General features: G+C 51.0%; 4 protein-coding genes and 1 pseudogene across 12 annotated transcripts; all 5 read left to right on the forward strand.

Moving 5' to 3' along the window:
- The first annotated feature begins 6,366 nt into the window (after positions 1-6,366).
- On the forward strand, positions 6,367-23,712 carry URM1 (ubiquitin related modifier 1). The gene is made up of 5 exons (XM_046641978.1): positions 6,367-6,446; positions 10,612-10,682; positions 20,365-20,446; positions 22,228-22,276; positions 22,636-23,712. The coding sequence occupies exons 1-5, from the start codon at positions 6,412-6,414 to the stop codon at positions 22,702-22,704; spliced, it is 306 nt and encodes a 101-aa protein (XP_046497934.1). The 5' UTR covers positions 6,367-6,411; the 3' UTR covers positions 22,705-23,712.
- A 20,728-nt stretch (positions 23,713-44,440) lies between these two features.
- On the forward strand, positions 44,441-54,425 carry CERCAM (cerebral endothelial cell adhesion molecule). Of its 4 annotated transcripts, none has more exons than XM_046646722.1 (13): positions 44,441-44,532; positions 46,746-46,856; positions 47,028-47,145; positions 47,703-47,837; positions 47,973-48,177; positions 49,661-49,780; positions 50,093-50,169; positions 50,270-50,376; positions 51,191-51,323; positions 52,471-52,598; positions 52,778-52,981; positions 53,363-53,615; positions 53,902-54,425. In XM_046646722.1, exons 2-12 carry the CDS (start codon positions 46,783-46,785, stop codon positions 53,613-53,615), a joined length of 1,554 nt encoding a protein of 517 aa, XP_046502678.1. In that variant the 5' UTR covers positions 44,441-44,532; positions 46,746-46,782; the 3' UTR covers positions 53,902-54,425. The 4 variants fall into 4 exon arrangements, with proteins under 4 accessions (XP_046502678.1, XP_046502672.1, XP_046502664.1 ...); XM_046646716.1 differs by lacking the exon at positions 44,441-44,532 and adding an exon at positions 44,659-45,346 and having other exon boundaries at positions 53,692-54,425; XM_046646708.1 differs by lacking the exon at positions 44,441-44,532 and adding an exon at positions 44,660-45,346.
- Positions 54,426-54,477: 52 nt separating this feature from the next.
- On the forward strand, positions 54,478-56,721 carry LOC124249090 (peptidyl-prolyl cis-trans isomerase A-like; annotated as a pseudogene).
- Positions 56,722-63,935: 7,214 nt separating this feature from the next.
- ODF2 (outer dense fiber of sperm tails 2) lies at positions 63,936-94,669 on the forward strand. Of its 6 annotated transcripts, XM_046672694.1 has the most exons (22): positions 64,040-64,154; positions 65,022-65,252; positions 66,623-66,713; positions 67,578-67,694; positions 67,969-68,094; positions 73,267-73,437; positions 74,372-74,532; positions 75,336-75,465; positions 76,039-76,170; positions 80,080-80,151; positions 81,549-81,620; positions 81,742-81,858; positions 82,556-82,741; positions 83,456-83,565; positions 85,201-85,336; positions 87,708-87,818; positions 87,976-88,080; positions 89,130-89,288; positions 90,594-90,694; positions 92,653-92,815; positions 93,258-93,383; positions 93,761-94,669. In XM_046672694.1, the coding sequence occupies exons 2-22, from the start codon at positions 65,221-65,223 to the stop codon at positions 93,947-93,949; spliced, it is 2,607 nt and encodes an 868-aa protein (XP_046528650.1). In that variant the 5' UTR covers positions 64,040-64,154; positions 65,022-65,220; the 3' UTR covers positions 93,950-94,669. The 6 variants fall into 6 exon arrangements, with proteins under 6 accessions (XP_046528642.1, XP_046528624.1, XP_046528633.1 ...); XM_046672686.1 differs by lacking the exon at positions 65,022-65,252 and having other exon boundaries at positions 63,936-64,154; positions 67,969-68,037; XM_046672668.1 differs by lacking the exon at positions 65,022-65,252 and having other exon boundaries at positions 63,937-64,154.
- A 2,155-nt stretch (positions 94,670-96,824) lies between these two features.
- On the forward strand, positions 96,825-120,987 carry GLE1 (GLE1 RNA export mediator). The gene is made up of 16 exons (XM_046641403.1): positions 96,825-96,990; positions 101,062-101,283; positions 104,607-104,717; positions 106,753-106,901; positions 107,167-107,227; positions 107,476-107,730; positions 109,424-109,655; positions 110,248-110,360; positions 110,521-110,590; positions 114,576-114,718; positions 114,824-115,014; positions 115,788-115,917; positions 116,811-116,915; positions 118,215-118,297; positions 118,976-119,039; positions 119,783-120,987. The coding sequence occupies exons 1-16, from the start codon at positions 96,892-96,894 to the stop codon at positions 119,849-119,851; spliced, it is 2,097 nt and encodes a 698-aa protein (XP_046497359.1). The 5' UTR covers positions 96,825-96,891; the 3' UTR covers positions 119,852-120,987.
- Positions 120,988-121,330: the final 343 nt, after the last annotated feature.

Here is a 121,330-nt window from a genome sequence, read left to right on the forward strand (position 1 = left end):
CCAGGCTGGAAGCGCACAGCCCAATGGGAAAAGGGGCCACACGGCCCAGGGCAGCAGACAGGGTGTACCAGGGGCTTCATCCTCACTGTTTAACCCTCACCACGGTCTGTGTTACTTGGCTGAGGTCACACAGCAAGTAGGGGAAGTTGGAATACAAATCCCAGCCCCGTGCCCCTCCTGCTCCTCCACTTGCCTCCTTGGTGCAGAAGACAACAGGAAAGCCCGAAGAGCTTCCATTCCATTCATACCTGTGGAGCTCACTGTGGGCCACACCCTAGGCCAGCAGCTGACAGTTTGGGTGGAGGGTGTCCAGGATGAGAAATCTGGGGTGCCTCTTGGGGGAGTGACCTTTGAAAGATAAGAAGTGTGATGCCAGTCATGGGGGAAGGTGGGGAGAGGTGGGCAGAGCTGGAGTCCACCCTTGGAGAGGAGGTTGGGGGCGGGAGGGGCGGGAACTGACTGCGGGCTCACAGGCATAGCTGCAGTGCCCCAGTGTGACCAGCAGAGGGCGCGTGGACCTCGCAGAATCCTGTCGGCCCTTTTAGCTCAACCTTGGGAAGCGCAAAGGAGGGGCTGAGTGCCCACTTCCCCCGCAAGCCGGGTACCCAGCCCAGAAGGTCCTGTATGGGCCTTTGGTCGGACTTCCAAGGGGCTGGACTTGGCTGGCAGTGAAGCTTCCTGTCTTTCACTTCCAGCAATAAGTGCTCTCCAATAGAAAGGAGCCTCCCAGGGGGCCCTGTTCCTTCCTCCAGGTTGAACACAGTCACCAAAAGGCAGTATGGAGTGGTGGTTAAAAGCTCCATCTTGAGAGTCAATCAGGCCTGCGTTCAATTCCATTTGCCAGGCTAAGCCTCGGTTTCCCCTCCTGTAAACGGAGGTCTAGGAATCCCCGCCTCGGGATGGTTGTGAACATGCAGTGAGATCGTGTGTGGACACTAGGCACAGGGCCTGCTGCTGCTATCTGCTCAGAACATGGTAGTTAAAAGAAAGAAGGAGAGGGGACTGGCCCGGTGGCGCAGCGGTTAAGTTCCATGTTCCGCTTCAATGACCTGGGTTTCCCTGGTTTGGATTCCGAGTGCGGACATGTCACTGCTTAGCAAGCCATGCTGTAGTAGGTGTCCCACATATAAAGTAGAGGAAGATGGGCATGGATGGTAGCTCAGAGCCAGTCTTCCTCAGCAAAAAGAGAAGGATTGGCAGCAGATGTTAGCTCAGGGCTAATCTTCCTCAAAAAGGAAAAAAAAAAGAAAAAGATATATTCAGATGTTAAGATCCCAAACTAGGCCTGTTTCCCCCTTCTGCACCGCCGCGCCCCCCACCCACAGCCCCTCCATGAAACAGGAAACTCGCGGGCCTCTGGGCTGCACGGGGCTCTTCTCTGCCTCTGGTCATCTCCATGCACGTAGCAGGTGTTCAACACGTGCTCGTGAAGTTAACTGACAAGAACTACTGTTTATTAGGCATTTCCTGACGTTTATATGGTGCATGATGGTTTACAAAGCACCACGTGCGTAAGTTCGTCTATGGAGTCGATTTGAAAGGCCTACTCTGTCAGGAGAGGGGATTGGGGGGCACAGGGAGTAAGCTGGAGTCCCAGGCCCTGATCTGCCCTCAGGGAGCCCACTGTCTGGGGGCGGGGAGAGGGGCTAGCAGTGAAGAAGCTAAGGGTGTGGGCTTAGCTGCACCCTTACCCAGCATTGGCGGACGGGGGGAGGGGGCGTGTTTCATGGTCAGAGAGGCGTTTCCAGGAAGAGCCATCCCAGAAGGGGGCTGGGGGGAGTCCCAAACAGAAGGCACAGCAAAGTCATAAAAGCTTGGAGGTGAAGGGCCAGCAGGTTAAGGAGGCTGCAGGGGTGGGGTGGGGCGAGAGTGGAGGCAAGATACAAAAAGTGAAAAGTGAATCCTTTGTGGGCACTTCTACTTGCACGCCTCCAGAGACTGGGTGCTCTGCTAGAAAATCCTTGTTTCAGGTCAAACCCACTTCCTGACACTTGGGATGGCCACCACGTATGGAGCCCTTCCTATGTGCCAGGTGCTGTGTGCAGCGCTTTATGTGCATTATTTCATTGAATCCATAACGCAAAGCAGCTGCTATTTTTATGCCCATTCCACAGACGAGGAATCTGAGGTGCAGAGAGCAAAGTCCCTCCACAGACCACAGAGTCTGTGAATGGCAGCACTGGGATGCAAGCCCCCTTCCCGGAGCTTCCGTGTTCCCATATGCAACCTGCACCCGGGGACGCTGGAGGGGCCCTGCCTCCAGCGTCCCCGGAGGTCCTACCGCCCTCGGGACAGGCAAGTGGCCGCCCAGGCCAGAGCTTGGTGTATCACTTTCAATTTCTGGGAAGAAGGTTAAATACCTCCGAGAGGCCCATTGAGGCGGTGGCGACGAGGGGCGACCGAGTGACTTTCAAAGGGGCCTGAATGCGTGGCTGGCCCCTCCCCCCGAGGATGGGGCCCTGCTTCCTCCCCGCCTAATGATATTCTGGGCTCAGCCCTCGTCTTTGGCGGCAGTTTAACCCAAGCCGGGGCGGATTTCTTTCTCACTGATCTCAGCTTGACACCCAATTAGCACAAGAATGGGAGGAGGAAGCCTGCGAGAGGCGCCTCCCAGCCTCCCGGGGCTCGCAAGGCAAGACAAAGGGCAGCGGGCATGGGGGCACCCGCAGCCTCGCCGCCCCCGCCTCCCGCCGCCATTGTCTCCCTAGGAGCTTCAGAGGGGATAGAGGCCGACGCCCGGCTGGCTGGCCTGCTGAAGGGGACAGAGGATGGGGTGCAAGCCCTTCTGCGTGGATCCCGGGGAAGGCAGATGGCTGAACCTGGTCCAAGGGAAGGCAGTGAGGGTCAGTGAGTAGGGTTAGGGATCCTGAAGGCGCAACAGGCTGGGGTTGAGGCCTCATGGGTCCACAGGCAAGCCATCAGTTCTGAGCCTCTGTGTTCTCATTTGAAAAATGGGGATAATAATAGTCCCTGCGAGGAATCAATCAGGCAACGTATGTTCGGCACCTAGCAGGTGCAAAGTGGGTGTTCAATAAATACTCGTTGAATGAATGTATGATAGACTTATTGTTACTACTTTAGAGGTTGAGTAGGATAGGCTTAGGGGCAGAAGGAAGGGCTTTCTGGCGTGAGAGCCAGGCATTCACAGGATAGGTTGATTTACCCAGAAGTGAGCTCCGAGTCTTTGGGGCTATGCAAGAAGCAGCTGGAGGACTCCCTGCCTCTTGAGATGTGCAGGGAGGAGGGAATGCCTCTGGCTTTCCCACATGCCCCTCCATCTCCCACAATTCCTTGGGACTTGGGCTTAGAGGTGACTTCCTCTGGGAAGCCTTCCCTGATCAGAAAGGCTGGATGAGGGGGCCTCTTCCAGCTCCACAGCCCCCCACGTGCCCCCTTCATAACACTGATTGCACTTTGTGGGCCATTTTTACTGTGGTTTATGTCTTTTCCTGGAACATCAGCCCCAGGAGGGCAGGGACCCACTGGTTTTGTTCGCCATTGTGTTCCCAGCACTGGCACTGGGCCTGGCACTTAACAGATGCTCAATGAATGTTTGTCAAATGGATGAAGCTTTTCCAATGCTCCCCAGCTCTCCTGTTCCAGACCCAGGAGACAGCAGCTCCCAGGGTCAGAGGATAGTCAATTCATGGAGGTAAGCTAGGAACAGAAGCTGTGAAGGGCTCTGAATGCCTTCTAGGTAGGCCTTTACCTCGCTGGCAAAGAGAAGCCATTCAATGACTTTGAGCAGGAGTGATATGTGTTCACTCCTTCATTCATTCAGCAAGCACTTACCAAACCTCTACAACTATAAAGCTCCTTTCTATGAGCTAAGGATCAAAGATGAATCAGGCAAGGTTTCTAGAGCTCAGGCTTGGAGGAGCCAATGGAAGAATCTTAGAATATTTTTGCTGAAAGGACCTTAAGAGATCATTTGGTCCCATGCCTTCTTTACAGATTGGGGAAACTAAGAGAGCGGAAAGTGACCTAACCACACAGCACGGAGACTGTGGGGCCTTTCCATTTACCACAGGATTCTTTTGCACTTTTCGAGGACCAGGGCTATGTCTCATTTGTCCTCAGTTTGCCAGTGCCCTGGAAAGATGCCTGGTACGTTGAAGGGGCTCAGGGCTGTCCCAGGAGTTGAACTGCACAAGGAAGCCAAGGCCAGAGGGAGGGAGGTGGGAGGCAGGCAGGCCAGAGAAGCAGGTGCAGGTGAGAGGTGATGGGAGTGGTGGTGGTGGAAGAATTTTGGGTGCTAAATCAGCTTAGAAGCAAGACAAATCCAAATTGGTGACTGTCTGGATATGGGAGAGAATTAAAAACAATGTCCAGGGCTTCTTGCTTGGGTGTTCCAGGGGATGGCAGTGGTCTTCTTGAGATGGGGAAGACGGGAGAGCCTGTTTTAGGGAAAATGGTGGGACCTGGATATAAAGCTGGCAGTTGAACTCCTAGCTCTTAGTGATTACAGATCTTCCTTGACTTTCGATGGGGTTACCTCCCAATAAACCCACTGTAAGTTGAAAACACTGTAAGTCGAAAATGCAGGGGCTGGCCCTGTGGCGAAGTGGTTAAGTTCGTGTGCTCTGCTGCAGGCGGCCCAGTGTTTGATTGATTCGAATCCTGGGCGTGGACATGGCACTGCTCATCAAACCACGCTGAGGCAGCGTCCCACATGCCACAACTAGAAGGACCCACAACAAAGAATATACAACTATGTACCGGGGGGCTTTGGGGAGAAAAAGGAAAAAAATTAAAAGAAAAAAAAAGAAAATGCATTTACTACACCTCACCTACCGAACATCATAGCTTAGCCTAGCCTACCTTAAATGTGCTCAGAACACTTACATCAGCCTGCAGTTGGGCAAAATTATCTACACATAGCCTATAATACAGTGTTGGATATCTCATGTAATTTATTGAATACTGAAAGTGAAAAACAGAATGGTGGTCTGGCTACAGAGTGGTTGTAAGTGTAGCGGTTGTTTACCCTCGTGATCCAGCTTCTAAGTGGGAGATGAGGCTTCCTGCCGTTGCCCAGCATCACAAGAGTACTGTACCACACTTCCTCTAGCCCAGGAAAAGATCAAAATTCAAAGCTAGGTTTCTAGTGAATGCGTATTGCTTTCACACAATTGTAAAGACAAAAAATTTTAAGTCCAACCATCATAAGTCGAGGACCGTCTGTACATCATTATATCCGCCCTTAACCACCAGGCTACACGACCATACTCTACCAACGCTGAGTTCGTTTTTGGAAGTGCTGTGCTTAAAGACACCCTGAGACATCCACTTCACTCCATTTCTGCCCTGGATTTTTGGAACAGTCTCCAGTGGTCTCTCTACCTCTTTCCTTGTTCCCCTCCAAACTATTGTCCAAACTGCAGCCAGAAAGGATATTTTAAGACACAGTTCTAATGTCACCCCGTCCCAAACCCTTCAAAGGCCATCCATTGCCCTTAGAGATTGAAGTTCTTACCTGGCTCATAAGGAATAGTGTGACCCCTGCCCACCTTTCTAGCCTCATCTCTTACCAGGCCCTCTGCTCCCCGATTCCTACCTTCCTCTCATGATGCTCCAGCGTGTTCTCCACCCAGAGTCTCGCACCTTCTGTTCTCACTGGAATGCTCCCAGAAGTTTCTCTCCCTTCATATCCACCGAGTTAACTCTACTCAGGCTTTAGAGCTCAGTGCAAATCTAGTCCAGTCCGTTTTCTTTTTAAAGTTCCTTTAACTTCAGATCGTTTCTTTCAGTTTGAGAATTTACAGGAGTTAGTATGATTGGTACGTTTATTTGATTAGAGCTAATTTCCCCCACTAGACTGCGAGCGCCCTAAAGGCAAGAACCTTGCCCACCCAGTTGACTTCATCCACAGCACCGACCAAAACGCCTGGCACACGGAGGACGTGCAAGAAATTATCTGATGAATGAGTGAAGTCCAGATAGACAGCGAAAGGGGCGGTTGGATAGCGAGTCGATAGCGCAGGAGAGAGATTTCTGGGCTGGAAATAAAGACTTGGGGGTCATTTATACCTCCGGTCAAGACGAGGGGACAGGCTCGCCCAAGCGGTGCGCGGACTGGAGAGACATTTGTAACTAACGCAAATAAACAGTAATATGGCTCACAGTCACTATGCTCACAGTCACACTCCCCTCCACCCAGCGATAGCTTGTACAAGTCCCAGCCCACCCGGGCTCTCTGCACTGCTCCATAAACGGCAGACGGGGAGCGACTCAAGAGCCCCCAGCAGCGCCCGCGGCCTCCCGTCCTCCGCCCCGCTCTCCGAGGCTTCCTCCAATAGCTGAGGACGATGGCTCCCCCCCGGGTGCCGCCTCTTCCGTTCGCGGCGACCGGAAGTGGGGCGGGAGGGCCGGAAGTTGAAGGGAGTTTCCTGCGAGCTCGGCTTCCTCAACATGGCAGCGCCCTTGTCAGTGGAGGTGGAGTTCGGGTGAGTCATAGAGCTGGGGCACCGTGGGGATGGATTGAAGTTATCGGGCCCGGAACTCCCCTCCCTCTGCCTTGGGGCCTGTCACGACCGAATCTCCGAACCTCCCGGCGCCTTCCCTGAGCTACGCCACCAGCCTCGCGGAGTCTGAGAGGCTCGGTCTCCCTTGGCGACGAGGCCGTATGTCCGGGAATAGAGGCGCACGACCGCGCGTGGAGGTGCGCTTCGGGCACTCCCGGGTGCCCTGTGCCCTGCTGGACTCGAAAGGCGTGAGGGTTGAGCAAGCAGTCTCCCTACCTTCTTTGCCAGTCCCGTTTTGGACCAGGCCCGTCTGTCTGGCATCAGAGCTCCTAGAACCGAGAAGGACCATCGTTCACTCCCTGATTCTTCCTTCAGGCAGCAATTCCACTTATATGGTTCTTGGAGCTTTGTTTCTCGTGGGATGTGTGGCCAAGACGGGACTCCTTTCTTCACTATCCCAGGATTTGGCGATGTTAAACAGACCTGAACCCCATTCAGGACATTCAGTAAACTTGCTGAGTGCCTTCTGCAGACCTTGAGTCAGGTGGAACGAGGGGGATAAGTAAGATAGCGCAGCGGAGGAGACCTGACAGTACGGTGTGCACAGGATGAAAAGTGCAGGAATTGGGGCGCACACGCCAATAACTAAGGAAACACTGGTCAGAGGAATTCTCCTCAAGTCACTGTCTTCTCCCCACTACAAACAGAATGTCTGTCATTATTTCAGAGCTGAGAGAAATTGCAGAGCTTAGAGAGAAGGCAAAGAGACTGAGACCCAAAGAGATGAATAGTATAATTTCCAGAGTCATGTGGAAAAGCTGGGACTGGATTTGATTTGTGTGTGTGTGTGTGTGTGTGTGTGTGTGTGTGAAGATAAACAAGCCAAGGCTTATGTGAAAGGGAAAGTCTGGGATGGGAATCTAAAACCTCTGCCCGTAATGCCTTTCCTTCCCTTGGAGGCCCCCAGTTTCTTTCATGTCTTCCCTTCACTGGCTAGTTCATTCAGCAGTCATTTACTGAGTGTCTCCCATGTGCCAGGCAGTGAGCCAGGCCCTGAGGATACAAAGATAAATAGAACTCTGTCCATGCCATCCAGTGTTCAGCGTTTCTGTCCCTTAGAAGGGGGTAGTCTCCTGAATGTTAAGTGCATTTTAATTAACGATATTGTCTGGCCCCTTGGATCTGATGGTAACGATACTGGACTGGCCCGTGGCCCAGCCGTGTCCCCCTTAGCCTGGTGATTCTAGGAGGATCCCTGTTGCATTGATAGACCTCAGCAGAGCTGAGAAGGGAGAAACCGCACACTGCTTGTGTTAAGGTTTATCTATAGTCAGCTTACCTTTCATTCTCACTGAGTCAGACATGGTGTTTGTTCACTAGAAATGTCTTTGTCTGCCAGGTACTGTGCTGGCAGCTGTGAGGAAGTCATATGAGGGAATATGGTTCTTGCCCTCCAGAGCTTACATACTAGCTTAATTACCCCTTTTCTGGCCTGACCACCTCTAGCTTCAGCCTCCCTTACCCCCAAGAGCAATAGTGAGCCCCAGCAAGGCAGGTCAACATTCCTCCACCCATCTGCCTAGCTCCTAACACATCCACCCACCACCACAGTGTCCCATGAGAATTCCAGCTTCTCGGGGAAACCAAGAAGGCCCAAGATGTGTGCCAAACCCAGATTCCTTCTCTCTTTGTCTTTGTCTCAGTACATAATTTTTGCCTCTGGCCTTTTCTTTCGTTTCCTGTGTCTCTTAGCAGACTTCCTTCACCCTTCACTCTGAACCAAGGGAGATTTGCAAAGAAGCAGCCTTGCCCATCATTCTCTCCCTTTTGTCCCTGACTTCCACTTTGAGCCTTGAAGAGTCTGGGTTAGGACTTTCCCTCTTTCCCCTGAGCAGATGTGTCCCTCTCGGCCCCACCAGCTCTGATAGGCTCTCTAGAAGACCTCTCACACCTCTCTCCCTCTTGTCGGTGGTCAGTACTGCCATCCTTTGTCTTGCCTCCCGAACTGTCCCTAGCAGAGCATTTTCTCAGGCCACACAGGATTCACAGTATGTAGTACAGGTGTGTTTTGTGTCCCTGCAGTCCAGATGTGAGATTCCTTCTTCTCCCTTTTCCTCCTTCCTGAGTCTGGGAGATATCGGCAAAGGGAGGGAATCCCATTGGGATTAGAGAAGAAGTGGAAGCTGTGGGCATTTTCATTCATTCAGCAACTATTTCTTGAGTGCCTACTGTGTGCCAGGCCATTTTAGGCAGAGCTTGCATTCCAGCAGGTAGAGGGGAAATAAATAAACAAAAATTTTAAACTATAAGATAAAAGGATGAAGATAAACTAGAAAAAGTGATAGCAGTTTTGGGAATGTCTTTACTAGTCCCTGGTACCAACAAACACTCCCACCAAGAATTGGGGAGTGGAGGGAAGATGAGGTATCTTAAGATATAATTCTTAATTGAATTTGAACAGCACCTCCTTAGGACATAAGAGAGTCTAGCTTTGATTCTCTCCTGGGGCCAAAACAGCTCCCTTGCCTGCCTCCCTGAATCACTCCAGAGGCTGGACATGCATGTACCTTCCTCTCCTCCAGATGTGCTGACAGCAGAACTGCCAACCCCTCCCTTGGGGGCTAGTGAACCCAGCGGTGACAGGTCACTCTCTGAGCCAGACTGGTTCTCCCTTTATCCACTTGTAAAGAGAAAAACAGCCTCGGCCTCCAAGCCTGGCACCACCAGGTTTGGCCACTCTTGGTTGTTTGCCTGGGTCTCAGTGCCTCCAGTTCCCACCCCTCCTCTGTGTCCCCCAACTCCTGAGCCCCTTGCCTGTCGCCCTCCCCCACCCCAGCTGCTGCATGTGCCAACCTCCCCCCAGGAGAGAACGGGGCTCTTGGAAGGGGATAAATGGAGGCTCTGTGCCGGCTTGCAGCTGAAATGGGCCTGCGTGCGGCCACAGATGGGCCTCCTCTCCCCCTCCACATTTCTGCATCAACAAAGTGTGACCTTGTTTGGATGACAGTCGCCCCATGTTTTCCCCGTGACAATGCTTGCCTTGCCTTGGCCTACCAGTGGACTGTCTCAGGACATCTCTGTTCTCTGAAATTGGGAAAGAGTGGTGGGGTGGGAGGCAGCGCATCCATCAAAAGTCTGTTAAGGCCTTCTCAGTTAAGATACACATGAAGTCTGAGATGGGAATCAGGAAACCTAGAGGGAGAAGCAGTGGGGGACACTGAAAGAGCCCTGGTGTCCACATCATAAGCCCTGGCTTCTGGACTTGGCTCTGAGCATCTCTGCTGCCCCAGCGTCCCCTTAGCTGGGTGACACACACAGAAGTGAACCAAACTCTGCCCTCAAGGGGCTTTCTGACCTTTGGAGAGTCTTAGTTTTTTCTGCCAAGGCTGCTGGGGCTGAGCAGAAACCACTTAGAATGCAAATCCTACTTCAGCCACTGCCTGTCTGACCTCAGGCAAGTTGCTTAACCTCTCTGGGCCTCAGTCTCCTTCTCCATTGGATGGGGTTAATAATGTCTGCCTCCCTCCCTCCTTCCCCGGGATGCCCTGAGAATGAAATGAGATGAAGAATGGTCTTGTAAATAGCAAAGTTGTTGCTAAGCCCAGTGGAGTCTCTTATCCTCCAGCACGGTGGTGTGCCCACCAGGCCAGCAGTGGTGGCACAAGCAGGGGCATTTCACACCCCCACCTCGTCAGAGGAAACCTCTAGAGACACAGGGTCTCCAGCCTGCCTTATGGTGGCTTCTCAACATTTTCGCAGATGGGAAGACTGAAGCTCGAGAAGATGGAGTCATGTGCCCAAGGTCTTGCCGTCAGGCAGAGGTGGACCTTGGCTTCCATCTTGGGGCGACAGCCCCACGGCCTGTGCTATATGCACCTGTAAGCTAAGCCGCCTCTTGAGAAAGCAGAGGAGTAAAAACAAGAGTCTGCAAATTTGGATACTTTAATCTTAGTAAAAATTATTTCTATCCTACTTTACTACGTCAGGAAGTCACTTTTGAGAATCAGGTACTGGTACCCAAGGTATTCTCACATGTCGGTCTCTGCGTCTCTTGGGCCTCTGGTACCAGCCGCCTCCTCAGTTTTCGGTCTCAGCTAGGCATCTGCAGGAGCTCACCTGGCTGTCTTTCTCTGGCCCTCCTTTTCAGAGGCGGCGCGGAGCTCCTGTTTGATGGTGTAAAGAAACATCAGGTCACCTTGCCTGGACAAGAGGAACCCTGTGAGTATGGGCTTTCTGAGCCCCTCTCTGGGGGCCATGGGCAGGAGTTGCTCTACAGGGGTCACTCAGCCCCGTTCAAGTGGGAATGAGTAAGATTTCCCTGGACGGTGCGGAGGGAGGAGAGAGGGAGGAAGAGAGAGGATCATCATGTACTCTCCCCTCATCCTTTCTGGGATCAACCAGCTTTGTCGGAGGGAGATGGCGTAGCTTAGTCCTTACAAGTGCAGGTTCTGTATTCAGACAGACTTGAGTTTGAATGCCCTTAGAACCTTAGTTCAGCGAGCGCACCTTTCTGAGCTTTAGTGTTCTTACCTGTGAAGTGGGGATGGTAATCCCTGTCTCAGGGTTGCTAAAAGGAGAACTCTATTATTATTATATTATTGTAATATAATATGTTAATATAATTATATATTAATTAATGTTTATTAATATAATTATTTATATAAATGCAATATAATTATATTAATATAATATCGATAATATAGTATATTATATTAATTATTATATGTTATTATATGTGCCTCTGTTATTATTAGATGGCAGCAGACAGATGTTCTCATGAAGGTGGTAACCTTCACTGAGAATGGAACAATGCAGATGGGCTTACATTATGGTAAGAGGGTTTAGATGGGAAGAAAAGTATCCAGCCAAAAAGGAGGTTGGAGGACGGAGGTTGACTAAAGGAGACAGTGGGGTTTTTTCATTTGTTCATTCAAATATAGTCATGCATTGCTTAACAATGGGGATACGTTCTGAGAAATGTGTCATTAGGCGATTGAGTCGCTGTGTGACCATCAGAGTGTACTTACTTACACAAGTAGGTAGTATAGCCTACTACACACTTAAGCTATATGTTACTAGTCTTATGGAATTACTGCCATATATGTGGTCCGTCGTTGACCGAAATGTTGTTATGCAGCGCATGACTGTACTTGTTCATCTTTCTTTAACCAATATATACTAAGTACCTCCTGTGGGGCAGACCATGTACCAGCACTGGGGAGACAGACATGAACGAGAGTCAGTCCCTGCCTTCAAATTGGAGGGTTTTGAAGAGTTCACTTGCAGAGGTCCAGCTTGGTAAATATCAGAGTAGCTGAAAGGGATGTTGGATGTTGCAACTGTGGAGGTGCTTTGCAGCCCCAGTGGTGGATCCTAGCGAGAGCAGAATGCTCAGGAATGGGAGCCCAGCTTACTTAAGGCTGAGATACTTCTGGGAAGAAGAGGAAATCAAACCTATGAAGAGGCAAGGGAATGAGTTCCTGGAGGCAGGCACCAGAAAGTGGTTAAGTAAGGTTTGACAGGATTCTTTTGGAATGGGGCACACATCTGCCAGAAATCAATTATTGCCCAAATTCACTGGCTGCCAACGCTGCCTCTGACTCTCCCTTGGGTTGGAGAGCCGTAGCACAGGGTGGGTCTGTGTGCCACATTCAGAGGCTGGGGGACACTCACCAAGGAACAGGATACTGCCCCCTTGAGCTAAGGGTGGGCATGAGGCTGGGGTTAAATGTCAGGGTTGTAGGATTGGGTGTGTCCCTCATTGGGGAAGACCCAGGGTGATAAAAGTGACTGTTTCTTACTTTGACAGATGGCCACACAGCCTTGGGAGGGAACAAGGGGCTCTAAAAGAAGCCTCACAAAGATTCAGCCTTAAAGACCTGGCCAGGGAATTATTAAAATATCACAACTTATGATTTATTTCTCCTGCATTTGCTTGACTTGAAAGTCCACAAGTGTAATAATTCCTGCTCTTTTCATTTATCCATTGGCTGAATGCTCACCAAGTGCCAGGTGTGGTAGTAAGTACTTTATTCTTCCCTGTAGTTGGCATGTATTTTTTTGAGTTCTTCCTTTGTGCCAGCCACTGTACTGGTTGCTGGGTATGCAGTAGTGAATACAGATGTGGTTCTTGCCCTAACAGAGCTTACAGTGTGATGGAAGGGGAGCCAGGCAGTGAACAAACACACGTGTAACTGTATAACTGCAAGTGGTGGTCAGTGGCACGAGGATAAGAAAGGGGGCTCTGAATGAGACATCAGGTGGTGAGCACAGGCCTCTTTAAGGAGGTAACTTTCAGGCTAAGGCCTGAAGGATGAGAAGAAGCCAGCCTAATAAATTGAAGGGAGAGCAGAGGTGCATGGGGTCCATTCCTAGCAAAGGCGGCGGCACTTGCGATGGCCCTCTGGGCGGAAGTCCTCAGGGTGGTCAAGGAACTGAAGGGAGGCCAGTGTCATGAGGGGCACAGGCTGAGTTTGGCATGGTAAGCAAAACCCCAGTTGGTTGTACAAATAATTGTCACAAATTCCTTGGTGTTATTATTCCCATTTTAAAAAGTGGAAGTGGGGCCAGCCCCATGGCCGAGAGGTTAAGTTCGTGCTCTGCTTTGGCGGCCCAGGGTTTCGCCAGTTTGGATCCTGGGTGTGGACATGGCACCACTCTTCAAGCCATGCTGAGGCGGCGTCCCACGTAGCACAACCAGAAGGACCTAGAATTAAGAACATACAACTATATACTGGGGGGCTTTGGGGAGAAGAAGAAGAAATAATGGCAACAGATGTTAGCTCAGGTGCCAATCTTTAAAAATAAATAGCTAGCGGCTGGCCCCGTGGCCGAGTGGTTAAGTTCGCGCGCTCCGCTGCAGGCGGCCCAGTGTTTCGTTGGATCGAATCCTGGGTGCAGACATGGCACTGCTCATCAAACCACGCTGAGGCAGCGTCCCACATGCCACAACTAGAAGGACCCACAACGAAGAATGTACAACTATATCCCGGGGTGCTTTGGGGAGAAAAAGGAAAAAAATAAAATCTAAAAAAAAAATTTTTTTTAAATAGCTAAATAAAAAGTGGAAGTGCAGCTCAGAGATGTCAAGGGTCTCACCCCAAGTCGTCCAGTTATTTAAATGGCAGAGCTGCGATTCAGAACCAGATTTCAGGGTCTCCACAGTCCTTGCACTGTGCCACTGACCCATCATCATTTATCCCAAGAGGTTCCCTGAATCACATAACGTCTCATACCTGCAATGTCTTTTCTGGTTTTTTACACCTTCATTCATTCATTCATGCCTTCAACAGCTATTTATTTTGATTTTCCTAATAACCCCAGTAGATACTATCTATCATCGAGGAAATCAAACCTCAGAGAGTGAGTGACCCGTCGAGAATTGCTCCAGTAGGGAGGCTGGGCTCAGACTGGGTTTGTGAGCCCTCATCCTCCCTCCACCGACTAGGGGGCAGGTGGGGGCCTCTCTTCCCCTCTCTGGGATGAAAGAAAAGGAAGCAGAGGGGGCAGTCAAAATGGCCCCTTTGCTCAGTCTTTGGGCCCTTGGCTGTGGATCTCTACCTCTTATTCCCATTTTTGCCCTGCTGTGCCCAAGGCATGGGTCACATCGCAGCCGCAGAGCCAGTTGGCGGCTGCCAGGCCTTACCCTGGCACACGGGAGCCCAACGGGAAGGCAGGGCCTGGTGTCACTGGGAGAGTCTTACTTTTCCCCCAAGCTTGTGCCCAGATCTGTTGTCTGGCAGCCTTCCCAGCCCAGGGGCTGCCACTTGGCCAAGCAGGTCTTGGAGACTCCAGCAGAGAAAATAGCAGCCATAAGATTGTGGATTGTGACAAGTCTTACAAACAAGGGGACTCCAGGGCCCTGGGTTCTGGGCCAGGGGAGAGCTTCCAACCCAGCCAGCTTAGGAGAAGATGGTGGCCAAGGCCAAAAAGGGATGAGACTGCAAGAGAGAAGCCCTGGCCGTGAACAATTGCAAATCAGTTATTTCTACAGGCCTCTGTTTTCCCATCTGTAAAACGGGGGGTTGGGCTAGATTTAGTCTTTAACGAGCTGGTTATCTATTTGACACCTACAGTTCAGAAAAGTTGCTTCCGGATGTAAGTATTCAATTCTGTGAAGCAGGGCACGCTGATCCAGTGAGAGGTTGTGCATGTAGGGGGAACATCTTAAAAGCCATCTCCTGGAGCAGGGCACCTCCTTCATTGGCAGGGGTTGGTACGTACCCACCAGCTTTGGGCTTGTGGCCGCTCGGAGCTGGTTTTTATGCTTCAAGGATCCCCTCAACTCTAGGCTTCCAGCCCGTGGTTGGTCAGTGGCCTAGAGCAAACCCAGAACATCGAGGGACAGACTGTCCCAGTGCGTTCATTACCTGCCCTGGCCCCAGGAGGAGACAGGTCTGCCTCATCTTTCCCTGCCCCTCGTCCTCTGCCCTGCCATTGTGCCCCTTGCTGGCTCCACTCACATTAAAGGGTGGCTGGTAAGGGAGGGCAGGAGCTGGAGGGAGCTCCCGGGAGCTTTAAACTGCTTAGCATGCATTTCACAGCCTCTCTGGGGCCAGCTGTTCCTTTCTCTGCTCTGGGGCCTGTTTGCTGATCCCCTCCCCACTGCCCTCCTCTCCCCTCACCCCTCCCAGTCCCTGTGCAAAATTGCTTTTGAAAAGATCCACTTTCTGCTTAATTAAACAATGAGGAGCGTCCCCTCACACATCTGTAAACCTCCTTCTGAGGCCAGTTTAGCCCACAAACTGCTCCTTTCTTACCCCATTCACTTGTAAATGGACCCTCTGATGTTCCCTCTACCCTCTCGTCTCTTTTACTCCCCCCATCCCAGCTCTTTCTTCTCCCTTTTCAACTTAAGGCCTAGGGTGGGCTCCCAGAGGAGCCCTGTCTTGGAGCCTGGTGGACTTGCTGGGGACAGGAGCAGGTTAACCTATGGAAGAGGAGACTTAGGGGATCCATCTCCCTCAAAGCTGAGTGGTGTGGGAAGAGGGGCCACATAGGTTGGTGTGGTCCCCCTGGACCAACCAGGCTCAGTGGGTAGGAGTGACAGGAAGACAGATTTCTGGTTGGGAGAAGAGTTCTCCCTGGAGGTATTCAAAGAGAGGCTGGACGAGGGTCTGCTGCAGCCAGATTCAATATCAGATAAGACCTTGAGATTATTCTCTTTTGGCCCAAGAATCTAGGATTGACGTCGTTGGAGGCCCTGCTACAGTGGGTGGTCAGTGGCCCCAGACAAGGACAAGTCCACTGAGACTAGGGCTTCTGGGGGGAGCCTCTGTAGGTGCTCTCTAGGAGGGGCGTGCATGGTGCCCCTTTGCCAGCAGCCTTTGGGAGAAGGATCTGGCAGCCCAGAGGGTAAAGAGTTCTGTCACTGTAGGCAAATGGACCTTTGTCCTGTGACTTTGATGCTGTGCCGGGCCTGCTGCTGGCGTTGTGCCTGAATCCTCACAGCCTCTTCGGAGTTCAAATTATTATCCCTATTTGTCAGAGGATGAGCCTGAGACTTAGAGAGGGAAGTGACTTCCTACCCAAGGCCACCTAGCACACAGCCCAGAGCCTTCCAGCTCCAGAATCCGAATTCCTGACCACCGCCCTACAGAGCAGCAGCTCCCACCACTTGTTCTTCCCCAAATGGGCAGGCTAGGTCCCGGGGAGTCCTGCACTGAAAACCTCGTATTAGGGGGCTTGTCTCCCTCCTCTGGTGCTGCGTGCCCAGGGCCGGTATAGCCTCCAGCATCCACAGCCTCGGAATGTGGTTCCTTCCACCTGGTTTGTCCTGGGAGCATCTTAGGGGTCTGAACATCTAAAATGGAGGGAAGGCCAGTGTCTGGGGCCCCCTCACCACTCTCCCAATCCCCTCATTCCCTCTCCAGCTTCTGATGGAAAGGTGGTGTATTCCACAGAAAACCCCAGCCAGTCCCAGCACTGTCTGATTAATGGTTGACTACCCCATCCTCCAAAGCTGTCTGAGCATGTCCCCAGGCTGCCAGGATTCTGCTGCTGGGCCGTGAGCCTGCCCGTCCCCCTTCTGGGCCAGAAACAGCAGGTGAGGGTGGGCTAGGCTGAAGCCACTGCTGCCACCACTGTCCCTGTAATAAAATCTGTGAGCACTATAGGGGCGTGTGCTGGTGTACTGTGGGCTTGCCAGCCTCCCACTCTGGCTAGCTGAGGAAGATAGTGATGAAGACACGGTGAGTGTGGCATGCCACTATCGGTCAGGGAAATACAGCACCTGGTGGCGATTGGGGGGGCGGGCATGGGGATTAGTTGGGGGCTCTCAGGCCGGGCTAGCCCAGTCTGGCTCCCTCCTGCCAGCCACTGACTTCACCAGCCTGGTTGGTTTACTCCAGGGGCCACGCAGATGGTGCTAGGGCCTGGTGTGTGTCCTGGAGCCGGGCCAGCGTGGTCTTGTCAGGATAAAACTCTGGTGTCTTCTCGGCGTCAAGAGAGGTGGAAGGGTAGAGGTTCTTCCTCTGAATCATAGAAGCAGCACAGCACTGATATTCCAGGCACAGTGCCAAGGACTTTATATGGCTCATCTTATTTGAGCCTCACAACAACCCTGTTAAACATTCTTACCACTCCCGATGTATAAAGAGGGAAGCTCAGAGAATTCCTTGCCTAAGGTCATATAACTGGGAAGTGATGGAGTCAAACTCAGAACCAGGACTGAGTCCCTGTTCTTAACCTGTCCCCCCTTCCCTCCACAGTTGTCCCCATGCTTAGCAAACATCTCAAGGGTGTTTTATCTCTGAGGTTCTGTGCTGTGTGCTGTGGCTGGTGCTGTGTCCTCAGAACACACTCTAGTGGTGATAATGCTGTACATTTCAGCCATTTCTTTTTTTTTTTTTTTGAGGAAGATTAGCCCTGAGCTAACTGCTACCAATCCTCCTCCTTTTGCTGAGGAAGACTGGCCCTGAGCTAACATCTGTGCCTCTCCTCCTCTACTTTATATGTGGGACGCCTGCCACAGCATGGCTTTGCCAAGTCGTGCCATGTCCGCACCTGGGACCTGAACTGGCGAACCCCGGACCACCGAAGCGGAACGTGCGAACTTAACTGCTGTGCCACCGGGCAGGCCCCCAGCCATTTCTTGTTACACATTTCAGGGCAGAGAAACATGGAGCACAGGCCTGGGCAGTGCAGTTCTGTACCCAGAGCACACACTTGGTAAATGCCCCTGGAGTTTCTGAGGAGGGAGAGGCCTCTTCCAGAGCAGGCCTCTTCTTGAGGCCCACCCATGCCCTGGGTAATCTGACCCCTCGCTGCTGCCTGCCTTCGTCCCATGCTGATCTTCTTGCCTTCTCTGTTCTGAATCCTTGAATCTGCCAATTCTATTCTGCCTCAGGTCTTCCTGTATGTTCTTCCTTCTGCCTGGAATGCTCCCCTATCCCACCCTACTCATCCTTTAGGCCTCAGCTTCAATGTTAGCATACTCAGAAAAGCTTTTACTGGTCCCACACAAAGGAGAGAGCATTTGTCACAGCTAATTAAATAAGTAACGTCCGTCTCCCCTGCTGGCCTGTTAGCTCCGTAAAGGTAGGCTCTGTGTCCGTCTAGCTTGCCACCATTTCGCTAGCACCTGGCACATAGTAGTTGCTCAATAAATATTTGTCTTGTGAATGAATGCATGGGATCCCAGGAGGGAAACCCCTCAGTAGGAGTGGGAAGGCAGGAGCACACAGGGGAACATGAAAGTGAGATTCCCCAGAGCCGTCCCCAAGCCACCAGCTTCTGATTCTGCTTAACCCTTCCTCCCCTGGGTGCCTTTGGAAGCCGACCATCTGGCTTGGAGACTATTTGCATATTGTCTGAACCTCAGCAAGCCTAGCAAGATGTCCCTGGGGGTATGTTTCAGGCCAGGCCGAGTGCCCCTTGTAGCCTGCGAAGGGAGCTGCTGAGTTCCACCTCTCCCCACCCCCAAATCCAGGCAGAGGGGAACAATACGGGTGGTGATGTGGTAGCCTCACCATGGTAACAGGCCATCAAGAATGTGGACTGGCCTGGGGGGTGCAGAGGAGGGAGGGAATGACCTCAGCAAAGAGGAGCATCATGATAAATGAGCCAGCACCGGCAGCAGACTCACCCCCCAGCCCAGCCCTCTGGGACTCCATGATGGTGCCATCACTTGGATGACCTCAACATGACCACTAGCCCTCCTCCTTCCCCCGAGCCTATCCAGAGTGGAACACAAGTCCCCTCCTTTTAGAGGGAGCCAGGGCTGTTACCAAACTGGATCCTGGTTCTGCACAGGCCAGTCAGGGTTGTGGAGGTACAGCTGGTGGCCCTCAGGCCAGGCACTGCCCAGTCCCTCTCAGTGCCTCTGTACACACAGGCACAACCCCGCCCGCCAGGGCTGGCTGATGGATGTGTCAGACCCCAGCGGCTCTATCGAGCGGCCACAAGATGTATGGGCTGGCGGCACACCAGACAGTGCCAAGATGGAGGCCAAGGGGAAACCTCTGAGACGCAGGCCTCGGGGAGGAAACCCAACCAGGAGTCCACATGGACTGCAGCTAGTTGGAGGCAATACTCCCTATCCTCTGCCCACTCCAGGGACTGTGAGGATTCCGATCTGCTTTGTTTAAAAGTAGGAATTAAAATTGAAAGGCAGCAGTCTCAGTCCATGAACACTCTGCCTGTGGCCCTGTGTTCTGCTGGCGTATAATCCAGGGAAGTTGGCACAGAACAGAGTGAACCAGTCCATCCGGAGGGCAGCCTGTTTGCCTCTCGGAAGGGTGGCATGCAGGCCAGCGAGGGTGCCTGAATACCCTGCCTAAGGCTGGTGCTGTGTGTGTCACATGCTGCTGGATCTAGATGGAGGCGGAGCTCAGCCTGTCCTTGTCCAAGCAGCCTTTCCCTCACCTCCACGCCAGGACTCCAAGTCTAAGCAGAGAAACCCTTCTCCAGTGTAGCCACTGAGCTTTGTCTTGGCCATGGGTCCAGGACAGCAGACCCCTGTGAGATACTGACTCAGGATGGGGGTAGCTAGCCCCAAACCCCTCCTGGCTTCCCAGAGACTAGGGGTCTCCCAGGACCTTCCGTCCTCAAGTTGCCTCAGGAGATGGTCCGTTTGAAGAGTGGATAGTTGAGAGCCACAGGTTTCGAGGAGTTTAGCAAGTCAGGGTTCAGGGTGCTGTGGCCTGGGACTCTGCTTTTAGGAATGGAGGGGTGACCCTGGGGACAGGTGGCTCTGAAGCCCCACGTGATGTGCAAAGAGCTTGGTGGCTGTACGAGAACCACAAAGAGGCAGATCTCGGTGTCTAGCTGAGCAGGAGAGGCCCTTTCGACCCTGAACCTCTTGCCTCTTCAAGGTGGCTGCCCCCAGCCTAGGGGGCTCTGTGCAGGGGGAGTAGAGAGCCAGTGATTTGTCAGCATCTCTGGCTGGTGAAGGATCCTTCTTTCCCTCTGCCGGAGGAAATTAACTGATGTTATCAGCTCAGCAATTGTTTTTCTTCCCTCACAAAGGGAAATATATGCAGACTTCTCCAGTGCAAAGTCGAGTCCTCCCCATCTGGGACTAGCTGGAGAGATAAAGGGTCCTCTCAGAAGCCTACCCGTGGCAGTTTCAGACCATCTTCCAGGACTTGTGGGTTAGGGTCTGTCTCCCAACTGTTCCAGATGTGACAGTCCCTCCTGCTGTCTCCCTTGAGTCCCCATTCCCTCTTCAAGCCTTCAGCACTGCCAGGTGCCACTTTCCCTGAAGACCCCTCTGGCAGGTCACTGGCCTCTCCTAACCCATCTCCTCGCCTTGGGAATCCACAAGTTCAAGGGCCATGACAGCTTGGTCTGAAAGAGACCCTGTGAGCCCCATGTTCACTTCCTTCTGGTCCAGACAAGGCTCTAGAGACCAGGAATCATTTGGATTTGACAATAGGTTGTTCTGTGCTTTCCTCTCCAGGGGACATCCGGAACCTCCTTGTCTGGATCAAGAAGAATTTGCTGAAAGAGCGGCCGGAGTTGTTCATCCAGGGAGACAGCGTGTGAGTCCCTTTCTTCCCTTCTGTCAGAGAGCTGGGCAGAGGGCAGGAGGTTGGGGCCTGGCCTGGGTTCCACCGCAGCCTCTGCAGTCCCATTCTCTTCCTTCTCCCCTTCTCCTTGGAGGAAAGAGCTGCTACCCAGCTCCATCAGAGGGTTATTTTCAGTTTTCTTTTTACCACACTGGACTTTTGAAAAGCTTAGGTCAAGAGACTGGTAAATTTCTCAAAAAACTTGAATTCGCACTTCTAGTTGCTACAAACGTACTGTGGAATCTTAGGCAAGTTATTTCACTACTCTGGGCCTCAGCTACTCTCTCCATACAGAGAGTACTGAGAAAAAGATGCTGCCCAAGGTCCCTTTTATCCCTCGACAATCTAGGACAGTGCTATCCCAGTAGAACTTCATGCAGTGATGGAAATGTTCCATATGTGTGCTGTCCAATATGGTAGCTGCTAGGCACGTGAGGCTGTTGAGCCCTTGAAATGTGGCTGGTGTGACTGAAGAACTAAATGTTCAGTTTTACATCATTGTAATTTAAATTTAAATTTAAATGTGGCTAGTAGATGCCATATTGGAGCATCTAGTGCAGGTCTGGGATTCCAGGGAGTCACTATGCCCATGTGCACATGAATGCATGTGTGCACATGCACACACGCACATTTGTGCTCACTGGGGACACCCCTTCCCCCAGCCCAAAGCTTCTACACCTGTTCCAGGCCCAGCTCAGCCTCCTAGGAAGAGAGCCAGGTTCCATGTGCCAAGAAGTCACTTTACTTCTACAGCAAGGCCAGCCTAATGTGTGAAAGAGGCGGGCAGGGCACTTGTGGGACTCATTCATCTGCGTTGAAGCAGAGGTCACCAGCAAGCCCTGGGGGCTAGGGCTGCCGTCCAAGCCCTGGCTCAGGTCATGGTCCAGCAGTCATGGAGGCCACCCCCAAGGACAGCAGTTCTCCTTGGGCCACTGCCAGCAGGAGCCAGGCTGAGGTGCCCATCCAAATGTCAACCTAGCCTGCCTCACTCCAGGGAGGGCTGCTCTCGGGGGCTCCGGTACTCGGGGCCTCTGGCAGGCTTCCCTGATCCAGAAGAGCCGAGAGCCTCCTCTCCAGCACAGGCCTGTGGGAAGCCTAGGAGAGTGAGGGTAGACCCCTGGAGGATATGCTGCTGCCCCTGGTTACCATGACACCACTGGCAAGCAAGCACCCACGCATGATCCCATTACATGCTCACAGACCTTGAGGTTAAGGCACTGTAATTTACCCCATTTTCAGATGAGGAAACTGACACTCAGAGAAACAAAATGACCAGCCCGAGGTCTGGGAGGTGGTGCTGGAATTAGCACTTTTCCCATCTGGCCCCAAAGACCATGACTATCTGACCTGGTTTCCTTTAAAGATTTTATTCTTCCTTTTTCTCCCCAAAGCCCCCCAGTACATAGTTGTGTATTTTTAGTTGTGGGTCCTTCTAGTTGTGGCATGTGGGACGCCGCCTCAGCGTGGCCTGATGAGCGGTGCCATGTCCGCACCCAGGATCTGAACCGGTGAAACCCTGGGCCCCCGAAGTAGAGCGCACGAATTCAACCACTCGACCACTGGGCTGGCCCCTAACCTGGTTTCCTTTAGACTCAGACTGTCGCCTCCACTTCCTGGGACGTCTTTAACCTGAACCTCAGGAAGAAAGGCTCCCACCACACTCTACTGCAGCCCAAAGGTCCAAGCCCCTCCACCCCTGCTCCTGAAGCCTCCTGCCCTTCACTCCCTGCTGCTCACCTCCATCTTTCCCACAGGCGGCCAGGAATCCTGGTGCTGATTAACGACGCCGACTGGGAACTGCTGGTCAGTACCTCAGGGGACCTCCCTCCCTCAACCCTCCCCTCAGTGCTTCAGTAGGAAAACCTTGGGCCTCTCATCAGGCCCAAATGGGGTGGCTAGATAATCCTCTCCCACCCTGGCCTCCAGACTGAGGCTACTCAAGTCTCCCACCCCAAGTGAGGAAGGACTGGGGAGCTGGGGGGAGTGGGGAGCTCTCCTCCCTCCTGGAGATTTGCAAGTTAATGTATAGGGTACCCGTTTTTCTGTTAGATTCTTTCTCTCCCAAAGCAGCCAGGCCTTCCCCCTTGCCCTCCCAACACCTAGGGAGAAACCTAGGGAAAAGCGCCCCTGATGGTCTCCTCCCCATTTCTCTTCTGGACCAGGGTGAGCTGGATTACCAGCTTCAGGACCAGGACAGCATCCTCTTCATATCCACGCTGCACGGTGGCTAAGGGTTCCTCTCTGCCTCGGTCCCCTTGGGGTGGCGAGAAGAGAACAATCAGACATTCCCTTGGGCCCTGCTTCCAGATCTCCCTGTCCCCCTTGGCTGCTTTCTTCCTTGCTCTGTCCCCTGAGCTCCCTCCAGGCAGGGAAAAGAGGCCAGGTGCTAAAAATGAGCCTTTCTCAGGCACGTGAGCAGGGAAGACAGGCGGGCAGGCGCCTGAGCCCGGCACTTCCTCTCCCAGCAGCCGAAGTGGGGGAGGGTGCCCTTGGTTTGTCAAGAGTGGAGGGGCTCTGCGCCCAGGTGACCCAGCCGCCTTCCACTCCTTGTGTCTCAGCCTAAACACTGACCATTGACAAGTCGCACCAGCTCTTGGGCTGCAGTGTCTCAGTGGGGAAGACGAATGAACCTAAATAGCTCGTGGGAGGCCCCTCCCTTCTCAAAGAGTACAGGAGTCTCCGCCTCAGTTTCCCCATCTGGACAGCCAAGGGCTCTGCCTGTCCCCCACTGATATCATTATAGAACCCCAGCTGGGGTCCCCTATTCAGTGCTGACCCCCTCCCCCCACCCAGCAGCTGCTCTTCCAACCACACCCCTCCTCCTGCTCCCCTCATCCCCAGCCCTTGACCCTGGCTGGCCTTCCCCCCCCACGGGCCACCAGATGGGCTCCTGAGACCCTCCCCCAGCAAAAGGCTGCCTGCAGCTCATTCTGGAGAGAGGGAGGGAGTAGGCTGACCCTTGGACTGGCAAATAGAGGCCTGGGGGGGAGGGTCAATGTGCCTCAGTTTCCTCCTCAACAACTGAATATTTATAGTATCTGAAAACTGGGGTGATATTTGATGGCACAAATGTGGACTTTCTCTCCCTTCCCACCTCCTGCAGGAAGCAGGATCGGGGCAGGCAGTACCTGGTAGGCAGGATGGTTCTCCCCTCCTCCCTCCACCCCTTCTGGAAGTCTTGGGACCTCAGTGCCTGCAACAGCTGGCCTTGGGCAAATAAAAGACTAGGTTGTTTACTAGCCTTGCCTGGAGCTTCATCCTTAGAAAGTAGTGGCACCCCACATGCCCCCAGCCATGGTCTCTGGTCCAGCCTTTCTGCCCTCAGCCTAGGGCTCTCAGAGCTGCCCTTCACCCAAAAAGGGGGCAGGGCTTGAAACCCAGACTACCCAGACTGTCTGGTAGGGGGTGATCTGATAGGGCCATCTGGAGAAAGGGGTGGCAGAGCCAGTCTGTGCTGACCAGTCTGGGTCCCAGAACACTTCCCTACCCATCTGTCCAAGGCCAGGCTTTGTCCCACCAGCTGCAGCCCCAGAACCCAGAATGGGAGTGGCATAGATAAGACTGCTGAGCCCCCCTTCCCATGAGCTGGAGGAAAAGCTTTGTTTTCTGGAGTGAGACCTCAAAAAAAAAAAAAAATAGGGCATGAACATCATCCTGCCCAAAACGTTGCTTTTCATTAAGTGTCAATAATTTAAAGTGGAATTTCTCTCATTGGGTGGAGGTGAAAATGCCAAATGGTTGTACCAGCAGTGTTGGGGGGATGTTATATACATCACTATCAAGGCTTAGAGGACAGAGGACCCTCTGGCTGGTGAGCTTCTCTTCAGCACTGCTGCAAGTGGAGGCAGCAGGGGGCTCCAGGGGATCCAGGGGTGGGTGGAGGTAGCCATTGTGGGGTTAGTGGTAGGAGGTGTTCTAGGTGCAAATCAAGGTCAGTGTTGGGGTGCAGGTGGGGTCTAGAGAGGTTGTATGACCAACTTGCACTAGGTGCTGACTGAGGTCAGGGTCTCCATGTTAGGGAACAGAGTAAGGGACTTGAAAATGGCCCCCTGCAGCCTCACTGTAGAGGATTGGCCTGTCCCCTGATTCCTGTAACCTGGACGGCCCTTCCTGCCTCCAGCCCCACTAGAGTGGCCTGTTGTCCCACCGGGGATTCCAAGTCCTGCAAACTGGGCAATAGGATTCCTTTCTCTCATGCACTGGGTGGGGGAGGGGGTGGATACGGGATATCCCTTCCTCCACTGCACCCCAATTACTGCTGAGGAGTAGGGCAGGAGGACACACTGGGAAAACCGGGTTCTCCACTGTGGTGAGCAATGCCAGTGTCGTGGCTAAAATTAGCCAGGGCCACGCTCTCTCCACAGCATTTCTGGTCATTTTCAGCCCTGAGCCCAGGAGGGGTCGAGGACAGGTGACCTGGGCTCAGCCCCAGGAACGCCCAACTGCCCCCCCCCCCAGGCAACTCCTAACCCCCACTTTTGAAGAAATAAACGAATAAATAAACCCCACTATCTCGGAAGATTTGTCTTTAATGTAAAGGATTCGTTTGTCCAAGTTCTGTTTCCAAAGCCAAGGCGATTGCCCGGCTGGAGCGCATCATTCCCGACGCTTCTCCGACTCCGGCAGCGGCTGGAGGTGCCTCAGCCCATCGGTCCGTCTGGAGGGGCTGGCGGGAGGAGTCAGTTTATTTGGGATTTAGGGGCCAGTTTAGGCTTTTTTGTTTTGAGGGTATTGGTGGGGGAATAGGTTAGAACCAATTCAAAACGAGTTGGCGAGCGCATTCCGCCGGCATCTTATTTCACCCCCGTCTTGCTGCGGCTCAGGCCGAGGGCGGGCTCCCCGGACCACATTCAGGCCCCGCCAAGCTTCAGCGTGCCAGCTTCGTTCCCGGCCGAAATTTGAAAAAGGGAAAAACGACGCGATCGACTGGAGAACCCCGCCAGCCAGGACTGGTCACCCGCAGAGGAGGAGGAGAAGGAGGACGACGACGACGACAAGGATGAGGATGGCGGCGCTGGTGGCAGGGACCGGCGTCCCTCCTTTGCGCGCCCGGCGGGGGCCGCGATCCTCGCGCTGGGGCCAGCCAGCCGCCGCCCCGAGGGGTCTCACCCGCGCTGAGCTCTGTCCCTGCGGCTCCCGCCCCTGTTGCGCCCGGAGCTCAGCCACAGATGTCCAGCCACAATTCTCGGTTGGCCGCAGACTCGTACAAGAATTGCGTTTGGACAATCAGTGGCGAAGCCCCTGAGTTCAGGGTCCCGGGTGTCCGGCGGGGTTCCGCTTTGCTCCTTAAAAGCGCCAGACCAGGAGATCTCCAGAGCTGCGCGTCCGACTACCTCGCAGGACGCTCAGCAGTCGCGGCCCATCCGGCGGTAAGGTGGACGAGCAAGCACGCGGATCCCGACCCTGCGTGGGGATCCCCATCGCCCCTGGCGTGTCTCTCCTTCAGTCGCGGCCAGGGGTCCCTAGAGTAGCCCGCGTTGGGTCTCTGCGCCGCCCCAGGTCGGGGGAATCTCCTCTGTCAGGTTTGGGGAACCCCGACTCCCCTCTCCCCGCCCCCCGCCTGGGCTCCCTGGATTCGCCGGGAATCCGGAAAGCAGGGGCCTCGCCGAGGCCGGGTCGCGTTTCCGAGCCCCGGGTCCGGGCTGCTGGACTCGTGGGTCCCCCGTCCCCGCCCAGCCCCGCGCACGCACCGGCTCGGGCGCTCTCCGCTTCCCTGTGGCTGAGTCGCGGCCGGGACGCCGGCGGTAGCGGTGGCGGCGGTGGCCCGGGCAGCGGGGAGCGCTGGAATGCGCCGCCGGGTCACCTGCAGCGCCCGGGGAGCCGGGCTGGGAGCCGGCGGGCTGACGAGGCGCAGGGCTGAACCCGAGCGGGCGCCTCTGGCGGCTCGGGGCCGGGGCGGGCTTTTAGTGGGCCGCTCCAACAATACGGGCCTGGCGCGGAGAAAGGGGCTCGGCTGCAATTGGTACTGGATTTGAATAACGCCACGGGGCCATCAATGGTCATTGTGTCGGCGGGTAATGAATCTCCGCTGTCTCTCGGGCTGGCCAGGCAGCTGCAACCTGCGCTCAGGCAGCTCTTAAAGACATAGCGTGCCCCTCCCCGGGGGCTGCCCCCCCTCTGCACCGACCGGACCCCTCGCCCTCCCACCTCCACCCTGCGTCCTAGACTCCCAATGCCCTGCCTGCTCCCTGGGCTGAACCCTTTGCCCATCGCCCCCTCCCTCCTCCTGGGCCAGGCACCCGCATCCCTGCCCTGCACTCCCGTGGACCTAATTCAGGCCTCTGGCCTTGGCTGAGCTCCCCAAGAGTGCCCAGGGGACCCCAGAATCTTTTAAGGCCTCCGATCTGCAGCTAAACCTGAGGCCTCTAGAGCCCTTCTTCCTTACACTCTTGCCCCAGGGGCTTCTAGCTGGAGGGTGAGGGGGAACACCCTGGAGGTGGAAATCAGAGGGTCACCCCCTTAAAAGGCTATACTGAAGGATAGGGGAGGAAAGGAGGCAGTCCCAACCTCCAGGCTGAAGATAAGCCTAGAGACCACACCCCCCACTAGGCATCTCAAGACTGCCCTCTCCCTGACCAAGGACAGGAGCTTGACTCCCAAGATACCCCCTGCAGACTCCTAGATACCTCAGCTCTAGCACTGGGGTGGGGATGGGGGGAGAGGGGTGTGGAATCTATTAATTCTTGTCTCGTCATTGTCTCTTCCACTGGACAGCCATGGGTGCAGGAGGGCAGGGGCTCTGTCTAGGTCTGATGTGCTCTCCACCCCCACTCAGCCAGGTCTGGTGCAGAGAAGGTTCTCAGTCTACTGGGGGCATACATGCCCAGTTTCTCACTTCTACGAGGCTCTACGCTCAGCCTTTCTTTCCCAATGGATCTCACACCCTGCAGGAGAATGCGTGCCCATTCTTTCCAGACATTTTGCCCTCCGTGCACCCCAGGGTTCCCTGGCACCCAAATGCCCTTGCTCTACCTTGAAATCTCCTATCCTTACAGTCTGTGGGCCGCCCTGCCATGTGCCCTCATGGGATTGTGATTATTGGTTTGTCTAGTCTCCTCATTCAGACAGGAAGTGGGTCCTACTGATCTTTGTGCCTCCAGGGCCCAGGACAGTGCCCTCCTCCCAACCAATCATTGAACATCCATTGGTGACTTAAAAATGAACCACATAAACTTCTTGGAGTTTCTTACGAAAGTTGAAAAAATATGGCTTCTGAGTCAGGGTTTTATAGCGAGGGAAGGCGCCTGCTAACCAGGTCCCAACTCCCGATAATTCTCCATCTGATAATACTAACAACTATAACCACAGCGGGCCCCGTGTGTGCCACCTCTAAGTGCTTTAAAGGCAGTAGCTTGTTGACGCCTCACAACAACCCTAGGGAGTGGGTACTATTATCAGCGCCATTTTACAGATGAAGAAACTGAGATTGGTGGCAGTTAAGTCCTTAGCTTCCAGCTGGCAGGTGATGGAGCCAGACTGGAACCCAGGGCTGTCAAACCCACTGCACGCTATCGTTCCCCAGCCTTTACTGAGCAGATAGAGGGCACAGGCATAAATGCGCACTCAAGACGGTGAAATCCGGGAGACACCTGTGTCTGCTTCTAAATTATAATCCAGTCCCAGCCCCAGCCCGGCCTGGCAGGAACACAGCCTTCACGGAGCAGGCCAGAGTGGTCTCTGCACGGGTCAGGCAGCTCCATTCTAGGAGGAGGACTTTTCCACCTCCAGGGTGTATCACAGCTACGTAAAGCCTAAAGCCGGCAGTCCTGGGCGGAGAAGGGTCAGTTCGCCTCACCCTCACCCACAGGGAAACTGAGGAGCCTAGAAGCATCCTAATGCTAGTCATTGAAGGAGATGTTTACAGAATGCCTACTGTGTGCTAGTCAGGGACTCAGCAGTGAGCAGATAGCTGTCCCCAGAGGAAATGCACAGCGGAGGCCGGAGGCCGATCATGGGGGAGGCGAGCGGCCCGGGGAGCCGGGGTTAGGTGAAGCGGGTGGGGTGCTGAGGCAGGCACTGCTCCAGGTGGGGGGAGCGGCCCACTCCAGCACTAACAGCACAACAGAACTTGGTGAGTCTGGGGAAGGAAAGAAATGCGGGTGGCGGCAGCACGGAAAGGAAGAGGAAGTGCAAAATAAAGCTGGGGTTGACCCTGCCAGGCCCTGAAGGATGTTGAGAGGATTTGTGATTTTATCCTAAACGCAGTGGGGATCCTGAAAGGTCTGACAAGTTCAGATTTACATTTTTAAAGGTTTGCTGGGGCTGGAGTGTAGAGAAGGAGGGGCGGGCGGAAAAGGGGCAAGCTAGATGACGACAGGAGACCGATTAGGCTACTGCTGGTTTACAGGTGAGCTGGTGGTGGGCTGGGCTTAGGTGACGGCAGAGCAGGGTCTTGAACTGTGTTCTTAAGAATCCGGTGACCTCAGGGAGGTCATTGGCAATGAGCAACATTTAGTGAGCCCCTGAGGTGCACTATGTGTGTGCTGGAGGCTGGAGAGCGGGGGACAGAAAGTTGAGCAGAGTCTGATGTTGCCTCGGCACAAGTAGCTGTCGGGTGGACAGACAGACACACAAAGACCCAGCCAGCCCCAGAGAGAGGAGAGAGCTGCAGGGAAACACTTTAGCTGAAGTCTTAGCAGACTTCTCTGGGACTATAGAAGACTGATTCTTTCCAGCAGGGAGGATGTGGGAAAACTTCTGGAAGAGGCAGCATTGCCTTGGGCTTCCAGCATAAATGAATCCCAATAGACTGAACCTTAGTTATTGCCTCTGTGAAATGGGGCCATTATGCCTGTCCTGCCTCCCTAGAGATCATTGTGGTGTTGGGAGGATCCGAACACACCTTGCATTTGCTGGCAGTAAGATTTTATCATTATCTTCCACCACACACACACACACGCACACACACACACGGATCCATGTTCAGGCTCACACGTGTGCTCAACTGTTCCTAGCCTCTGCTCTCTACTTTCTCCCTTATTAAGATCAATTCAGGAAGAAGGTGACAAAGTTGTCCACACTACCAGTTAAGCGTGCCCTTCCCCCAGGACTGGGATTTTCCCAAGGATTTAACCAAACACTGTGCCCAGCACAAAGGACATGCTCAGTAATCATCTGTTAAATGAATGAATGAATGAATGAATGTTTTATTGAAGTAATAATTAAATGAATGGGTGCATGAACAGACAGATAAATGGATGAAAAAACAGATGTTGGGACAATTGAATGAAAGATGAAATCAATAAAGAATTGACAGTGGGTGCATGAATGTAGCCAGTCAGCTGAGGTTCTAGGTGTGGAACTAGGGGCATTGCTGTGGGTGGGGCTCATTGAAGGGGGCTTCCTTCATGCTGCGGCCTCAAGTCTGTGCTTCAAAGGCAGGTCGAAGACCTGGAGTGTGGCAGACAGGTACCCAGGGAGCAGCTGTGGCGACAGGTCGGTCAGACTGCACCTCTGTGCTGAATATTTCCAACCCTGGAGTCATGTCCTCAAATGCTCCCATCAATCCAGTTTCACTGTGGCCTGGCCTTGCAGCCTGGGATCGAAGAATGAGCCCTGCCACTACTCAGTGTGCATCTCTGGGCCAGGCCCTTGCCTGCTCTAGACTCCAATTGCTTCATCTGTACAGGGTTCTTTAATTAATTAATTAATTAAATTTTTTGGGGGGGAGGAAGATTAGCCCTGAGCTAACATCCATGCCCATCTTCCTCTACTTTGTATGTGGGACACCTGCCACAGCATGGCTTGACAAGCAGTGTGTAGGTCCGCACCAGGGATCTGAACGAGTGAACCCTGGTCCGCTGAAGCTGAACGTGCAAACTTAACCGCCGTGCCATCAGGCTGGCTCCTGTACAGGGTTCTTTAAGAGTAGCCAGTGCTCGGGGCCTGGCCCGGTGGCGCAGCGGTTAAGTGCACACATTCTGCTTCTCGGGGGCCCGGGGTTTGCCGGTTAGGATCCCGGGTGTGGCCATGGCACCGCTTGGCAAAAACCATGCTGTGGCAGGCATCCCACATATAAGTAGAGGAAGATGGGCATGGATGTTAGCTCAGGGCCAGTCTTCCTCAGCAAAAAGAGGAGGATTGGCAGTAGTTAGCTTAGGGCTGATCTTCCTCAAAAAAAAAAAAAAAAGAGTAGCCAGTGCCCTTATGTGGTGACTGGCTGAGTGGCCTGCCTTGAAAATGAATTGACAAACTGACACATCCCCAGGCTCAGAAAGTGACAAAGCCAGGCCACTGTCGCCACTCAGGGGGGATCCTAAGAACCCCTCTACCCAGCAGAGCATGTCTCAGTTCACAAAAGATCTTCCTCTTCATGAGTTGGATGAAGGCGGGGCGGGGGAGCCTTCCAATCTAAGAGACAGACAGTGCCTGACTTACGATGGTTGTGATGGGGATCCAGTCTGCCCAGGGAGAGGAGCCCAAGGCATCCTGGCCTACGTGCCAATCTATATGATCCGATTCATAGCTAAAGTTATACGACTACCCGATAACCAGACCCCACCTGCACTGATACCATTTGACTTTTTACATCATCTTCCTTTGTCTAGTAAAAATAAATCACATACGCGTGCTTTATAAATTTAGCCCTGGGGCCGGCCCGGTGGCTCAGTGGTTAAGTGCGCACATTCCGCTTTGGCGGTGCGGGGTTCGCTGGTTCGGATCCCGGGTGCGGACATGGCACCGCTTGGCAAGCCATGCTGTGGTAGGCGTCCCACATAGGAAGTAGAGGAAGATGGGCACAGATGTTAGCTCAGGGCCAGTCTTCCTCAGCAAAAAGAGGAGGACTGGCAGCAGTTATCTCAGGGCTAATCTTCCTAAAAAAAATAAAAAATAAAAGGGTAAATATAAATTTAGCCCTAACCCTCAATCAACACATTGCAGCTCTTCACTGCTCATGGGTCCTGTCCTCATGCTATTCTTTGAATAAAGGGGCACTACCACCAGACCTTGTGAGTCCAAGAAATCTTTGTTTTGACTCCTCGGCTTGCTCAGCCCGCATCATGTCAACATACGATTTTTCAACTTTATGGTGGTGCGAAAGTGATATGCATTCAGTAGAAACCGTATTTTGAATGTTGCATTTTGATCTTTTCCTGGGCCAGCTATATGTGACACGATACTCTCTGGCCGCAAGCCACAGCTCCCAGTCAGCCCTGCGATCACGAGGGTCAACAACCGCTACACTTCCAGCCCTTCTGTCCCCACACGACCATTCTGTTTGTCACTTTCAGCACAGTGTTCAATACGTTACATGAGATGTCCAACCCTGTATTATAAAATAGGGTTTGTGTAGATGATTCTTTTTTTTTTTTTAAAGATTTTATTTTTTCCTTTTTCTCCCCAAAGCCCCCCAGTACATAGTTGTATATTCTTCGTTGTGGGTCCTTCTAGTTGTGGCATGTGGGATGCCGCCTCAGCGTGGTTTGATGAGCAGTGCCATGTCCGCTCCCAGGATTCGAACCAACGAAACACTGGGCCGCCTGCAGCAGAGCGCGCAAACCTAACCACTCGGCCACGGGGCCAGCCCCCTGTGTAGATGATTCTGCCCAACTGTAGACTAAAAAAAGTCTTCTGAGCACTTTTAAGGTAGGGGAGGCTAAGCTCTGATTTTTTTTTTTTTTTTTTTGAGGAAGATTAGCCCTGAGCTAACTGCTGCCAATCCTTCTCTTTTCGCTGAGGAAGACTGGCCCTGAGCTAACATCCATGCCCATCTTCCTCTACTTTCTATGTGGGACGCCTACCACAGCATGGGTTTTGCCAAGCGGTGCCATGGCCGCACCCAGGATCCAAACTGGTGAACCCCGGGCCGCCGAGGAGTGGAACGTGCCCACCTAACCACTGTGCCACCAGGCCGGCCCCTAAGCTCTGATATTCTATGTTCGGTAGGGGAAGTGTATTAAATGCATTTTCGACTTACGACATTTTCAACTTACCATGGGTTTATCAGGACATAACCCCATTGTAAGTTAAGGAGGATCTGTAGTCACCTCCACCCACCTGGGATGCCTCATCCCATCGTGCTGTGCAGTTGTCTTCATCGCATGTGTCATTCTCTGAAAGCCTGTTATTTATCCGCTGTCTTATGTGTCTTGCCGCTGGAATGTGAGCCGTATGTGGACAGGGCTCATGTCCTGTTCATCCTTGTATCCCCAGCACCTAGAACAATGCCCGACCTTTAGAAGGTGCTAACTTTTATTAAATGCCTGGGTAAAGGGATAAATAGATAGGTGGATGCATGGATCATTGTAATCCTGTTAACGACTACCAGATATTAAGCCCTAGGTGCTGGGCTAAGCACTTTTCATGGGTCACTACAGCTTTGTGAAAAATGCCATTACTTGCCCCATTTTACAGACTTGGACCTTGAGGCCCAGAGAGGAGGCTATTTCCCCCAGGTATAAAGCCAGGCTTTAGACCCAAGTCTGTTTAACAGCAAGGCCCATTTTCTTAGTGATGCCACTATCTGACACCTCTTAGTCTATTACCCCGGCCCCCAGGGAGCTTGGAGCAATTGGAAGTTACGAGTTGGGACTCAGGGGCCGGCCCCGTAGCCAAGTGGTTAAGTTCACGCACTCCACTTGGGCAGCCCAGAGTTTCACTGGTCTGGATCCTGGGCACAGACATGACACTGCTCGTCAGGCCATGTTGGGGCGGCATCCTACATGCCACAACTAGAGCGACCCACAACTAAAATATACAACTATGTACTGGGGGGATTTGGGGAAGAAAAAGGGGGAAAAAAAAAGATTGGCAACAGTTGTTAGCTCAGGTGCCAATCTTTAACAAAAAAAAAAAGAGTTGGGACTCAGACGTGCTATCTGATTCTATTTTCAGAAATATTCAGAATAGGCAAATCTTAGAGACAGAAAGCAGATTAGTGGTTTGCCTAGAGCTGGACGGAGGGGAAGTTGGAAGGAATGGGAGTGAACGCTTAATAGGTACCGGGTGTTTGGGGGGATTATGAAAATTGAAAATTGATTGTGGTGATGGGTGCACAACTCTGTGACTATACTACAAACCAGTCCATTGTACATTGTAAATGGGCAAATTATATGGTATGTGAGTTACCTCTCAATAAAGAGTTGGGCCTCAAGAATCTCACCTCTGCCACTTACCTGCTGGGCACGTCACTTCACGTCTCTGAGCCTCAGTTTCCTAACCAGTAAAATGGGAAAAGTAAACGTCTCCTGGGGTTAATGTGAGCGTTAAATGAGATAATACATGTTATTATTCCCATTTTATCAAGGAGGAAACTTAGGCCCAGAGAAGGGAAGTGACTTGGCCCAGAATGCACAGCTGGTGAGTGACAGGTGAGGGACTCGGGCCTGGGTCTTTTGGCACCACTTCTTCTCTTAGCGTTTTGTAGACTGGATCAATGTCTGTGCATCCACCCACCCCATGACCACCACTACTCTCTTCCATCTGCCACCTTCTCTTGGGCTCTGAGGCCCTACGTCCCCACTGCCCATGCCCAGAGCAGACCAAGGTAGCAAGGTCCCCCCAGAGCATAAGACGCCCTGTCCCCCAGCCCCTACCCTGCTCCCCTCCTGGGGCCGTGATGCTGTCTTGCTTTTGCTTGTAATAAAGAAAATATCTCAGCTACCCTTCCACGGTTGCTTGGCAACTCCAAAGGGGGGTCGGGGGGAGCAAAGGGGAGGAGGGAAGGGGGAGGACTCTGGAGCCAATCTGGAGACAAAGAGTAGGATTTGGGTGACATGGAGCCTGTTCTTAGTGCTAACCTGGCCTGGCCAGGGCGGCGGGTGGGGGCAGGGGGCTTCCTTCCACCCCAGTGTCTCACACCAATAAATATGGATTAGGGAAATGGGCAGAGTTTTTCCCACGGGGCTGAAAGGCCACATCTGACCTTTCTACCCCCTTTATGTACCAACGTGACAGTCAGAGAGAGCAAAGAGCAGGACCCCCTGAGATGCCTCCCCCATGGCCTTCTGACTTGGGGAAACTTTTCACCCTCCTCCTTCCCCTGGTCTCAGACCAGGTCACAGCCCCGCCTGGGATCCTGTCCCGGGGATGAGCAGGAGGCTGGTTTTCAGGTGGGAGTCAGGAGCTCCCAGCCTCAGCGTCTGCCTCAGGCCCTGCCCAACTTGATGGCACAGAGCTGGGTGCCAGCCCCTGGGTCACCCTGTAAAGGCGCCCCCTGCCTCCTGTGCCAGTTTCTGCCCCGTGGTTCCCCATTCTGGGCCCCTTCTCCCCCCCCACCTCTGCCTGGGGCCCCCTCCAGCAGCAGCCCTGCTCTCCCCCAAGCCCCTTCTACGTCCCTCTGTCCCTCTTCTCTTTCCCAGGCTCGCTTCATGGCCCTCTTCTCCCACCACCTTCTTCTCCATTTGGTTTCCCGCTTTCTTTCTTCTACTCTGGGGTGGGCCCCCTCTGTCTCAGTCCCCCTACTTCTGGAGCCCCTCCTGAAAACTAGGAAGCCCTCATGCTGACGTTGCTGCAGTGAAGATGGCAGGAGGGGGTTGCAAAGGAGAGAGGGTGGGGGCGGTGATCTCTCTCCCTGGTGCCCTGGCTCACTGGCTGCTGGCCGGGGGTGGAGAAAGGCCTCTCTGAATGGAGTCAGTGTAGAGACTGGAAAAGCAAACACCTCAGCCTGGGCCGTGCTGGCCTGTTTTGGGGGTGGGGCAGGATGAGGGGGGATGGGGCAGGATGAGGCAGGGGCCTGCTCCTCTCAGTCTCCCCAAGTCAGCCCTCTCCATGCCCCTGAGGGCCCATGGCTTCCTGAACCCTTGGCCCACAGTGTCCAGAAAGGGAGTGGATTTAGGGGCTGGGGACAAGCCCTCTAGGCGACACCTCTGCCCAAATCTTTCCATGCACCTCTGCCCAACCCCCAGCCAGTGCCCTCCTGCCCAGCAGATGCCAGGAAAATCTGTGCCCAGGAAGGGCAGTCTGGCACCTGAGGGCCTGCCTGACCAGCCCTTCTCAGCAGCAGGAACAGGGCAGGGACGTCACCTTGTGCCAGAGACGGCCCCAGCAGTTCCATCCACCTCCCGGGCCGAGGGGGACCCCAGGATGCTCTGCCCAGGTGAGTGTTCCTCTGGCTCCACAGCCGGGCAGTGAGGGAGGGGAAGGCTGTCTTTGTTGGGGCTCCCCAGGACCACCCCCCACACTCCACGAGTCCCTAAGAATCTGTGACATTTTCCACTGGACTGTCTCGCCCTCTGTCTGTGGTGCATGTGTCAGTGGTTTGGGGAGGGGAGCCGAAGGGATGGTGGAGAAGCTGGAGGTGAAGTCTGGGGATGAGGGGAGCCAGGAGGGGCTGTAGTCTGGGGAGCAGGACTCCTGGACGCCAAGCAAACTTTTTATTAGACTTGTAGAATCACAGAGGCGCCTGTGATAGTTTCCTTTGAACACCTTGGATTCTAAAAGACTTTTGGAATGAGCTCAGAGAGGGCTAGCAACTCATCTTGGGTAACACACAGCAAGTTGGCAGAGCTGGGACTCAAAACCCACCAGGACTTGTGGATGCTGCCCTTGGCCACCTCTCCTTCCCTCTCCACATACAGTTTGATCCCTCTGGATTTAAGGGGCAGGGGGCAGACTCTGGACAGCACCTCCCAGGGCCTCCTTCCCTTTCTGTCCTTTCTCCAGACACCATGCCCAGGGCTTAGCAACCCCTGCCAGGCATCAGAGAAGCTACAAGCTCTTCGGTCTCCGGGAAGCTATGGTTGGTCTTTGCCTTACAGATCGCAGAGAACAGGGCCCCCTTTGCTCTCAGTGTCTAACCATAGTCCCTCATGCTGTAGTCAAAGCCCAACCTCTTCCTGAAAAGCAAGGTCAATAGCTGACTGCATGCCAGTGTCCTAGCAGTGCCCACCTTGAGGTGTCCTGGCTGGAAGGACCTTGCCAGATAGGAACAGGCAGCCCTCACTGAGTCAGGCGCTGTTCTAAGGCCTTCCATGCATCTCACCGAATGGGCACCACACTCCTACCAGGTGAATTTAATTTTACAGGTTGGAAAAATGAAGCATAGAATGTTGAAGTAACTTGCCCAAGGACACGCTGCCAGAAAAAGCTAGAGCCGAGATTCGAACCTGTAGCCTGCCTCCAGGGCCCTGAGCCCTTAAATGTCCTCCCACCTTGCCTCTAATTCCTAGGAAGTCTCCACTAGAGGTCATTGTGTCCAATCCTCTGCATCTAGGTGTCTGCGCAGGCCAAACTGTTCACAGATGAGAATTAATCTCTTTTTTAAAGGCACCTGCTCCAGGGTAGAATTCCCCCTGGGGGTAATCAGACATTTATTTATTCATAGCCTTCTGGCTGGGAGAAGAGGCCCTCCCACCCAGGACTCACCACGGTCCAGCTGCCTCATTGCCCCTCTCTCCTTCCCACTGCAGCATAATCAGAAGTGAACCAGCCTTGCCTCGTGTCTCGGCTCCATGGCCTCCAAGCTGTGTGGCCCTGGACAATTGACTCAACTTCTCTGAGCCTCTGTTTATCAACTGTAAACCGATGTTAATTATACACCTGCTTTGTGAGGTTGATGAGCATTAAATGATAAAAGGGGATGAGGGCCAGAAAGGGGTTAGCGATCACAGTGTCTGGCACCTGGGAAGTGCCCAGAACTAAACGGGAAATACTTTTCAGCATCATCATTATCATTATTACTGAAACCCTCCTGCCTGCAAGATCAGAACATCCTGCTTTCAGCCTTATAGTTTAGCCTCCTTATTACAAATAGGGAAACTGAGGCCCAGAGTGGAGAAGGACTTCCTCAGGGTCACTTAACAAATCGGTGGCGGAGCAGGAAGCAGCTCTCAGGCCCCCTGATTCCCCCACTCTTCTCCTTTGCTCCCTTCCCACTTCCGCTTCTCCTCTGGTGTGCCCCGGGTCTGGGGCCCGGGTACCCAGTCCTGCCCAGGCAGAGTCCAGGAGAGAAGTCAGCCGTGGTTGGAGGAGCAGGCCCAGAGGCCGGCGCGTTCTCAGCCCTGGCTCTTTGTCTGCTGCTTTGTGATGGTAAGTGCTGCTCCTAAATCAGTTCTGTGACACTGTTATTGTTGCCCAGGGTGCAAAGAGTCTAAACTTTTCCCCTGAGGTCAAGAATGTGGCCGGTCCCCAAGCCGCCTGGAGCAGGGGCCTGGGTGGCTGGGGGTGGGGCTGGGGCCTCACCCCGAGCTGGGGCGAGATGTGGCAGGGAGGGGGTCAGTGGGAACAAAACGCTTTGAAATGCCTCCTCTCCATCACTGCCAACATTGTCCGCTGCCCGCGGGGGGCCTGGCACCGCCTCGCCGGGGCTCCGGCCCCCAGCCCTGGCCAGGCCCGGCCCGGCATCTGAAAATGGACAGAAGGTTATTGTCCCTCCTCGCAGCTCTTTGTCTGCCCCAGTTCCAGATGTCTAGGCTGGGACCAGGGAGCTGACCCATGGTGGGCAGGGGGGAGGGGACAAAGGGGAGAGCACGGGTCACTGCATCCTGAGGGGTCTTTCCCAGACCCTGAGATCCCACCCAGCCACAACCCAGTCACCTTCTGGGCTGTCTCAGCCCTGAGATTGTCCCTATTCCCTTGCCCCTCCTTCCCCTCCCACCAGACCAGGTTCTGGCCTCTGGAGAGAAGGGGTGAGGAGTTAAGAGCAGGAGCCTTGGGATGCCCACAGCTCTACCCCAGTAGCTGTGTGGTCTGGGCAAGTTCCGCCTCCTCTTGAAGGAGGCTGTCCCCATGTAGTACTACCAGACCAGGGTCCATCCATTCACAAGTAATGACAGAGCCCTCCTGGCTGCCAGCTGCCTCTGGGCATGGAGGCACACAGAGGTGGACAGGCCACTCAGATCCTTCCAGATGTGGTCACTAGTCATAATAGTAAGGGCTAACCTTTCACACCACTTTCTCTGCGTTGGGTAGCAAGCCAACCACTTTACGTATGTTACCTCCTCCTTTCACCACAAAATCGAGGACGCAGTAGATACTGTTTTTACATCCATTATTCAGTTTTGGACACTGAGACTCTGAGACATAAAGTCACTTGCCTAAAGCCAGGCTGCTGGGAAGCAGCAAACCTGGGATCCTCGCCCGGGCTCACCACTGCCAGCGAGAGGAATGATCTGTTAATAAATGCTTGGAAGGTGTTAAGCGCTGAGCCTGGCACAGCCCCGGACTCAGCCTGTGGGAGCTGATCGGGGTGTTAATTCCACCCATCAGTGTTCCCGTTTCACAGATGGTGCTCGTGAGGCCAAGACCAGGGAAAGACAGCCTGGGTGAGGGGCTCTGGGAAACAAATAGCGACACCAACAGTGATTCCAGGGCCACCAGGGCTGGCCTGAGAGAGGCAGGGCAGCCCAGTTTCAAACTTCAACTCTGTGGGCTTGGGCCAGTGACTTAGACTCCAACGTCTGAGTTTCCTCATCTATAAAATGAAAATACTCCCTACTTTACAGGGTGGTTGTAAAAATTGTTAGACAACACATTTAAAGCACTTGGCACAATGCCTGGCACACAGCAGTCAGTTGATGGCTCTTATTATTATTAGTCTGAATGGGGTAACATTTACCCCTTTGGACCCTCCTCTCACCTGGGGTCACCTGAGGACAAGGCTCTGTTGTGGGGGGCGGGTTAGCACTTGTTGAGGGGGGCGGGGAGAGCAATGCTTGGTCTTCTTGGGATCTCTAGAAGTCTTGTGACAGGCTGCTCCTGCAGGTCTGGGAGGGGGGAGGCAGAAGGGATCCGGCTAGGAGAGGAAGGGGCTGCCTGGGCCCAGAGGAGTTAACAGCTCCCAGGCCCTGGCTCAGCGGGGCTGCCACGCTGCAGCCCAGCCACAGCAAGGATTTTAGCGGAGGAGCCAGCACTGCTTCCTGATGGGCAAAACAGCTGGCTGCCTGGGAAAAACAGCTGGCCTGGCCCCAGCCTCCTCAGGACACAGGCAGAGCCTCAGAGGAGGATAGCTCCACATCTGGGGTCCTGGGAGAGGAGGGCATGACCCAGAGGGAGAGGGTGGTCCTTTGGAGTGAGTGTGGGCGTTGGGTGGAACCCCTGGAGATGAGGGGGCGTGGACAGATTCCTAGAGCAGAGGCCAAGGTATGCTAGGTCTAAGCAGAATGGGCAGAGTGACTCCAGCTGGGATCTGGTGGTCTCAGTCTCCCCTCAAATAGGAAAGATGAGGGGCAGAGGAGCAGATGGGGGGCAAGCCTGTGCTCAGCCCTGGCTTCTCTGGGAAGCGGCCTTGGAACCTGAGGTGGAAGGGAGCCCAGGCAGGGCTCCTGGACTCTTCTCTGCTGAGCTGCACCCAGGACAAGGAGCGGGGCGTGGGCCCCTCCTCTGGCCAGGATCCTGGGCTCCCTTGGCCACCAAGCAGGACAGGGGCCCAGAGAGCCCCCAACCCGGGAGATTTGAAGCTGGCAGCTGGTAAGAGCTCCATCCAAGCATCCTCCCCACTGTGGGCCCCTCTTCCCTGCCTGCTTGGCTGCCAGGCTCTGAAGACCCCCAACCTTGGTGCTCTGTCTGGGCTCTGGGGTACCTCCAGTTTGCCCCCTCCCATTGGCAGGGAAACGGCACCTGAGACCACAAATGAGGTTGGGCAGGGTAGGCAGAGGGTTAGTGGGGGTTTTGCCAGAGTTCACTGGACCAGAGCTGGCTGCCTGGGCTCCTGACCCCCAAGTCCCACAGGCCAGACACCCCTAATTTCTCTCTGACCAAGGGGCCTCCTCTAGCCCATCTTTCTAACCTCCAGGGAGAGAGGTTGGCCCTCATCTTGGGTGTGCCAGCCTCAGCACCCCTCTCCCTGATGAAGGCCACCCTGCAGAGCCTTTGCCAGTGGGTAGGCCTTGGAACTGAGGCCCTCAGAGGGAAGAAGGCCCTGGGGAGGGGGACAATTTTTCCAGGGTCTCGACTGCCCCAAGCCAGAGTGAAGCCTGGGGCGCTGGCGCCACCACCTGGCTTTGGCCAGAACTACAATGGCTGAGGGATGGGAGGGAGGATGCTGTGGGGGGGAAATTGTGCCTAGATGTTGGTCCACAGTGGTCTGGGTCCTATTCAGCTAGAGGAGCCCAATCATTTTTTGCCAGGCATGCATCCTACATGACCTGGAGAATGAAGCCTTAGGCCCCATAGAACAGCAGCTTTAATCTTTAGCCTGTGTCAAAATCACCTGGAAGGCTTGTTGGTTTTACCTTCACTGCCCGAATTTCTGATTCACTGGTATGGGGAGGGACCTAGGAATTTGCATTTCTAACAGTTTCCAGGTGAGGCTGATGCTCCTGGTCCAAGGACCGTGCTTGGAGAGCCACCGCTTCAGAATTTCTGTGAATTTGCCCAAATATTACCTTTGCAGACTGTGTCTTAAATTTTGGGGCAAAAAACTGAGTGTAAGTGGGAATATAGGGCTTGATCAGCCCACCTCCATCAGTGACCCCACCATATTTGTACTGAGAGCTCACCCTATGCTCAGCTGGCCCTGCTCTGGGGCTGGGGATGAAACAGTGAAGGAGGCGGGCGGGTCCCTGCCTCCAAACTCACAGCCAGGCTGGTCTGGCATGTGATCTTTCCACCTGTGAGTCTAAAAGGCAGCTCAAACTAAAGTCCAACACAGAATCCGATCACATTCCATCTGTTTCTTCTCAGGTCTTCCCCATTGAGTAACTAGCCCACCATCCAGCCCAGTTCCAAACCCTATGAGTCATCCCGATTCCTTTTCTGTCTCCCACGTCTAATCCCACAAGCAGGTGGGCTCTGCCTCCATTCTACATCTCAACTCTCAACCCTGCCCACCATCATCTCTCTCTGTATGAGGGTCTCCTGTTTCCATCCTTGCCGCCATGGCTCCACCCTCTGAGGTGCAGCCAGAGCAATCTTTTTTTTTTTTTTTTCTTCTTCTCCCCAAAACCCCCGGTACATAGTTGTATATTTTAGTTGTGGGTCCTTCTAGTTGTGGCATATGGGATGCCGCCTCAGCATGGCTTAATGAGCGGCGCTAGGTCTGCGCCCAGGATCCGAACCGGCGAAACCCTGGGCCGCTGAAGCAGAGCGTGCGAACTTAACCGCTCGGCTATGGGGCCACCCCCAGAGCAATCTTTTTAAGACGAATCACGTCACTCTTCTGCCTACCCCCTCCAATGTCTTCTTATTGCACTGAAAAAATTTTAAATCCTGCCGTGGCTTGCAGGCCCTAGGCGGTTCTCAGCTCTTACCACACCCTCCTTGCTCACGTTGCTCCTACCACACTGGCCTTGCCTGTTCCTACCGTAGGACCTTGGCCCCACGTGATCGCTCCATCTGCAACACTCTCCCCCCAGATCTGCTCTTGACTGGCTCCCCTTCTGCTCTGAGATGTCTTCACTGACCCCTCTACTCAACGTTGCCTCCCACTCCCAGCTACTCTCTGTTCTTATTAACTCGTTTTATTTTGTTCATAGTATTTACCATCCTTTGAAACTATCTATTAACTAATCAGTTTGGTTGTTTCCCTTGTGTCTCCCTCACCAGAATGTGAGCACCCTGGAAACAGAGATTGTCTGTCTTGTTCACCCAGTTCCTTGAGTCCTATCTGCACCTGGCATGTGCTCAATAAATATTTGCTGAATGAATGGGATTATATAGGATTCCACGTGGGTGTGTGTCCCCAGACATGACATCGGGGAAGGCTTTCCAGAGGAAGGAAGTTCAAGCTGAGACTGGAGGGCCTGTGGGATTTGCTCAGCAAGAGAAAGATCTGTTCAAGCAGAAGAACCAAAAAAAGCATGTGGGAAGGTCCTAAAGCATGGAGTGTTCTGGAAACTGCAAATAGTCAATTTGGCTAGAGCAGGAGATGGGGGAGGAGGGGGCATCAGAGGATTGGAGAAGTGTCAGGCAGGCCATGCAGGGCCTCGATGCCCTTGAAGGGTTTGAGTTCTGTGCTGAATGCAATGGGTAGCCCGCGAGAGTGTTAACATTAGGCACTTTAGAGAGGACCACTGAATACAGAATGGTTTCCAGGCAGAAAGCCTTGTAGGAGTGGGCCTGGAGGGTGCAGTGGCCCAGGTGAGTGGTGCTGATGCCCTGAGCCAGGCAAGTGGCAGTGCAGAAAGAAAGAGGCAGCCATGCGCAGGAGATGGTGAGGGGGTGGTCCTGCCAGGATGAAGTGATGGAGTGGGCTGGGAGAGAGACTTATCATCAGCAACATCCAGGTCTCCAGCTTGTGGGACTGGGTGGGCGGAGCTGCCGTCCGAGTAAGGGCACCATAGGGGGCGCAGGTTTGGGGGAAAGATTGGGCTTCTGTTTTGGACAGATGGAATTTGGGTCAAGGTGCGCAGTTGAGACACATGTCGGTTTTCCAGAAAGAGGGAGTGTCCATGTGGTCAGCTGCTGAAGAAAGCCCTCTTAGATGAGAAGGAAGTGTCACTGGGGGGAGTGGCCAGGAGGATGCTGGTCTTGGGAGGAGCAGTTTGGCTGGAGCGGCCTTGGCCTTGGCGTGTGTCAAGCTGTGAAGGGAGGTGAGGAAGAAAAGCACAGATCTGCTTTGCAAGAGGTTTGGAGGAAGGGAGAGAGAGAGGGCTGCAGCTGGGGGCCTGCAGGCAGCCGGGTGTTTTCATGTTTTAAGTTGGGGGAGATTTAAGTCCTTTGGAATGTCAAAGGAAGTTTCCAGAAGAGAGGGAGGTTGGCAGTTCAGGAAGGGTGAGGGGGTGGCATTTGGAGCCCAGGGGGGGTTCTGGTGTGAGGACAGGGGGCCTCTCCCATTGTACCAGGCGGTGGGAGCAGAGGCCGCTTGGGGGCAGGGGTGGAAGGTTTGGAGGCTGGAAATGAGAATTCCCAGGTGATGGCTTCTCTTTTCTCCCAAAAAGTAGCAGGGAGATCCTTGCTGGGGGGAGGGGGAATAGAGTGGGGCTTCAGGGGCTGTGGGGATGTGAAATGCCACTGAGGAAAGAGCACAGGAGCACGGGGGAATGGGCCTGCTGGGCTTGGTGGGAGTCCAGCCGAGGGCAGAGATCGTGAGCTTGCAGTAGCCCCAACCTGCCCCAAAGCAAGACGGTTATAGGGTTTTTCCAGGCAGGGATGATGGAAGAACCCTGAAGCAAGGGAATTAGTGACAGGCTGGACCACGGTGTGGACTGTGGAGGGAGGGAGGTGAAGATGGGAGGGGTCGGTGCATAGGGAGAAGGAGGAGGACTCGAGGCAAGGGAGGAACCTGAAAGCCCCCAAGCCCAATAGGATGGGCAGCGGCTCTGGGCTGGGTAAGGTGGGGGACATGCTTTGGTTCTGAAAGGGAACCCTGTTCTGGGGTTGGGAGTGCCTTCCGTCCAGAGGCTACTATGCAAGGGAATGGCTTCTTATATTTCCCCTGGATGCCGCTGTGGGGCCTCAGGCCTTCCACTGCAGGGCCACTGGCCAGGAAGCAGCCCCACCTAGGAAGCTTTGATTGAGGCCTAGTGGTGGCTTTGGAGCTGGGCTGGAGACCAGGACTGTGGGGTTCGATGCCCCCACACACTGCCCCATCACCAGGCAAGTCTATTCCTTACTGGGCCCCCACCCTTCCCCTCTCAGTGGAGATAGTGTGCACAGGTTTAGCTCCCCTTCCTGACCCTAGGAGGAGGCTGAAGAGAGACCCAAAGGTGCCATAGGAAAGCAGGTTCCCCGTGGGTTGGGGGTGAAGGGACTAGGAGCCTGGCTCCTCCAGTCCCATCTTCCCACCCCAGTAACTCTTCCTGGGTGCCAGGCTCCATGCAGAGGACTCAAGCGTATTCCTTCTCTCAAGGAATCCTCGCACACTCTCGCAGATGGGTGGTGTTATCAGCCCGATGTCACCTATGAGGACCTGAGGTCAGTGGCAGATACCAGCTAGAACCCACCACTGCCTCCAGGTGACCCCCCTTTCCTGCCCTCTCCTAAGAGAGGCTGGAAACCCCCTTCCATCTCAGCAGGGGCCTCAGGACCCCAACTCTGCCCCAGGGGAGGCTGTGTCCCCTGCTTTGGAGTGGGGCCGGGTCACCGTGTGGGGCTGTGTGGTGCCCTCTCGTTCTACAGTCTAATAGTGGGTTTTGCTCTCCTAAAGGGCGGGAGGAGCACTGCCGGTGCTGGCGACGGAGGCGAGGACGACGACACGCGGGGGATGCCAGGCTCGGACCGCGGCGGGACAGCGCGCGCAGGTCAGGGAGACCCGCTCCCGGCCCCCTAAGCCGGTCTTGCTCTCGGGCCCACGCGCGGCCTCGCTGGCCTGCGAAGTTCCGGCGGGCCCGCCAGAGGGCGCCCGCGGGGAGGCGAGGAGGGGCGGGGCCGGGGAAGCCGGGAAGGGCGGTGGCCGGTGGCTCCTCCCCGCCGGGTGTACGGCTCCGGTCTCAGGGTCGGAGGGATGGCCAGGGAATCCTGAGGCAGGGCGGTCGGGCGCTCAGTGAAGCCGGATCCCGGGGCCTGAACGCTCGGGGACTCGGAGTCGAGCGATCTCTGACGCCCGGGCGGCTCGGATGCCGTCACCCCAGACCCTCCCCTCTCCTCCTCTTCCCCCCTCCGGCGTGCAGCCGGGAGGGGGCCGCTCCTGGGTCACGCCTGGGGCGCGTGCCCCCGGCCCAGAAGAAGACACTTGAGAACCCGCGAATAGGGGTGGGGCGTGGGAGCCCACTTTTTGGGGGTATGCTCCCCCGACCCCGGCCGGCCTCGGCCCCGCCCCGGCCCAGGCCCCGCCCCGGCCCCGCCGCGCCGCCCACTCCCCTCGGCAGGGCCGGGAGCCCCGGGGGCCGCCGCCGCCGCCGCCGCCCGAGCGCCCGCCATGCGCGCCGCCCTCGCCGCCCCGCTGCTACAGCTGCTGCTCCTGCTGGGGCCGCCGCTCGGGGCTGCGGGCCTCGCGGAGCCGCCGCTGCCCGCAGTGGTCCTTGCCATCCTGGCCCGCAATGCCGAGCACTCACTACCCCACTACCTGGGTGCGCTGGAGCGGCTGGACTACCCCCGGGCCAGGCTGGCCCTCTGGTGAGAGAGACCCGGGCATTGGCACCCACTGGGCATCTACCCCCAGCCCCACAGTCAGTCCAGGCCCCAGATGGCCCATGGGCTCCCTATCCAGACGCCACCCAGGCAGGCCCCTCCCCTCGCGACAGGCCCTCCACAGCCCCCCACAGCCGCCCCCCCATCCCCTGGCCCTGAAGACTGACCTCTGAGGCCTTAGGCTGACCCAGGGACACCCATTTCTCATTCCGGCTTCTACTCCTCCTCTTGGGACCTCCTCTGGGTGTAAGTTGGGCCCAGCCCCTCATGCCCTAGTTCTCAGAGCCCAAACTCAACCCAGTGGGCCCTGTGGTTGGCTTGATGTGGAGTGGAGCAGACGGGAGAGCTCACGTCCCCTGGGGCTGAACGTGGCAGAGATCACCAGGACCAGGGGTTCCTGGGGAGCCTGTGGAGGTGCCCTCAGCCCCCCCACCATGCTGCTCTGCAGGGGAGTCAGACCCCTCCGCCTCCCGCTGGGCTGATTCCAGCCTCTCTCAGTATGGTAGCGCCCCCTCCCTGGAGCGTCTCCCCCCAAGTGTCCCCACAGGGCACTGGAATCAGAGACCACAGTCTGTGGAAGCCAGAACAGGGAGGAGTCCTAAGCTGAGGCTTGGGATAAACGGAGAGAAATGACAAACTGACCCCCCACAACACACCAAAGTTGGGTTGGGGGGTGGAGCTGTGTCCTGGGAGGCTGCCCACAATTACCACAGTTTGAGTTAGTTAGTTCCCACCCCTGCAGGACTTGACACGTAGTTAGTCTTCACTTCTGGGGAATTGGCTTAAAGGGGCAGCATCCTCTAAAACCTGGGCTCTTGGCTAAGCCGCCTGCACCCTTCTCCACCATGGGAGCCCCTTCCGCGGGAAAAGAGAGGCTGTGCTCTCTGGCAGCGGAGCTAGGGCCCATTAGTACTTCTCAGGGACGCTCGGAGTGTGGTTTGGTCTTTTTTACAACCTTCGGGCAGAGGGAAGCAGCAGCTCTTCTGTCATGTTCTGACTCAGAGAGGGGAAGGGGCTGACCTGTGGTCACACAGCAAGGAAGGAAGGTAACTAAGAAAGGTCCCTCAAAGTTAAGGTACTTTTCATCTTTCAAAATGCATTCGCATTCTGTTAGCCCATGAGCTCAGCAGAACAGCTCTAGTCACAGGAGGAGAAAGCAAAGCCCAGAAAGGGCAGGACTTGCCTGAGGTCACGTAGTGGATCACAGACCTGTGATTGGGACCTAGCTGCCTGCCTTCAGTCCATCTTCTGTAGCAGATCTGCCTCTACTGCTCCCAGGAGAGGCCAGCCTTGCAGGTGTTGGTGCTCTGGGGGTCAAGGCCACCTCGGGGTTTGGCCCTTCTGTGGCTGCTGCCCCTCACCCTTCTTCCTCCTGTGTCCCCAGGTGTGCCACAGACCACAACGTGGACAACACCACAGAGATGCTGCAGGAGTGGCTGGCCGCTGTGGGCGATGACTATGCGACTGTAGTCTGGAGGCCCGAAGGGGAGTCCAGGTGGTGATCTGAGGGGAAAGGTCCTGGGGAAGATGGGCACAGCTGCAACCCAGAGAGGACGGGGGCAGCCCTGAGCCTCAACCTCCAGGCCACGTCCCTGTCCACTACCCTCCGAGGGAGAGACCACATGCACCCACCCCATGGGAACATCCCATCTCTTTACCTGCTCAGGTCCTACCCAGATGAAGAGGGTCCCAAGCACTGGACCAAAGAAAGGCACCAGTTTCTGATGGAGTTGAAGCAGGAAGCCCTGACTTTTGCCAGGAACTGGGAGGCTGACTATATCCTGGTAAGAAAGCCTGGCCTAGGATTGGGCTTCCCACAGGTGGTGGTATCTGTCCCTGATACAAATCTTTGTTTGATTTAACCACCTGTAGGTTGGATCCTTTAGCTAGCACCCTGGGTCTGAACCCAGGCCAGATATTGAGCTTGGATCCCTATGTTTGAGCTCAGACTAAGTACTAAGCCTGGATCCCTGAGACAGATGCCAGAGTATATACTGAGGCTAGATTCCTGGGCTAGAGCCCAGAGTATAAACTGAGCCTAGTTCCCTGGACTAGAGTTCAGAGTAGATCCTTGGATCTACTCCCTAAGTCAGATCTCAGATAAAGTTCTTAGATCAGTAACTCTTATCTCTGGGCCCAACCCCTGAGCCAGTGCACCAGATGAGATCCTTGGTCCAGAAACAGATCTACTGGTTTGTAGATCAGACCTCTCTAAGGGAACTCCATTGGATTCTGGGAGCCAGTCTGGGTCTCTGGGAATGGGGAAGGATCTTACCCAGTGAATCCTTGGGGGGCTGCAGCCCAGACAAGTCTGAGGCCTGTGACGTCCCGCTCCCCAAAGTTTGCAGATACAGACAACATTCTGACCAACAATCAGACACTGAGGCTTCTGATCGAGAAGGGGCTGCCCGTGGTGGCCCCAATGCTGGACTCCCAGACCTATTACTCCAATTTCTGGTGCGGGATCACCCCCCAGGTAAGGCCAGGGATGGGGGCCTCGGGAGGAGGGACAGGGAGAGCCTGAAGGCCTCGCGGTCTGTGGGCTGTGGCAGGGGAGCAGGCTCTGGGATGGAGGGGGCCCTCTCACAGCCAGAGCAACCCCCTTCCGCAGGGCTACTACCGCCGCACAGCCGAGTACTTCCCCACCAAGAACCGCCAGCGCCGGGGCTGCTTCCGTGTCCCCATGGTCCATTCCACATTCCTGATATCCCTGCGGGCTGAGGGGGCAGCCCAGCTCGCCTTCTACCCTCCTCACCCCAACTACACCTGGCCCTTCGATGACATCATTGTCTTCGCCTACGCCTGTCAGGCAGCTGGTGAGGGGAGGCCGCTAGGCCTTTGCACGTGCTGTTCCCTCTGCATGCCCTTCCCCACTCTGCAGTTCATCTTAACTCCTGTTTGTCTTTCGGGCTGTAGCTTTTCTTGAGCCCACTGCCCCAGTAGGTTAGATGTCCTTCTGTCTGTCTCCATCATGGCACTTGCATATATTCCTTCATCAGGCAATTTTTTTTTAAAGATTTGCACCTGAGCTAACAACTATTGCCAATCTTCTTCTTTTATTTTTTTCCTGCTTTTTTCTCCCCAAGTCCTTCCAGCACATAGTTGTGTATTTTTAGTCATGGGTCCTTCTAGTTGTGGCATGTGGGATGCCGCCTCAACGTGGCCTGACGAACGGTGCCACGTCCCCGCCCAGGATCCGAACCAGCGAAACCCTGGGCTGCCGCAGCGGAGCATGCGAACTTAACCACTCGGCTGTGGGGCTGGCCCCAATCAGGCAATTATTTATGGAGCACTAACCATGTGCCAGGCACTGGGGAGACAGTGTGGGTAAAATCTGGCAGTCCCTGCCCTGCTGGAAGCTCCAGTCCCGTCAGTCAAAGGATCACACAAGTCAATGTCCAATCACAACTGTGACAGGAAAGAGAACTTCTCAATTATAGGTGCCCTGGGAGCTTAGGCGAGCACTGACCTGGTCAGGGAAGGCTTCCTGGAGGATGTGAACTTTGGGGCTGAGATCTGAAGTGTGGGCAGATACTGACAAGGCAAGCAGAGCAGGAAAGAATATTTCAGGCAATGGGACCAGCAGATGCAAAGGCCCTGTGGTGGTGGGGAATATAAGCAGGCAGGTGGCTGGAGCACAGTAGGTTGAGGGGGCATGGTGCAAGCCAAGGCAGGAAAGGTAGGCGTGCTGGGCATGGGGTTAACTTTTAAATAGATAGTGTGTGCCTGCCCCTGAGGAGTTCGTGGTCTATAGAAGATAAAGAATAAATAAGTAATTATAATAAAGGTGACAAATATTGATGAAATAAAAAAGGCCACTCTGGTTGCCAGTGGAGGACAGCATGGTGGGAGCAGGACAGGGTTGGGGTTAAGTGTAAGGATGTGGGCGGGAGCTGAGGGTGCTGGGTCTGGGCCGGGCGGTGGGGTGGGCAGAGGTGGGAGAGGTTTAGGGGGTGGAGCAATGCCTGGTGGCATCCTGTGGGGTGGGCGTTTGCCTGTTCTTTCCTCACCTCAATCCCCGAGGGCAGGGACTCTGTCCGTCTTGCCCACTGCCATCACCCTGGCACCCAGCAGGTGCTCTGACACGTCTGTTGAATGAATAAACCATCTCAGCAGAAAAGTCCCTTGGATATCATTTGGGCCAAGCCCTTTCTCCCTCCAGTCCCACAGGTGGGCACACCGAGAGTCCCAGAGAGGACTCACGGATTGGGTCGCTGGCAGGACTGCGCCTAGGACTTCTCAGCTGGGTTCTGAGAGCCCTGCCCCCTACTCCAGCACTCACTCGGCCTCTCTGCACAGGGGTCTCGGTCCACGTGTGCAACCAGCACCGCTACGGGTACATGAACGTGGCCGTGAAATCCTACCAGGGGCTAGAGGACGAGAGGGTCAACTTCATCCACCTGATCTTGGAAGCACTAGGTGAGGGTTGGGTGCCCCTGCGCCCACCTGTGCGGCTGCTCCCCGCCTCCCTGCCCCATGTGCCCCTTCTCCCAGGCCCTGGACCTGACTGGGCAGCGGGCTGGGTCCCAGCTTCAGCCTAACTCACTCCCTGACTCTGGGCAAATCTCTTTCCCCACTGGGCCTCAGTCTCCCCATCTCCACCCTGGAGGCAGGTGGGTTCTGTGATCTCAGAGGGCCCTTCCTGCTGGGCATTCCGCTGAGGGGGGCTGGGACTCCAGGGTTGCCCCTGACATGTGAGGACTCATGTTTGAGGGGTGCTTTCCTCTGCAGTGGACGGGCCCCCCATGTGGGCCTCGGCTCATGTGTCCCGGCCCCCAAAGAGGCCCAGCAAGATGGGGTTTGATGAGGTAAGCCCCCTCAGCCTGCAGAAGTGGGGCCAGGAGGTGGGTGGGCTCTTCCCTCCCCCTGCACCCACTTCCCCTGCACCCACTCCGCTGCCTCGTCCAGGTCTTTGTCATCAGCCTGGCCCGCCGGCCCGACCGCCGTGAGCGCATGCTGAGCTCGCTCTGGGAGATGGAGATCTCCGGGCGGGTGGTGGATGCTGTGGATGGCCGGTGAGGCTCCCCAGGTCCCTCAGAGCTTCCTGGGAGGGGGACAAATGAGTTGAGTGAGTTTCCTGTTCTAGGAGGTATTCAAACAAGGCCTGAGCAGTTCTGTCTCAGGGAGTCCCAGGGCAGACAGAAATAGGACAGGATGGAGGGAGGAGAGTACAATGGTTAAGGCCCAGGATCTGGAGCTCCCAGGCTTGGATTTCAGCTCTGCCCTTCAGCAAGTTACCCCCACCTCTCAGCCCTGCTGTGTAAATGGCAGATAATTGTGCCTTGCTCTTTGGGGCTGGTAAGGGTCAGTGAAGATTCAGCCAGGGCCTGACTCATGGTTAGTGTTCCAAAGCTTAGGTGTCTTTATTATGGTCAGGGTTATTCTTCTCCATCCTGAACTTAGGTCCCTGGTGGGTAGGTGGGAGTGGGAGCAGGCCAGTCACATGCCCTGGGGACCCAGGGCTCATATGACCCACGTGCCTGCTGATCTTTGCTGCATGTGCCACCAGCCCCTTTGACCACAGGATTTTGTTTTTTGCTTGGGCCTCTGCCCAAGAAGTATATGCCATGTTCCCCACATTTGTCCTGGGGTGCATCCTTCTCAGGCCACCACCCGCCTCCCCATGCTGCTACCCTCTCCCCTGAGGGTCACCCCTCAGGGGTTCCCCAGGTCCAGTCACTGATGGCTTCAGGCCACACAAAGCAGTAACAAAGCTGAAAGCTCCTTCAGACCAGATTCCAGTGTGACCGTCCCCAACATGCACAGGCCAGGCCTCCTGGATGGGGCCCTGGCTGGCGGCCCTCACCCCATTACACCCGTCTCCCTCAGGACACTCAACAGCAGTATCTTGAGGAGCCTTGGCGTGGACCTGCTCCCTGGCTACCAGGACCCCTACTCAGGCCGCACGCTGACCAAGGGCGAGGTGGGCTGCTTCCTCAGCCACTACTCCATCTGGGAGGAGGTGAGGACCCCGGCCCCTCGGCCCACACCCTCAGGGAGAGCAGGGCCACCCTCACCACTGCTCTGTGTCCAGCCCTCCAATGAACCAGTGGAGAAATGAATGCATGAAGACCCGGTCAGCAGCTTTAACTCTGTGTGTTCAACCCTATAGCTTATTCGTTCTCCAGTCTCTATTGAGCACCTACTGTGTGCTAGGCGATATTCTGCTCTGAGCATACAAAGGGGAACAAGGAAAATGCAGCTCAAGAAAGAACCAAGCTTGTCATGGAGGGGAGATGTCAGGCTGTTCTAGAGTGTGGACTGGCCTGCACTCCTGGCTTGGTGTGGGGTCCGGGGGGCCATGCCATCCAAGGGAGGGGAGAAGAGGCTTCTGGGCAGAGGAGAACAGTGTGAGCAAAGGCCCTGAGGCAGGAAGGAGTTGGGTGTGTTCTGGAGGGAAGAAGAAAGGCCTGCTTGGCACTAGGCGGAACCCTCAGCGCAGGGCTGGGGTGTGAGCACCCAGGAGCAGCTGCTACCTGGAGGCACCCCCCGGGAGGGCTCACACTCACTCCGTGTCTTTGTTTTCTACTGTAACTAAAATAGATGGCTGCGAGCTTATATTTCTATTTTCTACTGTCTCTGAGCAGGTTGAAGGATGACGTACATTTCACCATTTACTGAGCTGATTTCATGTACTTTTCACATTTCCAAAAGTTACAGGAAGTACCGTTTCTGAGAGATGTTGGGGCCTAGGGTCTCCCCTCACCCCTCGCCCAGCCCAGCCTCCTTTAGGACAGTTCAGGAGTTCGGGATGAGGAGCCAGGCCTTCGAGTCCAGCAGATACAGGGTCAGATCCTGCTTCTGCCACCGCCTGGCTGTGTGTCCTTGGAAAGTGGTTCCACCTCCCCACATCTCCATCTCCTCACTGCAGCACAGGGACATCCTGTGTCCTGCCTCCTGAGGGTCCCAGAGGGCCTTGAATGCCAGAGCAAGGCGTTGGGATTTCAGTCCCCAGGCGGTGAGAGCCCCAGCAGGCTTTGGAGCAGCTGAGTGACGTGGCCAGGGCCGAGCGTTTGGCACGTAACTGAGGCCAGGGAGAGTCGGTTGGTGTTAGTGAGGTGGAAGGGGATGGCTCAATCTAAAAAGCCGTCCCCCACCGTATACCACAGGTGGTTGCCAGGGGCCTGGCCCAGGTCCTGGTGTTTGAGGACGACGTGCGCTTTGAGAGCAACTTCAGGGGGCGACTGGAGCAGCTGATGGAGGAAGTGGAGGCAGAGAAACTCCCATGGGACCTGATGTAGGCAGCCTGCGCCCCCAGGGGCAAGGGAGAGGGGTGGGCCCCTGGGAGCCTGCCTCCACCTGCTTGGAGCCCTGGTCAGCCCTCCCCCAGAACCTGGCCTGTAGGATGGGGGCAGGGGAGGGGTCCTGTGACACAGGACCTACAGTGACTCCTGGGACCTTTGGTGTCACCTACAGCTACCTCGGCCGGAAGCAGGTGAACCCTGAGGAGGAGGCGGTTGTGGAGGGGCTGCCACACCTAGTGGTGGCCGGGTACTCCTACTGGACACTGGCATACCTCCTGAGCCTGGCGGGTGCCCGCAAGCTGCTGGCCTCCCAGCCCCTACGCCGAATGCTGCCCGTGGACGAGTTCCTGCCCATCATGTTTGACCAGCACCCCAAGTGAGTCTTGGTGGGGGCAGGGCAGGGCTTCCTCTCCTGGGAGCCCGCCTCTCGCTGGGCAGGTGGGGAGGCCGAGGCTGGCACGGCTGAGTCACTTCTTCCAGGCCACTGAGGAGTAGCCCAGCTTAGCCCTAGAGTCAGACCAACCCAGGTGTGAATTCTGTGCTGCCCATGTGGGTTTTAGTCAAGTGACTTCCCTGTTCCGAGCCTCAGTTTCCCTCTCTGGAAAATATGGATCAGAGAATCCTGCCTCTCATGTTTGTTGTGAGGTCTAGATGGGGAGGGCAGTGAGGTGCCTGGCTCCAGACAGGTGTGCGGTCTGGGTGGAGGGGCCCACCTCAGCCCCCCTCTGCCCCCCTGAGCCATCCTCCTGCCTCACAGCGAGCAGTATAAGGCACACTTCTGGCCACGGGACCTGCGGGCCTTCTCAGCCCGGCCCCTGCTTGCCGCCCCCACCCACTATGCGGGGGATGCCGAGTGGCTCAGCGACACGGAGACATCCTCACCCTGGGATGATGACAGCGGCCGCCTCATCAGCTGGCGTGGCTCTCACAAGACCCTGCGTGACCCTCGCCTGGACCTGGCTGGCAGCAGTGGGCACAGCCTCCATCCCCACCCCAGGGATGAGCTCTAGGTGAGGGCGGGCTGGGAAGAGGGGGCCCTCGGTTGCCTCTCCCTTTTAGAGCTGACTCTCTGTGTCTTGGTCTCAGCCTGTCTTCTTTCTCTCCTGCCCTCTGTCTGCTCCGTCTCTGTCTCTATTTGTGTGTTTGGCTGTCCCTTCGTTTCTCTGTGCACCTCTAGCGCTTACTCTTTCTCTGCCCGCCTCTGTCTCTCTGACTTTCTCCGTGTCTGTTTCTGTCTCTGCCCCTCGCTCTCTGCCCCTAGTTCTTCTATTCTCTCCTCTTGCGTCTCCTGTCTAGGTCTAGGTGGTGACTCCAGAGGAGTGCCCAGGAGCAGGCCGCAGCTGTCCAGGGGGCAGAGTTGGAGATCGCTGGCAGAGGCTGCCACCAGCAGCCACAGACCCAGTAGAGACCTGGTTGCCACCTTAGGCATGGCCACTCTGCCCTCTGGACCCATCTTATATTGGGAGAAACCACTCAGAGATGGGTCCCCTTCTCCAAAGGTCACGTGGTGAAAGGGCAGAGCTCACAGGCCCTCTTACCCTGCACTGCCTGACTCAGGGCCTGGGCGGAGGGGAGGAGGGGGCAGACAGGAGCCCTGCCCTCCCTGAGGACCCAGCTGCTGGGGCCCCTCTGCCCGCTTCTACCTCCACCTCAGCCCCCTCCCTGGCTTGACACCTGGGTCCCACCTTCCAGGGCCAACCTTCCTCCCTGGCCAGTGGGAAGTGCAGGGAGGTGGGAGGAGGACCCTTGCAGACCTGGTACCCAGCACACAGTAGGCCCTCAATAAAAGCCGGCTGGTATTTGCACTTTATACTTTTTAAGCCATGGCTGAGCTTCTCTGCGTGTCACGAGGTCTGGGAGGGAGGATTCTTGATGAAGCAGATGGAGACACGGGAGGGCAGCCTGGAGGAGGAGTCAGGCCGACCTGGCATCGTCTCCTTGCTGGGTGATCTTGAGTGGGTGCCATCCCTCCCTGTGTCTTAGTCTACTCGCAGGTAGAGTGGAGGTGGGAGAGGAGTATCTCCTGAGCTGGGTGTGTATAACGCGGCCTGGCCCAGAGCCCAGCCCACAGTGAGTGCTCACCCACTGGGGCTGTAGTGGTCATCGCTGGCCTCACTTTGCTGGTCAGGGTGTGCCCAGGTCAGACCCAGGGCTGCTGATCCTCCTAGCCCTTGGGTCTTCACTTGTGCAGCTGGAGCCCCTCCCCTGGCAGTGGCTGGGGGAGACCTGGGGCTCCCCTCCGTCCCTAACCAGTGTGGCCGCCAGAGGGCGCAAGGTGCCGGAACTTGGACTGTGGGGGCCAGGGCGCCCTCTGCTGGTTTGGGGCGACAAGTGGGAAGGGAGCCCCAGCGTTTGGAATCTGCCCCTGGCTGTGGGCTGCCTGCAGCAGCTCCACACCTTCTGCTATTCTGCTCAGGGACTGCTGGCTCTCCTCCCTCCCCCAGCCGTGGTAGGGTCAGGCTTCTGGGCCCAGCAGCTGTCTCCATGACCTGCACTCAGGGAGCTGAGGCGCTGGGGTGGTGGCTCCTTGCCTTGGCCGTGGCTGTCTCTGCCTCCACCAGCACAGGACCGTGGTACTGGCATCACAGGTTTCCTTCTCCAGAGGAGCCCCTCTCCCGTGGCAGCCCCTTGACTTGGTTGTGTAAACCCCCGGGTCCTGGCAGATCGGACAGACACCTCCTGAGGCAGGGCCATCCCTCCTCCTGTCCTGGGGCTGCGGTCCAGCAGGCCCGGCTTTGGTTCCAGGCCCTGGCATGGCAGCGAGAAGGACTTTGGGCCAGAGCTGTGGGATTGTGCTTTGTTTGGTCCAAGAGTGAAAGCACTGATTCTGCATGGCTATGACCTTGAGCAAGTCACCTCCTCTCCAGGCTTCAGGTGTCTCCTTCATTCATTGAAATAAACGTTTATCAAGCACCTCCTATGGGCCAGGTTTAGGCATTAGGGATACAGCCTGTAACATAACTGAAAAACACCCCTGACCTCATGGACCTGACGTTCTGCCAAGGGAGACAGACAGGAACAAATAAGTAAATATTACAGGGTGATATGTGCTATAGAGCAAAAAGGGGGAGCTATCAGGTACAGTCTGAGACGTTAATGTCTAACGAAGAGTTGAAGGGGGTAAAGTGGCAAGCTATGGGGACATCTGAAGGAAGACCATTCCAGGCCACGGGAACAGCATATGCAAAGGTCCTGAGGCAGGAGCAGGACTGGCAGGTTCAAAAGACAGCAAGGAAGCCAGTGTGGGTGGAGCAGTGTGAGCAAGGAGGAGCCAAGGTCTGGAGATGATGGAGCCAAGGTCAGGGTCAGAGCAGGGAAGGCCTTGGAGGCCATTTTGGCTTTTACTCTGAGATGAGAAGCCCCTGGAGGGTTTGAGGCCGAGAAATGACATGATCTAACTTATATTGAACATGCTCACCCTGGCTACCATACTGAATGAACCATAGGTGGGTCCAGGGTAGAAGTAGGGAGACTGGTTAGAAACCCACATGAGTCCAGGTGAGATACGACGACGATGCCTCAGACCAGGTGTTAGCAGTTGGGGTGGTGAGAAGGTAGAGCCGAGAGAATTTCAAGAGGAGAGGAGGCTTTGCAGAGGAGATGATGTCACCTCCTGGAGCCCCCCTGTGCTGCCTTGCTCTGGTCGACCCCACTATTCTTCAGCATCGACTGCGAGCCCTTGGGCCGAGTCTCCTTCAAGCTGTTTGCAGACAAAGTTCTAAAAGCAGCAGACAAGGTTCGTGCTCTGAGCACTGGGGAGAAAGGACTTGGTTATGAAGTTTTCTGCTTTCACAGAATTATTCCAGGATTTATGTGCCAGGTTGGTGACTTCACACAGCATACTGGCACCGGTGGAGAGTCCCCCTACAGGGAGAAATTTGATGATGAATATTTCATCTGGAAGCACGTGGGTCCTGGCATCTTGTCCACGGCATGTGCTGGCCCCAGCACAAACAGTTCCCGGGTTTTCACCTGCACTGCCAAGGCTGAGTGGCTGGATGGCAGGCATGTGGTCTTTGGCAAGGAGGAAAGGACATGACTCTCACGGAAGCCAAGGGGCACTTTGGGTCCAGGAATGGTAAGACCAGCAAGAACACCGTTGCTGTCTGTGGATGACTCTAAGCAATTTGACTTGTTTTTGTTTTTGCTTTTTTTTAGGAAGATTAGCCCTGAGCTAACATCTGCTGCCAATCCTCCTCTTTTTCCCGAGGAAGATTGGCCCTGAGCTAACATCCGTGCCCATCTTCCACCACAGCACGGCTTGCCAAGCGGTGCCATGTCCGCAGCCAGGATCCGAACCAGCAAACCCTGGGGCGCCAAAGCAGAATGTGTGCACTTAACCGCTGTGCCACCGGGCCGGCCCCTTGACTTGTGTTTTGTCTTAACCGCCAGACAGTTTCCCCAGCTGCTTACACATCCTGTCGTCTTCATGCTCTGGCTGCAGTTCTTTCGGTTCCACGTTTTCCTTCTCCCCCTCAAGTCTAGATGAACTGAAGAGTTAAGTTTATGATCATGAGGGGCCGCCCAGTGGCGCAGCGGTTAAGTTCGCGTGTTCCCCTTCTCGGTGGCCCCGGGGTTGGCCGGTTCGGATCCCGGGTACGGACGTGGCACCACTTGGCAAAAGCCATGACAAGTAGAGGAAGATGGGCATGGATGTGAGCTCAAGGCCAGTCTTCCTCAGCAAAAAGAGGAGGACTGGCAGCAGGTGTTAGCTCAGGGCTAATCCCCCCCTCCAAAATAAATAAATAAATGCTAAAAAAAAAAAAGTTTATGACCATGAGATAAAAACTAAACAACAGCAAAAGAGAGAGAGAGAAGGAGAGGAATTGAGGACGATGTCAAAGTTTTTGGCCCAAATTACTGGAAGAATGGAACTGCCATTAACTGAAGTGGAGAAGATGGGTGGGGCTGGTTGGGGGCAAGTGAGGAGAGCAGTTTTAGACGTGCGAAATTGGAGATCCGGACGTGGAGGTCAGGTAGTGGTTGGATCCACGAGTCTGGGATTCAAGGTTCAGGTCTGGGCTGGAGACAGAAGCTTGGAATCTTCTGTCCTGACCCAAAAGTCCTGGTCCCCAGCCACACCCTCCACCTGGGGAGTTTGTTATAGGCAGGTTCCTGCCCCCTCTGAACTCCGAGGCACAGGGCTCTGATTCAGCTGCTTGTAGGTGAGGCCTGACTACTTTTCAACAAAACCACCCCAGGTGATTCTGAGGAGGTGACAGGTTTTGGAACCGCTGCTAAATTTACATACAGTAAAATTTACTTTGATGATTTTTGATAAACGTAAGCCGTCATGTCACCACCACTACATGAAAATAGAGAATATATGCGTCTTGCCAAAAAGTTTCCCTGTGCCACTGCGCAGTCAACTCCCTCCTCCTAACAGCACTGGGACACCACTGATCTGCTATCTGTCCCTATGGTTTTGCCTTTTCCAAACTGTCACATGGATGGAATCACACAGTATGTGGCCTTTTGTGTGTCGTCTTTTATCCAGCACAATGTTTTATTTGGAAGTTTTATACAAAACTGAGCTTTAACATCTTCCCTAATACTTTATGCTACGGTTTCTAATCCTAATATATATTAGGAAGAAAGTGTCAGGAAATTTTCTTCAAGACTTCTAAATATCCCCAATACCCTCCAGGCTGCCGGGATGCTATGCAAATATTTTGGTTTTCCACGTGTGCCCTGCTGTGAAAAGGCTCAGGAAGCCTTGTTGTGAGGCACGCCCCCGCTAGGGGGAGGCACGGACAGCTGAAAGAAAGTGAGAAAGTGGAATGGGGGTGAGTGGGCAAGAACCACGTCTACTGCACCTCCCTCCTGGTGGGCCGCTTCTAATCTGCACTGTGCCCCTCACTTCAAGGTGGGTACAATTGTGTGCAGACCAGGGGCTTTCCTAGGAGTAAATGGCAATAGCTTTTGGGCACCAGCTGTTTGCCAACTGTTTTGCCTGCTCCGGAAGCTTTTTGTCTCGCAGTTTCTCAGCCGAATTGTAGATGCTGGAGAAGAGCACCCCCCACCACCACCACCGGCCAATGGCCATCTCGGCAAACCTTGGTGTGGTCCTATTAGCCACAGCATGGGCTCTGGGAGCAGAGAAAGCTAGTTTGAGTTCTGCCTCTGCCCTTTCTAGCTCTGTGACCTTGGGCAAGTGTCCTGACCTTTCTCTCGCCTCAGCTTTCTGCTCTGTAAAATGGGGTTAGCTCTCGTGCCAACCTCACTGGATGTCGTGAGGATTCATTGAGCCACTGCAGGTGAGCATGGTGCCCAGCACAAAGGGAGCACTGCCCTGATGGTGGCTGGCATCATGGTGACCCTCCCGACAGTGACAGAGGGAATCAGGTTGGACTTAGGAGGTCTGCCTGAGTCAGAAGAAAGAGTGGGGACTCGGCAGACAGAAGATCTAACTTCCGGTTTCACCTCTGCCACTTGGTTGTCTGTGGCACTTGAGCTAGGTCCTCCTCCTTGCTGTAAAATGCCTCAGTTTCTCCCTGTGTAAAATGAAGGAGCATGACGAGATTTGCCGTCTGGGATCCCTCCCCGATGGTGTGGGAAGTGGTTCTTAAACCTCGGAGAGCATCCAAACCCCCAGAGACCTTGTTCAAACAGACTACTGGGCGCCACCCCCAGAGTGTCTGATGCAGTAGGTCTGGGGTGGGGTCCACGCATCCACACCTCTAACAAGTTCCCTGGTGATGCTGACGCCGTTGGTGCGGGTTCTCCAGCACCAACAGCATCGGCTGTTGAGGACCACTTTGAGAACCACTGGTTTGGGCAACTGTAGAACCAGACTCTTCAGCTGAGCCCAGCATCCATCCAACCTCGGAGGCCCAGGGCCAGCGAGGGGCTGTTCAGAGGGTCCAAGAGGAGCCAGACCCTTGATGGGGCCTGCAAGAATTTTCTCTCCCAGCCCCACCCAGGACTTGAAATCTCTCTAGTCACCTGAAAGAAAAGCCAGACCCACTCTGGAGCACAGATTCCTTGTCTCTGGGGCCATGCTGTGGCAGTTGCATCAGGCCCCTGGAGGAGGTGCTCCTGGATGGAAACAACTGGTAATCAGACCCTTGGGGGAATGGAGAGGCCGCATCCTGAGCCGAGGACTCAGGGGCATCCCCCTGCTGCAAGCGCATGCAGGCTTGGGTCCAGCACTGCAGTGCACAGCTCCACTATCAGCTGCGGTTATTTCTAACTAACAAGGGAAGCCCACGTTCATTGTTGAAATTTTTTAAAAAACAACAAAAAAAACCCCGAGCAAAATAAAATCACCAGTGTTAACATTTTGAGATAGCGTCTTATAGTTAAAAAAATTTTTTTAAGTCTCTTTTGTTTCTTAACCTGGACCGTGGTTCCCTTAGCGTTTATTATACGTCTTTAAATGGAATATATGCATTACGGTGTGGGTCAAACTGGGTCCCCAGCTTCATACATTGAAGTCCTAACCCCCAGTACCTCAGAATGTGACCTTTCTTTGGAAATAGGGTCGTTGTGGAGGTAACTAGTTAAGATGAGGTCATGCTGGAATAGGGTGGGCCCCTAACCCGGTTAATTGGTGTCCTTATCCAAAGGGGGAATCTGGACACAGGCAGGCACACAAGGAGGACGCCACGTATAGACTGCAGCTCTGCTACCGAGGAACGGACTGAAACTGGGTGACAGGCCTGGAACAGGTCCTTCCCTGGAGCCTCGAGAGGGAGCACTGCCCTGCCGACGCTTGGCGTCAGGCCTCTGGCCTCCGAAACTATAAGACAAGAAGTTCCTGTTGTTGAGGGCACCCAGCGTGTGTGCTTTGTTACAGCAGCTGGAGCAAACTGATGCAATTACATACCCTCTTTTGAAAATATAGTTCACAAATTTAAAATCTTTTTCAAAAGTACCAAAAAGAATATATGAGTCATATAAGAAACACCCCAAATCTGCAGGCTTTTCTCTATGAATTTCTGTCTACGTCTCTCCCCAGCCCCCAAGCACATATATAGGTTTAGACTGAACTTGCTGTTCTGTACCTGCTTTTTCAACCAATATGTCATGAGTATCTTCTCCAACAAGTTTTTAATCTCTTGATTTTTTCCTGACTAGACACACAGGTATTCCTTTCCCAAAACACTTAAACATTACAAAAATTTACAAGTCACAAGTGAAAATCTCCTCTAATTCCACTTTCCAGAAATAATCCATCTGAATAGTTCAGTTGTGTATTCCTCCAGATTCTTTTTACATGCTTGTAATAACATACACAGGTTATTTTCATGGAGAAATGGCACTGTGGTCCACCTACAGCTGTGCACCTTGCCTTTTATTTTTCTCAGCTAGTATATGTTTTGGGGACCTTTCCATGTCTGAACAATAGATCTGTCTTATCATTTTTAATGGCTCTGTTGTATTCCTTAGACTATATGTAATATAATTTATCAAGTGGCTAGGATTTTTCAACCTTCCACAAACATTGGTCATTTTAACGAGGCCTCAGGTTAGACCTGTGTCCTGGGATCTGGGATCTGAGATCCTTCCTGCCCCACCCTAACTACGCTTTGTTCTTAACTGCACCACACCACTCATCCTCACACCAGATTCCAGAGGGATGTAAGACATGCAGGGCGTGCACTGGGCGAATGCATATCGCCTATTACCAATTGGCTTTGCTCCAACCCCACGAAGTTTCCTGGTCCACAGCTCTGGACCAGGCGGAGCATTCTTTTTCTCTGGCCTATGGGCAAGCCTGAGAGGGCTCCTTTCTCCCTTTCTCCGAGTCTCTCACCCGCTTGGGAAGGTAGGGAAGGGTCAGTCCAAGGAAAATCCCATTGAGGAAAATGAGCACTGAAAGGGAATTTCTCTTTAAAGTCTAAATCTTTGCATGTCTCCTGGATTATTCCGTTACAATATATTCCTAGACATGAAATTGTTGGGTCAAAGAGGATGTTGGGGAGCTAGTCCAGCGGTGTAGCGGTTAAGTTCACGCACTCTGCTTCAGTGGCTTAGGGTTCACCAGTTCAGATCTCAGCTGCAGACCTACACACCGCTCATCAAGCCGTACTGTGGCAGCATCCCACATAAAAAATAGAGGAAGATTGGCACAGATGTTAGCTCAGGGGCAATCTTCTTCACACACACACACAAAAAGAGGTTGTTGGTGTTTGTTTCGATATATAATATCCCACTGTCAAAAGGTTACACCAACTTTTAAACCTACCAGCTTGCTTCCCAAGGTCCTCATCAGTGCTGGGTGTAGCCCTTTGAAAAAAGTGGCCAGTGCCGGCAGGTTTGCTTCAGAAGACATGGTCCAGCAATCCAAACTAATATCAGAATCACAAACGTTCCTCACTTGCATTTCTCAAACACCGCACATAGGTCAGATACCCGGACCACAGCTATACGCTTAAAATTCCTCTTTGCTTCCCCATCCCACACCCTTCACACACTGCATGTGCCCGTGCCCCTGTCTTCAGCACCCTTCCCCCACCCCTTCCCTGTTACCCATCTTCTGAGGAGCTTTCCCTCCTCCTCCGCCCTGTCACCCAGGTCTAGTGAGTGTGTATGTGTGTGCGCACATGTGTGTGACCTCCATCCTGTCCATTCTCAGATTTTCCATCACAAATACCCCAAGGACCTCCACTGGCAGGGAAGGACTGTGGTCAGCTGGTGGGGAGAGGACACAACCACACAGGTAAAACTCTTCAGTGTGTGTGGGGAGAGCTTTCATCATTTTACCTGGTTACATTAGAGAGCCCGATCATGGGCTCCTGGAAGACTGGGTGGGATGCAATGGTCTAGTGGCCCTTGAACTGGGCTTAGCACATAGCAGGGACTTACTAAATATTGGTTCAGTGAACATGGGAGCACTAAGAGATGACCAACAATTCTGTCTTGGGGATAGCAAGAGACCTTTTCAGAGACGTTTGACCTAGGCCTGGAAGAAAGTTTGTCTCAGCAGCAAGAACATCTCTTCCTCTGAAGGGGGATTTCAGGCTGGGGGAAGTCAAAGATGAGGGACGGTGGGGAGAAGGTGGAGGGAATTCTGCTTGATGCTTTTATTTTTCTCCATGAAAAAGGGGAGTTGGAGTATGGAAGGGGAAAGAGGCAAAGCTTTGGAAAAGCCACTGTGGGAGGGAGTCTAGAGACTGTTCTAGTTGCTGGGCAGTGGTGGGGGCTCAGCTGAGGCTGGAGGCAGGGATTTGTGGATTTGGTCTTTGCAGAGCCTCAGGCCGTTGGGTTACAAAAGGTATTGGGGATCCACCATTTATTCAACAGGGAGAAAATGAACGAGTCAAGGGAACGGAGGATTCCCCAACACTGAGGAATGAACACGGTAGGCATGAGACGGTGAGAGCGAAGGCGGAAAAGCAGGTTCTGTTTGGAGAGGGGAGCTGGAATTTAAGATTTCACGTGGACCAGTTGCATGACGCCGGGGGTGCACGGCTGAGGGGTGGGGCACGGTCGTGGAGATGAAGATGTCCAGGAACTGAGGCCAGGTTGGCCCGGAGGATGTTAAAGCGTCCCAGAATCCAGGGCGGTACCTTGGTGCACGTGACAGCCGCCCAGGATTGGCTGACAGTGAAGCATATTCGAGAAGATGGCGGCCCAGCGAGAACCTCATCCGAGCAGGTCTGTACGCAAAGCGGCACACAGTGTGCAGGAGGGCGGTGAGGAGCAAGGGGAGCGAGAACCCTTCCTCCTGTCTGGACAAAGACAGAGGCCTCGTGGGAGGGGAGCGAGTCTGGGTGGTGTGCAGGCTCCATTTCTGCACCACCAGCGGAGTGGAGACAGGGCTGGATTTCCAGAAGCTGCGCGCAACTCCGGGCACTAACTTGTTCTGCGACTCCCCTCTGGGCCCAAGGGAAGGGGTTCGAAGGTTAGTGTTCCTTTGATTCGTGGGAATCAAGGAGGACCGAAGGCAGGGTAAAAATGGCGGTGGGTGGGGGGACCGGTGTGGTGGCGGTGGCGCAGTGGTTAAGTTCCCACGCTGTGCTTTGGAGGCGCGAGTTCGCAGGTTCAGATCCCCAGCACGGACCTACCCACCACTTATCAAGCCATGCTGTGGCAGGCGTCCCACATATAAAATAGAGGAAGATGGGCACAGATGTGAGCTCAGGGACAATCTTCCTCAGCAAAAGGAGGAGGAGCGGCGGCAGATGTTAGCTCAGGGCTAATCTTCCTCACCAAAAAGAAAAAGAAAAAGAAAAAAAACGGCGCAGGGGGAAGCCAGGCCTTGAACAGCAGGGCCAGCCTTGGCAGGGCGGGCAGGTGGCGTCCGCGTCTCCACGGCGACGAGACGCGTGCCCCGGAAGTGGGCGGGGCTTAGCCGCGGGGCGGGGCCTGTCTGTGACGCCAGGGGCTGGGCCTAAATGGCGAAACCCGAGAGGCTCCCGGGGGGGTTTGAACTGGCCAATGGGCGAGCTGCCGACCGGGTGTCGGAAAAGGAGGCGGAAGCGGGGAGGAGCCGCCGCGGGAGCTGGACTGCATCCGCCGCGGCGTCTCCATGGCACGACCCTGGCCTCCGACTTCAACGACTTCATAAGGAGGCGTTTCTGGGCGCAGCCCTGTCGCTCCTGGTGAGAGGCCGCCGGCGGGCGGGACCCAACGCGCTCCGCGGCCGCCGCCGGGCCCGGGCCCCGCGGGCGGGATGGCCCCCGCCGGGGTCGCTGGGTCCCGCTGCCCCCCCGGACCCCCGCCTGCAGCGCCCGGCGCGCTCGCCTCGCTCCCGTCAGAACCTGGCCGCCGCCCCGCCCCCCGGCGCGGGCCTTCTCCTCCTCCCGCTAACGGGCGGGCCAGCCGCCTCCCTCCGCACCTGGCCAGCGGCAGGGCTCCGCTGCCTCCTCCGCTGCCCTCCGGCAGGGCTCCGCCCTTCTCTCTATGGGCAGAAACTGGGCCCCTCCTGCCCGCTGGTGGGTGGTCGTCCCTCCTCTCCGCCGACGGAGACTGGCCCGCGCTTTCTTCCCCGCCGGTGGGCGTCGCCCGGTCGGCCTCTCCCTCCCCGCGCCGGGGAGGATCTTCCCTCCGCCGTCGGGGGTCCCCACTCGCGGCCGAGCGCCCTTTCGCCCTGTAGCCTCCGCTCCTTCCTCCTTCAAAACTGTTGGTCCTCTGCGGTACCTATTCTGCCGGGAACGCCCGTTCTCCTAGGAGATACTTGCCTGGCCCCGCCCCGAATATCCCCCCAGCTCCCGCTGCCGGGTCCGGCCCTTTGGGGCCCACTTGGGGCCTAGCGCTTCTCTCCCGCCCTCCACGCACGCCAGCAAGCACCGCAGGTTTTCCCCTGGTGGCCACCCACCTTCCCTCCCGGGTGGGGTCTGGGCGTGGTGGTCCTTTCCCTCGAAGTTCCGCCCCCTGTCCCTCCCACTGCCCCCCTCACCCGTCTACCGGCCACCTCCCAGCTGCCCTGCAGGTTGTTCAGCCTCTCCTATCTCCCCCCACTTTGGCAGGACAGTTGCTGTGTGACTTGGACAGTAGAGGAGCGCCTCCCAAGTTTTCATCCAACTGCCACCCCCAAAGCTACCACCCTCCTCCCCTCAGGACATTTGATGCCGGGCCCCTGAGATTCTCATTGACAAGCCCCTCTGGGTCCCCCTGAGCAGAGCCTGCTGACCCAATTGCCCACCCTTGCGGCTTTGATGCCTAGCCATGTCTGCCTCATCCTCAGGCGGCTCCCCCAGGTACTGCCAATGTGGGGGGCACCTCTGCCATAGAGCAGGGAAAGGTGGTCAGGGACCCCCAGAGCAGGCTCGCTGGAGGCTCTCCTTTTCAGCTTCCCTGTTCAGTGTCCTGAAAGTCTGGACCAAAACAGTTAAAAATCACTTTTAAAGGGAAGGAGGAGAAAAATGCATGCACCCCATCCCAGCTCTGCCTCCCTCCCCCTTCAAGTGCCTCATTTCCTAGTTTTCTGCTTATGAGTTCCTGGTAGCAAACAGGGTCTCTATTGTCTCAATGGAGTACTAGGCTCAGATCCTGTTTTGAAAGGAGGTCAAGTGCAAATAAATAACAGTGATGCAGGAGGTGGATGTGGCAGTTAGCAAGGTGTGGATGGAATCCAGGTGGTTTGATGGGAAGCCCACTGAGGGAGAGAGATTTCCCAAATCTATTGGCTTTACGTGAACAGAAATGTTCTAAGTAAGGAGGGAAAAAAATCCCGTCTACTCAGATTTGGTGTTCCTTGGCTAAATGATTGCTGGGACTCAATAAATATTTTTTCTTTTTTATCAAGGTGTAATTTACGTACAGTAATGCATGCTAAAGTGCCCGAGAATATTGATGTTGCATTATTTTCTCCCAATATTTGCGGGGAAGGCGAGGTCATATTTTGGAGCTATCCGGAGGCAGTGGGATATGTCAAATTCCAAGTCCCTTCTCACCCTGGACTTCTTGGATGTACTGCTGTCAAATTTTGGAGATTAAACTTTTGCTATATTTGCAAATCTGGTGATGGGGCTGCTTATGTATAAGCAAGATGATTTACAAGTGGTATAAAAAAATAACCCTGTTTCTTATGAACTTAGAGGGTAGCAAGTGGAATATTTTGGGAAATAGTAATTTTTCATCCTCTTCATTCAATATTTGACTGTTAATTTTATCAATATGAGTCAAAGGGACTTTGTTCCTGAGCCTATTACTCTGTCTTTTTATGTCTGTCATTCACCGAGCATTCCTCCAGGGCCTCATGTGCTCCAGGCTCTGTTCTGGGCACTTTCACTCTTGGCCAGGCTAGTACCTTGGCTGCTGCTCACGCGCTGCCTGTTTTTTGTCAGCTGACAGGTAGGATGACAGTTGGGCTTTTCAGCAAAAGGTCACAATATGTGTGATGCGGTGGCAGGTTAAAAGGCCAACTCTGTGAATGCCCATTACCCCCTGTTTCCATCCCACAGCCGAGCACACCATGCGTATTTGGTGTAAAGGGAGCCAAGTGATTCCTGACCGGCTCTCCTAGCCGTGAATTTATTAGCCACCATATGTAGTGTGTGATTTTGGGAGAGCTAATAGAAGAGCCCTAGTTTTCTGCTTATAATCTGGTTCTTGTGCCTGGGTGCAGGTTTCCATCGTGTGGGAAGAACGGAGTAACAAGTCTCACGCAGAAAAAAGTCTTGAGGACACCTTGTGGAGCACCCAGTGTGACTGTGACGGTAGGTGCCGTGCTCATGGAGCAGCATTTGGTGTGCAGCCCTGCCGAAAATGCTTCTGCACACCTTTTCCAGGAGCTGCCTCACCCTGCTGGCACCACTGCGGCCCAGCGCTCTGCTAGGTGCCTTCGTGCATAACCTGCTGATTAATTGGGGGGGGGGGGGGTTCGCCTGTGGTAAGGCTGCCGAGTGTGAGGAGGTTGTCTTAACCTAATCCTTCCAGGCAATTCCAAAAACCTTTAGAACAGACTTTCCAAAAAAAAGAAGAAAGTTTAAAAAAAAAGTATGGAGAGGGGATAGGGGCTGGTGGTGGGCAAGGGGTATGTAGCTAGGGTTTTGCTTTAGAATTTCTACAACCTTCTCATCTCGGCATTTCCTCCACCTTTCTGTTTTCATCGTGTCTTACCTGCCTGCTGCCTGATTGATTTTGCACCTTAACCATTATGTGTGTTTCTTGTGCTAATCCACATGCCCAGTTTAGGTCCCGGTGTAGAAGGAGTCACGTGCTTTCCGGCTTTGCTACGCTAAAATCTAAGGAGGAGCAATGCATTCCAGCAGGCTTGGAAGGAGATTCAGCTCTGAGGACCCTGGGGCCTGGGTTTGGGCTCTTTGACGGAACCACTGGGTCTTACCCCTCTCTTGAGTGGATCTGGATCTCCCCAGTGGTCTTCAGCTGGGATCTCTGAGGAGCCTGCTGAATGGCACTCCTGCCTTGGTTCCTGCCTGCATGTCAGTAGTTGGTAGCTGTCCTGCTCACTTGGTGGCTAGGCTTTCAGTGGCCCCCAGAGGCTGTGAGCTCTGTTTTTTATGCCCAATTTACTCATCCACAGATCAACCTTTTTTGTGTTGCCCTCCCCCGCCTGCCAGAAGCGAACCATGAAGGACCGCTCTTCAACTCCCCCCTTACATGTTCACGTGGATGAGAACACCCCTGTCCACGTCCACATAAAAAAACTCCCGAAACCGTCAGCGACCAACAGCCAGGTAGGAGCATGCCAGTGGGGCCAGGCGAAGACTGTGGAGCAGGGTGACACCTCCCAGCTCCTCACGCTTCTAACTCCAAAGGTTTGAGAGACAAAGGCACTGGCTTTCAGCGATCAATTACCTGGTTAGAAGGTAGGCAGGACTGTCATCCAGAAATGGTAACAGTAGGCTTAGTCAGAAGAGGCTCCCCTGCAGAGTTGGAAGTGGATGCCACCAGAGCGATGCCATGGCCAGCTATGTGGAGAAGTGACCCTGGGTTTGTCTCTCTTCACAGAAATCTCATAAGCGCGGAATGAAAGGGGACACCGTGAATGTGCGGCGGAGTGTCCGGGTGAAAACCAAGGTACCTTGGATGCCCCCTGGAAAATCATCCGCCCGGCATGTGGGATGCAAGTGGGAGGTAGGCTCATTCTTGTTCAGGCTTTTCTTCTCGGACTGGTCAGGTTCTAGCAGGCCTCAAACTCGGTACGATTCAGGGTCGGCCGTAGCTATTAGCAACATCCCAGTAGGTCCATTGACTGAGTGCCTTCCTAAACCCTGAAAGTAGGTGAATCTTCTTGAGTCCTTACAACGCTGCAGTGTGGTAGGTCCCGCTATCTCAATGTAGAGATGAGGAAACCCAGGCTCAGAGAGATGAAGTCTCCTGGAGGAAGTCACAGAGCTGGAGTTAGGTCCCAGTGTTTCTCCTTCTAGAGGCTATACTTGTAGCCTCTCTAATTTGTGTGTGAGGAACCACGTGTATATACATATCTAAGAAAGTATGGCCTTTTTTGAAGTAGTCCCTGAAAGAGACCATGCACGTATTCCATAGATGTCATCAAAACCACTTTCGGAACAATCTCCTGGGGAATAATTGCCTTTAGTATTAGTTGTCAGGGTACCAAAAGAACTGTTGTCCTTTTTTAGCCACACTGCGACATGTTTTGCTTGTCCATCCAACCATCCGCCTATCCATCCGTGCAGTAACTCATGCGGCATGCATGTACTGAGACTTGTGCCAGACGCTGCTGGGCACCGTAGCTACAGCTGCAGACCGGCTGGCGTGCCCTCCTGTGCCCACAGTCTATCAGTCGCAGTGAGAAAACTCAACGATAAGACAAGGTTTTGGCCGTATTACACAAAGATCTCCTTATGGGGACACGTGAGGGACTTGAGACTGCTTTAAGATGATGATGCCTGATCTATTTTGAAAGATTGAGTCTTTTTCTGATAGTTTATTACTTTTAAAATTAGAAATAAAAAATAAAAATAATTACTCTGAAGTTTATAGTCATACTTCATGGTTTCGACTCCCTGATTTACCAGTTTATCCCTAGGAGACAAAGGGACTGTGGGGAGTATGGGGTATTCTAGGGAATAACTGAGGACTGTCCTGACAAGTGTGTGTATATATGTGAAGCACAAAAAAGGTTGGAATTCAAGTGCCATCTTACATTTTTTACTACGTGTACCTCACTAATAATCAGTGAAATGTAAATTATAAACAACCATATTTTAAAAACAAAAACAACAAGCTATCATTTTTATTGAATGGAAAAAGTTGAAAAGATTACAAAGGTCTCGTGTTGGCGAGCATATGGAGGATCAATGAACCTTTTTAGACAGATTTGAGATGGTCGTGAAACCGACTCAACCCTTCTGGAGGCAGTTCGGCCGTATCTAAATGATGATTCTGTAGTTTTACATCTAGAAATTGATTCTATAGTTTTATACTTAGGAACTTACCCCAAAAAAGGCACAGAAGAGTTCAAGGATCCTGTATAAAGACGTTCATAATAGAAAAAACTGGGGGCCGGCCCCGTGGCCGAGTGGTTAAGTTTGAGCGCTCCGCTGTAGGCGGCCCAGGGTTTCGTCGGTTCAAATCCTGGGCGCAGACATGGCACTGCTCATTGAGCCACGCTGAGGCAGCGTCCCATGTCACAACCAGAAGGACCCACAACTAAGAATATACAACTATGTACTGGGGGTCTTTGGAGAGAAAAAGGAAAAAAATAAAATCTTTTTAAAAATGTATTAAAAAAAAAACAAACTGGAAGCATCCTAAATATCTATCCAGAGTGTATTTGTTGAATTATGATACATCCATACAGTAGAATACCAAGCAGCCATCACAAAGATCAAGCTAGATATTTACACATGATAATGAAGCGCGGAGCTGCACAGCATGTAGAGTTTAGCACTATTTGCACAAAAAGGGTGTCTGTGTCCATGTGTGTATGCATCTGTTTGTCTGTGCATAACATTTCCTGGGAGGATATACAAGAAGTGATTAGCAGTGATTACCTCTGGGACATGGAGCTTTCATCTGTTTTTTATGGCCAGCTTGAATTTCTTTATAACAAGCATACTATATTTTGTAATTAAAAATGCTTTTAAAAAAAATGAAAAGACTTGGTAGTCTTCAAAGTATGCATCAAAGATACTCTGCTGTGGAAATTGACTTCCCTGTTGCCACGGGTTGCTAGCAGCTATGGTCTCATCTGGAAAGCTCAATGCCCCTTCCTGTCCTGGGGCCACAGAATCTTGGGATTGGAGACGCCTGGAGAGGTGACTTGTCTTGCAAATAGTAGCTGTCTTTCATGTTACCCTCTTGGGCCAGCCCCTTTCCACTTCCCAGTGGCCCTTCGTGTTTCTGGGAAGCGCCAACTTGACCCCTTCCATTATGGACGAGGAAAAGACCCTAGGAGGAGGAAATTTGGGGCGAGCTGGAGATGGCCTCAGAAGATGCTGTGTACATGTGGGGATTCTTGTTCGATTTTTTTTGGTACATAAGCTTGTCTTTGGGAGAGAGAAAGTCTGAGTTTTTTCTCTACCCTCTTATTAAAAGTGATCTATTTTTATTACAGAATGTTGAAAATACAGAAAAATAGATAATCACCTGTAATTCTACTCTAACCTGGCTGCTATTTTTAAAGACATTTTCTAGACAAGTGCAGGAAAGTACACACATCAGAAGTGTGTTGCTTGATGAATTTTTACAAACTGAATATACCTGTGTGTCACCCAGCTCATGTCCCTGTCACTACCGCCCCTGATGGTAACCACTCTCCAGAAACTACTAATATTTGGGTCCATTTACTGTCACACTTTTCCCTATACATAGTTTTGGGTTTTTAAAGATAGCATTGTAATCATCCTGTCTATATATTATCCTTTTATGCATTAAAAATAACTTGTTTTCTTATTGAAGCAATGCATAGTCATTGTTGAAAAAATGGAAAATCCAAATCAGCTCAAGGAAGAAAGTAAAAATCACCTGTAATCCTGCCACTCTGGGAAGACCCCTGTGACTTCTAGGGGCAAGCCTTCTGGTCTTTTCTTAGTAATAGCCGCATTCTTTGGATTTTTGTAACAATGGGATTGGTTTTTTTTTTTTGAGGAAGATTAGCCCTGAGCTAACTGCTGCCAATCCTCCTCTTTTTGCTGAGGAAGACTGACCCTGAGCTAACATCTGTGCCCATCTTCCTCTACTTTCTATGTGGGACGTCTCCCACAGCATGGTGTGCCAAGCGGTGCCATGTCCGCACCCGGGATCCGAACCAGTGAACCCCGGGCTGCTGAAGCAGAACGTGTGAACTTAACCACTGTGCCACCGGGCTGGCCCCTGGGATCATATTTTACTTATCATTGTATGACATTCTTTTTAAACGTGTTTTGACTATATTTACATTGCACATTATTGTTATTATTTTTTAAGATTTTATTTTTCCTTTTTCTCCCCAAAGCCTCCCAGTACGTAGTTGTATATTTTATTTGTGGGTCCTTCCACTTGTGGCATGTAGGACTCCGCCTCAGCATGGCCTAATGAGTGGTGCCATGTCCGTGCCCAGGATCCAAACCGGTGAAACCCTGGACCTCCGAAGAGGAGCGTGCGAACTTAACCACTCGGCCACAGGGCCGGCCCCACACATTATTTTTTTAAGGCAATGTTCTATTGTGTGTATATTTGTACTATTACCATATTTAACCAGTACTCTCTTGTCATACATTTATCTATATCCTTGCCTTGAATTTAAATATTGATTCCATTTTTAGATTTTTTTTTTTTTTTTTTGAGGAAGATTAGCCCTGAGCCAACATCTGCTGCCAATCCTCCTCTTTTTGCTGAGGAAGCCTGGCCCTGAGCTCACATCCATGCCAATCTTCCTCTACTTTCTATGTGGGACGCCTACCACAGCATGGCTTGCCAAGCAGTGCCATGTCCGCACCCAGGATCTGAGCTGGCAAACCCCCTTTATAGGGCTGCCGAAGCTGAACGTGCGCACTTAACCACTGCGCCACTGGGTGGACCCTAGATATTCTTTTATTTTTATTTTATTTATTTATTTATTTATTTTGAGGAAGATTAGCCCTGAGCCAACATCTGCTGCCAGTCCTCCTCTTTTTGCTGAGGAAGCCTGGCCCGGAGGTAACATCCGTGCCCATCTTCTTCTACTTTATACGTGGGACACCTACCACAGTATGGCGTGCCAAGCGTTACCATGTTCGCACCCGGGACCCAAACCGGCGAACCCCGGACCGCAGAAGCGGAACGTGCGCACTTAACCGCTGCGCCACCGGGCCGGCCCCCCTAGATATTCTTGATGTATCCCTAGAAATAGAATTGCTGGGACAAAGGGCACATGGCATTTTTTAAATGGCACCTTGTGAGTCCCACTTGTTCCACATAACAGTTATACCCTTTACTGAACCCTCCTTTTATGCCTGAGAACCATCGTCTTCTCCTGGAAATTGCCACGGCAGGCTAGCCCCTTCAGCGTAAGAGGAGCAGACAACTGCACAAATAATGAGAAATAGCAACTGCTCAACGCACCAGAATAGACTTACAGAATGAGAGAGTCAAGGTCAATATACCAAAAACCCATGGAAAACTGGCCTGCAGATTATAGTATACTTCTTTCTGGAGTCTTAAAAGCAAAGTGTTATACAACTTTGCATCACCTTTTCTGAGGGGCACATGCTCTTAAAAAATATGTATGTTTTCATGCTGATGTATTACGTAAAGATTTTCCAGACATCATACCATCCTGCCCCTAAATGATTCAGAATGCCTTTCTGATAATATTTTTCTACATGACAATGATCAGCCCTAAAAACTTCTATCATATAATATCTGGTCCATATTCAAATTTCCCCACTTAGCCCTAAAATTCCTTTTTTATAGGAGGTTTATATGCTTTTGCAACCATCCACTCTCACGCATTCATCTTCAGTTGAAAGACTTGGACATATTTCACTTCTACCCTACATATTAAAAGCACTCGTTGCCCCAAACTTTTGATAATTTGGGGTATTATTGCAATTTTTGCTAATTTGTTATATTCTTTATTTTAAACTTGACATTGTGACATAGGCTTTTTGTTTCTGTTAGAAAATCTTACAAAACCTCACGTAAACACGGGTAGGTGATGTTCCATGGAGAAGGTGCGGCATGTTCTTCCTCCCAGGGTCCCCGAGGTTGGTCCCTTAGCAGTTTGAGCTCTTCCTGCCTCCAGTGGACAAGCAGGTGTGGTGGAACTGACGGTGGTGGTTTTGCCTTACGAGTCATGTGTCTCTCCCTCCTCTACATCAGAATCCACCTCATTGCCTGGAGATCACACCACCATCTTCAGAAAAGCTGGTCTCGGTGATGCGGTTAAGTGACCTCTCTACAGAAGATGATGACTCGGGTCACTGTAAAATGAACCGTTATGATAAGAAGATTGACAGTCTAATGAATGCGGTTGGTTGTCTCAAGTCTGAGGTGAGGGAGGTTGGGGGGCCAGGACACCTAGTGCCCTGAGGACGTGAGGGACTGCCCAGGCAGCTTCCTGGTGGACACTTCTGGCTGCTTGTCTGCAGGCCTCCCCGCTTCCTAACAGGCTGCCCAGGGCCTCAGATGCCCCCAGAGAGGTAGCAGGCACCCTGGGATGTCCTCTCCATTGAGCACTTAGCCTGGGCCTGGCCCTGACCTTGCCTCGTGCCCTGTATGGATGGCCTGTCATTTTTTACAATAGTAAATGACGCTGGTGGTATTATTGTCCCCATTTTTGAGATGAAGTCACTAGGACAATTGGGCCTCTGCTTTCCATTTTATACAAAAGTTTTAAAAAAAAAATCAAAGCTCCAAAATGGTGAAGAAAGTTTGTTCTCAGTTGCTGGACTGTGTCTTTGGGTGGGATATGGCAATGGAATCGGAAACAACCTGAAAGTCCAAAGCCCTGAGTAGGAAGTTGGCAGAGCTGGCATGACATCTGGGTTTTGACCGCTAACGTGGCCTGTGTCTTTAATCCTCCACCCTGTACGGGGGGCCTTCAGGCCGTCCTGGAGAACCTGTGGCTGGCTGCCTGGCAACAGTCCCTCCTTTCTCCATAGCCCGCAGCACAGGGGCCTTTTTGTGACATCTCTCCTCCTGTGGTGTGCAGCTAAACCACGGTTTGTATCCTGGTCTGTCCCCAGCCAGCCAGTCACTCAGGCTCTCTATACTCAGTTTCCTCAGGAATGAGGAAACGAGAGGAATAATATCTCCCCAGAGTGTCTTTGTGATGATTAACTGAGATTGTGCCTGAAAGGACCTGAGTACCTATGTAGCTGTCAGTTGGAGTTGCCCTTAATTTGGTCCTAAGCAACGGGCTGAACGATGTGGCAGAGAGGAGGTGCCTCCCATCAGTGGCCCCTGCCTCCGTGCCCCTGCACAGGTCAAGATGCAGAAGGGAGAGCGCCAGATGGCCAAAAGGTTCCTGGAGGAGCGGAAGGAGGAGCTGGAGGAGGTGGCCCACGAGCTGGCCGAGACTGAGCACGAGAATACTGTGCTGAGGCACAACATCGAGCGCATCAAGGAGGAGAAGGACCTAACAATGTAAGGTGGCCCTGTCTGTCCCCAGAGGATTGTCCCTCCTGCCAGGCTGCCCCAAGCCCTGAGAATGGAAAGCAATGGAGGAGGCAGGCCCAGGCACCGTCCTCGGGTGACAGTCTAGCCCAGGTTACAGCTGTTCACAGTCACACAGTTACCTGATGGTGCTCGATTCACAGTGTGAAGGAAGAGGAGGACCCCATGGAGGGCAGTGCGGGGAGGGGGTCAGGCAGGTGGGTGCCGAGGAGGAAAGTGCTGGGTAGCGGGAACATCTCGTGCGAAGGCCCCAAGGTGGGGGCAGTTTGTGACTGAGAAATGGAAAGCAGGCCAGAGCGAGGAGAGAGGATGAACAGAGGGCATGGGGTGCCACAGAGGTTGGCAGGGGCCAGCTCTTAGAGTCCACTTGGAAGAGTTTGCATTGAGGGCAGTTGGGAGCCGTGGAAGGGTTTTCAAAGCAGAGAATGGTGTGAGTAGACTTGGCTGGTGTGGAGAGGGGATGGGGAGGCTCAAAAGCGGATCCAAAGATGGTGGTTTGGAGGCTGTGGCAGAGCCTGGGGGCAGAGGTGATGCTAGTGGCTGTCTGAGAGACAAGCAGGGATGCAAGTGGCATGTCACCTGGTGTAGAGGCCCTGCTCTGGTGCCCAGGTGTCCTTCCAGAGGGCCACTTGGGCCAGAAGGGCCATCCCTTCCCCCTCCCCCACTGTTCCCTGACCAGATGAGCCTGGCAGGGCATTGTGAGGCGAGCCTCGGAGCTCCGGGCGGGCAGGGGCCTGGCAGGGCTCACAGAGCCCTGTTCTCTTTGGCCCCAGGCTTCAGAAGAAACACCTCCAGCAGGAGAAGGAGTGCCTCATGTCCAAGCTGGTGGAGGCTGAAATGGATGGGGCTGCTGCTGCCAAGCAGGTCATGGCCTTGAAGGACACCATCGGGAAGCTGAAGACAGTAGGTGGCAGGCAGAACAGCCCAGCCCTCGGCATGGGCCCAGAGAGGGGCAGCCAAGCCTGGGTGGGGTCTTTACACAGTCATCAGGCTGACTTTATGACATCTCCAGGCCGGGGGAGGGCACACTTAACTCCTCAGCCCCCACCCTCACTCTCACTTCTGGGACCTAACCCTTGAAGATGACCTCTGGTGACCAGGGCCTCTGAGGAGACCTCATCATGGTCTCCTGGGATCACAGTGAGTCAAGGCATGCGTCTGATCCCTGCAAGTATCAGCCACCAGGTGTCATCCTCCTCCTGTGCCTCCTCCAGGAAGCCTGCCCTACATGCCCTTGCCCACACTGAGCTCCCAGCCCCTTTTCCTACCTCTTATTCTCAGGCTCAGCTCCTGCCTATCCTGCCAGGTCTGCCACCTCTGGGAAGCCTGCCTTTGACCCCTCTGGCCCTGTACACAGCCCAGCTCTTCTAGCCTGAGCTTCTTGCCACCAGCACTGCTTAAGTCCCCGCTGAGGCCTGTTCTGCTGGCTCCTCCCTTCCCCCCCCATACCTTGTAAGACTGCTTGCTGTCTTCCAGGAGAAACAAATGACGTGCACGGACATCAACACCCTGACGAGGCAGAAGGAACTTCTCCTGCAGAAGCTGAGCACATTCGAGGAGACCAACCGCACCCTCCGGGACCTGCTGAGGGAACAGCACTGCAAAGAGGTGCGCTCCAGGCCGCGGCCCTCCCCAACGGCGCTCGGACCTGGCTCCAGCCATCGAGCACCACGAGCCCCTCCTCTCTGAGCCTCAGTCTCCTCGTCTGTAAAAAGAAAATAATATCGGTGCCTGACCTGAGAGGGCTATAGAAAGACTTCATGAAATCATTGTCATAAAGCACCGGGCACCTGGTGGAGGGGGCTGTCTCAATTGTTCAGGCTGGACCTGGCAGCCCGGGAAGGACTTGGAAGTGAGGAGAAGGGCACTGAGGAATCGGGGAGGGTCCAGCACATTCCAGGATCGTGCGGCACAGCGGGAGAGGGTTCGACCAGGGCTGTGGTGAAGTAGGAGAAAGGCTAAGGGCTGGTGGACACAAATCATATGGTATCACTTTGTTTTCTTAAAAGATGGTCTCTGAAATATATTTTATGTTAGTGATTGATTCTGAAAAGCCTGACAGTATAAACAATTGTCTTCCTGTTTGGTTCAAACCAAAGGGAAATCAAGAATCTGAAAATGCCCGTACTGATGAAATGACATATTTCTTAGTTTAACATCTTTTTCTTTTTCCAACATTGTCAACTTGTTTTTATTTTATTTATTTATTTTTTTTAAGATTTATTTTTTCCTTTTTCTCCCCAAAGCCCCCCGGTACATAGTTGTATATTTTTAGTTGTGGGTTCTTCTAGTTGTGGCATGTGGGATGACGCCTCAGCATGGCCTGATGAGCGGTGCCATGTCCGCACCCAGGATCCAAACCGGTGAAACCCTGGGCTGCTGAAGCGGAGTGCACAAAGTAAACCACTCGGCCACGGGGCTGGTCCCTGTTTTTGTTTTTAAAAATTAACATTTAAAATAAGGAATATAGGGGCTGGCAGGGTGGCGTAGTGGTTCAATTTGCACACTCTGCTTTGGTGGTCCGGGGTTCGCCGGTTCAGATCCTTGGTGCTAACCTAACGCCTCTCATCAAGCTACACTGAGGCGGCAGTTCTATGAGTTCCCACATAGAAGAACTAGAAGGACTTACAACTAGGATATACAACTATGTGCTGGGGCTTTGGGAAGGGGAGAAAAAAGAGAAAGATTGGCAACAGGTTTTAGCTCAGGGCCAATCTTCCTGAGGAAAAATAAATAAATAAAACAACGCACATTTAAAAAACAAGTAAATAAGTAAGTAATATAAAGTGGTGTACTCCCTGTCCAGCTTCCCAAACAAAACCTCCTCCACATTCAATCCCGCCTGTGTCTCCTTTGGCGATTGACTCATCCCCCTCCCATCAGAGGGAACCTGCACCTTCAATTTGATCATTTTCATCTCTTACATATGTGTCCGTAAGCAACATATAGGGTTGTTTAGCATGTTTTCAAACTTGACGTAAATGATATTGTTCCATATCTATTCTTCTGAGTTTGCTTTTTTCACTCAATGTTTTCATGAGATTTTATCCATTTTTATCCTTGAGACCTACAACAATACCACAATTTATTTATCCATTCTTCTGTTGATGGAGACGGATTTTCAGTTGTTTGCTATTACAAGCAGTGTCACTTTGAGCATTCATGTACACTATTCTGGTGGACTTGAGAGTTTCTAGAATGTGTTTGTATGACTTGGACTAGTTATAGCTAAATTATTCACTTAAAATAGTTGTAGTTAGCTTGCTGTTCTTGGGTGGGTGATTTTTACTTCTCTGGGCCTCAGTTTTCCCACCTATAAAATGGGAATAGCATCTTCTGCATGGGTTTGTGTGAGAATTACAGATGCAGCGTGGATGAGGGGTGTGCATACTGCCTGGCACGTGATAGGTGCTTGGTAAGTGGTGGGTGCTGCTGCTGTTTGTCCTGGGACTGGGGAATACCTCTTCCTACCCACTTATTTTCCTTTTTGATTCTAACCTTCTATCATCCTGGAATCCCAGAATCTCTAATTGGAGATGAAATGGCAGCTAATTTGAACTCCCACCCACAGGAGGTGTTCCCTGTTCAGTCCAAGCTCTCATCTCCGGCTGCCCATGTGGCACTGTGGACCACACCCCCGTCTCGGTGCTTACTAGGGAGTGCTCACTGTTGGGGGGTACGGCTCTGGCTCTGGCCTCAATTGGTTTAGGGCCCATCTCTGCCATTTCCAGTTGTGTGACTGCGGGCAGCTCACCTCACTTCTTCCAGCCTTGATCTCCTCATCTGTAAATGGGAGTGGTAATAGTGCATGGCCCTCAGTTGTGGGGGGGGGTTTGGTGACATCATTAGTTTGTGTGGTGTACCTCTGGAGGCTTGGAAGGCATGGCATAATGGACAGTGAGCGCAGCTTCAGGCTCTGGGTCCCTGGCCAAGGCTTTTGTCCCACATTCTTTGCCTCTTCTTGTTGCTGGAGGAACATAGTGCTGGCTTCTTTCATTTCCTAGGTCCCCAGGAAACTTTCGGACCAGAGAGCCCTTTTCTCTTGGCTTGTGAAGGGGAGCTGTGGGACTAAGAGAGAAAGGGATGGTGAGCCTCCTTGTAGGGATACTTTGTTCTGATGCCTGGGAAGAATAGAGACGGATCACAAAGAGACATCCCAATGGGAAATGGGCAAGGATGTGAGCAGGCAGTTGGGGAAGAAGAAACTCAATTGGCTAATAAACATGAGGAATTAGAGAAATGCAAATTAAAACAGCAGGAGTAGTGCTGGCGAAGACTGGCAATAGGCAGAGGTGGGTGCTGCCCGGTGCTCTCATGTCCTGCTTGTGTCTGTGTCAATGGGTGCAGGCATTTGATAGGACATTTCAGCCACAAATCTTGAACCTTCCACCTTAGTCATTCCTCCTCTTGTGTCAACCTCGTATGCATACTTTGTACATGCCCAGCAATGTTCATTGTTGCAGTGTTGGCAGTTGCAAAACCCGGGAACAGCCTCATTGCCCAGAGGTTATGAGAAGGTGTTAAAAATGCAATGGCCTATGAGAAACAGAAAGCGGATTAGCGGTTGCTGGGGCCAAGGGGAGGGGAACATGGAGACCGGCTGCTTACCAGGTTCAGTGTTTCCTTTGGGGTGATGAAAATGTTCCGGAGCTAGAGAGCAGCGATGGTTTGCACAGTATCATGAATGTTCTATATGCCACTGAATTGCACGCTTAACAATGGTCAAACTGGCAAGGTTTATGTTATAAATATTTTACCACAATTTAAAAAAATTAATAACGTATTGTGCTAAAAACCATTGAATTGTATGTTCTAAATCGGTGACCTGTATAGTATGTGAATTTATATTTCAGTAAAGCTATTTTAAAAAACTAAGTTGTAGGAGCCAGCCCCATGGCCGAGTGATTAAGTTTCAGTGCTCCGCTTCAGCGGCCCAGGGTTTCGCAATTTCGGATCCTGGGCAAGGACATGGCACCGCTCGTCAGGCCATGCTGAGGTGGCGTCCCACACAGCACAGCCAGAAGGACCTACAACTAGAATATACAACTATGTACTAGAGGGCTTTGGGGAGAAAAAGAAGAAGAAGCAAAAAAAAAACGATTAGCAACAGATGTTAGCTCAGGTGTCAATCTTTAAAAAAAAATAATAATAAGTAATAATAAAAAATTAAGTTACAGCAAAAAGTACAATATGATATCATTTTGTAAAATTACATAGTAATCCCTTCCCACTCCCCCATCCCCTAAAAGATATTTTTCTAGGTGTAGCTGTATACGCAAGCATGGAGAAAGGATGGTCAGAACACTCTTCAAATTAGTAACAGTGGGGGGGTGTTTGGAGGTGGGGGTGAGGGGAACCTCAGTTGTGTTGGTGTTCACTAAGTATTTTATAATGAGAATATAATTTATTTAGTACTTCTATAGAAATATAATTTTGGGGAAAGGAGAAGAATCAATAGGATGTAACATCTGGGTTTATTGCTTAATGACTTGGCCTTCCCTTTGCCTTCCCTTGAAGGATTCCGAAAGGCTAATGGAACAACAGGGAGCATTACTGAAACGGCTGGCGGAGGCGGACACAGAGAAAGCGGTAACAGAATGCGCCCCCTGCCGGCTCTAGGGGGTTCCAGACAACAAAGCGTGCTGGTGCTGAATGGAGGCAGGAGGGCGCGGGCCCTGCTCTGACATTTCTTTGGGTCTTAGTTTCGTGATCTATGGGCTGATGTCCCCTGTCCCGCCTGCTCCACTGGGCTTGTCTAGTTGATCACTTGAGAGCCTGAACCACCAAGTTGGACACCAGCATGAGGGATGGTGATGATGGATTCATAAACCACCAAAGTCTGTTACCTACATTTCCTTATTTGTATTATGGATTAAAAGCCATCAAAAAGTACAGAATTTTTGATCAAGAATTCTAATTCTAGAAATCTCTCCAAAGTCAGCATGTTCCAAAGTCTATTCCATGGAACCCTAAGTTCTTCAAGATGTGAATGGGTGCAAGAGACAAAAAAGGAGAGTGATCCATGGCCAAATAAATTTGGGAAACTACTGGCTAGCCTGAACAAAAGTTGAATAGGTTTCTTAACTCCAAGACCTTTTGGAGGCTTTGCTGTATGAATGCAAGGGAGGTTCTGAGTCTCCAAGAGAGAGAAAGATGGAGGCCACGTTCCCAAGGCTTGGGCCCTGGCCCTCCATGCCTGGCCAAACATTGCTGTGGCAGATCCAGCAGCAATGGAGTTAATGCCTAAACCTGCATTCCCAGCTCCAGAGGGCTTGTTAAATTATGATACATCAGTGAGTTGAAACATTAAGCCGCTGTTTCAAAAAATGTAGAAGATTTAGAGCCAGCCCTGATGGCCTAGCAGTTAAAGTTCTGTGCACTCTGCTTCAGCGGCCCAGGTTCAGTTTCCTGGTACAGAACCACACCACTTGTCTGTCGGTAGCCATGACGTGGCGGCGGCTCACATGGAAGAACCAGAAGAATTTTACAACTATGCACAACTATGTACTGGGGCTTTGTGGGGGTTGGGGGGAACGAAGAAAAATGGAGGAAGATTGGCAACAGATGTTAGCTTAGGGTGACTCTTCCCCTGCCAAAAAAAAAAAAAAAAAGATGTAGAAGTTTTAGTCAACATGATGGTAAATGTTGTGGAATTGTAGGTTAGGGAACGAAATATTCATGTGACTTGGAATGTGTATTAACATTGCTTCTATCTGAGTGGGGGATTGTGGGGATTCTTAAGTGTTTTTCAATGTTTTCTCCACTTAATGGTACTTTATTTTAAATTGCAAAATAAATACATGTTTATTGTTTAAAAAAATTTTAATACAGTGTTAGGTGCTTCCTGCCAGGGTCTCTGTGACATGGGCCAGTGTATCTGAGACCTTGGGCCCCAGTGGCCAGGCACTCACAGGAGTGTCTCTCCTCTCTGGGCTGGGCCTCCTCGCCCCTCCCAGGGAGCTCATGACGGTGTACGTTCCCTCCAGCGCCTGCTGTTACTGCTGCAAGACAAGGACAAGGAGGTGGAAGAGCTCCTCCAGGAAATACAGTGTGAGAAGGTACCATCCCTGACCCTTGCTCCTTTTTATGAGCCGGTAGAGCGTCGCGGGTAGAGTGTGCTCTGGAATTGGAAAGCTGGCTTCACATCCTGGCTCTGTCACTTTCTCCATCTCTCTACAGGCTCAAGCAAAGACAGCATCTGAGCTTTCTAAGTCCATGGAGTCCATGCGTGGGCATTTGCAGGCACAGCTTCGGTGCAAAGAGGCAGAGAACAGTCGCCTATGCATGCAGATCAAGGTACCTGCTGGTCCCACAGGTGGGGAAGGAGGGGGCAGGGGCCTGGCGGTCCAAGAGTGATGGCCTGACCAGGCCGTCACACTCAGGAAGGCTTTGCCTCAAAGGTTTCTGGGGCAGTTGCTGCCAAACCACTCATACTTCAGAGAGACTCTGGGACAGTGGCAAGAAGGGTGGACAGAGACCCTGGAGGTCTGGATGTCCCTCCCAGCAGTGACTGGGTTGAGTGCCATGCCCCTGAGCCAATCAGTTCATCTCTTAGGCCCTCAGTTGTCCTAACTACCCATGGGGAGAGGATGGTCTCAAATGCTGCTTATATCTGTGAGCCAGGGGCCCTCTGAGGTCACAGCTCTGCTGAGTGGCTGAGGGCTATCTCTGACCACTCTGCTTGGAGTTCGAGGAAGGATTCCAGAAGAATCTTACCCGAATATTAGGGCCCGAAGGGTTCAGCAATCCAGAGAGGTGCTGTGTGGAGCTAGGAAGGGCCTTCATCTCTGGTCTACCTTAGGGGAGCCCTAACCCCCCACACAGTTGGTGACCCATATTCTCTCTCCCTCTCCCTCATTCCTGCTTCTCGCTGGTCCCTATTTCTCCCTCTCTCCCCTTTACTCTCTGCCCTGCTTTCCTCTGGCCTTTCTTGCCTCTCCTCTCCTCATGCCTGTCTGCCTCCCCTGATCTGCTCCCCGGCCCTCTCCTCCAGAACCTGGAGCGCAGTGGGAACCAGCACAAGGCGGAAGTGGAGGCCATCATGGAGCAGTTGAAGGAAATGAAGCAAAAAGGAGACCGAGACAAAGAGGCCTTGAAGAAGGCCATCCGAGCCCAGAAGGAACGAGCTGAGAAGAGCGAGGAGTATGCTGAGCAGCTGCACGTGCAGCTTGCTGACAAGGTAGCAGGCCTTCCCTGTGGAGGGCTGGCCAACGGTGGAGGTGGGGGTGCGGTGGTGGTAAATAGGTGGGGGGGGATAGGGGGGGGTAGTTTGGGGGGGTGAATGGAAGGATGACAGGAGTGGAAAGGGTGAAGGGGCTGGTGGGCTGGGTGGCTGGGTGGAGTGGGATTAGATGGGTAAAAGGATGGTAATGGGGTGGGTGGCTGGAGATGATGGGAAGGTTTGTAGGTCAATATTGTGGGTAGGGGGCCGGCCCCATGGTGGAGTGGTTAAGTTTGCGCAGTCTGCTTTGGGCCCCAGGGTTTCGCTGGTTGGGATCCTGGGCGCAGATGTGGCATTGCTCATCAAGCCATGCTGAGGCAGTGTCCCACATGCCACAACTAGAAGGACCCACAACTAAAAATACACAACTATGTACTGGGGGGCTTTGGGGAGAAAAAGGAAAAATAAAATTTTTGGAAAAAAAAGAAATTGTGGGTGGAAATGATGGTTAAGGAAGGATTTACAAACAGGATGCATGTAAATCTAGAAATTGCTGGAAATCCAGAAGCAACAGCTGGGCTCCCACTGTCACTCTCGATGCTCTCTAGAAAGGGATCGCAGGAGTGAGGTTTAAGTTATCAGGGTGTGGGATCGTCCAGGGTGACCCAGGCTCCAGCTCCTTGGCCTCAGAGCTGACAGCAGGCTGATGGACTCTGTTGTCTGTGTTCTCAGGATCTTTATGTCGCAGAAGCTTTATCCACTCTGGAATCATGGAGGAGCCGCTACAACCAAGTTGTGAAAGACAAGGGAGACCTCGAGCTGGAAATCATCGTCCTGAATGAGTATGTCTGTGTTAGGAGAGGGCGTGTGGGCCGATGGAGGGAAGTGGGCGTGCACGTGGACGGAGCCCAGCTCCCTAAGGCAGGCCATGTTGCTCACGCGGCTGTTGTTTGGTCACCCCTGGTCAAGGGCTGCACTGGCCTGAAATCTGGATGGCCCTGAGCTGGGCTTCCTGGTTGGGGCTGGGGTGCAGGCTCCAGTCCCAGCCCCGGGGTCCTACCCCGAGCAGGCACTGTGGAGGAGCTAGGCTTCTCTGGTCAGAGGGCTGGGCCTGGCTCCAGCGCCTAGGCCTGAACTGGGTCCCAGTCTGCACAGCATGAGGAACGGAGCAGCTGGTGACCCCTGTGTCATCTTCTCTCTGTTGTTTTGCCCACGAGTCAGTAGGTCAGAGGTGTGGCCTGGGACTGGGGGGCAAAAGTGGCCTCAAGTTGCGGGTGACTGAACTCACGCTTCTTGCCACTGGTGAACATTCTCACTGTCAGCTGTATTCACATGTTCATTCACTTAAAAATACTTATTGAGCATCTACTAGATACCAGGCTCTGTGCTGGCCCTCAGGATTACAGCAGTAAAAGGACACATGCGCCCCCTGCCCTCAGGGAGCTAACCCTGGACTCTGGTAGAGGGGATGAGGCTACAGAGACCTGGACTCCCTGGGCTGAGGGCAGCTCACAGGGAGCTCACTTCGTCCCCAGGTCAGGAAGGTCTTCCCTGAGCCAGTGGCTCTTGCTATATTCAACTCAATTTGGCAAGCAAACAACATGAGAACCTGCTATGTGCCAGGTCCTATGCCAGGCGCTGTCCTCAGAGTCTAGTGGGAGAAAACAGGTGATTAAGATAGAAGGATGTATGGTGGATGCAGGAGATTGGGGAAGAGATGCCCTGAGGAAGGAACTCTGAACTGGGTTTTTAAGGGTGAGTAGGAGTTTGCCAGGTAAAACAACATGATGTGTTTGCTTGGGCCTAGTCAGTGCTCAGTAAATATGTGCTGGATGAACTATAACTGATCCATACCGAGAGCAAACAGTGTGTAAAAGTTCTGTGTTGGGTCTGTGGTCAAGATAGACAAGCATCTGTAGCCCCCATGCTCCTCTCAGGCCACTGGAGGATTATAGCCCTGCTGAGTGACGGGATGCATTTGTCTTTTTACTGCTCCTGGCACCTGCCCTCACCTGGGAGAGACAGAACCCCACTGTGATGTGTGCCTGAGGGAGAGGAATGCCTAGGGGTGTCCCTGACCACCCAGCCTGGAGTTCTTTCCCAACCTCAAGACGTGGTGGGCGAAGAGATCCGCAAGGCACTGCGGGGAGTTGGGGAGGGCCCATGCGTCTGGTGCTCATCTTCAGGGAGTGTCTTGGCCTCATGGGAGGATCAGAGTGGAGCAGACTTTCAGAGGGGGTGGTGTGGGAGACAAATCTTAGAGGCTGTTATAAGAGACGGGGTGCGTGGGAATGCCGCAGCAGCGATGCCAGGACAGGCAGAGCAGCTGCTTCTCGGGGGGAGACCAGGGAGCAGGCAGGGTGCCAAGAGGAGGGACGTGACCTGGGGAGGAACTTTTGTCCCTGTTCCACACAAAGAGCCTGGCTCCTCAGAACCTGTGTATTGATTCTCTCTGCTTTCGCTTGGTGACCTTCCAGCCGGGTGACAGATCTTGTAAACCAACAACAAACCTTGGAGGAGAAGATGCGGGAAGACCGGGACAGCCTGGTGGAGAGACTCCACCGGCAGACTGCCGAATATTCTGCATTCAAGCTAGAGAACGAGAGGCTGAAGGTCTGTGTGGCAGCCGGGCCCGGGACAGTGGGGTGGAGAGCAGGAGGCTGATGGCTGGCCAGTCCTGGTTGGGTCCCAGAGGTGACCCACGAGGATCTTCAGAGGGTCTGGAGGCAGCAGCGTGATGGAGAGGGCGTGCTCTGAAGCCAGAAAGGCCCAGTTCCTTACCGGGAGGAAATGAGGCCCTTGTGAGAATGTGGTGATGCACGTGCAGTGCTCAACATGACACGCTCAGCCTGTGCTTGTGAAACAGACCTGACCTCGAGCTTAATGTTGACTTTCCCGGGCAGCTGCTGGCCCCTTCACATGCACTAATTCTCACTTGAACCTCCCAGCCTCCCAATACTTTATGGAATAAGGAAGCTGAGGCCTAGAGAAAGGTCGAGTTTCTTGCCAAGATTTTGCCCTTGGAAGTGTTGGAGTTGGGATTTGAACCCAAGTCGGACTGTGGAGCTAGCTCTTAACCACTTGCTCTACACCCTCCCAGCATGCCAGGGGCGAGAGGACCTGACCTGAGGTTGACACTTCAGAGCCGGATTTGAGCTTGGTTTTTAACTGATCTGGCAGTAATATCTAGGTGTATTTTTTTACAGATTTTTGTTTGTTACGCTTGATTTTAAGGAAGTGTAACATACAGGAAGGTACACAAAATGAACATACTTTGTCCATCAGTCTGCCTGATCAAACCTTACCAGCACCCCAGAGACCTTGCCTGGTTATAGACACCCTGTGCAGAGGCGACCGTCAGGCTGACTTCTATCACCACAGATCAGTTGCCTGTTTGTGAACGTTGTGCCTGGCTTTTCCTCAGCATCATGTTGGTGCAAGTTAGCCATGTTGTGTGTGGCAGTTTATTCATTCTCAATGCTGTACAGTATGCCATTGTATGAATACGCCACGATATATTTATCCATTCTACTGTTGATGGACATTTGGGTCGTAGAACATTTTTGTATATTTTTCGGTGCACATAATTGGTGTATTTTTACAGGTTGTACACCTTGAGATAGATTTGCCAAGTCATCGGGTGGTGTGCATAAGTTCAGCTTTGGGAGATGTTACCATGCAATAAAGTAGTTGTACAAACTGATACTCCCATCAAGAGTATGCGAGAGTGAACGGTTGCTCCCTATCTCCTCGGCAACACTTGGTATTGTCAGTCATTTTCATTTGAGCCACTCTGGTAGGGGTGTCAGAGTATCTCCTTTGTTGTAATGCAGTTGTTGGATGAATGAGAGATGACCTCCAAGTCTAATAATGGGTCAGGGGCTTGGTTCCAGTGTGGTATATCCGTGTACTGTTATTCAGTGTGGCCGTTCAAAACAATGTTTGTAGAAGTGCATTTTTGGGACCTGCTTGGTAGCGCAGCGGTTAAGTGCGCACCTTCCGCTTCGGCAGCCCGGGGTTCGCCAGTTCAGATCCCAGGTGCGGACATGGCACTGCTTGGAAGACCATGCTGTGGTAGGCGTCCCACATATAAAGTAGAGGAAGATGGGCACAGATGTTAGCTCAGGGCCAGTCTTCCTCAGCAAAAAGAGGAGGATTGGCAGCAGATGTTAGCTCAGGGCTAATCTTGCGCAAAAAAAAAAAAAAAAAATGCATTTTCTTAGATATTATCATTACAAAGGTAAAATATGCTCATAGTAAAAGCTTAAAACATTACAGAAATGTGATGTAGCAGTGAAGGTCTCTTTTAACTGTTGATGTGTATTTTTCCAGTTTTTTCCCCAGATACTAACATACATATTCAAACACATACATGCCCATTCATCCATCCATTATTCTGCAACTTGCTTTTCTCATTCAACCATATTTCTTGGATATCTTTTTAGGTCAGTTGCTTTTTAGCTTTATCTCTTTCAAATGACTGCTTATTATTTTATTGAGAGACCATGATTTATTTTGTCCCATCCACTAAGGAGGGCATTTGGGTTGTAGGAAGACATTTATTGACTTGCGAAGTAGTTCACAACATAATTGTTCCTTGAAAAAGTATGTTGCAAAGCAGTAAGTACAATGTAATTCTGCTCTTGGTGAAGAAATTAGAGTGTCGACTCAGCTATTGATGTATAACCATATACGAAGGCGTCACATATCATGAATCATTTTTCTTAGTCTTATCTCCATTTTCTGTATTGATTCTGTATGGCTTTTGTAGTAAGAACAAGAAAACACAGGAGCCACTTATTTGCCTCTGTTGTCACCTGAGTTGGTCATGTTAGGAATCTTGCCCTTGTGCAAGGAAGACTGCTGGCATGGGTTTGAGTAGGTGGGGCTTCCCTTTGCTGGCCCCTTGGAGTTGGAGCTGAGGGTGGGACGGCAGCCTGCTCCAGAACCTTCCTGTTGCTTACTCACGAGCCACTCCTTCCAGGCTAGCTTCGCCCCGATGGAGGACAAACTCAATCAAGCCCACGTTGAGGTCCAGCAGCTGAAGGCGTCGGTGAAGAACTATGAGGGGATGATTGACAACTATAAGAGTCAGGTAGGCCTCTCAGGGGCTGCAGCCCTGCCGGGGCAGCACCTCCCAGCAAACTGGCAGATTAGCCACGAGGCCTTTCCCAGGAAGGGTGGGGCATGAAAGGTGTTTTTCACCAAAACTTGGCTCTGCCTGAGACGGCCTCATCCTTGTTGGTCCACAGGTGATGAAGACCAGATTGGAGGCTGATGAGGTGGCTGCCCAGCTGGAACGCTGTGACAAAGAGAACAAGATCCTTAAAGATGAGATGAACAAAGAGATTGAAGCGGTACTACTCCCCTTCCTTGCTCTCCCCTCCCACCCCCAGTTCCATGTCCATCAGTCTGTCTCTCTTGTTTGCCTTTGACCCTCCTGATGTGGACGAGAAAGATTAACAACCTGTCTCACTGCTGGGCTGGTCCACTCTACTGTGTACATGCCTTCTCCTTTCTTGTCTCCTCTCTTCTCTCTCTCATGCTTCTTCTTCATCCCTTTTTCCCTCCTGGTTTTCTTCTTTCTCCAATTTCCTAAAAAAAAAACTCTCCTACTTGGAGCATCCAAGTGGATTCAAATTCACAGTTTGCCAGGTCTTAGGTGTGTGTATTTCATTCCGTGTGGTGGCTTTATTTTGTGCCAACCAAAAAGAATGCCTCCTGTCCCCTTCCCCAAAGAGCCTATTCTTCTAGAGATGGCTTGGCTGTGTAGAAGCAACAGGATCATCTTAATAGTAACGTTGGAGATGTATTGAGTCCAGGCTCAGCCACTAATGTGTTGCATAACCTTGGGCAAGTCACTGTCCCTCTCTAGTACTCAGAATCCTTGTGATTACAAGGTGGATGAGGACCAGAGTGTTTTTGCCTTCCCTCTGACCTACAGCATGGTGATTGCTTTCCTAGGGGCTTTGGGGTTAGACCAGACTTTGACCCTGGCTTTACCAGTTTCTAGCTGAGTGACCTTGGGCAAATGATCCTTTGATCCTTAGTGTCCTTATATGGGAACGACAGCACCTACTTAGTAGGTTGTTGTATGAATTAAATGAGTAATTCAGAGAGCCCTCAGCACAATGCCTGGGTCCTGGTGTTTGCTATGTGGTTGCCATGTTATTAGGTGACTAGAGTGGCAGGCTGAAGTAGCAAGTCAAGACCAAGTGTGTCCTCCCAGAGAGCAGCTGGACACTCTTGGTGGCCTGTGGGGAGGGCAGGTGGTACTTCTGCCTGTGGATCTCGCAAGATCCTCTTCAGGGGAGGAGGGTGGCCCTGCCCTACCTCCAAAGGACTCCGCCTGGCCCCTTCAGCAACTGGGCCCTTCCCAACGGTGGGCTTTTCTCCCCCACTCCAGGCACGTAGGCAGTTCCAGTCCCAGCTGGCTGACCTGCAGCAGCTACCTGACATCCTCAAGATCACGGAGGCTAAGCTCGCAGAGTGCCAAGACCAGCTGCAGGGCTATGAGAGGAAGAACATCGACCTCACAGCCATCATATCAGACCTGCGCAGCCGGGTAAGGGACTGGCAGAAAGGGTCCCACGACCTGGCCCGAGCAGGGGCCCGCTTACCAAGATGAGCCGCACACCCCCAAGGGAGGACCACTTCCTTTTTCTTGGCTGCCGCTTTCTGAAAGGAGTGAGCTATCATCAGTGCTGTGAAATAAAAGTCTGGTGTGCCAAATGCCTCGTGTTTGCACCAAGTGATTGTAGTTATAGGAGCCGTCACTCGACTGGAGTTGTTGGGCCCTCCTGCTCTTGCCCCGCCCCCCAGGGCTCCAGGTCCCTGCCTGCCTCGGTCCTTCACTCTCTGCTGCAGACACTGAGCCATAGGTTTTCTTTTTTTCCATCTTTCTCTTGCTTTAGCTGCCTTTCCTTACTCTTAACAGACCATTGCCTGAGATTCTGTCCTGAAAGAGGGTCCCCCTTCTCCCGGAAGCAGTCTGTCTCTGGGTTACTGGAACCATGCCAATGGTGCCTAAGAAATTACCTCTCATTTGCAGTGTGACCTTGGGCAAGGCCCTTCCCCTCTCTTGACCTGCTTCCTTGTAATAATAGTCAAAGCAGCTCCCATTTTTTGAGCACATGCTCTGTGCTCTGGCATTCTCTCTTCAATTCTCCCAGGAACTTGGTGAGGTGTATTATTTTCCCCATTTTACAGAAAGCAGCCCAGGCATAGAGGGGAGAAGTAATTTCCTGAGGTCACAGAGCTAATAGTAAACAGGGATTGGAACCCAGCCAGCTCTGTCTGCTTCCCAAGCCCGTGTTCTCAGTGCTCTTAAATTGCCTGCCTTCTCCCGAACCTGAGTGTTCTCAGCTTTTCAACCCCTGGTATCTGAGGCTTCGACGTAAAGCACCCCTCTGGATAACTTCTCAAGCTTGCCAGCCTGAAAGCCTGGGTAGATTCTTGTTCCTGTGCCTGCACTTGCCTCCAGTTAAGGGGAGAATGAAGTCAGTGGTACCAACAAGGTAATTGGTAAAGCCCTGTGGTAGATCATGTGGGCCAGTCAGGCCCGCCATCTGCCTCTGCCTTCTCATGCCTGCCCCGGATCCCACTGAGTGGCCTCTCCTGATCATGAAAGCATCGTCGTGGTTCTTCAGGATGAAACCTGGCTTCTCTCGGTGCGGGAAAGCCTTCAGCCCTGGGAGGTGGGCTTCACCTGTCCCTGCTCGGCTCTCTCCTCCAGGTTGTGTGTTGAGACTTGGACGCCTGCTGAGGGCAGCGTGCCTCTTTCCTGGGTGTGGATGACAGGTCATAGGGAGAAGGGAGGGCTGTACTGGGAAGTTCTTTCATAAACTGGTCTGTGTTCCTGTCATTTTAGATCGAACATCAGGGGGACAAGCTGGAGATGGCGAGAGAGAAACATCAGGCTTCCCAGAAGGAAAATAAACAGCTGAGTCTGAAGGTGGATGAACTGGAGAGGTTAGAGGCACTTGGTCCCATCTCTGTCCTCTTCCTAGGACCTGAGACTTTCCGCCACTTAGCTGCTTTGGGCTTGGTGTGCAGAAGTGTTTGAGGGACCCAAGGCCCTGGAAGGTACTAGGCAGACCTCAGAGGAGAAGTTGCTTCCATTGCAGTGGTAACCATTGTGGGAGAGAGGAAGGTGGTCTCTCGGCTAGGGGGACACTCCATAACAGTGTGGTCACGATCAGAGCACCCATCAGCACCACCTGTCAGAAAGGCACACTTCGTCCAAGCAAACCAGCGGGGCCACATGCTGCGGTGGGGGACATTCCCCCATTCTGCTCTTTGTTCCTGGTCATCCTTCCCCAAGACGTTTCTGATCTGATCATACTCTGTTACTTACGGACTATTGGAGGTAGTCAGAGGGGAAGAGTACACCTTTTGGAATCAGAAGCCCTGGCCTTGGGTCCCGGCTTTGCCACTTAACCTGCATTGTGCTCTTGAGCAAATCATTTAACCCTTTGGAACCTCTTTTACTCATTTTTTTTTTTTAAGATTTTATTTTCTTCCTTTTTCTCCCCAGAGCCCCCCGGTACATAGTTATATATTCTTAGTTGTGGGTCCTTCTAGTTGTGGCATGTGGGATGCCACCTCACCGTGGCCTGATGAGTGGTGCCATGTCCGCACCCAGAATTCGAACCGGCGAAACACTGGGCCGCCTGCAGCGGAGCGTGCAAACTTAACCACTCGGCCACGGGGCTGGCTCCATCTTTTACTCATTTTGAGAAAGGGATCCAGGTAGGGGTATCCTCGCTCCTGGGGTTATTGTGAGTCTTCAAGATAATCCTCAAAAGGCTTAGCACATTACCTGCATACAAAAAGGCACAACATAGTTAGTGTATATTAGTTAGTATTATCCCAATTTTACTTTTTTTGTTGCTGAGGAAGGCTGGCCCTGCACTAACATCTGTGCCCATCTTCCTCTACTTTATATGTGGGACGCCTACCACAGCATGGCTTGCTAAGCGGTGCCATGTCCATACCCAGGATGTGAACCGGTGAACCCTGGACCATCAAAGCAGAACATGCACACTTAACCACTGCACCACCAAGCCGGCCCCATCCTAATTTTAAATGTGAGGAGACTGAGCTTGTGGAGAGGTTGAGTGACTTGCCCAAGGTCACACAGCTGGCTGGCAAAGCTGCAACTTAGACCCCTGACTGTCATCCTCCAAAGCTTTTAGCATCTATAAAATGAGGGCTGGAGCCTTAGTTTCAGAGATGAAAGGCCTGAGGCTCTAGGAGGCTGTCACTGCCCCAGGTGGCTCATGCAGGCAGGGACTTGAACCAGGTAGTCTTCCGGGCTCCACCTCTGCTCTGCTCTGCTGGCCTTAAAGATGCAGCTGGATTCAGCAGGACTTGGAGAGCTCCTTAGATTGAAGGTGTTCTGGAAGTGCAGTGGGGACGGTGTGTGCACACTGGGATGGTCACTGCTGTCTCACACCTGTTCATATAAGATGTTGAATGGTCCAGCTCAAATCTCTGAGGGAGGCAGCAGTCACCAGAAAAAGTTGAGGACATTGGTATCAGTGACAGACTTGCCAGCTGTGCTGAGTTGGGGCCAATGACTTCACCTCTGAGGCTTGGTTTCTTCCCCTGTAAAGTGGGGATGATAACAGAACCCACCTTCTGAGCTGCAAGCTGCCGTATGACGTGTGATGATACGCACGCTTAGCACAGCCCATGGTCAGCCTGTGCTTGCTTTTCCCACTCTTCATACAGTTCTCGAACTGCTGCTCCAGTTGCACTGTTCTTGCCGCCTTGCTGATCAGCAGATTTCTTTAGTTCATTCCTGTGGCTCCTTGGAGATTGTCGGCGTGCTGAAGCCCCGGCCCAGGGGTGGCTGGCAGCCCCTTGGTGGGGCGGAACAGGACAGGTAGGGCATGAGCAGGATCTGATTGAGTGCTCTCACCTAGGAAACTGGAGGCGACCAGTGCCCAGAATATCGAGTTCCTACAGGTGATTGCCAAGAGGGAGGAGGCAATCCACCAGTCCCAGCTGCGGCTGGAGGAGAAGACACGAGAATGTGGGAGCCTGGCGAGGCAGCTGGAGAGCGCCATTGAAGACGCTCAGAGGCAGGTCAGTCTCAATGCCATTACTAACTAGCTCTGTGACCTTGAGCAAATTACCTAATCTCTCCAAGCCTATTTCCCCGCCAGAAAAACAGGTATATGGTAGTAGTACCTGCCTAATGAATTCGTCATATGGATCGAATGAGCAATTCTTGTAAAGGACTTGGCACTTTATTCATGATTGCTCATTTAATTGTTGCCTGCGTGGGACTCAGACAGGTTTACCAAGTCTGAGGTGATGACTTACGGGGCGTCGGGAAAGGGCCAGTAAAGCTGGGTTGCAGAAGTTGTCCCCACACTTAGCTCCTGCCCTCAGACTCCAGAGAGGTCTCCACAGCCATGTACAAGTGCTGTCTGGGAGGCCAGATCGTGGGAGTGGCCCCACCTGCTCTTTGCCAGGTGTCCCCTATGTCAGGTAAGCCAGCCCCACGTCTCTGTGTTCCTGGCAGATGGAACAAACCAAGGAGCATGCAGTTTCCAAGGAGCGGGCAGCCCAGAACAAAATCCTGGACCTCGAGACCCAGCTGAGCAGGACCAAAACTGAACTCAGCCAGCTGCGGCGGAGCCGGGACGACGTGAGTCGGGCTGGGGGCGGGGACAGGCGTGGAGGGAGGGGACTGAGACTTTAGCTTCCTGGGGCCTGCAGTGCAAGGGGTTATATTGTCTTTATGAATATGACACGGTTTTATTTTTCTCTAATCAATTTCCCATCCCTTCAGGTTATCCCGGGTAGATCCCTTTTTTTTTTATTAACAGCTTTGTTAAGATAGAATTGACCTACTATAAAATTCACTCATTTAAATTGTACAACTCAGTGGTTTTTAGTATATTCAGAGTTGTGCAGTTATCACCAGATCTAAGTTTAGAAGATTTACAGGAGGAAACCCCATAGCCCTTCCCCTCGCTCGGCTGCTGATGTTTCGCACTTGGCCCATGCTGTTTCTGCTCTCAGGCTGAGCGCCGCTACCAGAGCCGGCTGCAAGACCTGAAGGATCGCCTGGAGCAGTCGGAGAGCACCAACCGCAGCATGCAGAACTACGTCCAATTCCTCAAGTCATCCTATGCCAACGTGTTTGGGGACAGTCCCTACACTACCTACCTGACGAGCTCTCCCATCCGCTCCCGATCTCCTCCTACCTAAGGCTGCCGGTTGAGGGCCGGGAGCCCGGATTGATGCCACGGGGCCAGAGGAGTTGCCAAGCCAAGCCTGCAAAGCCTCTGGGTTTTCCTCTCTCTTCCAGTGATGAAGTGTGTTCAGGATCTTGTCCTAGCTGCTGGCTCCAGAAAAGTCCCTAAAGCAGCAGGGGATGAAGCAGGAACCACTTAGTTCTCTCCTCTCTGGGAGAGTCACCTAGCGGAAGTCTTTAATTACCCTGACAGGCCTTAAATCTGCTTCTGTTAGGGTACCAGATTTTAACTCACCGTGACTTCGCCCATTCTTTCTCCAGAGAATGTTTGGACTGGACTTTTTCCTCCAGTCTCCTCACATCCCTCCTCTTTTTAGAAGTCTCTCTCTCGGGTTTTCTCTGACCTGAACCAGCAGGAGCCATTAGCAGGGGTCTGCACCACCCCTCCTGGGCTGGGAGCATGTTCCCTTGCTGTTTTCCTTAGTTCATGGGTACAGTGTTTTCCCCAGGCTCCCTTCCCAAGCCCAGTGGACACCTCTTCTGCCCGAGTGTCCAAGAGGCCACTTGCCCCCACGCACTTCACAGCAGACACTTAAGGGCTCCTGTGCAGTTGGCCTTTTAAAAGTGTAATCCCAATCTTACTGATTTTTGTTTCTCTTGGCCAGGTTTGTATCTATAGAATGCATTTATTCTTGAAATATTTGTGTCATTTTACAAAAAGCTTTTATAATCAATATTTAAGTCTCCATTGAATGATTTCCTTTGCCCACCTCCATCCCTCTTCTAAAAATGATTAAGTAAAATGCTGCAGGAGAGCCAGCAAACATTTTGAAGTACTTCCTGTGTGGAACATTAGGCTTTTCATTTCATCTTGGCCTGGGTTGCTGCTGCTCTCTGCACTTTCACAACACAATCCTGTGAGGTGACTGGAGGAAGCACACTTTGCAAGGCATGGCTCAGTGTTTGCGGGCAGACCACTTCAGCTGTTAGGAGGAAGATGGGATGTGTATATATTACTATTTTTAAAATGTTAATTGGTTTCTAAATGATAAGATTATGGGCTATTTTTGTTCTCTTCACATTTTCCTGTATTTAAAAGAAAGAACAAATTCTTTAGAAAGAATAAATTTGGTACTGTGCGGATCCCTAACCTTTCCATTCCAGCTGCTATTGGCCTTCTGAGTGAGCCAGTCTTGTCTTCTTTTTTTTTTTTTTAAGGATTTTATTTTCCCTTTTTCTCCCAAAGCCCCCTGGTACATAGTTGGATAATTTTAGTTGTGGGTCCTCCCAGTTGTGGCATGTGGGATGTCGCCTCAGCATGGCTTGATGAGCGTTGCCATGTCCACACCCAGGATTCAAACTTGCAAAACCCTGGGCCACCGAAGCAGAGCATGTGAAGTTAACCACTTGGCCACGGGGCCCGGCCCGTGGTCCTGTCCTCTTTCAACGACTCTAACCCAAATCCAAAACTCCAGAGAATTCCCCTACGTCCTCGAGGGCAATGGGCCCCAACCAGGAGTCTGGATTCATGGCCAGAAAACCCCCTTCCCCTCCAATTTGGGGATATTTGTAGTCCCCAGCTTTTAATTTTGCCAAGGAAGGTTATTGAAAAAACAACTACCAGCTACCATTGCCACAAAACCAAGCCTGTTTTCACATCCTTAATGTAAACAGACTTAACTGACAATGTATGCAAGACCTTCCCAAGAAAGGACAGTTGGCAAACTTAACCATTATGTGTACATATCTGTATAACTTATTTTCGTCGAACTAACAGAAACCTCCTCAGTACAGGGCGCTGCTATTGATGGTGCTGGTATGGGAAGCGCCTCACTGGAGCTCACTGCTCAGACGCTCCCAGCAATGTTCTATTTTTCTTTGTATTTTACTACAAAAAGTCCAGAGTTCATAAAAAATGAAAAATGTTTATATTGCTTCAAACCCCAGAGATAATCTTTCCTACCTCAAACAGAGGGCAAAAGAAGGGTCAAAAGTTAAAGGGTCCTAGCAAAAGCTGGCTCCAGACAATGTTGAATCTGTGATTTATTTTTGAGATATAATTCACATACCATAAAATTCACCCTTTTAAAGTGTATAATTCAGTGGGTTTTTTAGTATATTCACAAAGTTGTGCAATCACTACCATTATCTAATTCTAGAACATTTTCATCACCCCAAAATAAAACCCATACCCATTAGCAGTCATTCCCCATTCCCTTCCCCCAGCCCCTGGAAACCACTAATAACGTCTCTGTGTCTCTATGCATTTGTCATTCTGGACATTTCACATAAAAGAAATACAATATTGTGACTGTCTTCTTTCACTTAGCGTAATGTTTTCAAGCTTCATCCATGTTAGCACATATTTGTACTTCATCTTTTTGGTGGACTAACATTCCACTGTACGAATACAGCATATTTTATTTGCCCATCAGCTGATGGACATTTGGGTTTACACTTTTTGACTATTATGAGTAATGCTGCTATGAACATTCTACAAGTACTTGTGTGGGCGCATATCCCATTTTTCTTGAGTATAAACCTAGGAGTAGAATCGCTGTGCAAATGCTACCTCTTTAAGCTTTTTAGGACCTGCCAGACTGTCTTCCGCGGAGCTGCCCCTTTTTAGAGTCCCACCAGCAGTGTGTGAGGCTCCCAATTTCTCCACACCCTCATCAACACATATCCGACTTTCTGGAAGACACAGGCTCCACAAACCGCTTATCTGGTGCTCCCCGCAGGCGCCCGAGCCACCTGGGGCCAAGCCTATGCGCAGGCGCGCTAGCGGTCGCGCTCGGCGCCAGAGGCGGGGCCGTGCAGCCGTTAGGGGCGGAGCTGCGCCGTGCAGCTGCGTGCGTGCCCCGGAAGCGGAAGCCAGCACCTGTTTCCGGGCGGCTGATTCGAGGGTTTGTTTTGTCACAGGCTGCGCCTTTCAAGAGCCAGAGAAAGCCGGGCCATGCCGTCCGAGGGTCGGTGTTGGGAGACCCTCCAGGCGTTGCGCAGTTCCGAAAAAGGTCGCCTTTGCTACCACCGCGACTGGCTGCTGCGGGGCGAGGTGAGCAGTGGACCCAGAGGGGCGGCCCCTCGCGACGGGACGCTGCTGTTCCCCAGCCTTTGGCACGTCCTGCGCCGGGATCCAGTGCGTTCTTTCCAACATGAGCATGTATTTCTTGACTCCTGGGTGTGCATCCCCCTGTCCTGGGGTTACTGCCCTCTCCACCCTATTCTAGCCGTTCGGGAGCTCCCCTTACTTCAGAAAGCTGTTCTCACTGAACGGAGGCTTCATTGCTACCCGCAGCCAGAGTTAGGCGCCTCGGCCCGTGTTGTCAAAGCAAACCTGGCCTCTCAGGGTCGGTTAACTTACTGCGGGTTTCCTGTACTAGGTTTCTTGGGGGGGGGGGGGATCGAGATTTAGCGATGAACGATTAACATGGCTAACGTCTTGCTGCCAGTGAAAAGACCAAATTTTTAGATGACTTTGGGCGGACCAGGAGGGTTTAATGGGGACGTGGTCACTGAACCCAGTGTTTGTAAAGCCTTGTACTAAACAGCAAGGGTGGGAGGATCTAGAGACAGTTAAGGCGTAGCTCCTGTTCCCGAGTTGCTGGTAATATGATGTCTCTTCAGACTTCTGTGTCAAACAATTCCAAAGCATTCCCGTCTTTTATGTCTTTGACAGTTTTAAAGAATACTTAGCTTACATTCTATAGGATGAATCCCAGCATAGGTCTATGTGGTTTGTACTCAGGGTATGCATGCTTGGCAGGAATACCACGGAAATGATGCTGTGTTCTCACACCGGGAAGCACATAGATGCTACAACCCGTCCCAGCAGTGGTGAGGCTAACCCTGAGCGCCTGGCCCACATTGGTATCTGCTAGATATCCCCGCTAAAATTCATCATTTTTATCTTTTTAACTGATTAGTATTTTGTGTATTCAAAAATTACACCAATGTCTTTTTTTCTCATCAAACCTCCACCCTTAGCATTCATTGATGATTTCTGCATCAGTCACCTGTTATGTAGCCAAATGGTGTTTTTTCATATCCATTCTTCCTTCTACATTTGTTAGTTGGCATTCTACGTAAGGAGAGCTTTCTTTTTTCCCCTGTTTAATTAATTGTTTATATCGGTATGGACTCGTGAGTTCCTGTTTTATTCAGTGAGTTGTAATCTGCATCTTGTAACCTTGTATATTATGTGTTTTTTCATTTTGCGGGAAGTTTATCTTCAGGATAAACTCCAACAAGTGATACTGCTGGGTCAAAAGATAAACATAGATGTGATTTTGTTATATATTGTCAAATTCCGCTCGCATGAAGGATATATCAATTTGCCTTCCAGTCAGGAATGTATGATCTTGCCTGTTTCCCCACGGCCTTGTCAAGAGAATGTATCACTATACTTTTAATTTTTGCTTATCTAATAGATAAGCATAAGGTCTCAGTGTGGTCTTACAACGCATTTCTGCATTTCTCTTTTGATTGAGATTGAACATCTTTTCGTATATTTAAGAACTAGTTTTATCTATTTGTGAACTGCCTATTTATGTCTTTTGCTCATTTTTCTATTGGGGATTTGGTGTTTTCTTCCCCCTCTTTTTTTTTTTGAGGAAGATTAGCCCTGAGGTAACTGCTGCCAGTCCTCCCCTTTTTGCTGAGGAAGACTGGCCCTGAGCTAACATCCATGCCCATCTTCCTCTGTTTTGTACATGGGACGCCTGCCACAGCACGGCTTTCGCCAGGCGGTGCCATGTCCACAGCCAGGATCTGAACCCGCAAACCCCAGGCCACCGAAGCGGAACATGCACACTTAACCACTGCGCCACGGGGCCGGCCCCTCTTCCCCCTAATTTTTACAAGTTCTTTATGTATTAGGGATAATAATGGACCTTTATCTGTGATATATATTGCATATATATTTTTCTAGTTTGTTGAATTTTTTTCTGTTTGTGTTTTTCTTTTTAATATATGATTTTATTTTTTGCATTTGAAACTTTGCCCCTGGAATTTATTTTGCTATAAGGAATGAGTAAAAAGGTGTTGTCTCAACATTATTTCTAATGTGTCTTTAAAATGAGCCTCATTACTGTATAAAGTGTGCATACAGCATGATGCTTCTTTGTGCAGATTGTTCCCCATGGCTTGATCAGCTGTTTGTTGTACGTGGGACGTGTACCTATGACCTCGATCAAGATTTCTTAATCGCAGCACTGTTGGAATTTTGGGCTGCGCTAGATAACTCTTTGTCATGGCGGGCTGCTGTTTGCTTATGCTTTGTAGGGTGTGTAGCAACATCCCTGGCCTCTACCCACTAGATGCCAGTATCACTCTCCCAGTTGTGACTACCAAAAATGTCTCCAGACATTGCCAGATGTCCCCTGGGAGGTAAAATTAGCCCTGCTTGAGGCTACTGACCTAGATAAAATAATAGTTTGCAATTTGTGAGCAATTATTATATGCTAGATACTCTTCTGAGTCCTTTACATCTATTAGTCATTTAATCCTCCCCAAATCTTTGGAGCTGGATCCTTTATTCCATTTTATTTATTTTTATTTATTTATTTTTTGTTTTGTTTTTTTGAGGAAGATTAGCCCTGAGCTAACATCTGCTGCCAGTCCTCCTCTTTTTGCTGAGGAAGACTGGCCCTGAGCTAACATCGTGCCCATCTTCCTCTACTTTATATGTGGGACGCCTACCATGGCATGGCGTGCCAAGCAGTGCCATGTCCACACCTGGGATCCGAACTGGCGAACCCCGGGCTGCCAAAGCAGAATGTGCAAACTTAACCGCTGTGCCACCAGGCTGGCCCCTATTCCATTTTAGAAGTGAGGAAACTGAGGCACAGAGAGTGAGGTAACTTGCTCAGAGTTATATAGGTAAGTGGAATGCAGAGATGGAATTCAGACTAGGAGAGGCTAGTTCCAAACTCAGTGCTTTTAGTCATTGTTACACTTTTTCTGCATATTTCCTGGTAATATTTTCCTGACATTGAGTAAAGTTCCTAGCCACAATTTGCTGTGTACTTTAACCACAGTTAAATGGCGTGAGCTTCTCTGGTTTAAAGCAGTGAATGCTGAAGATGCAGAGATGATAGTTAACTGCTCCAGTTGAGTAAGTTGTCCACACACATGTTGGAAAGTGTGTAGGATTTGTTTTATAGACTTTCTATTATAAATCCCATTTTATTTAAGTCATTGGCTTTTATATCAGCAACCAGTTTTATATCCTTATTTTTTATAAACTCATTTTCATTTTAAAAATTATAACATGTTCACTTAAAAATTAAATACAGAAAATTAGAACAAGGAGAAACATGTCACTCATCACCCAAGCATAACTTCCGGTATATTTCCTTCATGTTTTTTAGTGTAGTAGCATCTGTTTTTATTTTTTTTTTTTTTAAAGATTGTCGCCTGAACTAACAACTGTTGCCAGTCTTTTTCTTTTTTTCTTCTCTCCAAAGCCCCCCAGTGCATAGTTGTATAGTTGCATATTCTAGTTGTGAGTGCGTCTGGTTGTGCTATGTGGGATGCCGCCTCAGCATGGCCTGGTGAGCGGGGCCAGGTCCGCGCCTGGGTTCTGAAGCGGCGACACCCCAGGCCACTGAAGCAGAGCACACAAACTTAACCACTCGGCCACAGGGCCAGCCCCTGTTTTTATTTTGTGTAATTGTAGACATGTATTTCTACTCCTGGGTTTTTTTACTTAAAATTAAATCCTAAGTATGTTATTACATAGGATTTACAATCAGCATTTTATAATGACTAATGTTCTACTGATTGTGTATACTATAATTTCCTGCAGAATTCCTCTTGTGTTCTTTTCTGTCCCAAGATTTTGAATTGCTTTCACATATACTTTAATGACCATCTTTGTTCCGGCTTCTGTAGGTAGAGTTATTTAGTCTGATACTCCAAAGGATAACAGTCAGGGTCAATATCAAGAAACTACTGTACTTTCTCTTCATCTCTGGTTGTCAGTACAGTTACTTTGGGTCTTTGGTGTTTGTGTATGCATGTATGTATGCCTTTTTAGATTTCCTGTAAGGCATGTAGTGGATTATTTTTCATTGCTTAGATCACTTGATATGCAAGTTGGGCTTAACCTTCTTCTTCTCTCTAGGATGTTTTAGAAGAATGTATGTCTCTTCCCAAACTATCTTCTTACTCTGGATGGGTGGTCGATCATGTCCTACCCCAGACACAAGGGAACCCACCTCCCTCTGAGACCTCAACATCCTCTGGATCTACCTCAGCCCTAGGCCAGCCTTCATTTGTGCCCAAATCTCCTGTCAGAAGCCCTGCCTTCTCCCCAGCCTCCCCGGCAACGCCAGATGGAACCAAGGTACGGTTTTTAACCAGCTGAAAACAAAAGACAATGGTGGTGCAAAGTTGAAGTGTTTAACATTGTCACACGACAGTGACCTTACCCTGGGGAAAATAATGATTGCTTCAAGTTGTAGCTCTTTGTAGGGACAGTGTTTACGACATCACCCAGTGTTCTCTTTATGAAGACCCAGAGAGAGAAATTCCCCTGTGCTCTTAGTACCAAGAATAGTAATTAATTTCATGAGCAATTGGATATTTTTTTCTCATGAACCTTGCATCTGTTTAACTGGTAAGGTCTCCCTTTTTGTGTTGGCTGTGGGAAGGCTTAGAGTAAAATTTGTACCTGCTCTTAAATTTACGTATCTTACTTATTGATTCTGTATGTGTTTTTACCCTATTTTTGGCTCTATTTTGTCCCTGCCTTTGTTTCTTCCACTTAAAAACAGTTAAATTGTTATTGGTGGTGTTCTTTTTTTTCTTGGTACTCTTTGAGAGTAGTTTGTATAAATACAGATATATAGGAACATATGTTCTTTTTCATTTTCTTTTTCCTTTCTTTTTTTTTTTAAGATTGGCACCTAAGCTAACATCTGTTGCCAATCTCTTTTTTTTTTCTTCTTCTTCTTTTCCTCCCCAAAGCCCCCCCAGTACATAGTTGTATGTTGTAGTTGTGGTCCTGCTGGGTTGTGCTACGTGGGACGCCGCCTCAGCATGGCCTGATGAGTGGTGCCGTGTACCCGCCCGTGATCCGAGCCGACGAAACCCCGGGCAGCTGAAGCGGAGTGTGCGCACTTAACCACTCGGCCACCGGGCCGGCCCTCTTTTTTTTTCAAAGATGGTAGACTATACTATTGGGTACCTTGTTTGTTTTTACTTTTTTCACTTGGCAATATATCTTGTAGATCGTTTCTTTTCTATCTATTTATATCTGCCTCATTCTTAAAGATTTTATTATTTTTTTTTTTCCTTTTTCTCCCCAAAACCCCCAGGTACATAGTTGTGTATTCTTAGTTGTGGGTCCTTCCAGCTGTGGCATGTGGGACACCGCCCCAGCGTGGCCTGATGAGTGGTGCCATGTCCACGCCCAGGAGTCGAACCGACAAAACCCTGGGCCGCCTGCAGCGGAGTGCTCGAACTTAACCACTCAGCCACAGGGCCGGCCCCCTGCCTCATTCTTTTTAATATTTTTCTGACTTTTAATTTATGTTGTTATATTTTATGTTCCATTGTAAGCTGCATTAAACCCTGTGTGGATCAAAGTAAGATGTGAGAAGTAGTATTTGGCCTAGAATGTAAAGAGTTAATAGAAAAAAACCTTCTAAAATGCTCTATTGTGCTTTCTCAAGTTTTAGATTTTTATGCTGACAAATTAAGACTAGGCACTTTTTAGAAAGGTAGAGATTACCTTTCTCATGTTTAGCTTCCAAAAGAAAATTCTTTGTTCTTTTTGTCCTTCTCCACTGCAAATTTTTGTTTATTGAAAAAATATTATCATAGCATCAAAAGGAAAAATTTAAATCTCCCTGTGATTTCAGCATGTCAGTCAACAGTTACTCCTTTCCAGTCTCATATGCCTGCACATTTGTACCTAGACATGGCTAAATTGTATATACACTTTCATATTCTGTTCTTCCTTCCTAACTTTATTTTGTTCGTGAACTATTTGAGCTATTTGTTCATGTTATCTCCACTTTTGTAAATATCCTACTTTGGCTATATAATATCCTGTAATTTATTAAGCTGCTCCTTTATTATTAGGCATTTAGATGATTTCCATTTCATTGCCTTTTAAAGATATTACAATGAAAAACTTTCTGCAGAGAGATGTTTTTCCTTTTTAATCTTAAAATATATCTTTCAACTATTATCTTAAAATAAATGCCCAGATAATTGTGTCAAAGGTAAAAAGGGTGTGAACATTAAAACTTTTTTTAATCTTATTTTAAAGTTGTGGTAAAAGATACGTAACATAAAATTTACCATTTAACCTTTTTTTTAAAGACTTTATTTTTCCTTTTTCTCCCCAAATCCTCCCAGTACATAGTTGTATATTTTTAGTTGTGGGTCCTTCTAGTTGTGGCATGTGGGATGCCACCTAGGCATGGCTTGATGAGCAGTGCCAGTCTGTGTCCAGGATCCAAACCAGCGAAATCCTGGGCCACCAAAGCAGAGTGCACAAACTTAACCACTCAGCCATGGGGCCAACCCCTAACTTTTTTTTTTTTAAAGATTGGTACCTGAGCTAACATCTGTTGCCAATCTTTTTTTTTTCCTTTCTTTCTTCTTTTTCTTCTCCCCAAAGCCCCCCAGTACATAGTTGTATATTCTGGTCGTGGGTCCTTCTGGTTGTGCTGTGTGGGGACGCTGCCTCAGCATAGTTTGATGAGCGGTGCCATATCCACACCCAGGATCTGAACCAGCAAAACCCTGGGCCGCCAAAGCAGAGTGCAGGAACTTAACCACTCGGCCATGGCACCGGCCCTGGATGGCTTTATATAATGGATTGTTATATCATTTAGGAGTTTTTGATGTTCGAATAGCAGAAATCCAGTTGAAACTAGCTTAAGCAAAATGATGGGGGCAGTGGCAAGGAATTGATTAGCTCGTATATCCAGGAAGTCTAGGAGTGCATTTGGAGTCAGCTAGATCTGGACAGTCTGTTTTCTGCATGTCTCTGCTTGACATTATTTCTGACTTGCTCCAGTGACCCAAAGATAGGATTTTGACTCTCCAACTTTCACTTCTGCCTAACTCTTCCTGGTTTCATTTTTCAGGCTCTGTGTGGCAAGATGGCTATTGGTAGCCCTAGACAAACATCTTAGGTTAGCTTCCCCAGAGGAAGAGAAGGCCTTCACAGACAGCTACATTCAAGAAATTCAGAGGTGGACTGGCCTTGCTTGGATCATAAGCCTCATTCCTGAAGTAGATCCTGACCATAGGGGCATAGAGTAGTTTGATTGCCAGGCTGGTCGCATGCTTACCCCTGAGGCCAGGAGGCTGGAAGAAGTGGGGATGTGGGTTGAGGTTGCTCCATCAAAACTACCCCAGCACACATGGACGCTTACCCAGACAAAGGGGGGAGTTTGCTGGGCAGATCAAACAAACAAGCAAGTGAAACACAAAAAACAAACCTGTCCGAAGGAACAAACATCAATTCATTAAGGAAAATAATTAGGACAAGGCCAATATCATGAAAAGCACACTGGTTCTAGCCTGCATTGTTTTGTTGTGGTGGTTATTGGCTGTTGTTCATAAGTAGGGATGTGGTTTTTATCTAGAAGGGATCACACTAGCTTTAACATCTTAAAAGCTTAATTTTTCCATCTTCTGTCTAAATAGGGCAAACATGAGTCCCAGCACACAGAATCTATGGTACTTCAGTCCTCCCGGGGGATCAAAGTGGAAGGCTGCATCCGAATGTACGAGCTGGTGCACAGAATGAAAGGAACAGTAAGTGACCCGCAAAGTAAGACACACTTGACCCTAGGGAACCACATTTAAATACAGTTCCTTGGGGCTTGTGAATGGCCGCCCTATGCGGTATGCTAATCATCGTGTGCCACATAGTCACTCCCGATTCACTTGGGGAGGTAGTGTAATCTAGCAGTCAAGACTAAGCTCTCAGAGGTCAAATCTGGCTTCAAATCCTAGCTCTTCTATTTTACATGCAACTTTGGGAAAATTACTTAGGCTTTCCTGGCTTCCATTTACTTCTCCAAAATTTGAAGATGATCTGAAGTTGTCCAATAAGGTTATACCTAGAAGATGGACCTTAATAGCCTCCTGAGAAAAGAATGCACTATTTTAGTTAATTTATTTGACTTTATTATTTTTTATTAGAAAACAATGCACAATTTTATAAAATTTTTTAAAGAGTATGTGAGTTGATAAAGTGAAAGTCTTCTGGCATCTGCCCTCATTCATTTCTTCATTGAGTCAACAAACATTTACTGAGCGCTTACATGCTGGATGCTGTTCCAGGTCTACATGGAACAGTAAACAAAGACGTGAGTCCGTGTCCTCGTAGGGCTTATGCTGTGGGAGAGACAGAAGTAAACCAGAGAAATAAGTACAATATAGTTAGAAGACTATCATAATCTGCGTGAAAGATAGCAGCACTCCTTAAAGCCTTCACTTTGACTCTGAAAAAAAAAGATGACGGTTGCTTAGACTAGGGTGGTAGCAGTGGTGGTGGAGTGTGTGTGTGTGTATCCGTGTATCCTTGGGTTTCCTCAGCTCTGCTCTATCAGTCAACACTCTCCATGAACTGTGTGTGTGCGCGCGCACATGCGCGCCTCCACCTGTGTCCGTCCACGTGTGTGTGTGTGCCCGTTCCTGTATCCTCGGGTTTTCTCAGCTCTGCTCTGTGTGTGTGTGTGTGTGTGTGTGTGTGTGTGTGTGTGCATGTGTGTGTATCCATGTATCCTTGGGTTTTCTCAGCTCTGCTCTATCGATCAACACTACTCCACGGACTTTCTCTATTCCAGAGTATGTATAAAGTTTTTCCCTGCTGATGGTCTCCCTCATGTGTTCTCTGATGTTGAATCTTTTTTCTTCCCAAATCTTATTTAAACAGTCTCAGAGGAGAGGATATATATGCTTGTGTTCAATTTGCCTTCTTGCACTGGAAGCTTTAAAATAACTTTTAAAATAGAATAACATAAGGTCTTAATATATTTTGACATATCTCCATGCCAGTATATGTAGCATCACATCCTGTTTAAAGGCTGCAGAGTATTCTCTAGTATGTCCCACTGTGATATATTTAATCATTCCTCAGTTAATTTAAATTGTTTTAAATTTATTGCCATTATCAACAGAGCTCAGTGAGCATCCTTGTACATATATCTTTGCACACGTATGCAAGTATTTCCTCAGGACAAAATCCTAAAATGGAACTAGTGTCAAAGGATATATACACTTTAAATTTTGATAGTTAAAATGTCACATTGCCCTTAAAAAACATGAGAGTACTCTCATGAATAATAAATGAAATATCTGATGGTATAAAGGTATAGATATAAAGGAAAGGGACTTTCCTAAGTGGAGGTGGGGAAAAAAATCTAGGCAGAGAAAATAACATGAGGAAAGGAATGAGGTAGGAATGTGCATAACAGGTTTATGGAATTAGACAAAGGATTTCTGTAGATTACCCTGAAACCCTCACAAGAATACACAGGATAGAAGCTTAAAAGTACAGGGCTGTTTGAAACTGTGTTGGTAAATACCTGTCCAATAATAAATTCCAGCTTATTCTGAAGTGACATAAACCATGCGGGGCAATTGGAAGAGCTTTCCAAAACAAGTGAGTTTAAAGGTCAACCCAAAGGGGAGAGGTGATCCGCAAAGGTTCTGAGAAGTAAGCAGATGATTCCATGCCCTTGAGTATCTCTCCTGGCGTTAAGGACTCATGGGAGGGTGTTCCGCAGGGATCAGTGAGCAAGTGGTAATGGAGCTCCTGAGAGCAGGGTCTGGTCCTTTTCAGGAGGGCCTGAGGCAGTGGCAGGAGGAGCAGGAGAGGAGGGTGCGAGCCCTCTCGGAGATGGCATCTGAACAACTGAAGCGCTTTGATGAACGGAAGGAACTGAAGCATCATAAAGAATTCCAGGACTTGCGGGAAGTGATGGAGAAGAGGTGAGTCGCCCTGAATTCTGACCGGCAATGTCCGTGGGGTCGATTGGAACTCTTTCCCAACAGGACACGCAGAGAGAAAGAGCTGAACTTCTTCTGAGTCCTAAATAGCAAAATAGAATAGCCAGAGTAGCTTTCAACTTAGGAGAGTCACTACCCTTGGAAAGACGAGCAGTGTATCACACAGAGGGGGAGGGGTGCTTTTAGGAGAGGCAAAACAGTTTTAGGGAGCGTCCCTGACTACTCCTCCGTGTCGTTTTTCTTTCAGCTCCAGAGAAGCCCTGGGGCATCAAGAGAAGCTGAAAGCTGAGCATCGTCACAGAGCGAAGGTCAGAGCCGGGGAGGATCTGTGTGGGTGTCGTGGTGTCTGGCTGTCACCTGCCCGCAGAGTCAGGTTCTGCAGACCGTCATGGAGGGCCTGGCCCATATCAGGCCTCTGTGTCAGTGACCTTGGGCAGTCCTTTTTCTGCTCTGGGCCCGTGCGTGAAAGTATGCAGTCACAGAGAACTTGATGACTGTAGAAGGAGAAGGCCCAGGAGCCCCTTGGAGAGAGGTAATTTGGCAGCTCTTTCTGTAGATTCTCAACCTGAAGCTGCGGGAGGCAGAGCAGCAGCGCCTGAAGCAGGCGGAGCAGGAGCGGCTCCGGAAGGAGGAAGGCCAGGTCCGCCTGCGGAGCCTCTACGCACTGCAGGAGGAGGTGCTGCACCTCAGCCAGCAGCTGGACTCCTCCGACCAGCACAGGGACCTGCTCAAGGGCGACCTGTCGGCCTTCCAGACCCGAGGCAATCAGCTTTGTGGCCTCATCTCGGGGATCATTCGGGCTACTTCGGAGGTGAGGGGGCTTCAGGAGGACCCTGTCCTCTGTCTTTGAAATGAAGAACCTTGAAAGCAAAAATGTTTTGTGATTAAAAATAATGCCTGCTTGGGGCTGGCCCTGTGGCCGAGTGGTTAAGTTCTCGTGTTCCGCTGCGGCAGCCTAGGGCTTCGCCAGTTGGGATCCTGGGGGTGGACATGGCACCACTCATCAGGCCATGCTGAGGCGGCGTCACGTAGCACAACCAGAAGGACCTACAACTAGAATATACAACTATGTACTGGGGGGCTTTGGGGAGAAGAAGAAGAAGAAGAAAAAAAGATTGGCAACAGATGTTAGTTCAGGTGCCAAACTTAGAAAAAAAAAATAATTCCTGCTTATTATTGCTTGTCATTTCCTTATCTAGAGATAACATTTTATATTTCTTTTCTGACGGGGTGTGTGTGTGTGTGTGCGCGCGCATGTGTATGTGTTATCCTCACCCAAAATTGAACTCTTGCCTTAGGTTAAAAAAATATTTGCAGGGCTAGCCCCGTGGCGCAGCAGTTAAGTTCGCATGTTCCTCTTCAGCAGCCTGGGGTTTGCCAGTTCCCATCCCAGGTGCAGATCTACACGCCCCTTGTCAGGCCATACTGTGGCAGGCATCCCACATATAAAGCAGAGGAAGATGGGCATGGGTGTTAGCTCAGGGCCAGTCTTCCTCAGCAAAAAGAGGAGGATTGGCGGCAGATTTTAGCTCAGGGCTAACCTTCCTCAAAAAAGAGAAAGAAAACATTTGTTTCTTCTGATTGCGAAATACTTGAGTTCCTTCGTTAGTATATACTGAATGCCTCCTGTGCTTATGCTAAAAATTAAAACCTTACAGAAATGTGTATTGCTTTTTTCAGTTAACATTGCATTTTGAGCACATAATTACTATAATCATTAAAAATATTTTGATGTTTTTAAGGCAGTATTAAAAACTGCAAGTATTGCCTTGACATAGTAGATATTCAATAAATATTTGATGAACAGATGAAATTAGATACTTCCAACATGTAACCATACCAAAATTTATTGGAAAAAACATGCCTGTTATTAAACATTTATGTATTTTCACTACCACGCATAACATTATAGTGATATCATTACATCACTAAGTGTATATATGTCTTATCTTTATTTCTTTTTTTTTTAAACTTTTTTTTTTTTAGGAAGATTAGCCCTGAGCTAAAATCTGTTGCCAAGCCTCCTCTTTTTGCTGAGGAAGACTGGCCCTGAGCTAACATCCATGCCCATCTTCCCCTACTTTATATGTGGGACGCCTGCCATAGCATGGCTTGACAAGCGGTGCCATGTCCCCACCTAGGATCCAAACCGGCAAACCCCGGGCCACTGAAGCGAAATGTGCATACTTAACCGCTGCACCACTGGGCCGGCCCCAGACAGTATCATTTTTGTCTAGACTATTGTCACAAGCTTTTAAAAAATTACTGCAGCCAGTGTTGGTGAGAGCACGGAAGAATTCGTAGCTAAATACTGGGGATGTGCTAGTAATTCAGTATTACCTTGAAGAGAACAGGAAAGCAATAAGTATCAATGTGTCGAATGTGAGTATTCCATTGGCACAACAGATCCAATTCTGTAAATGTGTTGACTTGTGTGAGGCATGATTCAGCCCTACGGGATGCCTAGGAATAACCACTAAGGTCTGCCCCTGTCACCCTGACAGAATGGCTTTCCCACAGCAGAGGACCAAGCTGTGGCTGAGAGAGCTCTGCAGGAAATGCGGGACCTCCTTACGAACTTGCAGCAGGAGATCACCAGGGCCTGTGAAGAAAAGAGGAGGCAGGACAAAGAGGAGGCCCAGATAAAGCAGCAGGAGTCACAGAGGCAGCAGGGGCCAGAGGTCCCCAAAGAGGCCCCAGCTCCCAGCCAGGGCCCAGGAGGGAAACAGAATGAAGGTATGTGTGAGTGTGGCTGTGGTCCTTTTGCTCAGTGTAAGTTTCAGAATGTGGAAAGAAACGAGAATGTGTTTTCAGTGTTGTGTTAAACTACAGGACAATTTGCCAGAACTTTTCTATATTGTAAAATTCAGTACTTTTACTGAATTACATTTAGTTTTGGTTGATATGGAGCCTGACTTCAGATTCTAACACTTTCCGTGAGGACTTGAAATTCTGTATAATGCTAGTAGGTATATCATTCCAAGTGTTGCTGCTGCTGAGTGTTTTCAATAAATATGTACAAAATAAATGTTTGCTTAATGTATAAGAGAATCAGTATAGCCTGATGGTTGTGAGTGCTGGCTTTAGAGCCAGATCAGTGGGAATCTAGTCTTTCTGCTTCGTAGCAGTGTAACTTTGGCAAATTACTTAACCTCTGCATGCCTGTTTCCTTATCTATTACAATGAAAATGATAGTATCTGCATCATAGGGTTATTGTGGCAATGAAAGCAGTTAATATATATATAAGGTGATTAGAACAGTGCCTGGCTCATGGTAAGTGTTCAATATATACCAGCTGTTAGGAAAACCCTGTGTTTTATTCCTCAGACCTGCAGGTGAAGGTGCAAGACAGCACAATGCAGTGGTACCAGCAGCTGCAGGATGCTTCCAGTCAGTGTGTGCTGGCCTTTGAGGGACTGACGAGCAGCAAAGACAGTCAGGTAGGAGGGATGTCAGTCAGGGATTCTCTGGGCCTGATCGTGCTCTCCACAGCCTCGTGTCCCAAAGGAGTGGAGCTAGCGTGTCACGTTCCCTAATCCTAATGGCATCTACTCAGCTCCTCAGAACACTATCTGCTTTCTCACTGTTCTCTTCTGGCAGGCCAGAAAGATAAAGATGGACCTCCAGAAGGCTGCCACCATCCCAGTGAGCCAAATCTCCACCATTGCAGGTTAGTCAGAGGAGTTACGAACGTAGCCCCTCACTTCATTTTGTTATTTTTATTATTTTATTATTTTTAAAGAAAGACTCCAAATCTGCTTATCTGTAAAGTTCCTATAAACAGAGTTTGTTTGCACACGTGTTCACATTTGGATCAAATAAGTAAAAGTTAAATGCATCCCATTTTACTCTCCTCTGTTTCCTCTTCAACATGGAGAACGTAATCATTATGTGTTTGTTGACTCATTTTTTTAAAAAATAAACTATATAGTAATAGTAAATTATTTAGGATGGCTCTTACCTGAAATTGAAAGTTACTGCGGAAAACATCACTAAGGGTGCCGAGGATGTGACTTGTCTTCTTTGCTTTGTCCTACAACCTTAGCTACAGGTTCCAGGCCTGCCTTGTTAATACTTTGGAATGTATTCCTTTTCTCTCCAGAGACTGAGATTTAGACAGGAAGAAGCAGCCAGGGGAAAGACCGTTCTTCCTCTTCTTCTTTAGAGACAGAGGTTCATTTTTATGGAGCTCTAGATGTGGAAGCCTCCAGATTACAGAGCATGCTGCCAAGTGGTTGGGGAGCACATGCAACCAGAGAGCTGCTCTGACTTAGCATGGGTCCCAGTTCCCCGGATTAACTTGTTGCCTAAAAAGCGCAGGAAAGTTGCAGTTCCTGCCCCTGACAGGCTGTATGACAGGACTTACATATCACTTTGCTGCCTGAAATTCTCTCTGGAACAGGACAGGGTATAAATAAATAAACACGTATCACTTTCTGGAATTTAAAGTGCCATTTCTTTTGATAGCAGTAGCAGTGGGGGAGAGGTTGACATGATGCCTGTTCCGCACCTTCACTGCTCTCCTCAGGCTTAGCCACAGGCTTTGCCCCTCAGCTGACCACAGATAGCCTTGTGTCCTCCTTCATCAGGGAAACTGAGACGTCGGGTGTGAGATTCTCCGATGCCTGCCCCTCCCACCCATATGCAGCTGTACTTACCTCTTAGTCTCCTGTTTCAAAGGATGAGGTGTCCTTCTGGCCCATGCTTACCCTTCCATCTCTGCTTTTGGCCCCATCTCCTCCCATCTCCTTCAAGACTTGGCCTCATCATTTATCGCCTTTCTCTCCTGTTTTCTGCAATTACTCCCTTTACAGGCTCTTTTCCCTTTAAACATACTTGAGTCACTCACATCCTGAACTATGTTTCCTTTGATTCTTTTCCTTCTGTCTTTCTTTCTTTCTTTTTTTTGCTGAGGAAGATTAGCCCTGGACTAATATCCATGCCAGTCTTCCTCAACTTTATATGTGGGTTGCTGCCACAGCATGGCTGACAAGTGGTGTAGGTCTGCAACTGGGATCCAAAGCCACAAACCCAGACTGCTGAAGTGGAGTGTGCTGAACTTAACTGCTGTGCCACGGGGCCGGCCCCTGATTCTTTATGTTTTAAATATTTTCAAGTCTTCCTCACTTTCCATTTGGCACTGTTGATTTTCCCCTCTTTATGAAGTTCTAGTCCTTTCGCTTCCATGATAGTGTTAATTTCCAGGTTCTCCTCCTACCTCTCTTTCTCCTTAGTGGGTTCCTTGGTCTCCTCCTTGCACCTTATTTGTAGGTGTTTCCTAGGGGTCTGCTCTTGCCCCTCAGTTCTTCTCATTCTCCAGACCCCATGGCTTCAACCATTAGCTGTGCACAGATGACTCTCAGATCTGTCTCTAGTTCATTCTTTTCCTCTGAGCTTCAGATTCTCCAGCTCCAGCAACCTGGGGGACTTCTCCGCCTCGCTGTCTCTCAGATACCTCAAGTTTAATGTGTTCACATCTGAGCTCATCGTCTCCCCTATGCTTGCTTTTTCTGCTGTTTGTTCTAAGTAATCAGAGCACCATTATCTACCCAGTCCCCTTAGCTGGAAACCTGGGAGTCATCCCCATGACTGCCTCCTCTGTTTCATTCTCTTCATCTCATTAGGGTCTAGTTTTTACTGTTCTCCATTTTTCTGCACTTTTCCTGACTGTGTCCCGTTGTCTCCATCATTATTGTAAGCACTTTAAGGACTTAACAGTCCAGCCAGACACAGACGTGCTCTAGAGTTAGTGCTCAGTGATGTTAGGGGACTGAGAAGAGATACCCAATTCCTACCTCTTTAAAGGTGGACGTCCGTAAGGAGTTAGAGTTGGAGCAGAATTTAAATATGGATATGGTGCTGGGGCAGCATGTGGGATGAGGGAGGCCATGTCAGGCACAGAGTTGTGAGCTGACTTTCCTAACTAGAGAGGCATAGAGAAAGGGGCTAGGTGGGCATTCGGCCAATGGGCTTCTTTGAAACCATCAGTAAAGTAGTAATAGAGTGTGACTTAGCAGGAATGTGAGCTGGGTAAATTTGTGTGGAAATATATGTATTTTCCTATCTCAGTGAGGTTTGAGTCTCTGTTTCTGTTTTTCTGGGATTATTAGCCTTGGGGCTTCTACGATACCTTGTTATTTAATTCTTGGTTCCAGGCCAGCCCCATGGCCGAGGGGTTAAGTTCATGTGCTCCATTTTGGTGGCCCAGGGTTTTCCCAGTTCAGATCCTGAGTGCAGACGTGGCACTGCTCATGAAGCCATGGTGAGGCCGTGTCCCACATAGCACAACCAGAGGGACCTACAACTAGAATATACAACTATGTACTGGGGGGCTTTGGGGAGAAGAAGAAGAAGAAGAAAAAGATTGGCAACAGATGTCAGCTCAAGTGCCAATCTTTAAGTGCCAAGCTTTTCTTACTTCATAAGAAATGTAGTTGGCTTTTTTTTTTTTAATGGCCCTGAATCAGTAGTTTGGAGATGATATTTCTGAGATTCTTGTAACATTCCTTAAAGTGGTTAGGAACTTGGCAGGATATTTCTAACCTGGAGATGCTGTGTTCATTTAAATTAAATTGATTGCAAGTAGTTGAAACTAATTCAGATCTGTTTCTGTAAAAAAAAAAAAAAAATGTGTCCTAAAGGTAAAGGTATTTCACAGAACCTAATGATAGGAGCGGGGCTAGGTCTCAGGAGGTAAAATCTTTAGGACCCACTTCTCTCTCATCTTGTCTTCCCTCTGACATCTCCATTCTTATCTTATAGACTGCTCTCCTGTGGTCCACATGGCAGTTGCAAGGCCCCACTGCTCATGAGTGTACATGTTGCAAGTCAGCCACTTCAAGGAATTGACTCTTAGTTGGCTGATTGGCTCAACTAGACTACCCTAATCTAACTGTGGCCACTGTAGGGGATAGGGCACACGGAATCTTTCATAGAGATATAGCTCCTAGGAACCTACTTCTTTCTCTCTGAGGATGGAGAAAGGTAGGTCCTAGAGAATGGGGGAAATCATTGTGAGCTGGGAAGATCCTTCAGAAGGTTTTTCCTGTGGGGCCGGCCACATGGCGCAGCAGTTAAGTTCGCATGTTCCACTTCGGCGACCCGGGATTCACCGGTTCAGATCCTGGGTGTGGACATGGCACCGCTTGGCATGCCATGCTGTGGTAGGTGTCCCACATATAAAGTAGAGGAAGATGGGCACAGATGTTAGCTCAGGGCCAGTCTTCCTCAGCAAAAAGAGGAGGATTGGCAGCAGTTAGTTCAGGGCTAATCTTCCTCAAAAAAAAAAAAAGGTTTTTCCCAGAAATGAAAATAACTCCTTTAGGGACATCAGCCACAGCCCATGGGATCTATACCAATTCAACACCTTTTTCCATACTGTTCATCCCTCCGTTTGATGTATCAGTTTCAGAATTAGTTCATTCCCAAATAAAGAATTCCTTTGAAATAGTACTATGTCTTAAGTAGGTTTTGCATTCCCCACAACATGTATGTAGTTGTCATTTATTTTTCTGCATGGGTATTTTGGCTTTAGGCTCTGAACTGCTGTAGGGCTGCACTACTGGATTTATATAGATTTGTGGTTATTACAGTGGTGAAAAACAGATCGATCTGCAGTTGTATCTTTTAAGTGGCTTTCTCTTTTTCATATCCAGGCTCAAAGCTGAAGGAGATCTTTGACAAGATCCACAGCCTACTCTCTGGAAAACCTGTTCAATCTGGTGGGCACTCTGTGTCCGTGACACTTAACCCGCAGGGCCTGGACTTTGTCCAGTACAAACTGGCAGAGAAATTTGTGGTGAGAAACCTTGTTTACAGAGGTATGGGAAGAGGAGGCTGGTGCACAACATTGAAGCTTTTCTCAAGTGTTAACGTAAACTCGTCCCCATTTCTGTGTTCCCAGAAACAAGGAGAGGAAGAAGTGGCCTCTCATCATGAAGCAGCCTTCCCCATCGCGGTTGTGGCATCTGGGATCTGGGAGCTCCACCCCAGAGTGGGGGACCTCATTCTTGCTCATCTACACAAGAAGTGTCCTTACTCTGTTCCTTTCTATCCAGCTTTCAAGGAGGGAATGACTTTGGAAGACTATCAGAGGTGAAGTTGTTTTTCTCCTCACTCATTGTCCCTAGGGTGACCAATGAAATATAAATAGAATTTCTATTCCTCCTTCTCACAGCTCCCCTTATGTCCCTTGAATGTGCTATTGGAGAATACAGTGTCTTTCATGCAAACTGGACAGCTTTCGGAATTTGTGGATTTAGGTATCAATAATCAGTATAGTTGACTGGAAAGAATACTGGATCTAGAATCCATGGGTCTTAGAATTTTATCCCTGCTTTGCACTTAATTGCTTTGTGAAAATGGGTAAATCTTTTAACCTCTTTAAGCATCATTTTCCTTATTTTATTTATTTATTTAATTTTTTTTGCTGAGGAAGATTTTCCCTGAGCTGACATCTATTGCTAATCTTCCTCTTTTTACTGAGTAAGATTTGCCCTGAGCTAACATCTTTTGCCAATCTTCCTCTTTTTGTATGTGAGCTACCACCACAGCATGGCCAATAACAGACGAGTGGTCTTGGTCCGCACCTGAGAACTGAACACGGGCCGCCGAAGCGGAGCATGCCAAACTTGACCACTAGGCCACCAGTGCTGGCCCTCTTTTTCCTTGTTTGTAAATGATAGCCATTACCTCCTGTGAGTTTATCTCTCAGGGCTTATTTGATACACAGATTTGATAGGGGATACAAGTGCTTTGTAAACAAAGTATTCTACAAATGTAATATATAATAATGTATTGTTACTTTTAGCCGTAAAAAAGTCATCTCTGGTCTGTTACCCTCACTTTGAATTTTTTTTCTCATCTAGGATGCTTGGCTACCAAGTGAAGGACTCCAAAGTGGAGCAACAGGACAACTTCCTCAAGCGCATGTCTGGGATGATCCGTCTCTACGCTGCCATTATCCAGCTCCGGTGGCCATATGGAAACCGACAGGAGGTAGTTGAAAGGCTTACTGTCGCCAAGGAGAGCTTGGGCCATATTAGTGTGCTCTGTCTGCAGCAGATATTGACCTTCTTTCAGAGAGAGCAGTCGGTTATGTGATAAGTTAAAGTATATTGCTGTTTTTTAGGTATTCTTTAGAGAAGTTCTTGATTATTAGGAAAGTTTTGGATCATCAGAACCATTTGTTTAATGATTGACTCAGCTGAGGCTTTAAAGAATTTGAGTTTATAGAAGAGTCTCCCAGAGGAGAATCTGTTGTAAATCAATCATTAGGTTAGAAGATTTTATTAGAAGTGGAGTGAGCAAGAAATTGTCATAATAGACGTAGGTGGTGCCTTGGAGGCCGTCTAGGTCACATACCTGCTTCCCAGATGGGCTCACAGAGGCTTAGCAAGCTCTAGTGAGACACACTTGGCAATGGCAGAGCCATGGCTGGCTTTGACCTGCCAGCCCAGGTCTTTTTTCAACGAAGACAGATTAGAGAGAGAAAGAAGTTAACGGACTTAGAGACTAAAGAGAAAGGGATGTGTTGATAGAATCCAAGAAGTTTTTATTGTGCACCTGCTGTGTCCCAGGTTCTGTGCTAAAGGCACAGAGAATAACAAATAAAATGTCTATAAGGGTAACGGTTGGCCTCTGGGACCGCTGAAACTGAAGCTGACAGATGTGTATTGAAGGGGTCCTGTAAAGAGCGTGTGGGTACTGAGCTGTTGGAATATTTACAACCAGAATTCATTTGGCTTGTGCTGTTTCTGCCCTGCGGCCTGTGCTTGGGTTAGGTGAGCTGGGGCTTCATGTCCACTTAGTAATGGCTAGATGATAACACTGGGAGTTTAGATCTCTGAATGAAATGAAATCAAATCATGACCAAGCTTCTCTCCTCCCAGGTTCACCCTCATGGCTTAAATCATGGCTGGCGCTGGTTGGCACAGATCTTAAACATGGAGCCCCTGTCAGATGTGACAGCCACCCTCCTCTTTGACTTCTTGGAAGTATGTAATGTGGTTATCACTCATGAGAGGGCCAGTGGTTGAAGCAGCCTTGGGCCAACGTGTGACTTGAATGGGGAGCAGCGTAGAATTAGAGGCTGACGGTGAACAGCGTTGGGGTCCAGTGTCGTAAATTTTTTCCTGAGCCCTAAGACAAAACCTAGCATTTGATTTTTTTTCTCACTGTACTTCTCATCTCTGTAAAGAACAAAAAACTATATGGAAACTAGACTTTTGCTGGTGAACACGATGCAGTCTGTACAGAAGCTGACATATGATGCACACCTGAAATTTACACAATGTTGTAAACCAATGTGACCTCAATAAAACTTTTTTAAGAATTTTTTAAAAAAGAGATAAAATTGTACATCTTAGTACAAGTGAAAAGGGGAGTTTGTTTAAGGGATTTAGAAGTGCCTCCCAGAACCAAGGGTAGGATGTAAAGCTGAATCTCATGAGGCCTGGAACCGGCAACTGGAATGTCACCAGATACCAAGACAGTCTCTCTCAGGGCCATGTGGTCTTTCATATCTGTTCTCCCTGCAAGTTGCCTGGTCCTTGTTCTATCGGCCAGCTTTCTCTAGTTGTCTGTGCACAGTGGAGAAGATGGCCATCCTAGGCTATATCACTCAGCCTCAGTGTGGTCACCCAGTGTAGTAGGACTGCTATCCCACCATTGTGATTCCTAATTCCCAGGAGAGAAAATATGATGACCCAGCTCGGGTCAGGTATCTCCCCCTTCCAGAAGTCTCCAAACAGTTCAGTCTGTCTATCAGAGGCCACCATTGTAGGGTGATGTAAGGGTTTCTGTGGAGAAGAGACACTTCTTAAAAGAAAAAGGCATATGCGATAACAAATCTGGGACCATTTGGCCAATGGTTTCTAGTTACCTTAATAGCTCTTGAGATTACAATACGTAAACAATGGTCCTGAAGCATTGAGAACACAAGTGGTATTCTGTATACTCGGCTTACTAAGGTTGAGAGGTATGTTAGACCTTTAAAAAGGCTGCCATTCAGTAGAATCAAAGAAGAATAGTTAATTAAGTTTGATTCATGTTTTCAGGTTTTCTGAAACATTTGGCCACCTGGCAGTCTGTTTAAATGGATGTATTGCCATATACAGAGAAATGCTTCAGAAGAAAGTTGGATTTTTCCATTTATTCCCTTGGTTAGCTAAGTGGCCTTGTGGTTGAAATTCTTGATAGGAGTGAAAGGCAAAGGGCCAACTGTGCTTTCTGGTTCTCTCGTATGAGTGTGCATTTTCATTCTCTGCTCTGACGGTGCTTTTCCTTCCCTCTAGGTGTGTGGGAATGCCCTCATGAAGCAGTACCAGGTCCAGTTCTGGAAGATGATACTTCTCATCAAAGAGGACTATTTCCCCAGGTATTAGTCTTGTTGCACAGACACCGGGGGAGTCATGAGTAGGTAAAACTCATGACAGCAGATATCCTTGGGCACCATTACGTGCTGGTTTTGACTCACTTAAAAACACTGGTATTGTGTGATGTCTTCTACTCTCATCCTTCTCCTCCTTGATATTTCACTAAACACTTTTGAGCTCTAATGAGAGTCTCTCTTAAATATTGTTGGCTAAATAAATTTAAAAAACATATTAGAAAGATCTTAGATTCAGATACCTGACATTTTTAACTCTATTCTTTTCCAAACTCCCCCGGATAATGTGGGATGGTGATTACATGCAGTCATGAATGAAACAAGGAGTCAGGTCCCCTCAATAAATCAGTTGTTCACTTGACTCTGTCACAGCATTCACCTTCAGTACCCTTCTCATTCCTCTCAACCCCTGGCATTTCAAGCCGGTGAAAGGCCTTGGCAACACCCATCCCACCTGATCACAAAGACCTTGGGAAGGAGCAGTGCTCTCTTCTCCTGTGTCCCCTTGTTTGAAAAGAAGCTTGAGGCTGTTTGGACGAGCAGCAGAATCCTTAGTCTAAAAGCTGGCTCTGCGTCATTTGATCTGCCCTCAGTCACATCAACAGCGTACCGAACTCCTCTCCGGGAGAGAGGGGGGGACTCATGTGTCTTCTTTCCCTCCCTTAGGATCGAAGCCATCACAAGCTCAGGACAGATGGGCTCCTTCATACGCCTCAAGCAGTTCTTGGAGGTAAGATGCCCTTAGACTAACACGTCCCAAACTGTTGCTGGCCGCGAGTGCGCCTGTGTTTGACTGGTCTTGGACCTCCACGCTCTCAGATTGCAGTCTCTTCCTCTTGATTTTTCCAAGCCCTACTTTTTATCCATGCTACCCCCTTAACCTTAAGGGCTGCCATTTCATCTCCTTTTTACATGGCCTTCTCCGTACTGCCTGTGGGGAAGCTGTCCTAAGAGACGAATAAAATATATTTGAGGAGTCTTGTCCCGCCAATACATTTTTTGCATGTTGGCTGTTTCTTCCCTCAGGCTCAAGTCCGGGGAACGGGTAAGTGTGGTCACATTTCTCCGTGAGAACAGATTGCACCTTCGGCCAGACTCCTCCCCTATTTCCAAGAGCCAGAACATTTTGAGAGGTTAATTTTGACAATTTAGAACTCTGTGTTAGGTCTGCCAAGACGGCCCGCTGCCTTCCAATTTCCACCAGCCCAGCTGGGAAAATAGTCATGGTGAAAGGTGAGGCCGGGCCATGGGAGATAAGGGTGGGACAGGCGTAAGAATGGCGTGGCATTTGTTCTCTGCTGCAACTCATGCAGAAGACTCATACACAGCCCCCAGTCTTACTGGCTCTTTCCTTTTTTGTCCCCTGTTTCCTGGGACTTAAACTTGCTGTCCCTCAAAGTTTCTTCCAGCTGTTGAGTGTTGGAAGCATGTTGTCAGAAAATCATTCTGTTTTCTTCATCTTTCCCTGACCAGAAATGTTTGCAGCGCAAGGAGATTCCCGTCCCCAAGGGCTTTCTGACGTCCTCATTCTGGCGTTCCTGATGTCACTCTGTCGCCTCCCATCACCATTAAATGTTGCAAGGGGCAATAATAAAGCAACTGAAGACGGCTGTATTTGGAAGAAGTCATGTCAGATTTAGAAATCTGTCAACATGTATTTTTCTGCATTTGTACCTTGTGACCGGGAGAGGAGATTTTCATGGGTTACAAAATCTAGGCGGTCCCTTAGATTTGATGACTCCTTAAGGGGTCCACATGACAGAGTAAACAGAATGGGCCTTTTTCGTTTTTGCAAAAGTTATGAGAAGAGGTTTAGCACTTGATCTCATCCTTTATTTCCTTTGTCTCTAGTATCTTTCAGAAAGTAGGTGATACCTTACCCAGTCCCTCTGAGCTGAAGTGAGCCCAGCACTCTCCCCCCCCACCCCGCACGCCGCCCCGTTCACATGAATTCCCGGGAAGCAGAGCCTCTCTAAGGTCCGCTGTAAAGGATCGTTGAATAGTTGAGGCCCGATTCCTTACATGCAAGTCTGGGTTAGGGTTATAGTTGTTTCTCAGTTTACGCGGTAATCACAAATTCAGAGGAAATGCCTGATGGAGACAGAGACTAAGTCCCCAGTTGCACCAGGGATAACTTCGTGTCTGGGATGAGGACTGCTAGCACTGTTATGTTAAACCGGGAAGCATGTTTGTCCTTTGAATGTGGATTTGGTCCCTGAATGACTAGGGACGCATGAAGCCGAGCAGGTGCCTTTTTTTGTTTTTCAGTTTGAATTAAAATAGACTGAGCTGAGGCTTTCAACATTATACATGAGCTGAGCATCCGTAAGCAGTGGATCAGAGCTTAAATGAAGATGACAGAGAGGAATTGAAAACTGCTTTTTAATTTCTTACCTGTTCTGAGTAATGGATTGATGATAGATTTGCCTGACCAAAGTCACTATAAAAAACCCGAACTTGGTTTCTCAGATAAGAGTTGCGATTTGTTTTATACTGCAGAGGCGGAAGCCGTGGATCTGTTCTCTATGCTGAATGTCATGTGTGGGAGTGTGTTTGTGGGGGCTATTCCCTGGGAAGTGACTGATTCTATAAATTATTGACTATGGTGCCAAAAAATAAGAAATAAAGCTTGATTTTTAAAACCCATTGCTGATATCTAGTGGGTTCAGCATGGTCAGTTACCTTGAGCTGTGTAAGTCATTCGGGGTGTGGTGGTACACAAGTCTGGGCACAGAGTGCTGTGTGTTTTTCCCTTTTTTGTCTTCTTGACCCTTTCCTTCGGAAGAACTGCTTTTTTTTGTCATTCCTTTTTTAGAATTATGTACCAATAACTGACCTTGTTTTATCTAGCAGAAATGGGAAAGTATTAAAGTCTTTTAATGTGGACACAGTGGAATGAACCTGGGGAAAGAGTCGGGAAACCTGGGCTCAATTCACTTTTAGGTTTTGTGGCCTTGGGTAGGTCATTCACCCTCTCTGAATCTCAGTAGCCCCACCTGCAAAACACAAGAATCACACTAG

This window comes from Equus quagga, chromosome 1 (assembly GCF_021613505.1).
Source record: "Equus quagga isolate Etosha38 chromosome 1, UCLA_HA_Equagga_1.0, whole genome shotgun sequence".
Classification (NCBI taxonomy): domain Eukaryota; kingdom Metazoa; phylum Chordata; class Mammalia; order Perissodactyla; family Equidae; genus Equus; species Equus quagga.

What these genes read in the sequence shown, in the direction of transcription:
- GLE1 (XM_046641403.1), top strand. Translation starts at nt 96,892, where the DNA reads ATGCCGTCCGAGGGTCGGTGTTGGGAGACCCTCCAGGCGTTGCGCAGT. An exon ending in ACTTTGGAAGACTATCAGAG is followed by an intron (nt 115,015 to 115,787) that starts GTGAAGTTGTTT and finishes TTTCTCATCTAG; the next exon opens with GATGCTTGGCTACCAAGTGA. An exon ending in TCCTCTTTGACTTCTTGGAA is followed by an intron (nt 116,916 to 118,214) that starts GTATGTAATGTG and finishes CCTTCCCTCTAG; the next exon opens with GTGTGTGGGAATGCCCTCAT.
- ODF2 (XM_046672668.1), top strand. Translation starts at nt 63,991, where the DNA reads ATGGGCGAGCTGCCGACCGGGTGTCGGAAAAGGAGGCGGAAGCGGGGA. An exon ending in CGTCAGCGACCAACAGCCAG is followed by an intron (nt 67,695 to 67,968) that starts GTAGGAGCATGC and finishes CTCTCTTCACAG; the next exon opens with AAATCTCATAAGCGCGGAAT. An exon ending in TTGGTTGTCTCAAGTCTGAG is followed by an intron (nt 73,438 to 74,371) that starts GTGAGGGAGGTT and finishes GCCCCTGCACAG; the next exon opens with GTCAAGATGCAGAAGGGAGA.
- URM1 (XM_046641978.1), top strand. Translation starts at nt 6,412, where the DNA reads ATGGCAGCGCCCTTGTCAGTGGAGGTGGAGTTCGG. An exon ending in TCAGTGGAGGTGGAGTTCGG is followed by an intron (nt 6,447 to 10,611) that starts GTGAGTCATAGA and finishes CCTCCTTTTCAG; the next exon opens with AGGCGGCGCGGAGCTCCTGT. An exon ending in ACGCCGACTGGGAACTGCTG is followed by an intron (nt 22,277 to 22,635) that starts GTCAGTACCTCA and finishes CTTCTGGACCAG; the next exon opens with GGTGAGCTGGATTACCAGCT.
- CERCAM (XM_046646716.1), top strand. Translation starts at nt 45,150, where the DNA reads ATGCGCGCCGCCCTCGCCGCCCCGCTGCTACAGCTGCTGCTCCTGCTG. An exon ending in GGTGCGGGATCACCCCCCAG is followed by an intron (nt 47,838 to 47,972) that starts GTAAGGCCAGGG and finishes CCCCTTCCGCAG; the next exon opens with GGCTACTACCGCCGCACAGC. An exon ending in ATGTTTGACCAGCACCCCAA is followed by an intron (nt 52,982 to 53,362) that starts GTGAGTCTTGGT and finishes CCTGCCTCACAG; the next exon opens with CGAGCAGTATAAGGCACACT.